Source organism: Ovis aries, chromosome X (assembly GCF_016772045.2).
Source record: "Ovis aries strain OAR_USU_Benz2616 breed Rambouillet chromosome X, ARS-UI_Ramb_v3.0, whole genome shotgun sequence".
NCBI classification, from domain to species: Eukaryota; Metazoa; Chordata; class Mammalia; order Artiodactyla; family Bovidae; genus Ovis; species Ovis aries.
This window is the reverse complement of record NC_056080.1, coordinates 114,557,505-114,666,031: the sequence shown is the minus strand read 5'-3', so window position 1 is coordinate 114,666,031 and position 108,527 is coordinate 114,557,505. Positions and strand designations below refer to the sequence as shown.

The window sequence follows — 108,527 nt, the reverse complement described above, 5'->3', positions numbered from 1 at the left end:
GGCAATGGCACCCCACTCCAGTACTCCTGCCTGGAAAATCCCATGGATGAAGGAGCCTGGTAGGCTGCAGTCCATGGGGTCGAGAAGAGTCAGACATGACTGAGTGACTTCACTTTCCCTTTTCACTTTCATGCATTGGAGAAGGAAATGGCAATCCACTCCAGTGTTCTTGCCTGGAGAATCTCAGGGACGGGGGAGCCTGATGGGCTGCCGTCTATGGGGTCGCACAGAGTCAGACATGACTGAAGTGACTTAGCAGCATATCCCAATAAAAAGGAAAAAAAGAAGTATTGCTCTAAGTGATAGAGCATTTGTATTTCATCAAAGCTAAGATATCAATGAACCTAAAACCATTATTTTATATACCAAAAAAAGAAAAAAATGCTGCCGATTGAAATATGGCATACCATCAATTTTAAGATGCATCTTGGTTTCAGAGGTGTTAAAATGTGAGGAAAAAAAAAAAAGTCTTACAGAGAATGAACTTGTGGTTGGGGCAGGGGAAGAGTTAGGGAGTTTGGGACGAACATGTACCCACTGCTATATTTTAAATGGATGGCCAACAGGCACCTACTGTGTAGCACAGGGAACTTGCTCAATGTTATGTGGCAGCCTTGATAGGAGGGAAGTTTAGGGGAGAGTGAGTGCTCAGTTGCTTCAGTTGTATCCGACCCTTTGCAACCCCATGGGCTGTAGCCTACCAGTGTCCTCTGTCCATGGAGTTCTTCAGGCAAGAATACTGGAGTGGGTTGCCATTTCCTTCTTCAGGGGATCTTCCCAACTCAGGGATCGAAACTGCATCTCCTGCATTGGCAGGCGGGCTCTTTACCACCAGCACCACCTGGAAAGCCCCTGGGGGAGAGTGAATACTTGTATACGTATGGCTAAACAGCTCTGCTGTGAGCCTGAAACTATCACAATATTGTTAATCAGCTATACTCCAATATAAAATAAAAAGTTTTAGAATGTGAAAAAAAGTCTTAGTAGGAATTGAACATATTATATCTGTATTATGTGCCATTAAGGTAAAAAGAGGTAAAATGGGAGAGGAGGGCAAATGATAAGCCAGAGTGAGATACAGACAGCCACAGCAGGCAGGAACCAAATTAAGGATGTAATAGAAACACAAAGCAGAAAGCTGGCTCAGGGCCAAGGCTCCATTTTTTGTAGACATCTAGAATATATTACCCAGATTCTGTACTTAAATTTTCTTATCTCTGTTGCCAAGCTTATGTTTGAGTTCATAATTCCTGTTGCCATGACTGTTTTCCTGTATTTGAGATCTGTCACTCACTCTTGCCTCCAGTATCTGCCCACTCTTACAAGCCTAGCCAAGTATCTATCTGCTTCTGACCTCCTACTTAGCTCTGCATTTATATCTTGGTATTGGAGAAGGAAATGGCAATCCACTCCAGTACTCTTGCCTGGAAAATCCCATGGACGGAGGAGCCTGGTAGGCTACCGTCTATGGGGTCGCAAAGAGTCGGACACGACTGAGCGACTTCACTTATATCCTGGTATATGCCTGTTTTGGGGTGCTTGCTAGATTTAAACAACTCTATTTCAGTCGTCAGAGTTGGGTATTCCAGGGCTCGGTTTGTAGACCTTTTTTCTATCTGTGCTCACTCCTTTATTACTATCATCTGTTCTTTTGGCTTTTCTCTCTTCGCTGACAACTCCCAAACTTATACCACCAGCCCATAGTTCTCCTGTGAATTCAAGACTCATGTATCTAACTGCCTACTTTGACATCTCCACTTAGATATCAAACACATTGAGATTTTCTGAACATGTCTGAAACCAAACACCTGATCTCTCCTAACATGGCCTGTATTAGTTTCTTATTGCTGCTGAAACAAATTACCACAAATTCGGTGGGTTAAAATAACAGTTTTATCATCTTACAGTTCTGTATGTTAAAAGTCCAACAGGGATGTCATTAGACTAAAACTGAAATGATAGCAGGACTGAGTTCCTTCCTGGAGGCTGTAGGAAAGAATCTAGTTCCTTGTCTTTTTCAGATTCTTAAGGTTACTCTATTCCTCAGCTTGTGGCCCTTTCCTCCATCTTCAAAGCCAATAACATGGTATCTCTCTCTAACCCTGCTTCATCTATGTCTGTTTCACTCTCTCTTCCTCCCCCGTCCACTTTTTCTTGGTTGTGCTGGGTCTTCATTGCCATGCAGCCTTTTTTCTAGTTGCAGCGAGCAGGGGCTACCCTCTTGTTGTGGTGCGTGGGCTTCTCATTGTGGGGAGGCTTCTACTGTCGCAGAGTGCAGGCTCCAGGGTGTGCAGGCTTCAGCAGTTTTGGTGTATGGGCTCAGTAGTCGCAGTTTCTAGGCTCTAGAGCACAGGCTCAATAGATTTGGTGCTCAGGCTTGGTTGCCCTGTGGCATGTGGGATCTTCCTGGATCAGGAATCGAACCCATTTCTCCCCCACTGGCAGGCAGATTTTTTACCACTGAGCCACCAGGGGAGCCCCCTCCTTCCTCTTTTAAGGACCCCTGTGACTTCGTTGTGCCCACCTGGATAATATAGGATACTCTCCCTATGTTTAAGTCAGCTGGTTAGTAACTTTAATTCCCTTTGCCACATAATTTAACATAGTCACTGGAGTTCTGGGGATTAGGGTGTAGATAGTTTGAAAGGATCAATGTTTTGTCTACCACACACTGTAAAGTTTCTTTTTAATTAAAATTTGAAAGTGTAGCACATGCACAGATAAGTGCACAAAAAATAAACATATAGCTTGATGCATTTTCACAGAGTGAATACACTCTTGTAAGCAGCACTGAGATCAAGAAGCAGAACAAAGCCAACATTCCAGATGCTCTCTTTGTGTTCCTTCCCAGTTACTTCCCCCACCAAGACCATTGGTTAGTTTTGCTTAAACTAGTTTGCTTAAACTTTATGTAAACTGAATCACATAGTATGTATTCTTTTATGTTGAGCTTCTTTCTCTCAATTTTTATCATTAATTAATTAATTTTGGTTGCACCATGTGGCTTACAGGATCTCAGTTCCCTGATCAGGGACTGAACCCAGGCCACAGCAGTGAAAGCCCAGAATCCTAACCACTAGGCCACCAGGGAACTCCCTTTTGCAATTTTTATGACTATGAGATTCATTTATGTTGTCCTATGTAGCTTTGAATTGTTCATTCTCATTGCTGTGTACTATTGCATTGAATGAATCTACCACAATTTATCCATTCCAATATTTGAGATGCGACTCTGAACATTGTAGTACATGTTATTTGGTGATCATAGGTATGCATTTACATATCTATGGATACATATCTAGGAGTGGAATTGCTGGATCATAGAGTAAGCATACACTTCACTCCATTAGATACTGCCAAATAGTTTTCCAAGAGGTTGTACCAGTTTACACTCTCACAATAGTGTGTGAGAGTCCAAGTTGCTTCACATCGTTCCCAACACTTGGTAATGTCTGGTGGATGTACAGTGGTAGCTCATTGTAGTTTGGGGCTTCCCTGGGGCTCAGATGGTAAAGAATCCGCCTGCAGTGTGGGAGACCTGGGTTTGATCCCTGGGTTGGGAAGATCCCCCTGGAGAAGGGAATAGCTACCCACTCCAGTATTCTTGCCTGGAGAATTCCATGGACAGAGGAGCCTGGTGGGCTACAGTCCATGGGGTCACAAGGAGTTGGACACAACTGAGCCACTAAGCACACATTGTAGCTTTACTTTGCATTTCTCTGATGACTAATTCAGTTGAGCACCTTTTCATATATATATATATTTTTTTACTGTATGCCTTTTTAACCTTTTGGTTATCGCACCATGTCAATATATTATTTATTCCAAAGCAAAAGAAAAGAACATAACCATGGTGAAGAGGTGTTATGGCTCCTTTTCACCAGTTGAGGGAGAGCAAAAGAGAGACAGAAAGAACTCTCCCCAAAGTTCCTTACATCACTGATTCTCAGCATTTGGTTGAACATTGCAAGATCCTTCTTCCAGCTTCCCAAGCTGGCAATATCATGGTTGGGACCCTACTGTAGAAAAGCAGAAAGAATTTTGTCTATCTACACATACAAGAGAAAAATTCTTACTTGAAAATTCTTCCCTGGCCTTCACTGAGCAGGCAGCTTTTTATCAATTGTATTGTCCCTTTTATATTAACTCCTTTCCCAGATAACATGAGGAGGGGGGGGGGGGGAAGGACCATAAAACCCTGCTCCACTTCATAAGGACTTAAGGACTCATAATATTTTACTAAAGAACTTGTCTTTACCCATCTTATTTTAGGCATGTATTAGCTCCAGTAGCTTGTAAAACATGTTTTGGAGAATTTTGTGATGCCATAAATATGTCTATTGTAGAAAATAGTTCCGGCTCACAAATTGTAGGTTATAAATCACTCATATCATGGCAGAGTGATAAACCGCAAGTAAATAACAGCTTCCAACAGGATTTATTCACAATGCCACATCTTGTTCTTGCATATACTTCTCCTTACCCCATTTAGTTTTATTTTTTCATTTAATCCTAATTCAATGTTAACATTATTTGTTTTTTTTGTTGAGTCGCTCAGGCCTGTCCAACTCTTTGTGACCCCATGGACTGTAGCCTTCCAGGCTCCTCTGTCCACAGGATTTCCCAGGCAAAAATACTGGAGTGGGTTGCCATTTCCTTCTCCAGGGGATCTTCCCAACCTAGGGATTAAAACTGTGTCTCCTGCATTGCAGGCAGATTCTTTACCACTGAGCTACCAGGAAAGCCTGTTAACGTTGACTATGTGAATGTTGTTCCTAGCTGAGACATATAACATATTATTATTATTATTCCTTTAGTATATGACATTTTCCCCCTGAAGTTATTAATTACTTTGCTTATTTTATTTTTTTGGCTATGCCCTGCAGCTTGTAGGATCCTAGTTCCCTGACAAGGGATCAAACACACGCCCTCAGCAGTGAAAGCGAGGAGTCCCAACCACTAGACTGCTGGGAAATTCTTACTTTGGTTATTTACTTAGTTTGACTGATTTGTCTCCTTGTACTACCTGTTACTAAATTTTCTGCCAAACCCATCCAGAGATGTCAAGTCATACTCCATAAGGTCAAACAAATCAGGTCATTTACTAGTTTTTGTTTTCTATTTGGAGACATATTTCCTCCTGCCATCTACCATTCTACTCCTGTAAGGGTTGATTGATCTTTAGGCCTGCTACATAAATGTTTTCCTGGGACTTCACTTTGCCTTTCTTGGACTCCCCTGTCTATTGGATGTCATTCTGTGTTTGACTATTTGGGTTGTTTTCAATTTTTGGCTATTATGTACGTTTTTGTAATGCTGTGTGCAGGCTTCTCATTGTGGTGGCTTCTCTTGTTGGGGAACACGGGCTCTGTGCACTCAGGCTTCAATAGTTTCGGTTTGTGGGCTCAGTAGTTGCAGTTCACTGGCTCTAGAGCGTTGATTCAGTAGTTGGGGCTCACTGTCTCAGTTTTCACGCAGCATGTGGGATCTTCCCAGAGGAAGGATTAAACCTGTGTCCCCTGCATTGGCAGGCAGATTCTTAACCACTGGACCACTAGGGAAGCCCCTCTTCAGCACTTTGAAGATATTATTTTATCATCTTATTATTCTATCATCTCTGTCATTTATTTTTTTTGAGAAGCCTGTTATTCTGTAGTTATTCTGCTATTGTTACTGTGTGGGTAATCTATCTCTCTTATCTTTTAAGATTTTTTTTCTGTGTTTTTGATGCTCTGCAGTTTTACTACAACATGTCAGATGTGGATCAGTTATTATTTATCTTGCCAAGTGCTTGAGGCTGCTCCTTTAGCTTGAAGATTTACTTTCTTCCTAAAAATTTACTTCATTTATTAAAAATTTCTCAATTGTTATTTCTTCAAATATTGTCTGTCTCTCATTCTCTCCTTCTTGACTCCCTATTAGATGTGTGTTGGAGTGTCTCATTCCCCCTACCATGTAATCAGGTTTTCTTTTACTGTTTTACTGTGTTAGGTTCCAGGTTATTTCTTCTGATCTGTATTCCAATTCAGTGACTTTTTTTCCTTGGCTGTGTCTAGTCTATCCATTTATAAACTTTGTTCAAAGTTTAATGATTATTTTTTAGTTGTTACAAGTGCTATTGGCATGTAGTGGGTAGCAGACAGAGATGCTGCTAAAATTTCTCTTTGGATATTTTTCAAATCCATCTTTTTTAATGCTTTAACATTTTTTTGTATTATGGTTCTTATTCCTTTCTTTTTCCAAAAGCTCTTTTGGACTGCTCTATTATCCCTAATTACATAAGCAGGGTGACAGGATACAGCCTTGACATACTTCCTTTCCCGATTTGGAACCAGACTGTTGTTTCATGTCCAGTTCTAACTGTTGCTTCTTGATCTGCATACAGATTTCTCAGGAGGCAGGTCAGGTGGTCTGGTATTCTCATCTCTTGAAGAATTTTCCACAGTTTGTTGTGATCCACACAGTCAAAGGCTTTGGCATAGTCAGTAAAGCAGAAATAGATGTTTTTCTGGAACTCTCTTCCATGTTCAATGATCCAAAAGATGTTGGCTATTTGTTCCCTGGTTCCTCTGCCTTTTCTAAACCCAGCTTGAACATCTGAAAGTTCACGGTTCATGTACTGTTGAAGCCTAGCTTGGAGAATTTTGAGCATTACTTTGCTACCGTGTGAGATGTGTGCAATTGTGTGGTAGTTTGAGCATTCTTTGGCATTTCCTTTCTTTGGGATTGGAATGAAAACTGACCTTTTCCAGTCCTGTGGCCACTGCTGAGTTTTCCAAATTTGTTGGCATATTGAGGGCAGCACTTTCACAGCATCATCTTTCAGGATTTGAAACAACTCAACTGGAATTCCATCACCTCTGCTAGCTTTGTTCGTAGTGATGCTTCCTAAGGCCCACTTGACTTCACATTCCAGGATGTCTGGCTCTAGGTGAGTGATTACACCATCTTGATTATCTGGGTCGTGAAGATCTTTTTTGTAGAGTTCTTCTATGTATTCTTGCCACCTCTTCTTAATATCTTCTGCTTCTTTTAGGTCCATACCATTTCTGTCCTTTATTGCTCCCATCTTTTCATGAAAGTTTCCTTGGTATCTCTAATTTTCTTGAAGAGATCTCTAGTCTTTCCCATTCTGTTGTTTTCCTCTATTGCTTTGCATTGATCACTGAGGAAGGCTTTCTTATTTCTCCTTGGTATTCTTTGGAACTCTGCATTCAAATAGGTATATCTTTCCTTTTCTCCTTTGCATTTTGCTTCTCTTCTTTTCATAGCTATTTGTAAGGCCTCCTCAGACAACCATTCTGCCTTTTTGCATTTCTTTCTCTTGAGGATAGTCTTGATCACCGCCTCCATCCATAGTTCTTCAGGCACTCTATCAAATCTAATCCCTTGAATCTATTTGTCACTTCCACTGTATAATTGTAAGGGATTTTATTTAGGTCATACCTAAATGGTCTAGTGGTTCCAATGGGGAACTGGTACCAAATTGGGAAAGGAGTCTGCCAAGGCTGTATATTATCACCCTGCTTATTTAACTTATATGCTGAGTACATCATGAGAAATGCTGAACTGGATGAGGCACAAGCTTGGAATCAAGATTGCCGGCAGAAATATCAATGACCTCAGATATGCAAATGACACCACCCTTATGGCCTAAAGCGAAGAAGAGCTAAAAAGCCTCTTGAAAGTGAAAGAGGAGAGTGAAAAAGTTGGCTTAAAACTCAACATTCAGAAAACTAAGATCATGGCATCTGGTCCCATCACTTCATGGCAAATAGATGGGGAAGCAATGGAAACAGTGACAGGCTTTATTTTGGGGGGCTCCAAAATCACTGCAGATGGTGATTGCAGCCATGAAATTAAAAGACACTTGCTCCTTGGAAGAAAAGCTATGACCAACATAGACAGCATGTTAAAAAGCAGAGACATTACTTTGCCCACAAAGGTCCATCTAGTCAAGGCTATGGTTTTTCCAGTAGTCATGTGTGGATATGAGAGTTGGACTGTGAAGAAAGCTGAGCAACGAAGAATTGATGCTTTTGAACGGTGGTGTTGGAGAAGACTCTTGAGAGTCCCTTGGACTACAAGGAGATCCAACCAGTGCATTCTAAAGGAGATCAGTCATGGGTGTTCATTGGAAGGACTGATGCTGAAGCTGAAACTCCAATACTTTGGCCACCTGATGTGAAGAACTGACTCACTGGAAAAGACCCTGATGCTGGGAAAGATTGAGGGCAGGAGGAGCAGGGGACGACAGAGGATGAGATGGTTGGATGGCATCACCGACTCGATGGACATGAGTTTGAGTGGACTCTGAGAGTTGGTGATGGACAGGAAGGCCTGGTGTGCTGCAGTCCATGGGGTTGCAAAGAGTCGGACACGACTGACCGACTGAACTGAACTGATTATCCCTAGTTCCTCAGATGTAAATTATCCCATTTGTTGCCTCTTCTGACTCCTCCCTCAAGCAGAGGGAAGATTTCCTGATGTGGTCTATAATCTTAGCTATAAGCCCATATTCATTGGGCTTGCTCTCTGTAGAAGTCCCATGTGTCTGGGTATAAGAATGTCCTTACAGATAAATTTTGTGTTTGCCTTTACTGGATTCCTTGATTTCCACCAGTTCAGATCTGTTTTACTGTCATTTTTGTTGTTACTATTGTTTGTTTCTCAGCTTGAGGGACCTTGCATTTTGCAGGTGTGAAGAATTTAAACTGTACTCCCAAGCACCTCTGGGCCTGATGCATCCTTGATGTTGAACCCCTTTTGCAATTGTTTACCCTTGTGCAAACTACCTCAGGCCTCCTGGGATTCTGTTTTGCTCTTCTGCTTCAATCCAATCTTGTCTGCTTAAGATTAAATTTAATACTTTTTAAAACAAGACAAAAGTATTTGTTTCTCCTGTAAATGAAGTCAGAAGGCATAAAGTCCAAGGTGGGAATAGTGGCTTCATGTTCATCAGGGACACAGGCTTGTTCTCTATTGTTGCTCCACCATCCTTAGCATGAGGCTTCTGTTTCATGTCCAAAATAACTGTTTGAAAACAAACAAACAAAAAACCAAAATAGCTGCTTGAGCTCCAGCCAATTCATCTGCATTCTAGCCAAAAGGAAGGAGGAAGGTAAGAAGAACATGCCCTCCTCTTTTAAAGGACACATACCACTTTCACTTATATCACAAGACTAGGACTTAGTAAGGGAGGTTGAGAAATGTTTTTACTAGGCAGACATCAGGGCTTCTTTTATTCAAGACAAAATGATAGAAAGGATAATGGAGGATAATTAACAGTTTCTATCACACCCATTAAATTGTAAACCACCCTAGAATTAGGATCCTGCTTTATACCCTTTATGAAATTCAGTGCTTAAGGAGCTAAAATAAAATTCTCTTAATAATGATGATTAATCTTTTTAGCAAACATTTATTCAGCACCTATATTTTAATTTTACCTTTTCTTCATTCAGCACCTACTCTATGCCAGGGACTATGTTAGGCACTGGAGCTTGAAAAATGAAATTAAGGTGGTCCAGTGGTGACTCTGCACTTCTAATGCAGGGGTCACAGGTACGATCTCTGACCAGGGAATTAAGATCCCACATGCTGTGTGGCATGGCCAAAAAAAAAAAAAAAGGAAAGAAATTAACACAGGAAACAAAGACTTTACCCAAGAAAGGTATTTTAAGCAGGTATTTGAACCATTAACAAATGTCAGGCAGAGGAGGAGGCGGGAAGATATTACAGATGAAGGAAATAGTTTATGCAAATTATCTGAGGTATGAAACAGCATGTCATGTTAGGAAATGCTGGCTGTCTGGTATACCTAGACCAGTGGTTTCAACCAGGGGCTGTTTTTCTAGAAACAGGTGCTAACCTCTCTGCCACAGTGACTTAGTTTCCACTGCCCCCAAATTAGGACCCCTGATCTGACAAGTTTGATTTCATTTTATTATCATGAGATAATATTTATAAAATGCTAGCCATGCATGTCTCTATAAATAGTAGCAGTTGTATGCTGCAGAGAAATAAAATAAGGTAAATACTAAAAATTATAATTTGGAACTAGGTTATACTTTAGAAAGGTATAAACCTTTTGTTAAGGCTGGATGACCTTAGCAAAAGTCATTACAGTGGAGTGCTGAGTTTGGGGGGTTCAGATGCAAGTAATAAAGCAGGACTGAAAATACTGTGTAAAGATGCAGAGATCTATAAGAATACAAATGCAGGTTTGCTTGTCTTTGAAGTTCAAAGAGAGGAAAATAACCTAACAGCAGTTATGAAGGGAGTGGGGTGGGAATAAGGAAGAGGGGAGGACAAAGGCCTTTTCAAGTTTTGGGATATTTGACCTATGTGAATGTATTGTCTATTCAGACAAAATTAACAATCATTTAGTTCTACATCTGTTGAAATTAACCTCAATTCTTCATATACTGACCCCTCCTCAGCCCTCCTTTCCCCAGGCTCAGGACTAACCTGATTCCCCAACACTTCAGGCTCTATTGTTCACTTGACCTGCCTGCCCTTGTCCATGGGGAAATCCAAGGTTCCTGTTCTATGTCTCATCCCCCGCATTGCTCCATCTGATGTTAATTTGGTATAAGTCTCGTGTTTCTGGCTGATTGATCCTAAAACTGCAGTCCACCATTGCTCTGACTACACCACTAGGGTCCTGGGGATTCCTGGGGACCCTAAGGTACTATAGGGAGTCTGTCCCGTCTGTGTACCCAGGACCAGCTTTTATGAGCTCTGATCAGGTGCCAGGCACTATTATCTAGGTGCCTGAGATGTGGAGTCACCAACTTGTCCCCATCTGCCTAAGACCTTCCTGGTTCAAAAACTAAGTATCACATTCCAGGAACCCCCTCAGTCCTCTTCATGTCTGCTAGCCCATGTCCTCTCAGCTTCACTCCCCTCCCCAACCTCGGTACAAGTGCTACCATGATGCCCTTTATAGAGATGGGAAAACCAAGAACCAGGATGTGCATTTGACCTCAGGAAACTCAGTGCAGGAACCCAGGCTGCCACTATACCCAGCCAGGCTCACCAGTCTTTCCACCAAAGCATAACCTAGGAAGGCTTGGACCTGCTCCCAACCCTGACCTGACTGAGAGGCAGGAGCCCCCAAACCCAGGTCCCTAACTGGCGTCCAGGCTGTGAGGTTGTAGGAGGGGAACTTGGGCCAGAGTGGAGATCTGCAGAGCCAGGAGGGAGGTGCCTCCCAGCCCCCATTCCAGTAGGCATGTCTCAGCAGACCCCAGTCCCCGCTGTCAGTATGGGACTGCTACCCCTAGCCTTCAGTTATTCAGCTCCCTCTCTTCTGACCCTTGGTAACTGGCCAGAGGGTTGGCCCTAACTAGAGCTTCCTGGGGACTGGAATGGGTTCTGAGGGTGGCCAGGGACAGTGTCTGAACTCCATGTCCTCAAGGACCTTCAGACCATCCTGAGATGGGGGATTTGTGTCTCTTCTACAAAAGGTAAAACAGGCTCAGAGAGGCTAAGTAGCTGGCCTATGGTCACACAGCCAGGGAGACCTTGGGTTTCAAACCTAATTGTCCATGTTTAGTCACTAAATCATGTCTGACTCTTTGCAACCCCATGGACTATAGCTAACCAGGCTCCTCTGTCCTTGGGGTTTCCCAGGGAAGAATACTGGAGTGGGTTGCCATTTCCTTCTCCAGGTGAATTTTTTAAACCTCTTTATTTTATTTTTTGGCTGCACCACACAGATTGTGAGATCTCAGTTCCCCCAACTAGGAATCTAAGCCAGGCCAAGGCAGTGAAAGTGCCAAGTCCTAACCACTGGACAACCAGGGAATTTCCTGGAATGCTGAATTTATCAAGACAGGGTAGACGATGTTGCAATACAGACAACACCAGAAATTTCAGTGGTGTGAGACAAGACTCTCCCTTTCCCTAAGTCTTTCAGGTCCAAAAAAACTCATCAAAACAGCTGTCCCCCCTGGGGTGACTAAAATTTGATTATGCTTTGATATGTTAACTTCACCATCTCAACAGGAGGCTTCCAGGTTCACTTGGGCAGGGGAAGGAAGAAACTGGAGACTCACATAGAGGCTTTGTGCAGATATTGCTTCTGTTCACATTTCCTTGGTCAGATCTAGCCATGTGGCATTGTGTAATTCAGGGTATTTAGAAGTGTAGTCTCCTGTGCCCCAGAAGGAAGGGAAACAAGATATTGGTCATCACTAATAAGTGTCCCTGAGAAATGATAAGGCCAAAAACAGGCTTTTTGGTGAGCTAAAGAGGAAGCGGGAGGAAAGACTGAATTCTTACAGATGGCATGAGGAGCTCCATGGACCCACTCCCCAGCAAAACTGGTGAAGATTATTAAAAACAACAACAACAACAACCATTTACAGTCTCTGGAAATAATCCTAAAAGTATACACCAAATGAAGAAAATACCTATCCAAGAAAATCTACCGGGACTTCCCTGGCCATTCAGTGGTTAGGACCCTGTGGTTCCACTTCAGGGGGCTCAGGTTTGATCTCCGGTTGGGAAACTTAAGTTCCCATGTGATGCAGCAAAAAGAAAGAAGGAAAGAAAGAAAGAAAGATCTACTAAGATTCTATAAGAACAGCAAGAGCCTATGGTATTTGAACCAAGACTGCGCTCTCCCTCCCACTTCCCAGTTCAGTGAGATGGAAGCTCCATTCCAGACTGGTGTAGCCAAGAATACAGGGCTCCCTCTCTTTGTAGCTCCCATAGAGGGCTATCTTCCTTGGAAGGGCAAGACATTGCCATTTCTCATCCTGCCTCTGGCTACCTGTTGCTATGGCTAAGTAGTGGGGTAATGTGGCTGAAATGTCGGGGTCCCTTCTTTCACCCAGCTCCCTCTGGTGGGACAGAGGCTCTATCATGAGCACAGTGGAGCCAAAAATACTGGGGCCCTGATCACCACTGCCCTGGCTGATATGGTGGTTCCACACTGGTAGAGGCAAGCTGAGAAGACCTGAGTTTATTGCCACACCTCTGCCTAGCACTCAAGTCCTAAAGTGTGGAGGTTGCACAGAAAGAAACAACCTCAGCCCTCAACCCCAGAGTCTTGGCTTGGAGCTTTTTCTTTGGAGGAGGTCACAAAACAGTCAGTAATCTCATCCCAAAGGAACTGACTTTATTAGCAACACGGGATGAGGAAATTTGAGCTTTAAGGGTATTCTCAAACACAGTGGAGGTCATGGTAAAAGGAAGAGTTTGCTCTTTGGGAGCATTTAAGATTATTAGATTCAGTGGAGATATAAACTAAACTGTAGGCCAGTTCCTCTAAGAAGAGAACTGTGTAAGGAGCCCTCCTATGTGCAGAACAAAGCTCAAACACTGACCTCAGGAACTGGTCCTCCAAAGGAGCTCTCCTTTGATTGGGATGGACAATAGAGCAGTTTATGCCTCAGGGTGTTGTAGAAGACAGTAGAACAATGTTGCAAATAAAGGAGTCTAACAGCTGGGTACTGTCAGGAAAAGAGACAGAGAAACCTGTCAAAACCACTGTCATCTTGGGAGACTATGGGTTCATCAAGGCCATACTCCTTGAGGACCAACATCAGAGGTTTACACTGGGAGGGGTACAGTGGGGGATGGAGAGCAAGGAGAGACTTCATTAACGATCCAGCCTCTCAGTAAGCAAATAACAATAAGAAGCCCAGAGTGGTGGCTGGGGAGCCTACACCCAGAGTCAGTATATTATCTAAAACACCCAGATTCCAATGAAAATATTAGGAGATATACAAAGAAACAGAAAAGTATTACCCACACACTTGGGGAGGAACAGGTAACAAAAACTATCTGTGATAGTAACCAGGTGTCAGATTTTTAAAAAATATTTATATATTTGGCTGTGCCAGGTCCTAGCTGTAGCATGTGGGATCCAGTTCCCTGACCAGAGACCAAACCCAGGCCCCCTTGCATTGGGACCACAAAGTCTCAGCCACTGAATCACCAGGGAAGAACCAGGTATCAGATTTAACAAAGACTTCAAAGTATCCATTATAAATACATTCAAAGAACTAAAGAAAACCATGATTAAAGAAATAAAAGTGTGAGACAATGTTGTATGAAATAGAGAACTCAACAAGAATAAATTATATATAAAAAAAAGAATTGGAAATTCTGGAAGGAAAGGTACAGTAACTTAAATGAAAAACTTACTAGAGAGTCTTATATTAATTACCTTTGGCAGGCAAGTTCTTTACCATGAGTGCCACCTGTTGTCGTTGTTTAGTCTCTCAGTCATGTCCAGTTCTTTGTGACCCTGTGGACTGCAGCATGCCAGGCTTCCCTGTCCATCACTCTCTCCCCAAATTTGCTCTAATTCATGTCCGCTGAGTCGGTGATGTCATCCAACCATCTCATCCTCTGTCGCCCCCTTCTCCTCCTGCCCTCAGTCTTTCCCAGCATCAGGGTCTTTCCCAGTGAGTTGGCTCTTCCCATTAGGTGGCCAAAGTGAAGTCACTTAGTCGTGTCCGACTCTTTGTGACCCTATGGACTGTAGCCCACCAGGCTCCTCTGTCCATGGGATTTTCCAGGTAAGAATACTGGAGTGGGTTGCCATTTCCTTCTCCAGGGGATCTTCCCAACCCAGGGATCGAACTTGGATCTTCCACATTGCAGGCAGACTCTTTACCATCTGAGCAACCAGGGAATCCCATCAGGTGGCCAAAGTAAGCCCTATATTACCTTGCTAGGACTGCCATAACAAAATACCACACACTGGGCAGCTTAAACAGCAGATATTTACTTTCTCACAGTTCCGGAGGCTAGAATTCCAAGATCAAAGCGTCCCCATGTTTTATGTCTGAGGACTCTCTCCTTGGCTTGCAGATGGCTATCTTTCACTATGTTCTCACATGGTCATTCCTCTATGTACATGTACCCCTGATGTTTCTTTTTTTTTTTTGGCTGTGCTGGGTCTTCCTTGCTGTGCACGGGCTTTCTCTGGTTGTGGTGAGCAGGGGCCACTCTCTCTTTATGGTATGCAAGCTTCTCATCGCAGTGGCTTCTCTCGTTGTGGAGCTTTAGAGTGCAGGCTCAGTAGCTGTAGCACTCAGGCTTAGTTGCCCTGAGGCATGTGGAATCTTCCAGAAGCAGGGATCGAACCCATGTCACTTCCACTGGCAGACAGATTCTTGACCACTGGACCACCAGGGAAGGCCCCTGATTTCTTTTTGTATCCACATTTCTTCTTTTCATAAGGATACTGCTCAGTGGTAAGCAGACTCATTATGGTGATCATTTTGAAATGTATATAGATATGGAATCACTATGCTGTATACTAGCAGCTAAGCTAGTATTGTAGGTCAGTTAAACTTCAAAAACAAACAAATTCACAGAAAAAGAGATCAGATTTGTGGTTACCAGAAGTGGAGATGGGGAGAGGGGAAGTTGAACGAAAGTAATCAAAAGGTACTGGAAAAAACACAATGTAAGAACTGTGAGTTAAATCTATTCTGACTCTTGCTGAGGACTGTAGCCCAGGAGACAGCCTCTCAGAAAACTCTGAGAAATAGTTTTGAAGAGGTAGTACATATAGTGCAGTCAAGATCTTGGTGAAAGTTTACTGCTCATGCGGATCAAGTATCTCAGTTGATGATTTTAGTACTTTTCTAAGTATGGGAAGATCCAAGAATAATGGGGTCATTGAAATTCATCCTTAGATATGCATTTTAACTATCTAGGGGCCCATATATCTCCTTAGATATGCATTTTAACTATCTAGGGGACCATATATTTAAAACACACAATGTTTCATCCTAAATTCTTTCAGGGTGCCTTGTAGGTCAGTGACTGCAGTGGCCAATGACTTTATCCTTGTAGAACTGGAATGCCACTCCACATTGTCTGTTTACAGTACAAACTTCAAGTTATAAGAAAAATAAATATAATTAACACTACTGTACATTATATATGAAAGTTGTTACGAGAGTGAATTTGGTGGGTGGATGCAGGATTTACTCAGCTTGCAGCCACCCAAGACAAGCCTCCTATGTAACTTCCCTTGCTTATTAAAACTGCAACCTGCAAATCTGGAGAGGTCTGCCTCTTTTATTGGTCTCTCCTTATGCTCCATGTAAGGGGGTCAATTTCAGATTTCACTCAGGGAAGTTCTGAGGTTACAAACCAATAGTAGTTGTATAATATTTTTTTTTGGGGGGGGGGCTCCAAAATCACTGCAGATGGTGACTGCAGCCATGAAATTAAAAGACGCTTGCTCTTTGATAGAAAAGCTATGACCAACCTAGACAGCATATTGAAAAGCAGAGACATTACTTTGCCAACAAAGATCCGTCTGGTCAAGGCTATGGTTTTTCCAGTAGTCATGTATGGTTGCGAGAGTTGGACTATAAAGACAGCTGAGTGCCAAAGAATTGATGCTTTTGAACGGTTGTGTTGGAGAAGACTCTTGAGAGTCCCCTGGTCTGCAAGGAGACCCAACCAGTCCATCCTAAAGGAAATCAGTCCTGAATATTCATTGGAAGTACTGATGCTGAAGCTGAAACTCCAATACTTTGGCCACCTGATGCGAAGAACTGACTCATTTGAAAAGACCCTGATGCTAGGAAAGATTGAGGGCAGGAGGAGAAGGGGACGACAGAGGATTAGATGGCTGGATGGCATCACCGACTCGATGGACATGAATTTGAGCAACCTCTGTGAGTTGGTGATGGACAGTGAAGCCTGGCGCGCTGCAGTCCATGGGGTTGCAAAGAGTCAGACACGACTAAGAGACTGAACTGAATTATTAAAAAACAATATAAATGTGTATTTCTTCTCCCTTCTTCTCTCAAACGATTTATATATTAACTGTATAAAGTAATATATCTGTACTGTATTGTTGGGTCTACAACAGAAATGTAATATATTTTCCAATAATAGCACGAAAGAGGTGGGTGGAACAAACATGTATTGGGCTAAGAAAATGACACCAGATGGTTTTTCAGATCTACCAGAATAAATAAAGAGAATCAGAAATGATAAAAAGAAGGTTAATATAACAGAAGGTATAAATATATAATTGTTTTCATTTCTTTTCTTAGGTCCTATAAAAGTCATAAAAATATATAGAATAATATAATAACACAGTGGTGCCCAGGGACCAGTGTCATGGAAGACAATTTTTCCATGGACCGGGGTGGTGGTAGGGGTGGTTTCAGGATAACTCAGATGCATTACATTTATTGTGCTTCTCTGAGAATCTAATGCTGTTGCTGATTTGACAGGAGGGGGAACTCAGGTTCATGTTCCCAGGGAACAGCTGTAAATGCAGATGAAGCTATGCTTGTTCGCACGCCACTCACCTCCTGTTGTGTGGCCTCGTTCTTAACAAGCCACAGAGTGGTATCAGTCTGTGGCCTGGGGGTTGGGGACCCCTGTAATAATGTATTGTTAGTTTGTAACATTTATAGATGTAATATGTATCATGAAAAGGGACAAAAGAGAATAGAAGTATATAGGAATGTTTTATGTCTCACTGGAATTAAATTACTATAAATCTGAAGCTGATTCTGATGCACTAAGACATGAATGGTGGGTTTCCCTGGTGGTCCAGTGGTTGAGAATCTACCTGCCAATGCAGGGGACACAGGTTCGATCCCCGGGTCCAGGAAGATCTCACATGCCCCAGAGCAACTAAGCCTATGCGTCACAACTACTGAGCCCACGTGCTGCAACTACTGAAGCCCGTGTGCTCTAGAGCCCGTGCTCTGCACTAAGAGAAATCACTGCAGTGAGAAGGCCACACACCACAACAAAGAGTAGCCCCCGCTCACTACAACTAGAGAAAGTCTGAGTGCAGCAACAAAGACCCAGAATATCCAAAAATAAATAAATAAAATTAAAAAAATAAAATGCTGGAAAAGCGTATTTTCCATCTAAACCTAAAGCAAGCATCAGGAAGGTAATAATAAAGATTAGAAGGAAATTAATGAAAGAGAGACTAGAAAAACAGCAGAGAAAAATAAATGAAACCAGAAGTTGGTTCTTTGAAAAGATCAATAAAATTGGCAAACTTTTAGCTAGATTGACTCAAAAATAACAACAGAGAAGAGGATTCAAATGACTAGAATCAGAAACCAATAGGAAATTTCCTGACAGTCCAATGGTTAGAACTTAGCATTTCACTGCCCAGACTGGGTTTAACTTATATCCACAAGACATGCAGCATGGCCAAAAAAAAAAACAAAAACAAAAGAAATGAGGAGGGCATATTACTGCTGATCCTATGCAGATAAAAAGGATTACAAATGAACACCTTGAATAATTGTCAAAGAAAATAAAGATCAAAATGAATGGAAAACCATCCTATGTTCACTGAGTTTGATTAGAAGATTACTATTAATTAACATTGTTTATTTATTTATTTTTGGCCCTGCCACCTCTCAGCTTTCAGGGTCTTAGTTCCTGACCAGGGGTCGAGCCCAGGCCCGCTGCAGTGAAAGCATGTAGTCCTAACCACAGGACCACCAGGGAATTCCCCATATTAGTTAACATTATTTAGATGGAAATAATCCCTAAATTGATTTACAGATTCAGTGAAATCTCTATTAAAATACCAGCTGATTTATTCGTAGAAGTTGATGAGCTGACTCAAACATTCATAAGGAATTCTGGAGATCCAGAATATCCAAAACAATAGGGAGGTTCACACTTCTGATTTTAAAACTTTCTATAAAATGACAGTAATCAAGACCTTGTGGTACTGGCATAAGAATAGACATATCGGTAAATGGAGTAGAACTGACAGTCCAGAAACAAGCCCACTTGGCTACAGTCAACTGATTCATTTTAAAAGAGTGCCAAGAACATTCAATGGTCTTTTCAACAAATGGTGCTAGATCACTGGATAGCCACAGGCTGAAGAATGAAATCAAACCCTTATATCATGCCATACACAAAAATTAAAATGGATCCAAAACCTAAATGAAAGAGCTAAAACTATAAAACTCTTGAAAACATAAGGGTAAATCTCTATGACTTCAGATTTATCAATGTATTTTCAGATATAACACCAGAAGCATGAATAACAAGAAAAGTGGTTAAATTGTACTCCATCAAAATGAAAAGCTTTTGTGGTTCAAAGAATACCAACAAGAAAGTAAAAAGACAACTCAGATTGGGAGAAAACTTTTGTACATTATATATCTGATATGGGCCTGGTATGCAGAATATATAAAGAACTCTTACAACTGAACAACCAGAGTCAAAAAACCCAATTGAAAACTGGGTAAAGGACATGAATAGACAGTTCTCCAAAGATGACATAAATGGCTAACATGCACATGTAAAGATGCTCAGTCATTAGTCATTCAGTTCAGTTCAGTCGCTCAGTCATGTCCGACTCTTTGCAACCCCATGAATTGCAGCACGCCAGGCCTCCCTGTCCATCACCAACTTCTGGAGTTCACTCAAACTCATGTCCATCGATTCGGTGATGCCATCCAGCCATCTCATCCTCTGTCATACCCTTCTCCTCCTGCCCCCAATCCCTCCCAGCATCAGAGTCTTTTCCAGTAAGTCAACTCTTCACACAAGGTTGGCCAAAGTATTGGAGTTTCAGCTTTAGCATCATTCCTTCCAAAGAACACCCAGGACTGATCTCCTTTACGATGGACTGGTTGGATCTCCTTGCAGTTCAAGGGACTCTCAAGAGTCTTCTCCAATACCACAATTCAAAAGCATCAATTCTTCGGCGCTCAGCTTTCTTTATAGTCCAACTCTCACATCCATACGTGACTGCTGGAAAAACCATAGCCTTGACTAGATGGACCTTTGTTGGCAAAGTAATGTCTCTGCTTTTGAATATGCTATCTAGGTTGGTCATAACTTTCCTTTCAAGGAGTAAGCGTCATTTAATTTCATGGCTGCAATCACCATCTGCAGTACTTTTGGAGCCCCAAAAATAAAGTCTGACACTGTTTCCACTGTTTTCCCATCTATTTCCCATGAAGTGATGGGACCAGATGCCATGATCTTCGTTTTCTCAATGTTGAGCTTTTTAGTTCCTCTTCACTTTCTGCCATAAGGGTGGTGGCATCTGCATATCTGAGGTTATTGATATTTTTCCCAGCAATCTTGATTCCAGATTGTGCTTCTTCCAGCCCAGCGTTTCTCATGATGTACTCTGCATAGAAGTTAAATAAGCAGGGTGACAATATACAGCCTTGACGTACTCCTTTGCCTATTTGGAACCAGTCTGTTGTTCCATGTCCAATTCTAACTGTTGTTTCCTGACCTGCATACAGGTTTCTCAAGAGGCAGGTCAGGGGATCTGATATTCCCATCTCTTTCAGAATTTTCCACAGTTTATCATGATCCACACAGTCAAAGGCTTTGGCATAGTCAATAGAGCAGAAATAGATGTTTTTCTGGAATGCTCTTCCTTTTTTGATGATCCGGCGGATGTTGGCAATTTGATCTCTGGTTCCTCTGCCTTTTCTAAAACCAGCTTGAACATCTGGAAGTTCACAGATCACGTATTGCTGAAGCCTTGCAGAATTTTGAGCATTACTTTACTAGCATGTGAGATGAGTGCAATTGTGTGGTAGTTTGAGCATTCTTTGGCATTGGCTTTCTTTGGGATTGGAATGAAAACTGACCTTTTCCAGTCCTGTGGCCACTGCTGAGTTTTCCAAATTTGCTGGCATATTGAGTGCAGCACTTTCACAGCATCATCTTTCAGGATTTGAAATAGCTCAACTGAAATTTCATCACCGTCACTAGCTTTGTTCATAGTGATGCTTTCTAAGGTCCACTTGACTTCACATTCCAGGATGTCTGGCTCTAGGTGAGTGATCACACCATCGTGATTATCTTGGTCATGAAGATCTTTTTTGTACAGTTCTTCTGTGTATTCTTGCCACCTCTTCTTAATATCTTCTGCTTCTTTTAGGTCCATACCATTTCTGTCCTTTATCAAGCCCATCTTTGCATGAAATGTTCCCTTGGTATCTCTAATTTTCTCGAAGAGATCTCTAGTCTTTCCCATTCTGTTGTTTTCCTCTTTATTTGCATTGATCACTGAGGAAGGCTTTCTTATCTCTCCTTGCTATTCTTTGGAACTCTGCATTCAGATCTGCATTATATCTTTCCTTTTCTCCCTTGCTTTTTGCTTCTCTTCTTTTCACAGCTATTTGTAATGGCTCCCCAGACAGCCATTTGGTTTTTTGCATTTCTTTTTCTTGGGGATGATCTTGCTCCCTGTCTCCTGTACAATGTCATGAACCTCTGTCCATAGTTCATCATAGGCACTCTATCTATCAGATCTAGTCCCTTAAACCTATTTCTCATTTCCACTGTATAATCATTAGGAAAGTACAAATCCAAGCCATGATGAGATACTGCTTCACACCTACTAGGACTGCTATTAAGAAAAAGGGAAATAACAAGTGCTGGTGATGTGGAGAAATTGGAGCCCTCTTACACTGCTGGTAGGAATATATTGGGTTGGCCAAAACTTTGTTCAGACATAGAGGGGTGGGAGGGAAGTTCAAGAGGGAGGGGACATATGTATACCTATGGCTGATTCACGTTGACGTATGGAAGAAACCAACACAATACTGTAAAGCAATTATCCTTCAATTAAAAATAGGTAAAAAAAAAAAAAGTTTGTTCAGGTTTCCTAAATAAAATGCCTTAGCTGCTCAAAAAAGACAGTTTGCCAGTGCTTCAAAAAGTTAGAGAGCATTACCATATGACCTAGCAATTCTACTCCTAGGTGAATACTCAAAAGAATCGAAAAACAGGTACTCAATGATATATACACTCATTTTTCAGAGCAGCACTATTCACAATTGACAAAAGGTGGAAAATACAAAAATATCCATCAACAGAAAGACGGATAATAAATTATGGTGTATACATACAATGGAATATTATTCAGCTTCAAAAAGTAAGTGTTGATACATATACATACTACAATGTGAATGAACCTTGAAAACATTGTATTAAGTGAAAGCCAGACACAAGACAACATACTGTATGATTCCTTTTACACGAAGTATCTAGAATAGCTAAATCCATGGAAACAATGAAGATTGGTGGTTGCCAGAAGATGCTGAGAGGAGAGACTCAGGAGCATTTACTTAATGGGTATGAGGTTTTCTTCTGGGGTGATGAAAATGTTTTGGAATTATATAGAGCTAGTAGTTTCATAGGGCTTCCCAGGTGATGCTAGTGGTAAAAAACCTGCCTGCCAATGCAGGGGACATAGAGACGCCTGGGTCGGGAAGATCCCCTGGAGGAGGGCATGGCAACCCACTCCAATATTCTTGCCTGGAGAATCCCATGGACAGCAGAGCCTGGCGGGCTATAGTCCATGGAGTCACAAAGAGTTGGATGCGACTGAAGCGACTGAGCACACACGCACAGTAGTTTCACAACATTGTGAATGCCACCAAACTGTTCACTTTAAACTGGTTAATTTCATGTTATGCGAATTTCACTTCAGTTAAAAAACAGTTTTAAAAAGGTTAAGCAGTTAACCACATAACAGCATTTCCACTCCTATATATCTCCCCAAGAGAAATGAAGATACACCTAAACACAGAAGTATGTGTCCATGAATGTGTCATTACTCATAATAGCCAAAATATGGAAGCAATCTAAAGTCCATCAATTGACAGATGGATAAACAAAAGGTAGTATCTCCGTAAAATGGAGTATTACTCAGCCACATTACGGAATGTATTGATATACTCGACAACATGGATGAACCCTAAGAACACGCTAAAAGAAAGCAGGCAGACACAAAAGGCCACACATTGTATTGGGCTGGCCCAAATGTTCAGTCCAGGCTTTCCGTAAAAAAACCCAAATGAACTTTCGGGCCAACCCAGTATGATTCCATTGATACGAAATGTCCAGGAAAGGCAAATATATAGAGACAGAAAGACTGCTGGATGACGGGGGAGATGGAGAATGACTGCTAATGGGTATGCTTTTCTATTCTTAGAAAAATTTTTAAATTTTAATTTTATTGGAACATAGTTGATTTACACTATTGTGTTAGTTTCAGATATAGGGTAGGCTTTTCTTTTTGAAGTATTGAGAAAATGTTCTGAAATTATAGTGGGGATGATTGCACAACCTTGTGAATATACTTGTGAATAAAAGCAACTCAAGGGCATATTTTAAAACGGTGAATTATATGATATGCAAGTTGTATCTCAGTAAAGCTGTTATAAGAAAATGAGAGATACTAAGTATATATTATTCTTGTTGGCGAGAGGGAAGGAGAGAGAAATAGCTAAAGAGGAAGATCAATGTAAAAAGAGCAAGGGAGTCATTACCTTAAAAATCAGCAGAGTGTTTACCTGTGTGTGCCATCTGGAGAATCCGGATACTTGAGGGGCTTCTTGAGCATTGTTACTTTTGTATTTCTTGACCTGGGTGGTGGTTATGCCAAGGCTTCCTATGTAGCTACTTGTTATACTGCAAAGTTGTGTTTTATGTACTTTTCTGTATGTGCCTCTCTCCATCTCACTAAGTGGTACCACTTTCCACCCAGTTACTCAAGTCAAAAATGTTGGAGTCACCTTGACTCTTCTCTTTATCTTACACCTCATATCTAACCTGCCAAGACATCTTGTCGGTTTTACCTTCAGACTACATCTAGAGTCTGACCCCTTCTCATCACCACCTGGTTTGAGGCACTTGCTGTCTCCCACGTGGACAATAGCAGTAGCCTTCTGATCTCTCCGCTTCATCCCTTGACCTGCCTACCCTCGAGTATTTTCTACATAGCAACCAGTTTCTGTTTTCTCCTTTGACTTGAAGGTATTTCTTAATGAAATATTAATCACACACAATGAAATGCACATACATGTACATTCCAATGAGTTTGACAAATGTAGACACTAGTGTAACATACACCCCAGTTAAGACATAAAACATTCCCACTACCCCCCCCCCATAAGTTCCAGAAGGATCCTTTCTAAAGCCAGTGTCAGATCATGTGAGTCCTCTGCTTAAAACCTCCCAGTGACCCTCCTTGTCACTGAAAATAAAACCTCAAGTTCTTGCACTGGCTCGTAAAGCTGTACACAGTCTGCCCTCACCCCCCATTACTTCTCTTATCTCATCTTAGAGTTCTTTCCTCTTCCTTGAGTTCATTCTGTGTGGGCTCCCTAAAACAGACCATTAAATTTCTTCCTCTCTGTTCTCAGGACAAATTGGGCAGTTTCCTGCCTCAAGGCTTTTGTACTGAGTGTCCTCAGTCTGGAATGCTGTTCTCCCAGATTATCTGCTTCATTTAGGTCTCTGCTCAAATGTCACCTTATCAGAAAGAGATCCTCCCTGACCACCCTATATACAACAACATGCCCCTCCCCGCTGCCCACTGCTCTCTCATCCCCTTATCTTGCTCCAGTGTTCTTTATAGCACTTAGCTCCATTTATTATATATTATGCATGTGCGATTCTGCTACACTCTCTCATGTAAGTTCTAGAGTGTGGGGATTCGAGTGCCTTTGCTTTGGCTGTATCTCCAGTGCATAGCACCTGACTTGGTGGCTCAGACGGTAGAGTCTGCCCGCAATGCGAGAGACCTGGGTTGGATCCCTGGGTTGGGAAGATCCTCTGGAGAGGGAAATGGCAACCCACTCCAGTACTCTTGCTTGAAAAATTCTGTGGATGGAGTGAGCCTGGTAGGCTACAGTCCAGGAGTCGCAAAGAATCGGACACAACTGAGCGACTTTCCTTTCCAGTGCATAACTTAATGCCTGGCATATAGTGGGTGCTCAAAAACTATTTATTAGGCTAGCGGGAACCCCAGAGGGCGGCGCTGCAGCCGAGGGGCGAGCACGGACCGCGGGCAGCCCGGGCGTTGGTCCTGGGCCGCGTCTCGACCTCTCCGGAGCCGGGGGCAGGCCGCGTGAAGGTGACTTAGGGAGACCTTGCGGTGTTGCCGTGGATCGCGCCTCCTGGCTGGGCTGGAAAAAAGGCGGAAGGACAGGCCGAGCGCGTTCGTGCGAGAGCCTAGAGTGGCCCCGGGCGGCGCGAGGAGCACCAGGCGGAGCCAGGGAGAGCTCCGGCCCTGCCCCAGGGGAGGATTTTGAAATTGGAACAGGAACAAGAAAAAAACCAAAATTTTATCAGAAGCGCTGGCGACTCTAGCCACTGAACATCACGAATTAGAGCAGTCTCTGGTCAAAGGCTCCCCGCCTCTGAGCATCTTTAGTGAGGGCGAGTCCTGTCCCTGAGCAGACTGGAAGCAGTGACTGACCACGCACTCCTTGGAAGAGGAAGCAGAGCACCCGAGCAGTAGACAGCACAGAATGTCGGAAGGCAAGGACTCTGGTGGTGGAGACGTGTTCTCCAAAGGCATCAAAAAACACAGAACAAGCCTGCCCTCCCCTATGTTTTCCAGAAATGACTTCAGTATCTGGAGCAGCCTCAGGAAATGTATCGGAATGGAACTCTCCACAATCACCATGCCAGTTATATTTAATGAGCCTTTGAGCTTCCTCCAGCGACTCACTGAATTTATGGAGCATGCATACCTCACCCACAAGGCCAGTTCGTTTGCAGATCCTGTGGAAAGGATGCAGTGGGTAGCTGCCTTTGCTGTCTCTGCTGTTGCTTCTCAGTGTAAACGCACTGGAAAGCCTTTCAACCCACTTCTGGGAGAGAATTATGAATTAGTTCGAGATGACCTTGGTTTCAGACTCATCTCTGAGCAAGTCAGCCATCACCCACCCATTAGTGCATTTCATGCTGAAGGAGTAAACAATGATTTCATCTTTCATGGCTCAATCTATCCCAAACTGAAGTTCTGGGGGAAAAGCATAGAAGCAGAACCCAAAGGAACCACGACAAGCTTCTTGAACACAATGAAGCATATACGTGGATGAATCCTACCTGCTGTGTGCACAACATCATTGTGGGAAAGCTCTGGATGGAGCAGTATGGGAATGTGGAGATCACAAACCACAAGACTGGGGACAAATGTGTGTTGAATTTTAAGCCATGAGGCCTTTTTGGTAAAGAATTACACATAGTTGAAGGCTACATTCAAGATAAAAGCAGAAAGAAGCTCTGTGCTCTCTCTACGGGAAGTAGACAGAATGTTTATACAGTGTTGACCTGGCCACATTTGATGCTTACCAAAAAAATGATAAGAAAAACACTGAAGAGAAGAACAGCAAACAGGTGAGTGCTTCTGAGGAGTCGGATGAAATGCCAGTGCCAGAATTCCAGAGCGTGTTTGTCATCCCTGGGAGCGTTCTCCTGTGGCAAATAGTCCCGCGGCCTCCGAATTTGGCCCAGATGAATAATTTTACTAGCTTTTCAGTGGTTTTGAATGAAGTAGACAAGGAGATGGAGAGCATGCTTCCTAAGACAGACTGCAGGCTGCGACCTGACACCAGAGCCATGGAGAACAGGGAAATGGATCAAGCCAGTGAAGAAAAAAGTGACCTGAGAAACAAAGAGTGGCACGCAAGAACAGGTCCAAGTCAGAGGACTGGAAGACGAGGTGGTTCCATCAAGGCCCTAATCCCTACAGCGGAGCTCAGGACTGGCTTTATTCTGGCAGCTACTGGGACAGAAACTACTTCAATTTGCCTGACGTTTACTAAAATGTAGACAAGTTGGGGTGTTTTGGCTCATCCACAGATAAGTCTTAAATCTATGTTTCAAAATTTTCTTCCTTAGTTTCTCCTTATCTTTTTTCAAAGGGAAAAACCATCTTATGATAACTTGCACTTCACCCAACAATAGTGGGGCATAGGGTGATACTGGTGATGAAAGTCTTAGGAAAAATGGGTAATTCTGCTTTCCAGTCATGCTTCTTTGGAATACTATTTTATACAGAGGTATGGGAAACTGCTGGCAAATATGCTTTTGATGTTTGCTGTTGCCATATTTACTGAAAGTTTATACTGAAATGTAACTTTAGCTTTATGGAATTATATAGTAACCCAAATAAAGTTTTTTGAATATTTTTATGCTGTCATGCTTGAATGTTTTAGATTTAACTTTGTAATGGTTAGAATTCTCCTATATGAGGTTTATATGCTCAAATATAGAGAAGGTTTTATGTCATTTTTGTAAAGACTACATTGAAAAGATGGCTTTTCTTCACACTATTCCTATCAATTTTAATCCTTCCTATTCCTAAAAAGAAAAAAAAAAAGCCTGAATGTTTGGAAGAGACAGTCCTGATTTGAAAATTCTAAACTGGAAAAAGTATTTCATTTGCTTATTTTAGTACTCTCAACTTACTTGTACAGTTTTCTATAATTAATGTCATTAGAATTAAAAAGTGAATAAAACCTAGCAATTCACAAAAATACCATAGAAATAGAGGTTTTAGGCACCATCATTACATAATGACAAACCTTTTTAAATGCTTCAACTTCCATTGACAAATGCCACCAGAGAAACTCAGTTGTATTCATGTATTATAAATATCAAACTATATAAAAGGAGGTCTTGTGCATTTGAGGTTTGCAAGGCACCTGTGTACTTAAGATATGTATGGAGACCTACTGTACAGTAGCTTTGCTCCTTTAATTGGGGTACATTAATCTTTTGGTATTTATCTACCCAATCCCAGACTGAGATTTTGCTCCTATGGGCCTTAAGTAACCTCCAGCAAGTTATTTCAATGGCTGTCTTGAAGTTAAGAAGTTATAATGAAATAATCTACCTGATGCTAATAACGGCTTTAGAATGGTAAAAAAAAAAAAAAAAAATTAAATGAATGTCTGCAGTCCCCAGTCTAGTCCAGTCTGCCATGATATCACATGGACTGGTGCACCAGCCTCCAGACTGATCTGTCTTGTGTCCAGATTCTACAGTCCATTCCCCACACTGAAGAATTATCTTTTTAAAATTCAAATCTGATCAGCTCACTTTCTTTCTTAAAACTTTTTGATGGCATCCCTTTGCCTTTCTGATAAAGTCCAGAGTCCTTAACATGACAGCAAGGTGGCTGTTCTTTGGCCCTGACTACCTGGCCACCTGTCTTTTTCCTCCAGCATCCTGGACTGCTTGGAGTTCTTAGCTGAAGCCAGTCTCTCACTTCAGGTCCTTGGTATCTACTGACCCTCTGACTTGGATACTCTTCCTAATCCCCATTTACAGGTCTCCAGTTGAGGGTCGTCTCCTAGGGGAGCCTCCTATGAACTCTCAGACTAGGGTAGTGCCTTTAGGGTCCAGCTGCAACTCATCTCGGCTGGCATGCTCTTTATCCCCCCATATTTATTTTATTTATTTTTGGCTATGCCGCAAGGCTTGCAGGATCTCAGTTCCCTAACCATGAATTGAACCCGGGCCATGGCAGTGGAAGCCCAGAGTCCTAACCACTAGGCCACCAGGGAACCACCCCCATATTTAATTTTTTTCTAATTTGTAAGAAGAACTATTTAGTTTTCACCTATGAAATGAAGTTGCACAATTTAGAGTAATAAAAATAGTTCTTTTAAAAATTTTAATCAGAAACTTTGTAAACATGAAAAATACCTTGAGCATACCACGATTTTTGCTACTCATTATCCTGTTTCTTTCCATAACACTTGTTAGAACAGTTTACTTTGCCTTCCACCTCAGTGTGTGTGTTAAGTTGCTTCACCTGTGTCCGACTCTCTGTGACCCTATGGACTGTAGCCCTCGGGCTCCTCTGTCCAAGGTAATCGCCAGGCAAGAATACAGGAGTGGGTTGCCATGCCCTCCTCCAGAGGATCTTCCTGACTCAGGGATCGAACCTACGTCATTTTACATCTTCTGCATTGGCAGGCAGTTTATCTACCACTAGCGCCACCTAAGTTTCTCTTTCTCCAACTGCCTCTACAACTATTTCTTTCCTTTCTGGTTTTTTTTTTTTTTTTTTTTTTGGTCTCATCCCTTAAATGCTGTTTTCTGTGTCATACTTTCTTAAGCCCTTTTCCCGCTAGGCTTCTCATGTATCCCCACTGTACTTAATACATTCTGTTAAAGAATATATGACATTGTATGAAATGACTTTGATTCTGAATTCTCTCAAGGGCTGGAATTGGCTTAATCCTGAGAGGTCAGCCCAGTGCACTTTTGTTTTTGTACTCATCAAACCTGCACTGTTTGATGTCCAGCTCCATGAGGTCAGGGGCTATGTCTATCTTCTTTGCTAATATCCCGTATGCTAGGCACAGTGCCTGACAAGGGTGGCTCCTCAAAGAATATCTTTAAATAGATTAATGTATATGAATATAAAAATTCAAACCCACAATTTATTCTTACATCTTTTCCCTGGGATCAGCCCAAATTCTACTCAGATCAATAAAAATTTACTAGTCATTTGTCCTAACTGGCCTCCCTGCCTTCCATCTTGCTGCAGTCTGATAGCCTGTAACCATAGTTATATTTAAAAAAAAAAAGTTTGATTGTGTTCCCCTCCCGAAATCTCTTTACCTACAGAATATAGTCAAAGCTCCTCGGCTTGGGTTCAAGGCTTTGGCCCCGATCTCCTTTTTCAGACCTCTCTGAGTTTATTTATTAAGTGCTTATTATATGCCAAGCACTGGCCTGGTCACTGAGGAATTCATAGGCTAGTTGGGAAAACAGGTACATAGATTAATAGGGCATGATCAGCTCTATGAAAACAGTTTCAGACAAATGTTAGGTTTTTGCCTTCTGCAGGTTCACAAGTTCAGTCCAGAACTGCATAGGGTCACTACCAGCTACATTTCAAATGTTCAACAGCCACATGAAGCTAGTGGCTATCATATTGGACCCCGGAGCACAGACCATTTCAATCATCCAGGGAAGAAGTTACCTATGCTTCAAGGAGAGCAAGGAGCAGTCCCCATACACAGGTTGCAGGGCTAGCTACCAGTCCCCCATCCTAATTCTCCCACTCTTACTGCTCCCTCAACCCCTAACACACACACACACACACACCTTGGCTGGGGTGTATTTTGAAGTACTACAGGCTCCCAAAAGATCATGCATGAAAATACTTTTGTAAATTACTAAGTGATGCATAATTGTGATATAATAAATAGGTTCAGTTCTTGTTTTTATCACAGCTTTGGTCACTTCAAACAAATTCTAGCTCTTTTGTTGAACTTCTCCCATCCCCCAAATTTATGTAAAAGGGTTATGAAAAGTAACTGTTACACACAGGCAGCATTTATACCAGGTAAAACTCCAGATTTTACCTACCTTGATGCTTTTGCAAGCCATCCATCCAGGACCCCACTTCACCACCCACCCTTTCTTCTCACTCACTTTCCCCAGAAAGGAAGCACGAGAGTTAAAATTTCCAAAACAACAAAACGTTTATTTTGAGATTTGAGAATAATGGGAAAATTTAAGTAATGGGAACTGGATCCTCATCGGGGTCTTCTGGGAAATCTGAAGCACCACCCCCTTCTGCAGCTCGGTGTTTCTCCAGTTTAGCAATCAATTCTTTCGCTGGATTGAAGACGCCATTGGTCTGCTGGTCACAGACATAGCAGCGCGGGGTGGTGCGGAAATGCTGCAGCGCGCAGCTCTCGCAGAAATAATGCCTGCACTTGGTGACAACTGGGTTTTGGAAGGTCTGGCGACAGATGAAACACTTGAATGGTATTTCCTCCTCATCGCTTCCCACTTCATAGTTTTCATCCTCATAGACACCATAGCGACCCTCATCAAGCTCGCGTTCGATCTGCCACCCGTGCTTGTAATCTGAACGGTCATGGAGGAATTTGCAGCTGTCTCCGAAGCCACAAAAGCCAGTCTCCTTGTAGTCCTTACAAATGTCGGGCTGGTAATCCCAGCGCACGGTGGCACGCAGATGCTCGGGAGCTCGGATGGGGCCCTTCCTCACCATTCCGGAGGAAGCATTGCCCATAGACGTATCCTTGGGTTTCATGTATTTTTGATAATTATTGATTCCCCGATAGATCTTGTCATCTTCCTTGCCCCTCAGCTCTTCCTGGATCTTCTGGCTGCGCTCAAAGATGGCTTGTGCGTCACGCTCCTTCTCTGTGTCTAGCTCGTAGACAGCAGTCGCCCCCATATCTTCTGGCCCCACGGGTTTCGCCGAGCGAGTGGACTTATAGACCACGCCGAGACTCTCGGATTTGTTCTCCTCCTCCTCCTCGCTACTCAGGTCGCCGTATGCCACCTTCTGTTTACCACTGCCACGGGTCTTCTGTATCATCGGATTGTGGACCGCTCGCTTCTTTTCCGGGCGAACCACAGTGTTCCCTTCGTCACTGCTGCTGCTGCTGTCTCCGGACTCCTGGTTGCAGATTGGGCGCTTTCTGCGGCCTGCAGCCACTTTTCGCCCAGGCTTTTTGAAAAGAAAGGTGCACACCTGGTCTGTCGTCTTTCCTGGGGAAAGTTGCTCTGCCATTTTTAGAGTCTTGAGATCCGAAACGGCGATGGTCTACTGGCTGGCGCGGGGCTGCCTGGCGTTACTGCACGTCGGGCGCACGACTGCGAGTTGATGCAAAATCTGCTGCAGAAAGAGGACTGCGGGAGCAGGGAGTGTGCGAGAGCGCAGAGGACTGCGGGAGCAGGGAGTGTACGAGAGCGCGGGCGCGCGCCCCTCTTGAGCCCTGCCGCGCCCCGTCGCTTCCTCTGGAGGCTTACGTGACTTCTGCCCCGCTCGCGCGCAGCCGCGGAGTTTACCCGGAAGAGATCGAAGCCGGGTCACCTTTAAGGGACCTGGAAGGGAGTGTTTGGCCTCGGGAACGGCGTCGCGATGTGGTTCGAGGTTCTCCCCGGGATCGCCGTCATGGGCGTGTGCTTGTTCATCCCGGGAATGGCCACCGCGCGCATCCACAGGTTCAGTAACGGGGGCAAGGTAAGGCGGCTTCGCCGGCCCGGCGGCTAATTCCAACGCTGCCGTTACGTAATGGATGGTGGCGTCGGGAGGCCCTTAGGACCCGGAGGCTGTCTGCGAGTTGGTAATACTGAGATCCGTCCTCGCCAGTCTTTTTTATTGCCTAAAAGCGGAGACTTGCGGAACGAAACCCGTCCGGAACCGTATTCCACTTTAGTAAGGATTTAGTAAGGTTGCTGGGTGAAGCCAGGGCGGGAGGGTGGAGTAGAGACTGGGGGCTGGAAAGGTAGGAGATTAAAAGAGGTTAAGTCCAAACTCCTAGGCAGAGGAGAAAGAACATAGAAAGTATTAGTCGCTCAGTCGTGCCCGACTCTGCAATCCCATGGACTGTAGCCCGCCAGGCTCCACTGTCCATAGAATTCTCCAGGCAAGAATACTGGAGTGGGTTATTATATCCTTCTTCAGGGGATCTTCCCGACCTAGGGATCGAACCGGGGTTTCCTGCATTGCAGGCAGATTCTTTACCGTCTGAACCACCAGGAAAGCCCTACCTAGGCAGAGGAGAGAGGCGTCAATTAGTCTTGCCTCCACTCCAAGTCTCCTTTCTGGCTGGATTTTGATTTTAATTTCTCGCATCCATATCTCGGTAGCTTCTCGTTTTTCACTTTTTCCTAGCCTTGATTTAATTAGTTTGTCTTGTTTTGTTTTTTTGGCCTTGACGCACTGTTTGCGAAATCTCAGTTCTCGACCAGGGATTGAACCCCGGCAACTGGCTGTGAAAGCTCCAAGTCCTAATCACTGGACGGCCAGGGAATTCCCCTTAATTAGGTTTTTACCTTGACATTTTTTTTTAATCCCCCATTTTCTCTTGCAAGCCTTTAGGAATTTAGCTCAAGCTCCTGTTTTTCACTTTAGGATTGTGATTTTCCTCTCTAACTAGTTTTTTAGTCAAGTCAAGTCAAGTGGAGTTGCTCGGTGGTGTCCGACTCTTTGCGACCCCATGGACTGTAGCCTGGCAGGCTCCTTTGTCCATGGGATTTCCAGGGAAGAATACTGGAGTGGGTTGCCATTTCCTTCTCCAGGGGATCTTCCCAATCTAGGGATCAAACCCAGGTCTCCTGTAGGCAGATGCTTTTACCATGTGAGCCACCAGGGAAGTCATAAAGTATCAATGTATTTGGTTTCTGGTTTTGTGATTGTCTTTCACTTGTGACCTACCGCTGTTCTTTCATCTCAGTGTCCCCAAAAGGAACAAGTAGTCATGACTTAAAAAAAAAAAAAAAAGGAAAGAAAGAAAATGATGCTGGTTAAAACAGAAAATGTAAGAAGTCGTGGTTACCATCTTAATTCTAAAGTTTAGTGGTCTGATTTTATTTAAGAGTCTATCTTAATTTGGTTTTTATATGAGTGATGATTCCATTTTTCTGGAATGTCACTTATTAAAGTTCTAATATCTCTCTGTTGGCTCACTCACCTTTATAAACTGCAATAATGATTTCCTTTCATTGTAGGAAAAAAGGGTTGCCCATTATTCATATCAGTGGTATTTGATGGAAAGAGATAGGCGCGTCTCTGGAGTAAACCGTTACTATGTGTCAAAGGTAAGATGGCTCTGATGCTAGCTCACCTGTCAGGGTTGAGGTGCATTCTGGTTAACATTTTCCAAAGGGCTCACAGCAGACTGGGAAAATGCAAATTAAAGTAGCACAGTGCCTTTTTCATACTTAATGATCATCTTATTCTCTGCATTGTCTGCCTGTATCCTTTCTTGTTCTGTTGTCTTTTTTCTTTTTGATTTATAAAGGTTCTTATTATACATTACAGATGTTAATCTTTTGTCTCTTTTATATGTGGCAAATATTTTTCTGTCTACTGTCCTTTTTACTTTATCCTGGCTTTCATCAGATAGATTTTTAATCTGGATGTTCTGTTTGTCATAGTTTACATTGATACAAAGGACTTTCGTATCCAAGATTCTAAAAAATATTTCTACAATTTCTCCAAATACAATTAACAGTCCTTTCCCCTTTTTCACAGTTAGTACTCTGACCTGTCTACAGGTCATTTGGGGGTATAATGTGTAAGCAAGGGTTTAACTTTAGTTTTTTCCAAGAAACAGCCAGTTATAAGAATTATCGTATAGAACAGTCCATTTTTTTGTTTGTTTCAGATACCACTCTAGTAAACTAAATTTCCATACACACATGGGCCTGTTTCACTAATGTACTCTTTTGTACTCCATTGGTTTGTCAGTTCATGCACCAGTACATTAAAGAATTACTATAATTTATATTTGATTGAATCACGAAATGACTTTTTGTGGGTCGAAAATGGTCAAACAGTAGCATTTCCATATGGTTTGGCCTAATAGTATGTTCTTTATGTTGTAGAAGTTTGTCCTCATTCTTTAAAAAGATTATTCCTACAATAGAAACAGAATCCCTGGACTGTGTTATTTTAACAACCTGGAAGAAATGTCATCACTGATGACACTTTTACTCTATAGTTTCTGAACCGTTTGTTTGTGAACTGAGTGTGATAGAATGGTCTTCTGAACCGGGGGGTGTGTGGGGGGTGTGTGTGGGGGGAGGGCGGTCCCTGAACTTGAATTCTGACTCTATTACTTCCTGACTGACTTAAGCAAGGGTCTTTTAACGTGGCTGAGGCTTCGTTGTTTTGTTTTGTTTTTTAACTTTTTTCATTTGTAAAAAAGTAGAATAAGGCTAATCATCTCTTCCTGATGTTGGCTGTTGTTTTATAAAACAGTTTTAAGTGATATGTTTGCTGCTGTCGGAAAGTGAAAACTAGGACTCATTACAGGTTCTAGGAGTCATTGTACATCTTTGAGAAGAACAGAATTCTCTCATTTTCCTTTTTAAACTGTTTTCCAGGGTTTGGAGAACATTGATTAAGGAAACGTTTTCCTGGTTGATGAAGAACAACTCAGTCATGCTCTTCTATCCCTGCTAGGAGATTATGCAGCATATTGTGTAGCATGCATTGTATTTTGTAGTGTGTGATAAAAATAAAAAATAAAATCAGAGGTTTTCTTTACTTTTTAAAATAATACTACACAAGATCAAGACGTCTACCCGATGTATCGTGATCACTTAAAAAAAACTAGAAGGCAACTGAGGCTTGTAAAATTACAGCTGTACACCAAGCACCAATAACTGCCCAGCGCATGATGTGTCCAAAGGTAGTTCCTATTCTTGCAGTAGATGTTAAAATATTGGAAAACAGTGTTTCTTTGGAGATTGCTAGAAGGATACAGAAAATAGTTTTTTTTTCCTCGTTCCTTTTCTGGGTGAATCCCTATATGCTTAAAATTCCAGACTGCACCTTCATCGTTCGTGCATCTTGTATCCACATATAGTAGTCACTTAAGTGTTGATTCTTATTTTAGCTTATTATGTAGAGCAGCAACAATGATTATGTTTATTAAAATGAATGTATTTGAAATAAAGAATTGCATGTCCAGTGCTAAAGGTAACCAGATAACATTAAGATCTGAAAAGATGTAACTACTGTGAAGAAGGTGATAATCCATGTGTATAGATCAACACCCCAGGTGACCACGGAACCTCTAGGTGAGAAAATTAAGTTACCTTTCTTCTCCCATCTTTTATCTGGGCCTTCCCAGATGGTAAAGAATCCACCTGCTAATGCAGGAGATGCAGGTTCGATCCTTGGGTTGGGAAGATCCCCTGGAGAAGGGAATGGCAACCCACCCCAATATTCTTGCCTAGGAAACCCCAAGGACAGAGGGGCCTGGTGGGCCACAGTTTGTGGGGTCGCAAAGGAGTCAGACATGACTGAGCAGCTAAACAACATCAACAGATTTTTTTAAAATCCAGTTTAACATTTGATCTACTGATGAATTTAAACACACCTGCACTGTATGGCTTCCGTTGACCTCATCTTACAGGACAGGGCTTACAGAGGACTGAGGTGGCAGTCACATTCAGAGGAATACTCTATATTGTGCCACCTTAAAGGAAAGCTGTGGTCATGATTACAAATTTAACACCACCTCTGGTCTAATGATATTATACAGGGCTCATTTTATGATTGTTATGAGAACTATCTGGAAAGGAAGAGAGAGCAGGTAGTACAGAGAAGAATACAGGAGACTTAACATTACTAAATCTGTCACTAAATGTTTTGATTTTTAGGTCTGTTGTCTGTCCCTGGGCCTCTAGGTGGGGCCTATCCACTAGCAGATTCATCCTTAGATAAATGTCAGGGCTTGTCACAGCAAGGAGCTGCAAAGTGACAGAAATCAGTTGGTCAGGTTCAGCATTAGCATCCGAATTCAACTCCCTTTTTGGTAGCACTTGCTATGAAATTTAGCCTTATTTTTATACTCTACTGCCAGGGAGTGAACCAGATTAAAACAGTTTGAAGCCAGAAGACTATAGTGATGCTTTGCAGCCCATGTTTCTCTTGATTTTTTGAAAGTGCAGTTAGCCAAAAGGGTTTTCTTATAGCAGCTCTGACATGTGATCTGGCTACTGACCTCAGATTCACTACTCACCTGCTTTTAAGGCCAGTTGAAAGGACGCTTGGGAAACGATGCCATTCATTTGGTTTTATTACCTTTTTGACTGAAGTATAGTTGATGTACAATATTACATAAGTTTCATGTACACAACAAAGTGATTCACAATTTTTAAAGTTATACTCCATTTATAGTTAGAAAATACGGGCTATGTTCCTTGTCCTATACAAGGCATCCTTGTAGCTGATTTTATACATATGGTTTTATTCTTTATCTTTAATTTTTAAAATAGATACCATACATAGCTCAAAAATCTGACAATATAAGTTGTTCAGTGAAAAGACTTCAAGTTCCCTGCCCATCACCTACCCCGCTGTCACACTACCCTGATGGGTTTCTATGCATGGAGAAAAATAAACACATGTTCTTCTGTCTTCTGTGATGGTAACACTTGACATGTATTTTACCTCTGTCACTTGTTTGGAAGAATGGTTCTTCTTTGAAATTATATTTAACCAGGCTGCCATCATTATTTCTAGGGTCAAATGAAATCGTCACTAGGAAAAGACTTTGAAAAAGATTAGAGGAAGCCATACACTTTCTGAAGGGAGAGGAAGAGGATGGCCCTACCCTTTGTTTGGGAAACACTTTTAAGTGAAATATTTATGGGAAAAAAAGACATTCTAGAATCAGCAATTCCTACTTATAAGGACCCTTAGACATTTAGTCCAAATTCAGATTCTTCAGATGAGGAAACCGGTTCAGGGATGAGAAGCAGTCACCTGGCTAGCTAGTAGCAGACCTAGAGACTAGAATCCTGGTGTCTTGACTCCCAACCTCCTGTGCTTTTAGTCTTTGTGGCTCACTTCAGTAAACCCTTCCTTTTATCTGGGCTTCCCTGATAGCTCAGTTGGTAAAGAATCCACCTGCAGTGCAGAAGGAGACCCGGGATTCATTCCTGGGTCAGGAAGATCCCCTGGAGGAGGGAAAGGCTACCCACTCCAGTATTCTGGCCTGAAGAATTCCATGGACTGTCCATGGGATCGCAAAGAGTCGGACTCGACTGAGTGACTTTCACTTTCTTTTCACTAAACCCTGCTGAGTGAATGCCACATGAGGCACTATGCCCCAGATATGAACAAGACACAGCCCCGCCCTTCTGGAGCTCAGTCAGTGTGACTGCAAGGCCATTACAGGATGGGGTGCTGAGTTCTGTGACAGATCTGCAGAAGGTGCTTCGAGCACAGAGCGGGGGCCTGACCCAGTCTTCGGATGGGGGGAAGGGAAATGGCTTCAGGTAAGTTCCAGGTGATGCCCACACCAAGCCAAGTCTTGAAGGTTGGAGAACATTTAGGAGATAAGCAACTGAGGTGAGAAAAAAAGCGTGAGTGTGGGCACATCACACTAGCATGGCTGCGTGGGAAAGCGCCACAAGTCGTGCAGAACTAGAGCAAAGAGGGGCGTGGCCGGAAGGAGAGGGAAGAGAGACTGGAGAGGCTGATCGGTCTTCCGCGGTGTTAGACTTTCTCCCGGGCAGCTGGGAGCTCTGCGGGCGGCAGGCAGGAGAGTGAGGTGGGGATCCGGCTCCGTTTGCGGGGCTGCTCTGCGGAGCACCGACTGCAAGCCGTGGTTCTCAGCCAGGGCGAGTTTCGTTCCTAGGGACACATTTAAAAGTTTGGAGATGGTACCATCACCCGGGGAGTCTGGGGAGGTGCTACTGCCATCTAGTGGACAGAGGCCGGCAACGCTCCTCAACACCCTGACCGCAGGGGCTGGCCCTCCCAAGGTAGTTTTAGGAAGTCCATGACATCAACACTGCTGAGATTGAGAAACCCTGAAAACAGCCAGGTCTCCATCAAGCAACATGGCTTCTTCCTCCTGTTCCTCGTCCTTTTTTCATTCAAGTTCAGATCCCAGATTCTCCCTCGTGTGTGTGTGCTAAGTTGCTCCAGTCGTGTCCCACTCTGTGCAACCCCATGGGCTGTAACCCACCAGGCTCCTGTCCATGGGATTCTCCAGGCAAGAGTACTGGAGTGGATTGCTATGCCATTCTCCAGGGGATCTTCCCCTCCCAGGGACTGAACCTGAGTCTCTTTACGTCTCTTGCATTGGCAGGTGGGTTCTTTACCACTAGCACCACTTGAGAAGCCCCGGTTCTCCCTTCGCTCATCTGTAAACCTGAACTTTATCCCATCCTCGGAGGCTTTTGTTTTCCCACAGGTGTATCCCAACTCGCCATGAGTGATGCATCTCAGGTCGAGAAGGGCAAAGAACAAACCGTTTCTTTTCCGAAGGGCTGTGGAGACTGGGAACACTGAGGGTACCAGCACATCAGGAGGCTCTGCCCCCTATCAGCTGTGTGACCTCAGGCAAGTCACTTCACTACTCTGAGCCTCAGATCTCCCATCTTTTAAGGGAGGATAGTTGGCACTCTGCACACATCCCTGGGTATCTCTGGCTGTCAGGAGTCGTGTCTGTGGAGCAGTTTGTAAATGGATGGCATCGTGCCTATGGAAGCTGTCTAGTCTGCCCCCAGCTCCCCCAAAGACATCCAAATGTGGTGTCAGGAGGACCCTCAGACCCAGTGCGTAACCAGGTGTAGGCAGTGGCAGCAGTCTTGGCTTCTCTCTTGGAACCTGTGATTACAGCCTGGGGGTTCACAGAACACTGCAGCAAAGATGGCACTAACTTTGATAAGGACACAAATTACTCTGAAGTTGTGTTCTGAAAGAGAGAAAGATGCAGTTTCCTGCCACTGCGAACCCAGGTCCTGGTTTACCCCTCCAGGTAGACGCTCCTTACTCTGTTCCAGGGGAAGGTGGTGACTGGATAGGACTGAAGCTCATCGTTCTCAGCAGGAAACTTCAGGATTGTGGGGAGAGACTTAAACATCACTTGGTTTTCAAGATTTTACATCACCCTGATGCTTTTGTGACCCGAGAACTCAAAATTATTCTACTACACTTTTGTACTTTCACACTTTTGTGACACACAAGACATATGGAACGATTATAGAGGTTTTTCTTTTCCAAGTGTGTTGATGTAGATTTTGCGTGTCTGAAAGACATTGACTTCCCTGGTGGCTCAGCTGGTAAAGCATTTGCTCGCAGTGTGGGAGACCTGGGTTCGATCCCTGGGTTGGGAAGATCCCTTGAAGAAGGGAACAACAGCCACCCACTCCAGTATTTTGGCCTGGAGAATTCCATGGACTGTATAGACCATGGGGCCGCAAAGAGTTGGTCATGATTGAGTGACTTTCACTTTCAAAGACACTAGCATTCAACTTCTTGATTTGAGTCTCTGTGTGCTTGTATAATGCTGCCTTCCTCCCCCCACCACATCCACATGCTCTTGACCAAACAGCTCACCTCTGAGGTTCGCATACTCGGGAATGCTCTTTTTGGGATATGCTCTTCTTATGCTTCCCAGATGAAGCTGGAGTAGAGTCTGAGGTGGGGAGGAGAATGTTCTTATGACCTTCACAGTTTGATGCATGGTTGAGAAAAGACAAGATGAAGACATTTCTGGAAAGAATCAATCCAAGTATATGTTTGCATAATCTTTCATCATTAAAGGTTTCTTTGGTATATTTGCGTGTCCTCTGTGTCTGATGCTGTTGGCCACCCCCCAAAATTTATTGCTCTTTGGCAATAAAGAGCCAAATCACCAGTTTGGGGATTTCCACAAATCTTGACTGAGGACTAAAGACCTAATTGTTCTTTTCAGGGCATCATTGAGAAAATGGCCTAGCAGACCTGACTTGTGTTAACCCATGTAAATGCTGCTTTATTTGTTTGCAGACATTTTGTTTCATCTGTTGTTTTGTTTCATAGCAGGTGTCTTCCTTAATTCCAGAAAACATGGAGAAATCAATTATTATATGGGCTAGAGGGTGGTCGAGAAATAAAATTTACAAGCAAGTATGCAATTTCTTTTTTAACTTTATTTTTTATTTTTGGCTGCAATGGGTCTTCATTGTGGCAAGCAGGGGCTACTCTCTAGTTGAAGTGCACAAGGTTTCATTGCAGTGGCTTCTCTTGTTGTAGAGCATAGGCTCTGGTGCACACGGGCTTCAGTAGTTGCAGCATGCAGGCTCAGTAGTTGTGGCTTGGAGGCTTAGTTGCTCTGTAGCCTGTGGTATCTTCCTGGACCAGGAATCAAACCCATGTCCCCTGCATCAGCAGGGGGATTCTTATCCATTGCACCACCAGGTAAATCCAACGAGTATGTAATTTCAATTATGACACCAAAGAACTGTAATGCCAAAGGCAGTAGGAGAAAAAGGAAGACAATGGAAACACTGAGTGTCACTTGCCCCCAAGAAAACAAGAAGCTTTCCTGTGTGTTTAAGATTTTCTTTGGCATACCTGCCTGTCCCCCTGTGTGCCACCTACCACACGGCTGAGGAATGTCTGTTTCACTTAGCAGACCGATTGTTTTCCTTTTAGGCTTAATACTCTTTGTTTCTAGAGGCCAGAAAACAGTGCAGGCCCCCAGAAGCCCACTCCCATCTCTTAACTTTAAGATCCTAGTCTTTGGGTCAAGCTGGGTCAGGTCTCTAAGGCAACTCTGGAGTTTTCATCCAGTGTCTGTTAAGGGCGGCCCAATGTGGGAATGACCATTTAGGGATCCCCATCGAAAGGCCAGCCATCTGGGAACAGTTCTGCCATCGTACTTGTGTTCCGAGCAGGAAGCTGTTCAATGAGGCACTCCTCCAATGGCAGACCTGCATGCTCAAGGACCGCTGGAATGTTGCAAGAGGTCTTTGTAACATCACAGCTCTCAGGGATCTGCCTACCTGGGGCTGACAGGCACAGTACTCAGGGTGTGTGGCCTTTTTGGATGGAGAACAAGCCTCCATTTAGGAAAGGCCCTGGGCTCCTATCACCTCCTCTCCCTTCCCGGGACAGTCTGGTCAGGCCTTTTATGGTGAAAGTGAAGTCAGTCAGCCACACTTGCTGAGAAGCCACCCAAACCCATGGTGCCTTGCTACATTTGACTCACTGCTTCTTTTTTCAGGTAAAAAAAAGAAGTTTTTATCCTCCCAACTAGACTGTAGGTGCACTGAGGCGGGGAAACTTGTTTCAGCTTCACTTCACTTCAGGGCCTGCAGCACTCAGAAGACCCGTGCTAGCTGACTGGGATCACTTGCCAGGGGATCATCAGCATATAGCATGAGCTTCGTCTCTGAGAACAGCCTTGTGGGGCATAGGCCAGGGTTGGGGGAGTAAGAAGATAAACAAGGGAAGGGGGTGACAGGCTGAGCATGAAGGTACCAGGAGAGGTGAGGGTAGGAGCTGAGAGGGAACGAACATGACTGAAGGGCTATGTTGAGGCCGTCTGATCGCAGGTTGGAAAAGAATTTCCAGACACAGGGCATTTCAGAAGGGAGTGAGTTTTTATTAAGAACAAAGAGCAGAGATAATGTGGGCACTGTGAATACAGTGGAATGACCTCCTGACAGAGGAGGGAAAGCTGACAGTTTTCATGAGTTAATAGCCAATTTTTATAGCCTCAAGACAAAGAAAATTCCTGCTGGTAGGCTGGCGTTAGGTGATGGGTTGGGGCGCTATGGGGTATTTAGTGGAGTGGGCACCTTGGCCTAATTGGGAGTCAGGAACTTCTTAGTGATGATCAGGGGGGCTTTTAGCAACCATTACAAAGGGGCTCAGTCAGCTTGGGAGGTGTCCTTGGTTCTGGGCTTCGATTCTGTGGCCTTGGTGCAAGGCCTCGCACCTGTGGCCTGGGATAAGCCTCAACAGGTTACAGGTGGGAAGGAAGAAAAGCCAAGGCCCAGGGTGTGGCTGTCCTTTCTCCTGCGCTGATGTCAACTGTCCCTGCGGGACCCCCTGCCCGCTTCTGCCCTCCTCCCCAACTTGTTCCTCCCCTAACTGTCCTCAAGTCAGGAAGAAGCTGACAGCGGCCAAAGCAACACCCCCCACAGAGCACCGCATGCTGGGTACCAATTCACCCCACTTTCCACACGCGGGGCAACCGAGGCCCCGCCCCTTCTCTCTCCCCTGGCTGGAGCAAGGGACGAAGACTGGGAGACGGCACGTTTCGGACCCCGTGTGACCCCGTGTCCAAGGTACCCGCTAAGCAGACCGCGCACACTCACCAGGCTGCCCGCAGGGTCTAGAAGGGCCCTGAGGCGAGGCCGCGGGGCATGTCTTGGCACACAGGCTCCGTGTTCTCGAAGGCGCAGGCTGGCGCGCTGCTGGAGCAGGCGCTGCCCCCGCTCTCCCCGGGCCCGGCCCCAGCTCCAGGGCAAGAGCCTGCGGACCGGGGTGTGTGAGAGGGGAGCTGCCACAGGCTTATTTTATGCTCTTTCTCCTCCTGCCCTACCTGCTTCTCTCCCATCTGTGCCCCCACTTAAAAACCGCACCCTCCCCTGAACACTCTTGTGCGGCGCCGCCCGGGGAGGAGGCATCCGAGGAGGGCATGGTTTGGAAGACCCTGTCCTCGTTGCTGATGATGGTTCAAAAGGTCTCTCAATCTGTTAGGCCCAAGTTTGTCGCTTCAGAGAGGGGCTTGGCTGGGGGTAGAAGGTGACGTTCTGGCCACCCACTTGAAGCTTCTGCCTCAAAGAGGAAGGAGCCTTTCTAATCAGCTGGGAAATCTTTCCTGGCTTCCCCTTGAGAACATTTTTACCTTCTAAGAGCGTCTCATCGGTGGATTGCACGTCTCTCTCCTCTGGGCAGTTAAGAATCCCACTGCCCACCCTTCCATGCTCACCCTGGGCCTCGCACCAATGGCCCCAGGGCTTCTTAGGTCTTGCTGCCCCTGCCACATACAGGCGGCTGGAGCTCTGTCCTTTTGGAGTGCAGGTGCCTTCCGGCCCAGTGTTTCCAGTTACCCTCTTTCTCCCAGGGAACCCAGGAGAAGGGCAGGGCTGTGGATCAGGGCCTGCTGAGGCACTAGAAGGTTCATGGCAGTTGGTCCCATGGGCCGTATGGGAGTCAGATCAACAAACAGAACTCAGGCCAGTCCTCATCATCCAGCGTTTTCACAGCTCAGGAACCTCTGTGCTCCCCAATGTCAGTGTCCACACGAGCCCTCCTCCTGCCTTGGCTCTGATGTACCAAGCACTGTTCTCAGCCTTTTCTGTAAAACTGTGATTTGATCCTCATTAAGAATCCTATTCCACAGGCACTGTCACCCCCATTTTATAGACAAACTAAGAAATGTTAAGTAAATTGTTCCTGGGTATATGCTGATAACTATTACAATATAAGCTCATCCTGGATTCATAAAAGACATCTTTGAAAACAATCAGGCACACAAGGGAGATCCTAACCTCAGAGGTTGGGAATAAATACGTGAAAGCTCAGTCAATGAAGGTGGACAGCTCTGGGTTTGAGTTTTAGCTAACTTATGTAATACACTCTGTGCCCCTCCTCAACTGTAATGAAAACACCAACACCTACTTCTTGGGGCTATTGTGATGTATCACTTCCCAGTGACTGGCACACAATAAGGACTCCCAGTATATACCAGCTGCGAGGCTCACTACTGGAGCAGCCCTGCAATCCCACCTGCTGGGGGGAAGCTGGCTTGGACAGGACAGCCTAGTCCTGGTCCATAGGTCAGATTGCTGCTGTGACTGGACTAGCCCCTTCTCTCACTAACAGAAGTCAATCACTTGGGCTTTGGTTTCTATTGGCTGAAATTGGTGTTGTCCTGGTAGCACATGTAAACATTCCAGCCGGGAAGCCTGGGGAAAGCTGCCCAGCGACTCTTTCTGAGGCTTCCTGGGCCACTGCTGTTTCATACGAGGATCCAGGATCCGAGGATCCAGTCACTCAGGTATTGAGGGTTATGAAGGGTGGGAGGGCTCTGCAAAAGGGGCCTGCACTTGTTTTCTCCATTTGTCACTCACATCTCAAACTTGACCCCAACCCTTCATAGCCATTCTGCCTTCTGGCTGCTCATTAGGAAGGGGAGGGAGAGAAAGGCCTAGAAGAGGCCGGTGGGAGGGAGGCTTTGGGTCTGTGGTCCACAGGCATGTGAGGATAAGATGGGAACTGCCTCCTGAGCCCTGCTCCCCACTGGAGCACAGCGTTCCTGGGGTCCTTCTATAGACAAGGCCCCTGCTAATTTGGTGGGTTTGAAGGGCACAGATTTGGCTCCCAGTAAATTCATCAAGAGGCAATTTACTGAAAGTCAAGTCACCAAATGACCAAGTAGCCAAATGGGCCATTTTCTGAAGGATCACGTTGCTGGATGGGGTTTATGACAAACTGCTTTGGCCAAACTGGGATGGGCCTCGGGGTGGGAGAGCCAGTTCTCGAGGGCTAAGGGCCTCCAGACACCCTTACCCTGACCCTTCAGTCCCTCCTCACTCTAGGATAGGCTGCCTGGGAAGATTCCATTTCCCCCCAAAGGATGACCCTGTCCACCCCTCCACCGCACCCAGGGGAGCTGGGTTGCCTAGTACAGCACCCACCACAGCCTGGGACCAGTGATGACATCCAGAAAGGGAACAAAGGATGACCTTCTTGAAAGAGGCTCACAGTGATGAGGTCATCACTCATTGTGAAGCGTGGAGGGGAGGAAGGAGGCAGGGTGAAGAGGCAGGCTGTGGAGCTGGATGGCCTGGTGTGAGGTTGGCTTCCTGGTTCATGTGGTAACTAGAGTCCTTTTTATGATTTAGGGCCCCAGTGGGGAAACTGCTGGCATACAGAAAGTTGGAGAGAAGGGTTAAGTAAAGGGAATATTTACAAAGGTATGGGCAGAGGGTAGGGAAAGGAGGGTGAGGACGGCTCCTTGGGGCTGGTAACAGTGGGGCCATGACGTTGAGGGGAGAGGATGGTTACCCTCACCAGACTGAGAAGTGAGTGAGCTGCCCTGGGACTGGTGGCCACCTCCTCCATGCAGCCAGTCAGGGGTGACCCGGGAGGCGGAGAGCCCCGGGGGAATACCTGCCTGGAGCTCACTCTCCTTTCAGCCTGATCTCCCCATTGTGTGGCACCTCCTGGAAGCCAGAGGGCACAGACAGCCCATTGATACAGTCCTGGCAGTTCAGTGTTCCCTGCTGGAGAGCAGGGGAGGTGGGGAAAGTGGGCCTGGAAGGCATAAGATAGGTGTCCAGCCATGATCTCACAGCCATGCTGAGAGCTAAATGGAATGAGGCACATTCAGTTCAGTTCAGTCGCTCAGTCGTGTCCGACTCTTTGCGACCCCATGAATCATAGCACGCCAGGCCTCCCTGTCCATCACCAACTCCCGGAGTTCACTCAGACTCACGTCCATCGAGTCAGTGATGCCATCCAGCCATCTCATACTGGGTCATCCCCTTCTCCTCCTGCCCCCAATCCCTCCTAGCATCAGAGTCTTTTCCAATGAGTCAACACTTCGCATGAGGTGGCCAAAGTACTGGAGTTTCAGCTTTAGCATCATTCCTTCCAAAGAAATCCCAGGGTTGATCTTCAGAATGGACTGGTTGGATCTCCTTGCAGTCCAAGGGACTCTCAAGAGTCTTCTCCAACACCACAGTTCAAACGCATCAATTCTTCGGTGCTCAGCCTTCTTCACAGTCCAACTCTCACATCCATACATGACCACAGGGAAAACCATAGCCTGGACTAGACGGACCTTAGTCGGCAAAGTAATGTCTCTGTACATTAAACCCCCCAAATTGGGAGTTGCTATTTATAGAGAAATAAATAGCTTCCTTAGGAGCGAGAGAGCCACTTTCAGGCAGCACTGGCCAAGCAGGGATTGCCTGCATGGGGTTTATAACTACGCTAGAAATGAGTGCACCTCAGTGAGGAGACTTCAGCATAGCAGGGAAAGAAAGACTCTAAGACTCAAGGGAAAAAGATGGAAATGTTCAAAGACTTCTAGCTCTGTGATGAACCCTTTACAGTACTAATAACTAATTTCCACAATCTGGATAAGTGTTAAACACACTTGGAAAAATTTAATTATCTCTTACAAACATCTTGGGCTTCCCTGGTGGCTCAGATGGTGAAGAATCTGCCTACAATGCAGGAGATGTGGCTTTGATCCCTGGGTCGGGAAGATCCCATGGAGAAGGACATGGCAACCCACTCCAGTATTCTCGCCTGGAGAATCCCATGGACAGAGGAGCCTGGCGGGCTACAGTCCATGGGGTCGCAAAGAGTCAGACATGACCAAGTGACTAACACACACAAACATCTTACTAAAATAGGAGCTGCTGCTGCTGCTGCTAAGTTGCTTCAGTCGTGTCCGGCTCTGTGCGACTCCAGAGACAGCAGCCCACCAGTCTCCCCCTTCCCCGGGATTCTTCAGGCAAGAACACTGGAGTGGGTTGCCATTTCCTTCTCCAATACATGAAAGTGAAAAGTGAAAGTGAAGTCGCTCAGTCGTGTCTGACTCTTAGCGACCCCATGGCAGACAAATATTTTCTTAACAAATTTCAAGCTCTGAGCCAGCATCATACTTACTGGTGCCACACCAAAAAGAACACCCCTTGAAGCCTGAAGGAAAAGAAGCCACTGTCTCATTTCCCTTCCATTTTTCTGGAAGTGTTACCCAAAGCTAACACTTATATATTGCAGGGAAAGAGATGGCAAAAGAAAAGATAGTTTCTGACGGATAATTGCATATCTGGAAAATCCAAGAGGAATAAAACTGAAAAGCAAACCCCTCCTCTACTGTACTGCCTTGAATCCTTTTAATTCACTTTATCTTCAAAGAGCCACATGCCCTCAGTAGCCTAAAGCAGGGTTTGAAGTTGTTGTTATTTTATAATTTTATTTATATATTTTTGGTTGTGCTGGGTCTTCGTTGCTGCACAGGCTTTCTCTAGGTGCTGCAAGTGGGGGCTCTTCTTTGTTGCAGTGCACGGGCTTCTCATTGTGGTGGCTTCTCGTTGCAGAGCACAGGCTCCAGGGCCTTTGGTCGTTGCAGCGCCTGGGCTCAGTCATTGAGGCTCCTGCGCTCTAGAGCACAGGCTCAATAGCTGTGGCCCAGGAGCTTAGTTGCTCCGCGGCATGTTGGATCTTCCCAGATCAGGGATTGAACCTACATCTCCTGCATTAGCAGGCGGATTCTTTACCACTGAGCCACCAGGGAAACCTGGGGGTTGAAGTTCTAATAAAGACTCAATTAGAAATCAATACTGTTAGAACTATAAGGAAGTTAGGAATCAGTTACACCTTCCTTGACTTAAGTCTTCATGGTTATGAGAATCAGAAAATCCTTGGTTTTCAGGAATAGTGGATCTCAGCATTCAGGCACAGAAGGTAAACAGCGAGACCCCTCCTACCCTAACACCTAATACCCTCTCTAGAGGCAACAACCGTTTCCTGTGTCTTGTGATTCTTCAAGAGATAGTCTGTACTTAAGATGAGTTTGTACAGGCATGCACACACACACAAAGTAACTTCTTGAGTTTCTTTTTCTAGTGAAAAGAAAATGAATGTGACCAAAAATGTCAAATTTGAGAAGGAAGCAAATGAGGATAAAGCTTCTACAAGCCAGGCGATGGCTACAGAAGACCCCCAAGACATAACAAAAATAGCTCTAACTTTAGCCAAGGATGCCATCACTGCTGCTGTCAGATCTGCAGAAGGTAGTAAACCTGTCTGGGTCCCTATGGTCTCATTAGGTAATGCTCCACTAGGAAGTAACTAATACATTCATACTTCGTTTGCAGAAGCTGAAAACCCTGTCAAAAATATTGACTGGATCACCCATGGTGAATTCACAGAAGAGAAGGGCCGTCAACAAGTTGAGGAGTTTGTTTTGGTAAGTCCTTTGGCCACTCCAGCTTTGCACACAAGGGCGAAGAATGACAAAAAGGCTCCTGTTTGATGAAAAGTTGGAAGTCCTGCTAGAAAGCCTAAGTGATGATACCACAGGCGACTTGAATAAATAAAAACTGTCTCATCTGGATTTCAAAATCAAGATGGGATAGTCTTTGAAGGTGAACAGCACAATCGTATTCCCAGTGTTTGTATTGTCTTCACCGTACACTTCCCCAAGAAAATCAGATTCTCAGCTAAGCAATTTTCCCATGCCACTGCCCCTAATGGCCTAAGAAGGAATTGTTTAGTTGTTAAGTTGTGTCTGACTTGTGCGACCCTGTGGACTGTAGCCCACCGGTTCCTCTGCCCATGGGATTTCCCAGGCAAGATTATGGGAGTGGGTTGCCATTCCCTTCTCCAGGGGATCTTCCCAAACCAGGGATTGAACCTGCATCTCCTGCATTGGCAGGCAGATTCTTTACCACTGAGCCACTGGGGAAGCCCTTCTAAGGAGGGAGATGCCTCTGTCAAAACAGGGGTTCTGTAGTCCCAGCTCTAGAGTTCTCATGTTAACAGAGGGGATGTAGAGAGATCACAAGGCATTTTGCCTTAGCTCTGGGATGTATTCACTGTACAGTCAGATGCACATGCTCCTAACTCCTTTTCTTTTTCCTCCTGGTCCTGGTTCTGACCTATTTGTGGGGCTTATCCTGGCAGCTCTGGGGAGAAGGCCCTGGGTTGCTTTGTGTACTGGCGGGGTGGAGGAAGAAGACTGGTCTGAAACCCCTACTTGCTCTATTTCCTTGGAAGAGAAAGCAGTTGAAACTGGTGGAGGCAAACTCCCGGAGCCTGGAAGAAGTGTCCAGCTGTATCTGTTCCTCTGGTCAGTCCATCCAAGCCTTCTGGCCTAAGGGCACTTTCCCAGGCCCAGGAAGGTCCCAGTCAAGTGGGAAAGAGGAAAGGTCGGGGGTTTGGGACTCCACACCCTCCATTTGTGATCCAGCGGCACGACTGCTGTTGCCATTGCAAGAGGTACCAGGAACACAATGAAGACAAATGGTGCAAAGTTCTGGTTCCCCTTGGGCCTTCCCACTTGGAGAACATCTCCCATTTCGGTTTGGGCCAAAGGTTCTGCCTGCTGCACCCAGGGCTTATGCATCAGACTGAATGGGACAGAGAACAAGCAGGAAAACGTGCCTCTGGAGATCCTACTGGTCCCGAGTGAAAGGCTAAAAGTCAGTCCTGCCTGGGCTACAGGGCCCCATGTGATCTGAGTCTCCATCCCCACCTCTTCCCAACTGACTGCTCAGACCCCATCACCTACCACCTTCTCCCTGGTCACTTTTCTCACTCAAGTTGTACTTGCAGTTCAGCTGCCAGGCATGCTCCCACCTCAGGGTCTCTGCACTTGCTGTTCCCTCTCCCCTGAGATCTACTCTCATGGGTCACGTTTTCCCCCTCTTCAGGTCTTTAAGACGCCTTATGCTCAGAGGCCTTTCCCCACCACCTGATTTAAAATTGCACCCATTTCTCCTCTGACTTCTTTTCCATCAGAACTCAGCTCTATCTAGGATATTAGATTTTATTTACCCTATTGCCTTTTATCCGCCATCAGAACACATGGTCCATGAGGGCAGAGATTTTTGTTCACTGTCATGTCTCCAGGCCTTAGAAAGGTCAGGTACATAGTAGTGAAAGTGAAGGGTGCTCAGTCATGTCCGACTCTTTGTGACCCCATGAATTCTCCAGGCCAGAATACTGGAGTGGGTAGCCGTTCTCTTCTTCAGGAGATCTTCCCAACCCAGGGATCAAACCCAGGTCTCCGGCATTGCAAGCAGATGCTTTACCAGCTGAGTCACCAGGGTAGCTGCTCTATAAATATGTGTTGAATATATGAACAGACTTATTCTCTGTGCCATTATTTCTTCACAGATGAAGAGCTAAGTCAAAGTATTTGTCTTACTCATTGGTAGGACTGTTTTGAGGACAGAGACAAATTAGAAAGCAGAAGGTGATGGAAAAGCTAGAAGCTCTATGTAACTCCTGACATAAAACCACCATTTCCAGTCCTACTAATGCAGCAAGCTCTAGAAGTAAAGTCTACCATCTAAGTGCCAGGCATTTCTAATGGAGCGCTTTCTCAAGCTTACTGAAGATTTCTTAGAGTTCACCACACACCAGAGGATGGCAAATTAGGAGTTATTACCATTTACTGAGCGAGCACTGCAATGTGCCAAGCACCACTAAGCACTTCACACGCATTATCTCATTTAATCCTCACAACAAACCTCAGTGTACCCATTTTACAGATGATGAACCCTGAGGGTCAGAGAGGTTGGGCAATTTGTCCAAAGTCTTTCTGATTAATCAGCAAAATGAAGTTTTGACTGTAGGTCTATCTGATATACTTTTCTCATCATAATAGGAAGAGTCCTTTTTGATGCCAAAAATAATACAGTTTACTATCAGTGAAAAATGCAAATTCAAAAGATTTTAAGGTATTACAATGTGAATAAGAATGATTCAATCTGGTATCAGAAGGCTTGTGTGTTTGTGGGGAGGGAACGGGTACACTTATACACTACCAGTGGGCATAACTGGTTTATTCTCTTCAGCAATGCAATGTGGTAACAAGAACACAAAAAACAATTCTTTAAAAATTTTATTTTAAATTTATATTTATCTTTTGGTGCACTTCACGGCATGTGGGATCTTAGTCCTCTGACCAGGGATTGAACGCATGCCTCCAGCATTGGCAGCAAGGAGTCTTAACCACTGGACCACTGAGAAGTCCCAAGAATACACAAAGAAGTTCTTTATACAAGAAAACCTGGAAAATTCCTCATGCCTATCACACACAATATTTTCATAATAAAATTAAGATATCATTATTTTAAAAAAAACTCAGTGAGCAAAAAGACACAAAGTAGATAATGAAACCCCCCTTCTAACCCCACAATATCCAGTTCTACTCCCTCAGATGTCACTTACCAGGGATAACAGTTTTGTGCATATATTTCCAGGTGCCTGTTGATTTTGAGTGTCAATAGTATGTAATTGTCTAAGCCATCCATGGCAGAATAGCACAATGAGATACTCTTTTCCTGGAAGTGAGTATATAAAGCAATGTTATGTAGAAATGACAAAACATGGGATAACACACACTCACAGCATAGAGATAAAAATGGGAAGATTGGTTTGATGGAGACAGCTGAATTTACTGTCTAAACCCGCTTTAGAATATCCTAGAGCTGAGACATCTGATGGGGTGGAGAGAGCACTGAGCTGGCTGCCAGGGAGCCCAGGTCCCAGTCTCAGCTGGTATTGTTTGTCCTTTCCTATTTCTAGGTCCCGGGATCCTCATGTGCAAAGCGAGGGGCTCTGTTAGATGATCTTTAGGGACCACTCTAATGCTACAGAGCCTGTGACTGTGTGACAGATTTTTAAAAAAAATTTTTGGCTGCGCTGAGAGGCATGTGGGAATCTTAGTCCCTGACCAGGGATTGAACCACACTCCCTGCATTGGAAGTACAGTCTTAACCACTGGACCATCAGAAAAGTCTCTGTGACATTAAACATTAGGTCTGAAAAAGTGTATCAAGCATAACACAGAAAGGTTGAAAATAAAAGGCATGCTCCAATGGTCCTCACAGGGTTGACTGGCAACTCCTTAATTCAAAGGAATAATGATCTATGTAAGAACACACAGACCTGATCTCAAGAAATTTAGAGTCTGATGTTCCTCTCTGGCCAACTCTAACAGCCAATTGGGTATAAGTTTGAAATAAAATCAGCTGAGGCAGAAGGCCAGCCTACAGTTTTTGTTTCTTTTTATTATTATTTTGTCTGCACTGGGTCTTTGTTGTAGCATGCGGGTTCTTCGTGTGGCATGCAGTCGCACAGGCGTTAGGTTCCTTTCAGCATGTGGCATCTTAGTTCCCCAATCAAGGATCAAACCCACGTCCCTTGCATTGGGAGATGGATTCTTAACCACTGGACCACCAGGGAAGTCCCAATATTTATTTTTTTTAAAGGAAGCCCTGAAGTTTTTTACTATCTCCTCCCAAACTCTCTTCTGATAGTTATCACTGGGATTGTTAGAGAATCCTACTCCTGTCCTTCTGTGGACCTTCATCTTAATTTAGGATGTTTTCCAATTTGGAAGCTTTCTGTGCCCAACAGCCAGAGCAAGGGGATTTCGTTGAACTTGATGAATATCTCCGGCTTTCAAGGCCTGGTGCTAAGACTCAAGGGTGCAATGTGACTTGTGTGGACTTGAGGTGTTATTAAGGTGTGTGCTTTGGAGGGGGAAGCTTCTCCAAACCATCTGGGTGATCCTGACCTATTCCTTTTCTGACCTTATTTTACTTACCACCTAGGGCTGCAATGAAGTGAGTCTGGTTTTCCCAACAGGTGATGAAATCAGCCTCATCACTTTCCTTTTATTTTTTAAAAAGTCTATTGAATTTATTACAATATTGTTTCTGTCTTATGTTTTGGGCCACAAGGCACATAGGATCTTAGCTCCCCAAGCAAGGATCGAACCTGTATCCCCCTGCATTGGAAGGTGAAGTCTTAACCCACTGGACCACCAGGGAAGTCCCAGCCTCATTACTTCCTAGTCACACATTTAGGTCTCCTGGAGTGAGCAGAACACATGTTCTAAGCACTTTCTAATTATCTGCCAATTAACCAAACTCGCCTTCCAAGCAAGGGTCCGGAAGGAAGTCACTGTGGATATGCATGCAGTGTGTATGTACACACACCTGAGTGTGAGCCCCTGCACTCCAGAGTCCAATCTCAAGCAATGTCTGCACTGTTAGCTTATTTCCCATTTTAGCTCCACCTTTTCTCTCCTCTACCCTTGGAGATAAGTGAGAGTTGACTGTAGTTTGAACCCTGGTCTAAAAGGTTAGAAATAGATTCCAGAAGCGGGGCTCTAATCCCTACTGTTGTGTGCTGCCTTCATCGCAGGGGTCCCCAACATGCGGGCTACAGACCGGAAGGTACCTCCAGTCAGATCAGCGGCAGCATTAGATTAGAAACAAAAGGGCCCAATAAATGCAATGCACCTGAATCAGCCCCAAACCATCCCCCTCACCCTGGCCGTGGAAAAACTGTCTTTCACGAAACTGGTCCCTAGTGCCTAAAAGGCTGGGGTGCGCTGAGAGGACTTGAACAGAAATCTGCTTCTCTTCCTCTGTGTGCTTTTTCTTTTCTCCTGTGAAACAGAACTGGGAGTATCAGGACCGCTGGGAGCACTACACAGAGTTTTTAAGGAAGGAAGACGCGTTTCACAGCTTCTACTACATCTACTGTGTACGGTGGAGCATCCCAACTGCTCGGAGACCCATAGCCCAAATCACCGCCAGTGTGTACTTCACCATCAAGGTCAACAAAAACAAACCTCTGGTAAGCGCTTCCTTGGCTGCCCTGTTCCCTTCAGTGAGACTTCAATGAGAACAGACTTCGCATGTCAAGGCCATGGATGGCCCCTTCCTTGTGAAACTCAACAGTCATATTTCTGTCTTCAATCTGGTGGAGCCCATCTGTAGCACTTGCCATCGCTGATCATGCTCTCCTCTGTGAAATGTTCCATTTGGCTTCTAGAACAACATTCTCTCCTAGTTTTCCTCTTGCCTCACTGACCACTGTTTACTCTACTGGTCCTCTGGTCTCTTCTCTCACTGACCTCTTCATGTTTGCATGTCCTGAAACTCAGCCTTTGGGTATCTTCTCTAGCCTCTTTTCTTGCACAATCTTATCCAGTCTCCTGGCTTTAAATGCTACCACTAGCTTATTTTTAAAAAACATTTAAATTTTTTCTACATTGGGTCTTTGTTGCTATGTGTGAGCTTTCTCTAGTTGCAGTGAGCAGGGGCTACTCTTCATTGTGGTGTGCAGGCTTCTTATTGCGGAGCACAGGCCTAGGGTGCATGGGCTTGGTTGCTCTGCAGTGTGTGTATTCCTGGACCAGGGATCGAACCTGTGTCCCCTGCATTGGCAGGAGGATTCTCAACCACTACACCACCAGGGAAGCCTCATCTCTAGCTTATGATTCCCAAATTTCTGTCTCCAGACCAGACTTCTGTCACTTGGATATTTAAACATCTCCCTTACTGTATCCAAAGCTGAACTTCTGACTTTCCTTTCAAAGTCTGACCTACCTATGCCTTCCTCATTTCAGCTGATGGCCAAAATCCCTGTCATCTTCCTTGACTCTTCTTTTTCAGTCACATCCATTAGGAAATCCTGTTGGCCCTACCTTCAAAGTAGGCGCTCAATCCAAGCTTCTCTTCCTACTGCACCTCTACCACCTTGGGCCAAGACACCATCATCCCTCACCAGCTATTTCAACAGCCTTCTAGCCAGTCTTTCGGCTTCCACCTTTACCTGCATCCTGTCTCTTTTCAGCTAGCCAGAGGTAGTCTTGGAAAAATGAAGTTATGTCACACCTCAAATGTTCCAACATGCCTCTCCAACTCCAAAATGCATGTGAATTACTCAGGGATCTTGTTAAAAGGAAGATTCAGATTGAGCAGGTCTGAGCTTCTGCATTACTAAGAAGCTCCCAGGAGCTGCTGATGCTGCAGATCCGCAGATGACACCCTGAGTAGTGAGGGCCTACAGCCCTTGTGTGACCTGGTCCCTTGTTATTTCTGCTTTCCCATTACCCCTGCCCCTTCACTTACTCTGGTCCAGCCATTCTGATCTTGCTACTCCTCAAATAAGCCAGGTAGAGTCCCACCTCAGGGTTTCTGTACTTGCTGTTCTCTTTGACTGGAACCCTCCTTGCCTCCCTAATACTTTACCATCTTCTGATCGTCTATGTAATTTCTTACCTTGTTATACTCTGCAACCCCACCAGAATGTAAGCTCCATGAAGGCACGGATTTTGCTGCTGCTGTAAAACAAGACCTGGCAAATAGTTGGCACTGAGTATTTGAAGGAATGACTGCTTGTCACCACTAGGTTGACTGTGAATATGAAATATGTTGACAGCTGCTGTGAAAGGAGTCCAAATGACACCCATGAATCCAGGGTTAGGATCCTTAGGACCAGGGTGGTACTAACCATGATGCCTGGAATACAGGAGACATAAAAGTGTTACTTCCCCTTTGCCTTCATCCTTTCATAAGCTATTTGAGGCTCTCCTGACTCTAAGGCTTTATAGATGACCACACCATAGTCAGCCAACCATGTCCTATATTTATCCTATCCTAGTACAAACTTACCTATTTGGAGAGTTTGGAACCTGGAGTGATCCAAAGAGGTAGACTACAAGGAGTTCTCATTTCTCCTGGTCATACAGTCCACCATCAGCTATCTTGCTAACTGGCAAGCTCTAAGATTGGAAAGGGAGGCTGCTGGAGGTACACGAGACCACGCAGAGAGAAGACTTGGGGCTGAGCAAGAGCCTGGCTCAGAATTCCAAGTATAATTTTGGAGGGGACACTGGATGGGGGTCACTGAGACAGAACTATAACTGTAAAAGACATTTAAAAAATGTCTTTGAACCGTGTTCATCTATATTTTTTTATTCTTAGGCTGTCCCTACAAGGTAAGTTGGTTCTGTTGCCTGAGTAAACTGGACCACGTAAAGAAGGCACATGACTTCCTCATGCTCCTAGTAATGAGAGCACAGCCTCCCCTGACTTGTTTTCAATTTTGTGGAGACTCTTAAGGTATTCATTGCCTTAAAGATCTTTTGGGCGAACACAGGTTTGAAGCGACAAAGAACTACCACCCACAGATCTCCAATTCACAGGGAAGATGAATTCTAGAAATTAAGGAGTATACTTATGGATACATGTAGCAATGTAAAGAATCATGAGTTGGTATGACTGGTCTTGGCTGACAGTTGTCTTTTTCTCTTAGGACACACCCATTGATGTCTCTTATGTCTTTGAGGGTCATTCATTAGTTCACAGGTAAAGAAAATTTAGAGATTTTAAAAGGGTAGTAGGACAAGGTCATCATACTCCAAGAAGCCAGCGGGCCTGTTTTGTCGTTGCTGCTGTTTAGTTGCTACATCGTGTCTTACTCTTTTGTAACCCCATGGAGTGTAGCCCTCCAGACCCCTCTGTCCTTGGGATTTCCCAGGCAAGAATACTGGGAAATCTTTCTCCAGGGATCTTCCCAACCCAGGGATTGAACCTGAGTCTCCTGCATTTCAGGCAGATTCTTTACCACCGAGCTACCTTGGGAAGCCCTCAGCGGCAGATAATTTATGTAATGGTCACTTTTCTTCTTTGGACCACCTACTCCATTAAGATGGGCTGAAAGTAAGATTCTGCTTTTATTCTAGAAAATGGATTTTATCTGTAATGTCTTGCTTTTCAGTGACTAACAACTTGAGGTTAGTTGCTGGACTAGGGTGCGGCCAAAGCAGGTCCCGTCTATTGTTTCAATGGGAAACTTCACAATCACATGGAACTCACTCATAAATAATATTCAATGATTCCTTTTATTTGTACAGCAGGTCTCTTACAGAATCTTTACATATAAACTCACCCTTTTATTGACGGGGCCTAAGGAATGGAGACAATCTTTGCCTCCACCCCCAAAAGGCATTTTGCTCACTAGGAACTGTAACAGAGTAAACAGGGAATCAATGGATCCCTGGCTCAGAGTTTTCTTTCCCTTTAAAAGCTTTTGTTGTGTTTGTTTTTCCTCCTCTGCAGACCAGGAGTGATTCGCTTTCGAGAAAAATGGCTAAGGGACATTATTGAGGCCAAATATGTTTTAATGAATCCAAATATCTTCCAATTCAACAGTATGGGAATCTTCCAGAATATTTTAGGAGATTTCTAATCAGAGCATATTAAAAATATGATGCTGTACATCAAACCACAGAATATTTATTGAATAATAAATTTGTGGCACACAATCTAGCTGCATTGTTTTTCTTTGCATTCATTTTCCAGTTGGCAACTTCCATTACATTAGCAGAGTGACCACTAAGTTGTCTTCTATTTTCTAAAAGGTTTTTCCCGTCACTATCTATATTGCTCAGAGTCTTTCAGATACAAAAGCTGAGTTTAGGTAGTAGATAAAATTCACCTGTCAGACCAAACTGAGATTGATCCTTGGCTCTTTGTTCCCCCATTTGAGCCTGAGTCTCCAGCCTGAACATACCTCTCTCATGGGCACAACTGGGGAACAGTAAAATGGCAACAGTTCTACAGCTCATAATATAACCAGTCTGAAGGGTTTCCCTACTCACAGCTCCCTTTATTTAATGCAACTTAAGCCTCATTGTTAAACAATACATTCTGAAATTCTGCAACTGGGCACGCTGCCTACCACAACACAGCGTCACAACTGTGATGGCACCAGGGTGGCTTGAGGATTGGCTTGATGAAACAGGGAAGGTTCAATCACCACCCTTACTATTTCTGGCCTTCTTCCATCCATCCTCACACCAGATCATTTGTTCCTACCATCCTGTGAAGCTGTCTTGCCTGGCTGCAAGATTTTAAAACATCAAAGACAAAATTACGAGTGATTACTTACAGGTATATCAGAATACGTATTTACGTAGATAAGCACTGGAAAGGAACACAGAATACTAAAGACAATTGATGGGGTAAAACTGTGGGTAATTTTTCTTTCTTCTTCAACTATTACATTTGTGAAATAAATTGAAAAGGAGGGAAAAATCTCATCAGAGCAACAGGTGAGGAGGTGGGAGAACTAGGTAAGCCTCCTTGGAGAACAAAAAAATATATTTCAAATACAACAGCCCTCCCATTTGACTTATGGCTCAGGTGACTAAAACACAGTTTGAAGCAGTAGTTCTAATGGGCTGAAAATAAAATACTCTTAGTCCTTTTATTCTTCCCTCTTCTTTCCCAAATATGCTACCAAAGCTATTCTTTGGCAGATCTTTCCTGAAAAAATCTTAATGAAAGATATGATAAAATTCTGAAATAAATTAATATATTTTCTTTCATTTACTCAATAAGCATTTATTGAGTATCTACTCTGTGGAGGATACAGGAGAATCCAATGGAAATTCATAATATTCACATATCACAAAATTGTTACATTTAGGGGGAAGGATGGGGGTAAGGGTTAGGGAGTTTGCAATTGACACATATACACTGCTATATTTCATAATGGGTAACCAACAAGGACTACTGTATAGCACAGGGAACTCTGCTCAATGTTATGTGGCAGGCTGGATGGGAGGGGAATTTGGGGAAGAATGAATACATGTTTATTTATGGCTGAGCCCCTTTGCTGTCCACCAGAAACTATCATGACATTGTTAATCAGCTATAGTCTAATACAAAATAAAAAGTTTTTAACAACTGTTGCATTTAAACTACCTTGCCTACTGAATGAAAATCAGAGAACAACCCCATTCAGTCTCTAGGAACTAGTAACAAAAACTAATGTTCTTAGAGAACAAAATTTTTTAAAAATGTGGCCCCCTTTTGCAGTTTGTGGCATCTCAGTTCCCTGACAAGGGACTGCAGTTGGGGCCTCGGCAGTGAAAGCATGGAGTCCTCACCACTGGACTATTGGGGAATTCCTGAGAATAAAATTTTTAAATGGGAAATAAAAATTTATGTTTTATTACACAGGGAAATGGACAGATTATGACTCACAAATTTGGGACCTAGTTTCAACTTTTGGAAATAATAGATTAGGCTAGGCAACAATGATGATAAATCACAATCACTTCAAATTCAGGCATCATAAATGTTGCCACGTGCCAACTGGCTGTTTAGTTCATTAATTGTGGGTTAAAGGTAGACATTTTCCTAGAATATATGTTAAGTAGTAAATTTTGTATCTATACTTTAATAAAGTATATCAAGTATACTTTCACTGTTTTGTTTTAAAACTTAAAAAAAAAAACTTTCAACTATTATAATACTGGAGTGGATTGCCATTCCCTTCTCCAGAAGATCTTCCTGACCCAGGGATCGAACCCAGGTCTTCTGCATTGCAGGCAGACTCTTTACCATCTGAGTCATCTAGGAAGTTAGCTTATAAAGAGAGAGGGCATTTTATAACAGCAGAGTCTGAAATTCCCCATCATTCAGATAATTTATACTTATCTTAGGCACATAATAATGCAGTTCAAAACAACCTTAACAAAAACAGCCAAAACGTCTACTGTCCCCTTCCCACTTCCCTCCTATGTCTTAACAACTAAACTTGAACAAAAGGAGGGAAGAAAAAGATCATGATCTCATAGTCCCAGAATTTTTCATTTTTCCCAAAGTCAAAAGTCAACAGTAGCCATAAAAAAGTGATAAAGTGAGAAGTTAACCTGAATGACAGATGTAAAAGAGAAACTGAAAAGTTTAAGAATGTTTAAAATGAAATCTGCATTTACATGAAGTACAGACATAAAAAAATTTTAATATCACATTATCTTCATCCTTATGACATAATGAAGTTAAAGCAATGATTCATTACATTTTTCCTTATTAAACTCCTGATTATTATTGATTCCTATTCATTTACAGTGTTCAAATAATGATTTAAACACAGTTCAGATGAAAATAATGTACTTACATTTACACAATAGACTTCCCAATATTTTATATTTGAAAGAGCCATTCTTAAGTAACCTGTTAAGAATTTTAAACTTAATGTTCACATTTTTGATTCAGTAAGTCTGTGGGTTAGTTTGCTGTTTGGTCTGTTGGTTGGTCTGGGGGTGGAGGTAGGGACTAAAATTGAAATACATTATTTCCAGAGCAGACAACATATTGTAATAAACAAGTCAATCTTCAAATTATAAATTTGCTTTTTTTCAGCCATGCCTTCTTTCTGTTAACAAAAGTGGCCTCCTGTATGTTTCTATCAAGTCCCTTTATGACATTCAACACAGAGGAATGATAACTTCCACAAGTTCAGTTGGGGTGGGCATCATGTAGAACTCGTGGCAGCACTGTCCCATAATGTAAGAGTTCAGTTCCTCATTTCACCAGCACTTTCTCTCAATGCCTCCTCCCCCAACACAGTAGAATTTCACTCATAATTTGGATTTTTAAACCAGAAAGTTGTTTTGGTTAATCCAAAATAACCCAAAGAGCTTGCTAAAGTTATATCAATACGCAGCTTTTTTTATAGGACTGAAAGAATTAAATAGAAGGCACAGTAGCACTGTAAAGCTTTTTCAGATCATAATCTTTTTTTGTGTGTATATATGGAACCCAAACTTTCTTTTTTGTTGTTAAAAATGTCTGATGGACAATCAGAAAATCCTTATTTGTCCTCTTTCCCTTTAGTTTTTCTGTATACCATCTCTCGAAAACTGGCCAGGATCTTGTTTTCTCTCTTTCGTCTCTCTTCTTGGTTAAAGGATGCAAGGGCTCTCTTCTCATCAGCACTATAGATCTGGTTCTCTTTTCGCAGACGCACAGCTTCCATTCGGCGATGCCTGGAGATAATTGTATTTTTGGCTTAATTTCTCAGTAGTTATTCTCATAGTGCTTCCTCACTAATCCTTTCCTAATACAGAGTGGTCGATTTAAAATGCTAACAAATAGAAACTTTCTCTAATGGGTTAGATTTTCCAAGGATCATTCATTTTATCCACTGATATGTCCTTTGATTAATTTCTAGTATGTAAATAATGATCTCTGAGGTTCTGTCAATAGAGTGAAGTTATTAATTTCAAATTCTAAGGGCATAAGTCTAGTTCTGTTGTTTCCAGTAAGACAAGCAAACAGGCAAGTTATTAAACTTCTTAAGTGGTGTGCAGACTTGATAGTAGGACAGATAAGATTTAAGTTGTTATCTAGCTGGTAGAACTTCTTCAGAGTTCTAATTTATCCTATAACCAAAAGAACTAGGTTTAAATCTACAACTGAATCTTTGGATGTCTTGTGGGTGGATTTAACTTCCTTAGAATCCAGTAGCAGCTCACAGAAAAGAAAGAAGGGATTTTAGCCCAAGGGCCAAATCAGCAAAGTATAGGCTCTGTGGAAGAGGGAAACTCTTAGATCGTCTTCAAAAGGTCTGCTTATTTAGAAGGAAAACTTCACGAAAACCTGTTGCCTTTATGTGTATGTATGCAAACCTACACAATCAATTACAGATGAAGCTTGAACTACACCTAGAAAAACAGAGCAAAATGAGTAAAGCGAAGAGGGGAGACTCATTTCAGGTTAGTGTGAAGGTGGGGGAGTGGCAGGTCAAGGAGTCAAGGAGATGACAATGTATTTAGGTTGCTCAGCGTACACTGAGTAGAGGAATTTATCTGGAACAGAAAGTGCTGTATGAATAATGCTGTAGTAAACATCCATATACACATCTCCCGGTACATGGGAAAGACCCTCTTAGGTACACAGGTATGGAATTGCTGGGTCATAAACTATGTGAATGCTCAACTTTCCTAGACAACATCAGACTGTTTTCCAGAATGGTTGTTACCAATGTATACCACCACTAGCAATACTTAAGAGATCCTATAGACCCACATCCTATCAAATGCTTGCAGTTGTTAGAACTTTGAACTTCTATTGAATGGATGAAAAACCATATGTCCATAAGTTGATTTCCATTTCCAATGATTATGAACATCTTTTTCAGTTCAGTTCAGTTGCTCAGTCATGTCAGACTCTTTGTGACCCCATGGACTGCAGCATGCCAGGCCTCCTAACCATCACCAACTGTCAGAGTCTATCCAAACCTGTGTCCATTGAGTCGGTGATGCCATCCAACCATCTCATCCTCTGTCGTCCCCTTCTCCTCCTGCCCTCAATCTTCCCAGCATCAGGGTCTTCTCAAATGAGTTAGCTCTTCGCATCAGGTGGCCAAAGTATTGAAGTTTCAGCTTCAACATCAGTCCTTCCAATGAACACCCAGGACCGATCTCCTTGCAGTCCAAGGGACTCTCCTTGCAGTCCAAGGGACTCTCAAGAGTCTTCTCCAACACCACAGTCCAAAAGCATCAATTCTTCTGTGCTCAGCTTTCTTCACAGTCCAACTCTCACATCTATACATGACTACTGGAAAACCATAGCCTGGACTAGACGGACCTTTGTTGACAAAGTAATGTCTCTGCTTTTTAATATGTTGTCTAGGTTGGTCATAACTTTCCTTCCAAGGAGTAAGCGTCTTTTAATTTCATGGCTGCAGCCACCATCTGCAGTGATTTTGGAGCCCAGAAATAAAGCCAGCTACTGTTTCCATTGTTTCCCCATCTATTTCCCATGGCACTGGATGCCATGATCTTCGTTTTCTGAATGTTGAGCCTCAAGCCAACTTTTTCACTCTCCTCTTTCACTTTCATTAAGAGGCTCTTTAGTTCTTCACTTTCTGCCATAAGGGTGGTATCATCTGCATCTCTGAGGTTATTGATATTTCTCCTGGCAATCTTGATTCCAGCTTGTGCTTCTTCCAGCCCAGCGTTTCTCATGATGTACTCTGCATAGAAGTTAAATAAGCAGGGTGACAATATACAGCCTTGATGTACTCCTTTTCCTATTTGGAACCAGTCTGTTGTTCTATGTCCGTTTCTAACTATGTTGCTTCCTGACCTGCAAACAGATTTCTCAGGAGGCAGGTCAGGTGGTCTGGTATTCCCATCTCTTTCAGAATTTTCCACAGTTGATTGTGATCCACACAGTCAAAGGCTTTGGCATAGTCAATAAAGCAGAAATAGATGTCTTTCTGGAACTCTCTTGCTTTTTTGATGATCCAGAGGATGTTGGCAATTTAATCTCTGGTTCCTCTGCCTTTTCTAAAACCAGCTTGAACATCTGCAAGTCCACGAATTACTGTGTTCACGAATTGCTGAAGCCTGGCTTGCAGAATTTTGAGCATTACTTTACTAGTGTGTGAAATGACTGCAATTGTGTGGTAGGTTGAGTATTCTTTGGCACTGGCTTTCTTTATTGGAATGAAAACTGATCTTTTCCAGTCCTGTGGCCTCTGCTGAGTTTTCCAAATTTTCTGGCATATTGAGGGCAGCACTTTCACAGCATCATCTTTCAGGATTTGAAACAGCTCAACTGGAATTGCATCACCTCCACTAGCTTTGTTCATAGTGATGCTTCCTAAGGCCCACTTGACTTCACATTCCAGGATGTCTGGCTCTAGGTGAGTGTGAGTGATCAGACCATCGTGATAATCTGGGTTGAGAAGATCTTTTTGTACAGTTCTTCTGTGTATTCTTGCCACCTCTTCTTAATATCTTCTGCTTCTGCTAGGTCCATACCATTTCTGTACTTTATTGAGCCCATCTTTGCATGAAATGTTCCCTTGGTATCTCTAATTTTCTTGAAGAGATCTCTAGTTTTTGCCATTCTATTGTTTTCCTCTATTTCTTTGCATCGATCGCTAAGGAAGGCTTTCTTATCTCTCCTTGGTATTCTTTGGAACTCTGCATTCAAATGGGTATATCTTTCCTTTTCTCCTTTGCTTTTCACTTCTCTTTTTTTTCACAGCTATTTCTAAGGCCTCCTCAGACAGCCATTTTGCTTTTAGCATTTCTTTTTCTTGGGGATGGTTTGACTCCTGTCTCCTGTACAGTGTCACAAACCTCCATCCATAGTTCATCAGGCACTCTGTCTATCAGATCTAGTCCCTTAAATCTATTTCTCACTTCCACTGTATAGTATAAAGGATTTGATTTAGGTCATACCTGAATGGTCTAGTGGTTTTCCCTACTTTCTTCAATTTAAGTCTGAATTTGGCAATAAGGAATTCATGATCTGATCAAGATCACGAACATCTTTTTATGTGTAGCCATATATTTTTTTCTTCTGACAAATGCCTGTTTGTGTAATTTTCTCACTTTCCTTTTGTTTACAGAAATTCTTTAAATACTCTCAGTACTGACTCTTTATCAGTTGTGTATATTACAAGATCTTATCCCAACTTGTCTTTTCACTTATTTTAAGATGTTCTGATGAACAAAAGTTGTTGCTTTTACCTCAGGTAAAGTTATCAATATATTATTGTGTGTTTGCTGCATTTTTTGGTCTACTTTAAGAAATACTTCCCCACTCCAAGATCTAGTAGATATCTGTTCATATTCTATACTAAGAGTAATGAAGTTGTTTTTGACATTTAAGTCCATAATCTAGCTGCACTGACTTTTAAATAGTGATAAAGGGTTCTACTTTCATTTTTCTCCATACAGGTGACCATTTTCTTCCTGCTCCATTTACTGCCTAGTTCCTTCTTTCCCCACTGACTGAAGAAAGCAGCTATTTCATGTAATGAAGTTCCATACATACATAACTCTACCAGGCTCTGTATTTTATTCCACTGAACAGTTCATTTGTTTCCCCCACTCCTTCTGAAGTGAAGTGCTGTAAGCTTCATAATAAGCCCTCATGTCAGTAGGAAAAATCACCTTCCTGCTCTTCTTCAGAAATGAGATGGCTACTCTTAGCCCCTTAGTCTAACATTTTAATTTTGTGAGAACTGATAACTCTACAGTATTGCCTTCCTATTCATGAACATGGTATCTCTCTATTTATTTAGGTCTTCTTAAATCTCTCAGTGTTTTATAGTTTTGCCTGTAAAGATCTTAGACTTCTTTTGTTAAGATTTACTCCTAAGTCCTTCATATTCTCTGATGATACTGTTATAAATGTTTTCCTTTCATTTAATTATATTTTCTAGTTGTTTGTTGCTGGCACACAGAAATGCTATTGATTTCTTTGTATTAACTTTATATCTAACCATTTGTTAAACATTCCTGTTATTTATAATTCATCTGAGGATTCCTCAGGATTTTCTATTATTCACAAAAAGTGAAAGTGTTACATCCTTTGTTCCAATTCTTGTGCCTCTCATTTTTTTTCTTGTCTTATTGGTTCTTAGATATAATGTTTTCAAATGTCAGTCCTCAGAATTCCAAGATTCTGAAGATGCTTCCAGGGTCCTGCAAATATTTGCCCACTTTTAAAAGTTTATGAAGTTTTAAAATTCAGCTTGATCTTGGTATTGAGGCCCTATTAGTTCACTCTCCTTGTTCTTTCTGGTATTTTGCTTTTTCTTCCCCATTTTATATTCCTTTTCTCATGCTGAAACTGACCTCTGTCATATCCTTTTTCACTCTTCATTCTCAGTGTCCAGAGGACTAGAGAGTCCACGTTCTCCACAGAGAACTACAGGCAAACTCAGAAACTTTTACTGTCTTATGAAACTGCTTTCTTAACTACCAGAATGCCACATTGCTCATGGGACACTGATAAGTAACCAAATTTCACTATCTCCTCCAGAAGATAAACTATCTATATCAAACTATAAACGAGAAAATGACACTGGAAAGACTAATTCTTTGAAGCTGGAGATACAATTGAGTTGCATACCTACTTGGAATTTTAGACAACTATATTTATACCAATAAAACCAATAAAACCCCAACATTTATAATCTACTTTTTGTTAGAAATGGGCACTTAATGAAATCTATCACCGAAATATAATTTTGGTAGTTATAAAGGAAACTGACCTCATTGCCAAGAACATACCTGCTACCACTCATTACATAACCTGAACATTCAAATGATGCAATTTCTTCACTTGTCAAGCCAATTTCACCTCTTCGTGGGATACGTTTTCCAGCTTTTACATATTCAGCCATAGCTGCACCTTCACCGGGTAACAGAGCATGGCCATAGCTACAAAGTAATACAGAATTAAGAAAAGGTTCATTAGAAAAGAAAGCACAAAACACATTTCTCTCAGAAAACAGTAGGAATAACAGTTGCTGGGCAGCATGCTGGGAAGCCTCATGTAAATTACCTTAATTTAATTAGGGAACACTGCACTGTGACCTATATTACTAACCCAGAAATGCAGAGATACTTTGGAAGAATAAAAAGGTTGATGTTAGTGAGCATATATTCATGGTTTACAATTATGGATCAATTTTCCCTACAGCTGTTGTCTTTATTGCTTCTGCCTCCAGTGAATTCCTTTTCCCTTTAAATACAAAGTAGAGAAATAATATACCTCACATTAACATATTTTTTTAGACTTACGGGCAATAATAATGCTATACAGTAACAGTTCTCTATTAACTTTCATTCAAGGGGACTTTGAAAACTACCATCCTGGGACTTCCGTGGTGGTCCAGTAGCTAAGACTCCACGTTCCCAGTGCAGGGGGCCTGGGTTCGATCCCTGGTCAGGGAACTAAACCCCAAATGCCACAACTAAGACCTAATACACTTGAAGAAAAAAAATCTTAAAACAAGAAACAAAAACTACCACCCCTTCATTCAAGTCACTAAATTCTTTGTATCTATTAAACTCAAAGCTTGTAACACACAGTAAAAATAATCTCTGTTCTTGTGGAATTTATATATTAATAAGGATATAACACTAATACAATGTAGAATATATATTACAATACACAAAAGAAAATGCTGTGAGTACTAAAGAATTAAAGAGGGGTAGGAATCACACCTACCTGTGGAGGGAAGGTATTGGGAATCAGCACATGCCCCTCCTTTTGAAAAGGGCTTTGGGAAATGTTAAGGATTTTAACAGGAAGGAATTGGGGTTAGTGAAGAAACCAGGACTGGGGAAGAAGGGAAGGCGTGTTGGAGGAAGAAGTAAGGTGAAAGTGCACAGAAACTTTGAGTCTAAATAAGGGAGTAGTGAAAGATATACTTGGAAGAGTAAGTTAGGACCATACTTTTGGGAAGGCACTTTAGAGATTATAAACATGCTCTTACTTACTTCAGAGGTTTATCATCTTGAGAGGCAAGTGTTTTGGGAGCCTCTGGGCCAATCAAATCTGAGGGTTCTTCAGGCTCTGCAGGAAAGATATTCAGAAACATATTCACATTTCGACTAATCAGTTAATTCAGTGTTTTATCTGTTCTGAAGTCAAACTCTATCAGAAGAACCTACTTGATCGATCCTTCCAAGGATTCTCCAGAAACTCTTCTTGGGACTCTTTAGAACTTGAGTCACTGGAATCTTTTCTGCTCTTCTTAGACTTCTTTTTCTTATATTTCTTCCTGCATTGATTATAATTTGATATAAATTGATTTAATATTCCCAGGCTAAAGGGCATCTTACTTTTTCAAGGCAACGAAAGACTGATTGAAATGATTTGGATGCTCAGCTTATTCAAATGTGTTAGAAAAGAATTTGTATTAAAAAATTTAACTTATTTCACTATAAGCTGGCTCAGACAGTAAAGAATCTGCCTGCAATGCAGGAGACCCAGGTTCGATTCCTGGATTGGGATGATCCCCTGGAGAAGGGAATGGCAACTCAATCCAGTAGTCTTGCCTGGAGAATTCCATGTACAGAGGAGCCTGGTGGGCTACAGTCCATGGGGTCGAAAAGAGTCAGATAAGACTGAGCGACAAACACTTTCACTTTCAAGGGAACAATAAAATATAGTTCTCATGTTGTAGAAAGAGAGCAGAAATAAAGCAGTTTAAGAAAACAGCTCTTATCAATTTGAACATCAGTAATTTTCAGTATAATGGATTAAAATACATCAAATATGCTTGAATCCTTGGGCTCATGACGATAAAAACCTCAAAAAACCTCAACTCATTATTTTGAAAACTCCTAAAACAAGTAAGCAATTATTCCACCCTTCCTATACCAACTATACTTCAGGGTAACCAAATAGGTAATGAGGGTAGGCTTCTCATATAGAATTATTTTACCTAATAAATGAAGAATCATTTTGCAATCCCTAATGAAGTAAGGGACCTAAACAAAGACTACTGATGCAGGTTAATATGACAAAAAGAGATGACCAGACATTATCTGCCTCCTGCTGGAAGTACACAGTACTACTTATGAAGTATTCCTACCAAAAACTCAAATCTGAACCTTATCAAGACCTAACTATCAATCTACAGGAAATATAAAGGACAGAAAGCATGTTAAAAGGACACCATAAGAATAGAACCAGCAAAATTCACACTGCAGGAAACTCTCCAGGGCGAATGATATTGTTTCCTCTACAACTAAACTGCAGGAACAAAAGGGAAGGGAAAGCTATCTATTTAAAGAGTTGGAAAAGACTGATCAACCAATCACAATTCATGTACATTGTTTAGATTCTAATTTGAGGAAACTATTAAAAAAACTGCTGAGACCTGAATGAAGAATTATTATTAAATATTTTATGTAGATTAATAGTACTGTACTTTTTTTAAAAAAAGAATGCCTATCTTTTAGAGAAACTTGCAGCTTTATGGATGAAATGATATCTGGGACTGGTTTCAATATAACAGTAGGGTGGACAGCAGAGACTGTCAATAAGTTGATAATTGTTCAAGCTGAGTGATGGTTACACAGAAGTCCATTATACTATTTTATATAATTGTATATATTTTTAAAATTTTCCATAATAAAAATTAAAGAAAAAAACTGACGATCTGTGTTTCTTCTTCTTTTCCTTTTTCTTGGCTTTCTTTGCTCTCCTTTTTGTATCTTCATCTGCAAATTAAAGCATATTATAATTAAAAAAAATTTAACCCTAAAACTTTAATACTTTTGAGTAGTTAAATACCTTATAACTCTTCTATTTGTTGTTACAGAGAATTTAATTCATTCAAACATTTATTGTTAGGAAATGTGCAAGGAATGAGGGACATAGAAATTAAAGTTGCACTAAGCATTTGGTTCTATAGGGTATTATTATTAACTTGATTGCATGAGATAATAGTATTGTGATTAGACAGGAAAATTTCCTTATTGTTTAAAGATGTACACAAAGATATTTAGGGTGGCAGTGTGATATTTTAATTTACCTTGAATATCTCAACAACAAAAAATCCATATTTGAAGCAAACATGTCAAAATGCTAACAGATGGTACACCTGAGTGACAAGCAATGTATATGGCATTAATGACTCTACTCCCTTCACTTTTCTGGATGTTTGAGTATCCTCATGATGTTTGTGTTTTGGGCGATGCTTTCCAGGAGCTCAGTCTAGTGGAGGAGACAGAGGGAAAGGGGTCAGTAGAATCCGAGTGACAGGGAAGTGTGGGGGCGGTGTTCTGGGCGCACACAGGAGTCTCACCATCAGTCTGGTTTGGAGAGGGTGGGTGAAGAATGGTTGACCGTGAAAAGGTGACTCTTAAGCTAGTTCTTTCTAAAGTCAGTTTTATTACAAAAGTAATGCACGTCCATCCATGCAGTGAGTAGGCCAAGCCACATGAAAGGAGACTGGCACTGTAGGCAGCCGGATTCTGTACTACATGGCAGAGTCAGGAGAAAGGACATGCAATATGTGGAGACGAAAGTCACTCTCAAGCCACACAGGACCCTGCAGGAGAGTGACAGGGTACCTGTGATGAGAAATCCATAGAAATGTGTCCCCAGAGGAGGCACCCTCTGTCAATCACCAGCCATGGGAGGACACCAAAAGACGGCTTTGTTGTGATGCAGCCACACAGGAAGTGTCCTCCAGTAATCAACTGCTGGCCTGAAGGGTCCCCTATGTTGTACCTCTGAAAATCACACAAAGCTGACCGCTGAGTGTGAGAATCTCTCCAAAGAGCTACTCCACTGGGCTGATGCAGCCCCCTATGGCCTGGTTTGGCACCACACGTCTCAGAGACTGACCCCAACTTGGTTCGGTGCCACACGCCTTGTGCAGCTACACACAACCACTCTGGAGTCACACCGCTTAGCTCTGAATCCCAACTGTGTGACCTTGGGTATGAGCGGTACTTATAATCTGCTCAGGTCCTCTGTCTCCCCTACTCTATGATGTGTCTGACAGTGACTGTGTGGATTAAACAGCAATAATGCCTATCAGGCACTTAGCAGGGTGCCTGACACAAAGTCAGTGCATGTTCAAAACTCTTGGTTATTATTATTTTAAAGAACCTTTTTCTAGCATAAGCTTTGGACTTCCTTGGTGGTCCAGTGGTTAAGAATCCGCCTGCCAATGCAAGGGAAAAAGGTTCAATCCCTGGTCCAGGAAAATCCCATGCGCCAGGGAACAGCTAAGTCCATGCGCCACAACCACTGAGCCTGCACGCTCTAGAGCCTGAGCTCCACAACAAGAGAAGCCTGTGTACCGCAACGAACAATAGCCTCCACTTGCCACAACTAGAGAAAGCCCCCACGTAGGAACGAAGATCCAGCACAGCCAAAAATATATAAAACTAAAATAAACTTTAAGAAGTAAAACTAGTTTTGAAGTAAGGCGGGCAGAATGACATTGGCTTTCTTACCACTGGAGTCTGTGTCAGAATCAGAGTCGCTGTCACTATCATCAGAATACTTCTTGTGTTTTCTTTTAGATGATTTTTTCTTCCTCCTTTTCTTGGATCTTTCTTTTGAATGACTAGACTTCTTCTTCTTCTTCTTTTCTTCTACATAAAATACAAATAAAAATTACTTCTAAAGAAGTATTTCTTTTTAAATTTTTAAAAAAAAACTTATTTTGTACTGGGGTATAGCCGATTGACAATGCTGTGATAGTTTCAGGTGAACAGTGAAGGGACTCAGCCATACATATACAAGTATCACAAGTATTTCTGAGTATCAATTTTATTGTATTTGAAATACTGAAAAGGAAATGATGACAGGCAATTTGAATACAAGTAAAGTGTAATGTTCAACTATTTATAAATGTATTTTTAAAAATTTCTCAATAAAAAGCTCTCAATTAAAAAAATACCTTCTGAAGTAGAAGCTGAACTGGTGCTTTTCTTTGGCTCTTCATCCTCTACTGGTGTGTGTTCATCAGAGCTGAATTTAAAGAAAACAGTAATAAGAATCAGAAGAGTGTTAAAGGCAACCTACTGAATGTTGTTGTTGTTCAGTCGCTCAGTTGTGTCTGACTCTTTGCAACCCCAGGGGACTGCAGCATGGACTGAATGAGAGACACCATTTGCAAATCATATCCGAGAAGAGATTAATAGTAAAAAAAAAAAACACGCAAAACCCAAAAAATGATGTGATTTTACACATAGGCAGAGGATCTGAATAGAGATTTTTTCAAAGAAGACACACAGATGGCCAATAGGTAATGAAGAGATGTTCAACATCATTAATCACTGGGGAAATGCAAATCAAGACCACAATGAGATATCACTTCACACCTGTTTGGATGAACGTTATCAAAAAGACAAAAGATAACAACTGTTGGTGAGAATATGGAAAAGAGGGAACACTTACACTGTTATAATATAACAGAGTGAGAATATAAAATGGTACAGCTATTATAGAATCCAGAATGGAGGTTCTTCAAGAAATTAAAAATTGAACTTCCATATCACCTAACAATCTCATTTCTGGATATATATCTGATGGAACTGAAATCAATATCTCAAAGAGATATCTGGACTCTCATGCTCACTGCAGCATTACTTATAATAGCCAAAATGTTAAAACAACCAAATATCCATGAATGTATGAATGGATAAAGGAACTATGAGAAACACACAAGCATACCCCACAGCAGAATATTATTTATCTTTAAAAAAGAATGAAGCTTGCCATTTTCAACAACATGGACAGCCTGTGAGGGCATTTGCTAAATGAAATGTCAAACAGAGAAAGATAAGACATGATCTCACTTATATGTGAAATCTAAAAAAGAAAAAACCACCACACCACAGATACAGAGAACAGAGTGATGGTTGCCAGAGTGCAGAAGGTGGGGGCAGGGCGTGGGTAAAACACAAACTCCAGTTATAAAATAAGGAAGTCATGGGGATGTGATGTATAGCATGGCGACTGCAGTTAATAATGCTGTACTGCATATCTGACAGTTGATAAGAAAGTAAATCTTAGAAGTTCTCATCACAAGAAAAAACTTTTTATAACTATATATGGTGATGGATGCTAACTAGACTTACTATGGTGATTATTTTGCAATATATACAAATATTGAATCATGTTATAACATGCCTGAAACTAATATTGTATGTCAAATATATCTCAAAAAATTATAGGGGGTGGGAAAAAATAACAATTTTTTAAGAAGAAAAAAGAACTTTCAGATAATAATGCTTTATCACCCTGTCACAAATTACAAGTTTACCTGTCAAGCACCTTGTCTCAACTCTAAAGAAAACACAGAAATAGAGCAGAGGGTAGATGCAGCTTCTGAATGGCACCAAAGAGAGAAAAGCCGCAGTCCATAGGGTCGCAAAGAGTTGGACATGACTGAACAACAACACAGAGGAAAAAAAAATAAGGAAAAGGAAAAAGCATTAGGCCTTTAATAATACTGAATACAGGAAACTAAACAGACTCAGTATATTCATTTTTAAAAACTTTTTGTAATGTTAATGTCTGACATTTAATCAGTTACTGGACTGAGAAAAAATAATTCAAAATACTATAAATGTATTTGTTTCAACACTGAACCCTTCTATGAATAGGAAATTAGCATCCCATGAATTACAATTTAAAGAGAACAATTAGCATGCTAAAATCCACAAGGAGCATGTTTTAATACTAAGGTATGTTTAATGTTTTTAAAACTCAAGGCACAGAATAGCATAAATCACAAGAAAGAGGGAAAAAAAGAGCTGTAGTTAAAGTTCTTCACTTAACAAAAATTTTGACCATAGACTCTGGATTTAAACAAATGTTGCATTTAAAAAATATATATATTTAAATTTTATTTTTATTAATTGAAGGATAATTGCTTTACAATATTGTGTTGGTTTCTGCCATATAAAAGATGCATTTTTAATCACTTACTCTGGTTCTGGATTCTTTGGAGAAAGTCCCCACACTTCAGGAGCTCCCAATTCTCCAATCCTCTCTCTCTCACTTAGTCTCCTAGAAGAGATAGGCAGGTAAACTGTTTCCTAAATGTATTATAAGATTCAAAGGGGTCCAGTCAAGTCCTGTTTTCCCTCTACATTTTAAACTTTAAACTAATAAAAACTTGGTTTAAACTCAGGAACTTCCCTGGCAGTCCAGTGGTTAAGACACTGTGCTACCACTGCAGGTGATACAGGTTTGATGCCTGGTTCAGATACTAAGATTCCGCATGCCACAAGAGGTGGCCAACTTTTTTTTTTTTTAAGTAAACTCAACATTAGGATCTAACTCAATATTAGGATCTAATATTCTGATGTATCTGATGTTCTATCAAATAGTGCAAACTACAGACAGCCCGATAGGCCTGGCCAGAGATTCAGCCTGGGAGGCTGTCCAGTGTGTCATTTCTAGTACATGCATCACACAGCTCCCAATTGCTCATTTCATCTTCTGCAATATGTGACAAAAATGGTCTTACATTTGGAAATAACTTCATTTGTTTATGTATCCTTATGAAAGTAAAGAGAATTCTCTACTCCTGACAAGGTCAAACCTTCGTTTTCAAAAAGTCAGGAATTAATGAAGAAAATAAAAATGAAGCATTAGAAGTAGAAAATAAAGGGACCTTTGAAAGTAAAAGAAAAGTTTTGACAAAACTTTACTTAATGAGATATAGCGTTTGTTTTCTGTTTTTCCCCTAATTTTTTTTTCAAAAAGGAGTAAATTCTCTATCTACCCTTGGAAAACAAAATTATTTTGTTTTATGTTTGTGATTTCTTTTTTATTTTTTTAATTTTAAAATCTTTAATTCTTACATGCATTCCCAAACATGTGATTTCTTAATGTTTGATATTCCTTATAAACACACAAATACACAACAAAAACTAAGGTTTACTTCTTCAAACTTCAGCTGCTGTGACTCCACTTGTTTAAAAGAAGAACCTTATTAAAGAAATAAAATCCTTTTTGATTTTTTAAAACAAAATATTTTTTTCTTCCTTATTCAGGGGAAAAGGTATAATTGTGCAGAGTTAGACTCCGGTTTCCTACTTGAAGTAACATAAAATCTAATAGAGGACATACTTATAGCTAAACTTTGAATACATACATACAGGATGAAGAATGCTTGACAGGCTAAAAAGACCAAGCAGTAAAGTTCTTATCCCTCCTGCCACCCAACTTCGTGGATACTTTAAAATTATTTACTTCCTAAATGTACAAACGAAAATTTCATCCAAGGAATTCTGACATCTTTTGGTAAGGAATGTCTAGCATGGAAACTGGATGCTTTTTGATGGACACAGCCTGGGGGTTACCTTCTGGAAATTTTAATTTGGAGAAGTCAGTCTCCAATCTATTTTAGGACTGTTTTTACTGTTTCTGTTCCCATGCACAAAATACTAACAGCTAACACTTAAGAGCAATTTATTGTGTTCCAGGCACTAAATCATTACATCTCTAAAAAGCTTTTGTACTAATTTTTCCCTTTTACATGGTGAAGAAATGAAACTAAGAGAGGTTAAATAACTTGCCCAAGGTCACACAAGTATTAAGCAACAAAGGAGGGCTTCAGACTCAGGCAGTCTGATTCTGGAGCCTGTTCTCTTAATCACTAGACTTTAGTGGCCCCCACTTTTGGAAGAAAAAGACTCAAGCTATCTCCCAATTGTTGAAACCTTAACCTGCCCCTCAATGCCTGTTACACTTTTAAATTTTTTTTTTATTTTTAAACACATACAGTATGATCAGTACAGTGTCTGACACACAATTTAACACTCAATAAGCATTAGATATTAAGAATTACAAAGCACATAACTGCTATAAATGAAGTATAACCTTTAAAAATAGTGAATCACTATATTATTGTACACTGGTAACTTAAAAACACTATATATCTACTATACTTCAATTCTTTTAAGTAAAAAAAAATAAAGCTTACAAAACAGTAATTATAATTATTTTCCTTTCCCCTTAAACTATTCATCTTCCTCTCCAATACTCAGTCATTAAAGAAGATCTGATGTCAATCTGACCTCATTTTTCATGCTGAAGATTGAGACCGCTTAAGATCTTTCTCAATGTAGTCCAACCTTACAGTTTAACAGATAATTTTTTCCTACACATCATTTTTTCCCTACATTTAGTCATCTTGTTTCAGAGGTTCCCCTCCCCTCCAATTTAAACCTTATATCTCAACCTTTCCCAAGTCGCTGCAAAACAACTCCACTCACTTATCCTATTGTCTCAAACCTGTTTGATCATTCAGCAAGCAATGGTTGCGCACCTACAAAGTGCTCTGCACTGTAAATTTTGTGATCAATAATCTGGGCTCTTCCAAGGGCTCAGTCTACTGGGGAATGAAAACGTGATCACTAATGACAACGACACAACCAAGTAAATGCTGTAATTCCGGCAGGTCCGAGGCTCTTGACCATGCCCGCAACAAGCCAGGAGGCTGGAAGGGGTAGCGGGAGGGAGACCAAGGCATTAGATGAAGGGGCCGGAGGATGAGCGGAAAAACCTAACGATGGAAAGGGATGAATAAGGCGTCATCGTGGGTGGACTGACAGAAAGGATGAAAACGCGCGCAAGTCAGGGAGAGAGCGAAATGCAAACAGTCGGGTGCGAAATGAACGATAAATCGGACTCTAAAGGCTGGTGGGCTTGCGAAAGAAAGTGCGTTCGTCTCACTCACTTCTGCCGCAAGCTCTCCTCCCTCTCCTTGTCCAGGAGGCTAGGCCACGGCTTGTCGCTCCCGTAGGGGCGTGAGTAGCCGCCATAATAGGCAGACGAGGAGGCAGAAGCGAAAGGGGCGCCGCGCGGTGCGGAGGGCCGCTCTCGAGAGCGTGATCGCGAGCGCGAACGGTAGGACTGGTTTCGGGAGCCTTGGCTGGAGCCAGTCAGCTGATGGCTGAGGCCATTCCGGTCCCCGGACCGAGAGCAAGAGCGCGAGCGAGAGCGGCGGCCGCGCGGGGAGCGAGAGGATTTGCTAGGCTTAGGGCTCTTCGAAGAACTGCGACGCTTCCCCCCGGAGCTCGAGGCCTCCCACTCCGGGCTGCGGGAGCCAGACACCGGAGCCATCGCTATTGCTGGGTCCCTGAATCCGTGGGTGAAGGGGGCGCTCGCGCGAGCCTGGGAAAATTCTCCGTTGCCTTGGCTCCCAGGACCGGCAGCCGTACCTCCGCCAGAACCCGAGGAAACCTTGGAAACAGTTCCGGGTACGTCGGCAAATTCCTTCCCCAGACCTAGGCGGTCCTACTGACTCAGGAACGGGATGTGTGTAGCCGTGTAAGGAAGCCGGTGGGGCAACAAGGTTCCCTCATCCTTCGGGTTCCGAATGAGGCTGCTCAATTCTAAGATCTACATGTTCAGTTCAGTTCAGTTCAGTTCAGTCGCTCAGTCGTGTCCGACTCTTTGCGACCCCATGAATCGCAGCATGCCAGGCCTCTCTGTCCATCACCAACTCCCGGAGTTCACTCAGACTCACGTCCATCGAGTCAGTGATGCCATCCAGCCATCTCATCCTCCGTCGTCCCCTTCTCCTCCTGCCCCCAGTCCCTCTCAGCATCAGAGTCTTTTCCAATGAGTCAACTCTTCACATGAGGTGGCCAAAGTACTGGAGTTTCAGCTTTAGCATCATTCCTTCCAAAAGAAATCCCAGGGCTGATCTCCTTTAGGATGGACTGATTGGATCTCCTTGCAGTCCAAGGGACTCTCAAGAGTCTTCTCCAACACCACAGTTCAAACGCATCAATTCTTCGGTGCTCAGCCTTCTTCACAGTCCAACCCTCACATCCATACGTGACTACTGGAAAAACCATAGCCTTGACTAGACAGACCTTAGTCGGCAAAGTAATGTCTCTGCTTTTGAATATGCGATCTAGGTTGGTCATAACTTTTCTTCCAAGGAGTAAGAGTCTTTTAATTTCATGGCTGCAATCACCATCTGCAGTGATTTTGGAGCCCCCCAAAATAAAGTCAGCCACTGTTTCCACTGTTTCCCCGTCTATTTCCCATGAAGTGATGGGACCAGATGCCATGATCTTCGTTTTCTGAATGTTGAGCTTTAAGCCAACTTTTTCACTCTCCTCTTTCACTTTCATCAAGAGGCTTTTTAGTTCCTCTTCACTTTCTGCCATAAGGATGGTGTCATCTGCATATCTGAGGTTATTGATATTTCTCCTGGCAATCTTGATTCCAGCTTCAGCGTTTCTCATGATGTACTCTGCATATAAGTTAAATAAGCGGGGTGACAACATACAGCCTTGATGTACTCCTTTTCCTATTTGGAACCAGTCTGTTGTTCCATGTCCAGTTTTAACTGTTGCTTCCTGACCTGCATACAGATTTCTCAAGAGGCAGGTCAGGTGGTCTGGCATTCCCATCTCTCTCAGAATTTTCCACAGTTTATTGTGATCCACACAGTCAAAGGCTTTGACATAGTCAGTAAAGCAGAAATAGATGTCTTTCTGGAACTCTCTTGCTTTTTTGATGATCTAGAGGATGTTGGCAATTTGATCTCTGGTTCCTCTGCCTTTTCTAAAACCTCTACATGAGACTGTACTTTTTTCATCTTTGACTTGAAAGACCTAAAGGTAAGGACGACAGGCCACCGGACATGTGTCACTAAACAGCTGTATGAACAATAAGTACTGTGTAACTAAGTAAATAAACAATTGTATGTCTATGTATGTATGCATGTAAGTATAAGTTCCCAGGTGGCTCTAGTGGTAAAGAATCCACCTGCCAGTGCAGGAGACATAAGAGATGTGGGTTCCATCCCTGGGTCAGGAAGATCCCCTGGAGGAGGGCATGGCCACCCACACCAATATTCTTGCCTGGAGAATGCCATGGACAGAGGAACCTGGCGTGCTACAGCCTATAGTGTCACAAAGAGTCGGAAACGACTGCAGTGACTTAGAAGGCAGAAACACACACACCGTTTTTTTTAATTTCCAGTTCCAAGCAAATTAAAGGGGATTTATCTAAATTGACAAAACGTGGTCCACTGGAAAAGGGACTGGCAAACCACTTCAGTATTCTTGCCTTGAGAACCCCATGAACAGCATGAAAAGGCAAAAAGATAGGAGGACACTGAAAGATGAACTCCCCAGGTCAGTAGGTGCCCAATATGCTACTGGACATCAGTGGAGAAATAACTCCAGAAAGAATGAAGAGACAGAGCCAAAGCAAAAACAGCACCCAGTTGTGGATGTGACTGGTGATGGAAGTAAAGTCAGATGCTGTAAAGAACAATATTGCATAGGAACCTGGAATGTTAGGTCCATGAATCAAGGTGATAGAGTCCACATGGGGGTCTCACTGATAAGATGGCTTGTTGTGTTGACCTCACAAACAAATAATAAATCACAGTTATCCTTGAGACTGACCAAATTGCTCAAATGGTATCCTGTTATCACACTGGTACCTATCTTCTCAAAGCTGGGAGACCATCAGATTCCAGACCTCTGGCTACGTGACCATACTTTCAGAGAATTTTTCATTGGTGAGGTATAAGAAGGACTCCATCAGAAAGGGAGGACGCTGGTTCTCCTTAAGGGCCAGTCACCCTCTCTCTTCCCTCTAATAAAATTTCCCTTTTCTTGCCTGACTCCCCGGCTTGCTCTCTTTTTCTCTGCACTCGCCTTACATTCTGGTGCTGAAGCCCGGGAGGGAAGATCCAACGCAACTGGGTGGGCTCCTCTCATGATCCCACCTCCGGTGGTCCCCTCCTTGGACCTTGCCGAGAAACTGAGGCAAGCTCGGGAATGGGACTTTCCACTTGCCTTGCTGGACTGACATCCACACACTGGCCCACATTGTATCCGTTGGTTACAAGGGAGAGTGAAATCCCATTCTCTTGGATCCTGTGTCTCTCGCCTCACTTCCAAGTCCTAGCGCTAGGCGGGAGGATCCCCACAGCCCTCGTGACCTTGGCCTTGTGCCCTGTCTGACTTTGAAATAGGGGACACCCATTTCAAAGCAGACTATTATTACTCTCTGAGAAAGTCCTGAGTACAAGGATGCCTTTTCTCTGGGACCTTTCTGCTCACTTTCTCTCGCCCTTGTCTAACCTCCCTATTCAGCTGCAATGGGAAATTCTCAATCCCAGCCCTCAAAATCTACTCCTCTAGGATGCCTTCTCCGAAACCTAAAAGCTTTGGGCTTCCAAGAGGCGATCAGACCAAAAAGACTTATTTACTATTCTAACACTGTCTGGCCACAATACAGACTTGATAATAGGTCCCAATGGCCAGAAAATGGAACTCTTGATTATAATACTCTATGGGACCTCGATAACTTCTGCCTCCACAAAGGCAAGTGGTTAGACATCCCTTATGTTCAGGTTTTCTTAGCTCTCCACTCTTGATCCTCTCTCTGTGAATACTGTTCTACCTCTCATATACTCTTAGCCAATTCTGGGCCACATCCTCCTAATACAATGTCTCCTGATCCCTGTTCAGACTTTTCTTCTTCTTCCTTCAACCCTTCCAACCACAGTCCACCCCTAGCATTCCCAATCCCCTTGCAGCCGTTCCAGATCCAGTTCCACAACCTCCACCTTACGTCCCCTCCTCCCTCCCTCCTTCTGAAGCACAGGCCTCTGCCACAGCAGCTCCCAATCCCCCTCCCCAGCTTGTGCCTGAGATAAGCTCTGAGACCTCAGCCCCAACCTCTACCCTGAGGGTCCCAAGGCTTTACCCCAACCTCCCTAGATCCCTTCCCATAATGGCCCTGAACAACTTTAAAACAGGAAACTTCACCACAGGACCCTGCTCCTTCCCCTAATTCATTGCTCCCTTTATGGGAAGTAGCTAGAGCAGAAGGCATTGTTCGGGTTCATGTCCCATTCTTTCTCACTGATATATCTCAGATTGAAAAGTATCTTGGCTCCTTCTCCTCAGACCCTGATAATTATCTAAAAGAATTCAAGTATCTTACCCAGTCTTATGACTTAACCTGGCATGATATTTACATCATACTTTCCTCCACTCTTCTCCCAGAAGAGAAGGAATGAGTATGGGAAGCCTCTCAGGCGCATGCTGATGAGATACACAGGACAGAGGACACTAAGCCTGTAGCGGCAACGGCTGTCCCCCGAGATGATCTCAACTGGGATTATCAGGCAGGGAGCCCTGGACAAGCAGCCTGTAATCGTATGATTGCTTGCCTCATTGTGGGTCTTCAAGAGGCAAGGCATAAAGCTGTCAACTTTGATAAGCTCTGGGAAAGAACTCAAAGATTAGATGAAAACCCAGCACAACTTCTAGCCAGGTTAAAGGAAGTGCTACACAAACATACACAATTAGACCCCACTTCAGCAGAGGGCACCATTGTCCTTAGCACCCATTTAATCTCCCAGTCATCCCCAGATATCCTAAAGAAACTAAAAAAGGTAGAAGAAGGCCCTCAAATCCCTCAACAAGACCTTTTAAATTTAGCCTTTAAGATTTTCAATAACCAGGAAGAACAGGCAAAACTAGAGAAGGCCCAATGAGATCATGCCAAATACCACCTTTTAGCCACTGCCCTACATGGCTCCAAGCCTCCATCAACCAACAAAGAAAGGAAGCCTCCTGGGCCCTGCTTCAAATGTGGCAAAGAAGGCCACTGGGCCCGCCTAAGCCTAAAGCCAAGGCCCCCTCCAGGTCCATGTCCCAGCTGTGGCATAAAGGAACATTGGAAGGTCGACTGCCCAAATCCCCCTCCAGGGACCTGGACATCCCCTCCTGGTCCTGAGCAGGAGTCCTTTGACCCGGCTCTGCCTAGCCTCCTCACCGCTGAATACTGAAGGTGCCCAGGGTGCCAGGCCCCAATTCTCATTACCTCTACGGAGCCCAGGGTACTTCTTACTGTGGCAGGTAAGCCGATCTCCTTTCTCATTGACACAGGGGCCACTTACACTGCTATGCCTGCCTAATCTGGAAAAACCAAGGTCTCTCAGGTCTCTGTTATGGGGGTTGATGGTTTAATATCTACACCATGAATAACCGAGCCTCTACCTTGCACACTTCAAGATACCCCATTATCCCATTCTTTTCTCATACTCCCAAAGTGCCCCACTCCTATTCTTGGGAGAGACCTTCTCTCAAAATTCAAAGCCTCTATTACTATCCCAAGTCCACCCTCTGATCTAGCCTGGCTACTGCTTCTTAACCCCACCTCTTCTTCCCCCACCCCATTGCCCTCCTCGTCCACAAACACCATAGTTTGGGATACAGACAACTCATCTGTTGCCTCTCACCATGCTCCAATTAATATCCATCTCAAAGACCACTCTAAATTCCCCAATCAACCACAATACTGCATCTCCCAAAAACATCAACAAGGGTTAAAGCCTATCGTCACTAAACTCCTACGTCAGGGCCTCTTGCACCCAACTCATTCTCCCTATAACACCCCTATCCTACCTGTCATAAAGCCAAATGGCTCCTATTGCCTGGTCCAGGACGTGAGACTTATCATTGCGGCTGTTATCCCCATACACCCAGTAGTTCCAAATTCCTATACTCTTCTCTCTCTCATTCCCTCTTCCACTACCCACTTCACTGTTTTAGACCTCAAAGATGCCTTCTTTACTATTCCTTTACACCCAGACTCTCAAGACCTCTTCCTTTACCTGGACTGATCCAGACAATCATCGCTCCCAACAGCTGACACGGACAGTCCTCCCACAGGCTTTTGTGATAGCCCTCATTTCTTTGGCCAAGCTTGAACATCAGACCTAATCTCTCTTGACCTTACTCCAAGTACTGTCCTCCAATATGTGGATGGTCTCCTCCTTTGTAGTCCTTTGCTTACATATTCTCAACAACATACTATATAATTCCTTAATTTTCTAGCTGATCGAGGCTATCAAGTATCTCCCATCAAGGTTCAGCTCTCTCTTCCTAGAGTCACCTATCTCAGAATCCTTTTAACACCAACAAAAAGATATATTACTACCAATAGAAAGTCCCTTATATCCACCCTACCACTCCCTACATCAGAAACAGAGATCCAGTCCTTCTTGGGGTTAGCTGGATATCTACACCTCTGGATTCCTAATTTGGCCCTCTTGGCACAACCCCTATATCAAGCCAAGGAGATCTTTCAGAACCCCTAGAGTTAAAATCAAATATATGTTCAGCCTTTAACAACCTTAAGCAAGCCATTCTCTCAGCCCCAGCTCTAACGCTTCCTGACCTTTCTCGCCCCTTTATACTCTACACTACTGAGAGAAACAAAATTGCCCTAGGAGTTTTGGGACAAAATCAGGGCCCTTCTTCACCCCTGTTGCTCATCTGTCAAAGCAATTAGATACCACAATTCAAGGATGGCTAACCTGCCTACATGCTCTGGCAGCAGCTGCACTCCTCGCTCAGGAAAGTAAAAAACTTACTTTTGGAGAACCACTGTCATTCATTCACCAGATGACTTTAAGGACTTACTTTCTCACAAATCCATGAGCCTTCTATCTCCTTCAGGCATTCAACTAATTCATGTCACCCTTCTCGAATCTCCTGAGTTTTCCTTTGAACACTGTCCTACTCTAAACCCTGCCACACTTATCCCTAATTCTTCTGAGCCCCCTATTCATACTTGCAAAGCAGCATTAGAAGACCTGATGACCCATTTTCCCCACATTTCCTCAACCCCTTTAAATAACCCTGACTTTACTTGGTATATTGATGGCAGCTCCTCTATGACATCAAAAGAAAAAAAAGTAGCTGGATATGCAATCGTCTCTGACACCGAAATTATTGAATCCCAGCCTCTCCCCTGAGGAACCCCTTCCCAAAAGGCAGAACTTATTGCACTAACTAGACCTCTTACCTCTTAGCTAACAAGAGAACAAATATATACACTGACTCTAAATACACTTTCCACATCATACACTCACATGCTGCCATTTGGAGGGAATGAGGGCTCCTATCTACTACAGGCTCTCCCATAACTAATGCCCCGCTTATACTCCAACTTTTAAAAGCAGCTAACATGCCAAGTGAAGTAGGCATCATACATTGCTGAGGTCACCAGGTGGCCTCAGGCTCCATTTCACGGGGCAACAATACCACACTCAGAGAAGCAAAACAAGCCTCACTCCGATCACCAGCTCAACAACTTATAGTAATCCCCAACTTAAAGCCCCTTTACTTCCCTGAAGAAAAAACAATTATGGCTAACAAACACATGAAAAGATGCTCAACATCACTCATTATTAGAGAAATGCAAATCAAAACCACAATGAGGTACCACTTCACACCAGTCAGAATGGCTGCGATCCAAAAATCTGCAAGCAATAAATGCTGGCGAGGGTGTGGAGAAAAGGGAACCCTCCTACACTGTTGGTGGGAATGCAAACTAGTACAGCCACTATGGAAAACAGTGTGGAGATTCCTTAAAAAATTGCAAATAGAACTACCTTATGACCCAGCAATCCCACTTCTGGGCATACACACCGAGGAAACCAGAATTGAAAGAGACACATGTACCCCAATGTTCATCGCAGCACTGTTTATAATAGCCAGGACATGGAAACAACCTAGATGTCCATCAGCAGATGAATGGATAAGAAAGCTGTGGTACATATACACAATGGAGTATTACTCAGCCGTTAAAAAGAATTCATTTGAATCAGTTCTGATGAGATGGATGAAACTGGAGCCGATTATACAGAGTGAAGTCAGCCAGAAAGAAAAACACCAATACAGTATACTAACACATATATATGGAATTTAGGAAGATGGCAATGACGACCCTGTATGCAAGACAGGGAAAGAGACACAGATGTGTATAACGGACTTTTGGACTCAGAGGGAGAGGGAGAGGGTGGGATGATTTGGGAGAATGACATTCTAACATGTATACTATCATGTGAATTGAATCGCCAGTCTATGTCTGACGCAGGATGCAGCATGCTTGGGGCTGGTGTATGGGGATGACCCAGAAAGATGTTATGGGGAGGGAGGTGGGAGGGGGGTTCATGTTTGGGAATGCATGTAAGAATTAAAGATTTTAAAATTAAAAAAAAAAAATTCTATACCAAAAAAAAAAAAAGAAAAAGAAAACAAGTTACAGACATTAATGCTGATTATCTAATATAAAAGCTATATGCTAGGTAAAAAAAAAAAAAGAAAAAGAAAAAACAATTATTACAAGATGATTACAAGAGGGAGCACAACCACAAGGAGACTGGTTACAAAACAGGGCCACCATGTCCTTCCCCAATCTCAGCACAAAGATTCCCCATCAGGCCCTACACATAGGCACTAAACCTCTTTATCATCTCCTAAAACCTCTTATCACCTTCTTTCACTCCTACAACAAATCGCTCTTGCATTATCTGCCCCTCAGTCTCACCACAGAGAGCCCTAAAGCCTATTCCCTCATTCCCAACAAATGAGGCTCGAGGTCATATCCCAGGAGAGGACTGGCAAATTGACCTCATTCACATGCCTCCAACACGAAAAATAAAACTCATGCTCACTCTAGTACATACATTTTTAGGGTGGATTAAAGCTTTTCCTATGAGATCAAAAACTGCCTCAGAGGTTAACACAATTTCTCATACGAGAAATCATCCCTCGCTTTGGCCTCCCACACTCCAATCCGATAATGGGCCAGCTTTAATCTCCCAAATCACTCAACAGGTAGCCCAATCCCTTGGCATAACCTGGAAACTACATATTCCTTACAGAACCCAATCAACGGGAAAAGTAGAAAAGGCAAATTCTATTCTCAAAACGGACCTAAGCAAACACTAGAACTACAAAGGCCATGGACAGAATGCCTTCCCATGGCTTTGGCTCACATTAGGGCTATGCCACATGAACTCTCTTTTCTCTTAGGCCAGTCCCCTACTGCCAGCCCCTTGCTGGAGATTATCTTCCTATCCTTAACCTTATTAGACGCATCATGAGAGAACATGCAGATCACTCTCTCCCAAAGCCTCATCAAACGAATTCAGCTGACTTAACACTCACAAACAGGGACCTCAGTCAGGCAGTCAGTTCAGTCACTCAGTTGTGTCCGACTCTTTGTGACCCCATGAACCGCAGCATGCCAGGCCTCCCTGTCCATCACCAACTCCCGGAGTTTACCCAAACTCATGTCCATTGAGTCGGTGATGCCATCGAATCATCTCATCCTTTGTCATCCCCTTCTCCTCTGCCTTCAGTCTTTCCCAGCATCAGGGTCTTTTCAAATGAGTCAGCTCTTCGCATCAGGTGGCCCAAGTATCGGAGTTTCAGCTTCAACATCAGTCCTTCCAATGAACACCCAGGACTGATCTCCTTTAGGATGGACTGGTTGGATCTCCTTGCAGTCCAAGGGACTCTCAAGAGTCTTCTACAACACCACAGTTCAAAACCATCAATTCTTCAGCACTCAGCTTTCTTTATACTCCAACTCTCACATCCATACACGACTACTGGAAAAACCATGGCTTTGACTAGATGGACCTTTGTTGACAAAGTAATGCCTCTGCTTTTGAATATGCTGTCTAGGTTGGTCATAACTTTCCTTCCAAGGAGTAAGCGTCTTTTAATTTCATGGCTGCAATCACCATCTGCAGTGATTTTGAAGACCAAAAAAATAAAGTCTTTCACTGTTTCCACTGTTTCCCCATCTATTTGCCATGAAGTGATGGGACCGGATGTCTTGATCTTAGTTTTCTGGATATTGAGTTTTAAACCAGATTTTGCACTCTCCTCTTTCACTTCCATCAAGAGGCTCTTTAGTTCTTCCTCACTTTCTGCTATAAGAGTGGTGTCATCTGCATATCTGAGGTTACTGATATTTCTCCCGGCAATCTTGATTTCAGCTTGTGCTTCATCCAGCCCAGCATTTCTCATGATGTACTCTGCATATAAGTTAAATAAGCAGGGTGACAACATACAGCTTTGACGTACTCTTTTTCCTATTTGGAACCAGTCTGTTGTTCCATGTCCAGTTCCAATTGTTGCTTCCTGAGCTGCATTCAGGTTTCTCAAGAGGCAGGTCAGGTGGTCTGGTGTTCCTAGCTCTTTCAGAATTTTCCACAGTTGATTGTGATCCACACAGTCAAAGGCTTTGGCATAGTCAATAAAGCAGAAATAGATGTTTTTCAGGAACTCTCTTGCTTTTTCCATGATCCAGCGGATGTTGGCAATTTGATCTCTGGTTCCTCTGCCTTTTCTAAAACCAGCTTGAACGTCTGGAAGTTCACAGTTCATGAATTGCTGAAGCCTGGCTTGGAGAATTTTGAGCATTACTTTACTAGCATGTGAGATGAGTATGACTGTGTGGTAGTTTGAGCATTCTTTGGCATTTCCTTTCTTTGGGATTGGAATGAAAACTGACCTTTTCCAGTCCTGTGGCCACTGCTGAGTTTTCCAAATTTGCTGGCATATTGAGTGCAGCACTTTCACAGCATCATCTTTCAGGATTTGAAATAGCTCCACTGGAATTCCATCACCTCCACTAGCTCTGATCATAGTGATGCTTCCTAAGGCCCACTTGACGTCACATTCCAGGATGTCTGGCTCTAGATGAGTGATCACACCATCGTGATTATCTGGGTTCTGAAGATCTTTTTTGTATAGTTCTTCTGTGTATTCTTGCCACCTCTTCTTAATATCTTCTGCTTCTGCTAGGTCCATACCATTTCTGTCCTTTATTGAGCCCATCTTTTCATGAAAAGCTCCCTTGGTATCTCTAATTTTCTTGAAGATCTCTATTCTTTCCTGTTCTATTGTTTTCCTCTATTTCTTTGCATTGATCACCGAGGAAGGCTTTCTTATCTCTCCCTGGTATTCTTTCGAACTCTGTATTCAAATGGGTATATCTTTCCTTTTCTCCTTTGCTTTTCACTTCCCTTTTTTTCACAGCTACTTGTAAGGCCTCCTCAGGCAGCCATTTTGCTTTTTTGCATTTGTTTTTCTTGGGGATGGTCTTGATCCCTGTCTCCTTTACAATGTCATGACCCTCCGTCCATAGTTCATCAGACACTCTGTCTATCAGGTAAGAGAAACTCAAGTAAGACAGTAGGCGCTGAAAGAGGGCATCAGAGGGCAGACAGACTGAAACAACAATCACAGACAACTAGCTAATCTGATCACACGGACCACAGCTTATCTAATTCAGTGAAACTAAGCCATGCCATGTGGGGCCACCCAAGACGGACGGGTCATGGTGGAGAGGTCTGAGAGAATATGGTCCACTGGAGAAAGGAATGGCAAACCATTTCAGTATTCTTGCCTTGAGAACCCCATGATCAGTATGAAAAGGCAAAAAGATAGAACACTGAAAAATGAACTCCCCAGGTTGGTAGGTGCCCAGTATGCTACTAGAGATCAGTGGAGAAGTAACTCCAGAAAGAATGAAGGGATGGAGCCAAAGCAAAAACAATACCCAGTTGTGGTTGTGACTGGTCACAGAAGCAAGTTCCGATGGTGTAATGAGCAATACTGCATAGGAACCTGGAATGTTAGGTCCATGAATCAAGGCAAATTGGAAGTGGTCAAACAGGAGATGGCAAGAGTGAACGTTGATATTCTAGGAATCAACGAACTAAGACTGGAATGGGTAAATTTAACTCAGATGACCATTATATCTACTACTGTGGGCAGGAATCCCTTAGAAGAAATGGAGTAGCCATCTTAGTCAACAAGAGAGTCCAAAATGCAGCACTTGGATGCAATGTCAAAAACCACAGAATGATCTCTGTTCATTTCAAAGGGAAACCATTCAACATCACGGTAATCCAAGTCTATGCTCCGACCAGTAACGCTGAAGAAGCTGAAGTTGAATGGTTCTATGAAGACCTACAAGACCTTGTAGAACTAACACCCCCAAAAGATGTCCTTTTCATTATAGGGGACTGGAATGCAAAAGTAGGAAGTCAAGAAACACCTGGAGTAACAGGTAAATTTGGCCTTGGAGTACAAAAATGAAGCAGGGCAAAGGCTAATAAAATTTTGCCAAGAGAATACACTGGTCATAGCAAACACCCTCTTCCAACAACACAAGAGAAGACTCTACACATGGACATCACCAGATGGTCAACACTGAAATCAGATTGATTCTATTCTTTGCAGCCAAAGATGGAGAAGCTCTATACAGTCAGCAAAAACAAGACTGGGAGCTGACTATGGCTCAGATAATGAATTGCTTATTGTCAAATGCAGACTGAAATAGAAGAAAGTGGGCAAAACCACTAGACCATTCAGATAATGGTGACCTTCTTCAAAAGATCCCATGCATGTACTGCTACACTCAGCGCCCCCAACCCTGCAGCAGGCCACCACTGACCCATGCCTCCACTGGAGACTTCCGGACACAAACAGGCAAGTCTGGGTCACTCTTGTGAGGTCACTGCTCCTTTCTCCTGGGTCCTGGTGCACAAGGTTCTGTTTGTGCCCTCCAAGAGTCTATTTCCCAGTCCTGTGTAAGTTCTGGCAGCTCTATGGTGCAGTTAATGGCAACCTCCTCCAAGAAGACTTATGTTATACCCAAGTCTGCTGTACACAGAGCCCCTGTCCCCGTGGCAGAAAAACAAATATCGATAAGTAAAACAAAAATAGATGTATTGGTTACTAATTGGACTGGGATTTCCCCTACTTACCTTATTCACAATAGGACTTTATTCTGTGTCTCCCCCTGAGTGGACTATCATTCTAAAACTTTCCCTCTGTTTTACCTACTCCTCCATAGTTCTTGTTTTTTTGGGCGTGGCCCTCCTCTACTGTGATCAGCCTAGATGAATTCATTATCCACTTTCCTTCACATAGTAACACAAGCCCTTACCTTTCCTGGAAACACCACTGTTACTGATCTCCCCTTATTCCTTGACTTTATAGCTGATCTTTGGCTCCAGGGAGATTTCATAGCGTTCACACCTACCCAAATTGATTTCTACACCTGGATTCTTATTTTTATCATTTTTTCGCCTTAGACATGAGACACCACATCATGATTTTACTTTTACTCCCTCCTCTTTTACAGTTCAAACTTCACATTAATACCCTATCTATAACTCACCCTGCCCCAAACCTTGCCTGCTGCTGCTGCTAGGTTGCTTCAGTCGTGTCCGACTCCTTGACCCCATAGACGGCAGCCCACCAGGCTCCTCCATCCCTGGGATTCTCCAGGCAAGAATACTGGAGTGGGTTGCCATTTCCTTCTCCAATGCATGCATGCATGCTAAGTCGCTTCAGTCGTGTCTGACTCTATGCACCATATGGATAGCAGCCCACCAGGCTCTTCTGTCCACAGGATTCTCTAGGCAAGAATACTGGTGTGGGTTGCCATTTCCTTCTCCAAAACCTTGTCTTCCTATTCATAACTTTACATCTGACCCATCGTTTACTCAACACCTCAAACCCAACCCTGGCCAGGCCAATTACGTAACATGTTTCATATCAAAGGCATTGCATTTAATACAAAGAATTGATGCTTTGGCCTGTGGTGTTGGAGAAGACTCTTGAGAGTCTGTTGGACTGCAAGGAGATAAAACCAGTCAATCGTAAAGGAAATCAGTCCTGAATATTCATTGGAAGGGCTGATGCTGAAGCTGAAACTCCAATACTTTGGCCACCTGATGTGAAGAACTGACTCATTGGAAAAGACCCTGTTGCTAGGAAAGATTTAAGGCGGGAGAAGAAGGGGATGACAGAGATGAGATGGTTGGATGGCATCACCAACTCGATGGACATGAGTTTGAGCAAGGTCTGGGAGTTGATGATGGACAGGGACACCTGGCATGCTGCAGTCCATGGGGTTGCAAAGAGTCAGACATGACTGAGCAACTGAACTGAACTGAATTTGGAAGTGCCACACTATTTTGATTATAGTAGATTTATAGTGAGTCTTGAAGTTGGATAGTGTCAGTCTTCTGGCTTTGTTCTTCTTCAGTATTAATTTGGCCATTCTGGGTCTTCTGCCTTTACATATAAATTTTAGGATCAGTTTGTCAATTTCTCTAAGGTAACTTGCTGGAATTTTGATTTGGATTGTGTTCAATCTATAGATCAAGTTGGGAAGAACTTACTTCTTAACATTATCAAGTCTTCCTATCCATAAACGTAGACTATCTCTTCATTTATTCAGATCTACTTTTGACTTCTTACATCAGACTTTTATAGTTTTCTGCATATAGATATTGAGATATTACATATATTTTCTTAGGTTTACACACAAGTATCTCAGTTTTGAGGTGCTAATATAAATGGTGTGTAGGGTTTTGTTTTTGAGGTTAAGTTTTTAAATATATATATATATATATTTATTTATTTTTATTTATTTGTCTTTGATGGGTCTCAGACACGGCATGTAGAATCTTTAGTTGCTGCATGTGGGATCTAGTTCCCTGACCAGGGATTGAACCCAGGCCCCCTGCACTGGGAACACAGAGTCTTAGCCACTGGACTACAAGGGAAGTCTCATACCTTTTAAATTGTCTACAGTTCTTGAATATTCTTTTCTGTTATTTTAAATTCTTTTTTCTTTTTGCTTATCATTTTCAGATATTCCCATTATCATATTGGGATGTTTCTGTTGTTTTATCTTTTACCTCCCTAAGTTTTACCTGCCTCATCCAGTCTTTTGATAAACCCATCAAAGATATTTTTCATTTCTGTCACAGTGTTTTTGATTTCTAGCTTTTTCATTTGATTCTTTCTTAGAGTTTTTATCATTTCCAGCTTACATTACTCATCTGTTCTTATATCTTGTTCACTTTTTTCACTACAACCCTTAGTATATTAATCATAGTTATTTTGAGTTCTAGATTCAATAATTACAAAAATCTCTGCCATATATTAGTTTGGCTCTGATGTCTGCTTTCTCTCTTTTGAATGTTTCTTTTTATTTTTAGCATGCCTTGTAAATTTTTATTGAAAGCCAGTCATGATATATTGGATAAAAGAACTGGAGTAGATATATTTTTCTTGTGAGGTTTTTTTTTGTGTGTGTTTATCTGGCTAGGAATTAGGCTGTGTTTACTGTTAGTGGAAGGTGTCAGAGTCTAAAATTTCCACTAGCATCCTTATTCATCTCCCCTGTCATCTTTGTATTTCCTTAGAGGCTTCTTCTTTTTTTTTTTAATTTATTTATTTACTATTTGGCTATGGTAGGATCTTTGATGGATCATGGGGGATCTTTTTATTGTGGTGCTTGGGCTCAATAGTTGTGACACTCAGGCTTAGCTGCCTTGAGACATGGGGGATCTTAGTTCCCTGACCAGGGATCAAATCTGCATCCCCTGCATTGCAAGGTGGCTTCTTAACCACTGGACCACTGGGGAAGTCCCTAGAGGCTTCTTCTTAAGCAGAGTCAGAGCTTGCAGTTCTTTCAGCTGTAATCCACTTCTATTACACAGGAGTACTATTGATGTGGTGGTAAGCTTGGGGGCAGGGAAAGCAGTCTGTAGTCCTATGATTGGATCTCAGTCTTTTAGTGAGCCTGTATCCCTGAACTGTGACCTTTACAAGTGCCTCTCAACTTTCGCACCCTTCCCTTTAGCAGAGACAAGAAGGCTAGAAGGAGCTTGAATTGGGTATTTCCCTGCCTCCTGGTCAGCTCAGCTTTAGCAAAACCCAAGGATCTGACAGAAGCAGAAGAGATTAAGAAGAGGTGGCAAGAATGCGAAGAAGAACTAGGCAAAAAAGATGTTAATGACCCAGATAAACCACAATGGTGTGGTCATTCACGTAGAGCCAGACATCCTATAATGTGAAGTCAAGTATGCTTTAGGAAGCATTACTACAAACAGAGCTAGATGATGGAATTCCAGCTGAGCTATTTCAAATCCTAAAAGTCAATGCTATTAAAGTGCTGCACTCAATCTTTCAGCTCAAAATCCTACAAGCTAGGCTTTTGCAGTGTATGAACCGAGAACTTCCAGATGTACAAGCTGAAATTAGAAAAGGCATAAAAATGAGAGATCAAATTGCCAACATTCACTGGATCATAGAAACAGCAAGGAGATTCCAGAAAAACATCTACTTCTGCTTCCTTGGTGGCTCAGATGGTAAAGAGTCTGCCTGCAGTGTGGGAGACCTGGCTTCAATTCCTGGGTCAGGAAGATCCCCTGGAGAAGGAAAAGGCAAACCACTCAAGTATTCTTGCCTGGAAAATCTCATGGATGGAGGAGCCTGGCAGTCTATAGCCCATGGGGTCCCAAAGAGTTGGACATGACTGAGTGACTTCACTTTCACTGCTTCAGTGATCACACTAAAGCCTTTGACTGGGTGGGTCATAACAAACTGTGGAAAATTCTTATAGATGGGAATACCAGACCACCTTACTTGTCTTCTGTAAAACCTGTATGCAGGTCAAGAAGCAACAGTTAGAATTGGACATGGAACACCTGACTGGTTCTAAATTGCAAAAGGAGTATGTCAAGGCTGTATAATGTCACTGTGCTTATTTAACTTATATGCAGAATACATCATGTGAAATCCCGAGCTGGATGAATCACAAACTGGAATCAAGGATGCTGGGAGAAATATCAACAATCTCAGATATGCAGGGGCTTCCCTGGTAGCTCAGACAGTAAAGAATTTACCTGTAATGTGGAAGACCTGGGTTTGATCCCTGGTTTGGGAAGATTCCCTGGAGGAAGGCATGGCAACCCACTCCGGTATTCTTGCCTGGACAATCTCCATGGACAGAGGAGCCTGGTGGGCTACAGTCCTTGTGGTCGCAAAAAGTTGGACATGACTGAGGGACTACACACAGATATGCAGATGACACCACTCTAATGGCAGAAAGCGAAGAGGAACTAAAGAGCTTCTTGATTAAGGTGAAAGAGGAGAGTGAAAAAGCTGGCTTAAAACACAACATTCAAAAAACTAAGATGATGGCATCTGGTCCCATCACTTCATGGCAAATAGATGGGGAAACAATGGAAGCAGTGATACACTATTTTCTTTGGCTCCAAAATTACTGCAGATGGTCACTACAGCCATGAAAGATGCTTGCTCCTTGAAAGGAAAACTATGACAAACCTAGACAGAATATTAAAAAGCAATGACATCACTTTGCCAACAAAGTTCTGTATAGTCTCAAAACTATGGTTTTTACAGTAGTCATGTACAGATGTGAGAGTTGGACCATAAAGAAGTCTGAACACCGAAGAATTGATGCTTTCAAATTGTGGTGCTGGAGAAGACTCTTGAGAGTTCCTTGGACTGCAAGGAGATCAAACCAGTCAATCGTAAAGGAGATCAGTCCTGAATATTCATTGGAAGGACTGATACTGAAGCTGAGACTCCAATACTTTGGCCACCTGATGTGAAGAACTGACTCACTGGAAAAGACCCTGATGCTGGGAAAGATTGAAGGCAGGAGGAGAAGGGGAGGACAGAAGATGAAATGGTTGGATGGCATCACTGACTCGATGGACATGAGTTTGAGCAAGGTCTAGGAGTTGGTGATGGACAGGGAAGCCTGGCGTGCTGCAGTCCATGTGTTTGCAAAGAGTCAAACACGACTGAGTGACTGAACTGAACTGAGGCAATGGAGGAAAAAAGAAAAAAGAGCTCTGGGGACTTCCCTGGTGGTCCAGTGGCTAAGACTCCTCACTCCAATGCAGGGGGCCCCAGGTTCAACTCCTGTTTGAGGAACTAGAGTCCACATGCCACAACCAGAGATTCCCTCATGCTGCAACTAAGATCAAAGATCCTGCATGCCACAACTAAGACCTGAGGCAGCCAAATAAATAAATTAAAAAGAGCTCTGTTGCTTGACCTTGTGATGAGTGCTGTGCAAGGAGATGTAAGGAACTCACTTGCATGTGAACCTGAGTCCTGTTTTTCTTTTCTCTTATAAAGCCCAGCTGGCCAGAGCCATCTTCTTGTACCCTTCTGACTTCTATCCAGAGGCAGTGCCGAGCTGCCAGCCTGCCTCAATACCCAGCTCCCTAACCCAGATCAGTAGCTCTGGGCCCAGCTGTTGACACAGATTTCTTTTTCCTCTGGAGCTTCCTTTTCCACTTACTATGAAAACACATCCTTTGTTTCATCCTTTGTGTCTTTTGTTCAAGGGAGAGGTGGACAGAGACTTACTTTTCTTTGGATCTTACCTATCTCATTGTTCCCCCTAGATCAAGATTCTTGGGCCTGAAATAGGAGGAGGTTATGCTAAAGAAGCTGCAGTTCTCATAACAGCTCTAATTTTGTCTGGGGCCTGTGCTTCAAACAGTCTAGGCATATCAGTTATGTATCCATGTCTGAATGCCACCATGTCAGTGTCTGGTGGCCATTGATTTTGAAAGCGAGAGTATATGTAAGAGGTGTCTTTTGTATGTCTAGAGTCTGAAATATTGGTATGTTGGGGCTTCCCTGGTGGCTCAGTGGTAAAGAATCTGCCTGCCAATGCAGGGGACATGAAGATCCCACATGCCATGTGCCACAACTATTGAGCCTGTGCTCTAGAGCCCAAGAGCCTTGGGCCTTAGAGCCTGTGCTCTGCAACAAGAGAAGCCACCGCAGAGAAGCCCATGCATTGCAACTAGAGAGTAGCCCCGACTCCTTGCAACTAGAGAAAGCCCTGCATGGCAATGAAGACCCAGCACAGCCAAAAATAAATTTATAAATTAATTTTTAAATTAATAAAAGAGTGTACATGTGACACCCGTGGTGGATTCATGTCAATGTATGGCAAAACCAATACACTATTATAAAGTAAAATAAAGTAAAAATAAAAAGTTAAAAAAAATTAAAATGTAAACTTATTTTAACAATTAAAATGTTTTTAGCTAAAAAAATAAAATAAAATAAAATAATAAAAGATTGGCATGTAAATATTAGACATTTACCTGCAGACCTACCCTTTGTGTGGTGATGGTGGGGGGGTGGGTATGTGGATACAGCTCATTGCAGTTGAATATTATGTTTACACCATCACACCAAATGTCCCTGCCCCATAGCTTCATGCTGATGTCTGAGAAGGAGCAAGCGTGACACTGATCAAGACAAACCATAAATTATCAATTTCAAAATGAATATTAATTCCCTAGTGATAGTTTCGGAGCACTGGTTCAGTGGTAAAGAATCCACCTGCCAAGGCAGGAGACTCAGGTTCGATCCCTGGGTTGGGAAGATCCCCTGGAGAAGGGAAATAGCAACCCACTCCAGTATTCCTGTCTGGGAAACCATGGACAGAGGAAAGAGCCTGGGGGCTACAGTCCATCGGGTTGCAAAAGAGCCGGATACAACTTAGCAACTAAACAACAATGACAGCTTCCATGCTGTTATATTAATATTACTTTCCTAAAAAAGCTAATTCAGCATAAGCTCAGGGCTGGCTCTTGCTCATGCATCGTGCCACTGGTTGGCAGACTTGGCTTTGCAAGGAGATTGCGAGAAATGAGGGCTGTTGTAGTGGAAGCACACTTGGGCTTTTGTGAGGAGGGTACAAATTGCATCCTTCTCAGGACCTGAAACTGTGGACACCAGGAGGCCGAATGCCTCTGCAGGGGAGGTTGATTACTTTTCTTAGAGGTAAAATGACTCAGTGATCAGGCTTTGGTGGGAGCTTTGAGTGGGGCACTGGTCATACTGGATGATACAAGGCCCAGCAGACAGCATGGCCACCGAGAGGCTGGTCTTCTCTGGGATGAACTCTGTGCTTTCTTGGGCTGGCCACTCCACTGCTCTGGGCCTGTGTCCCAAATCTGTAAAATGAAGGGTGTGAACTGATGACCCTTGTAGTGTGGAGACCACCAGGGTTTCTTCCTTTAAGCTGGGTACAGAAGACAAAGGCACTTTGCTTGGAGGAGCCACAGGATCCAATGGGACTGGTTCTCTGTGATTGATTATTACTGAAGGGCTCTGGGAATATTTGTCTCATTTGTCAAATGAAGATATCTTTTTGTTTTAAATTTCTGATTTTATATTGGGGTATAGTTGATTAACAATGTTGTGATAGTTTCAGGTGTACAGCAAAATGAATCAGTTATACCTGAAATGAAGAAATCTCACGTGAGGGTTACACAAAGGAAAATGAGAATATGCTTTCTGAGAAAAACGACCTGGCTGATACAGGGCAACTAAGCCTGGGCGCCACAACTACTGAGCTCACAAGCCACAACTACTGAAGCCCATGAGCTCTAGACCCTGTGCTCCCCAACAAGAGAAGCCACCACAATGAGAAGCCTGCACACCACAATCAGAGAGTAGCCCCCACTTAACACAACCAGAGCAAAGCTCACATAGCAATGAAGACCCAGCAGAGCCAATAAATAAAATTATTAAAAAAATTTCTCTTAAAAACAACCTGGCTTTCATTCATGTTGATGTATGACAGAAATCAAACCAATACTGTAAAACAATCATCAATCAATTAAAAATAAATAAATATTAAAAAAGAAAAAGAAAACAACCTGGCTGAGGCAAGGATACTTGCCTCACTGGAACACCCTAGTGCTTTGGTTTAACAGAAGGAAGTGTCAGGAAAGTCTCCAATGAATCCCAAAGTGAAAGTAATGTCAGGCAGCATTCTTAGGATGAAGGTTATGTAATGAGGGTTATGTTGTCATAGTAACTGACTCCTGAGGTGTCCACTCAAGGTTTTCAAAACCCCAGTCCATGTCGTGGGCTACACGAAGTCAAATGAGACCAACTGGGCTTACCAGTCCGGAAATCCAGTGAAGAACTCTATTTTAGCTCCACTTCCAGGATTCCAACATTTCCTACAGGGATCACGTCAGCACCAAATGATTGCCTGGTAAAACAGTACTTCCGTGTATGTGCTCGGCTGTTGTTCAGTAGCGTCTGACTCTTTGTGACCTCATGGACTGTAGCCCGCCAGTCTCCTCTGTCCATGGGATTCTCCAGGCCAGAATACTGGAATGGGTTACTATTTCCTTCTCCAGGGGATCTTCCCCACCCAGAGATTGAACCCGCATCTCCTGCGTTGGCAGGCGGATTCTTTACCACTGAGCCACCTGGGAAGCTAGGATGCTGGGGGAGGATACAACCCTTAATCTGTTCTTTGCTGGTGTGTCACTCAGTTTGGTTTAGAACAGTTTATGTGCTCAGAGCTGCCCAATTATAAGCCTAACACCCCATGATCAGAACTCAAGTAAGTATACTTCTATTCTTAAAAAAAAAAAATAACACCTCAGAACAAACTCCATTCCCCTTCTTTGTGTACATTTAAGGTAACTCTTTATTTAAAAATTCACTTTTCACAGCTGTCTCAAAGGAGACATATTATTGGGTGTGAAACAACTTTAGAAGCTTTAGAAAGCAAGATATAAAGGTGTTTTTTTTTTTTTTTAGTAATTTTTAGATTATTGTAAGATGCTGAAACTACTCCTGTCTTTTCGAGATTGTTTATAGCTTTTCAGCCAAAAGTAACCTCAAGAAAGATCACCGATCTTGAGTAAACTATTTGATGGTAGCCAGTGTTAAAGACCGGAGAGGGCAATGGCACCCCACTCCAGTATTCTTGCCTGGCAAATCCTATGGACGGAGGAGCCTGGTGGGCTGCAGTCCATGGGGTCGCTAGGAGTCAGACACGACTGAGCGACTTCACTTTCACTTTTCACCTTCATGCATTGGAGAAGGAAATGGCAACCCACTTCAGTGTTCTTGCCTGGAGAATCCCAGGGACGAGGGAGCCTGGTGGGCTGCCATCTATGGGGTCGCACAGAGTCAGACACGACTGAAGCAACACAGCAGCAGCAGCAGTGTTAAAGACTGTTTTTACGAATCAGTGTTAATTTCCTTATATTAAAAGAATTAATTTATTTACCTTTGTGGTATTTGAAGTACACATTAAGAGAAATGCTTTTCTGTAGGACTCATTTTAAAAGACCTGTCCATTTTAGACCTTAGACTGAGGGAGAATTACTCTCTGTAGCAATGTTTTGGATATTTCCTCTGCTTCATCTCGCCATCCTGCCTTAATGCTTCTGGAACCAAGAAGAAGTATAGATGCATTAAAAATAGTATATTTGTCTTTTTAAAACCCGTCAGTTATGGAGAAGGGTATTGGCTATTCTTCCAGGTAGTCTGAGTCTTTGCAAGTGTGTCAGACTAGGTATGTGTGTTAACTGCAGGATCTGTGCTGAATACTGTCTGACTTCCGGTCTCTGTATGGCAAAGCCACCTGCTCAACTGTCAACAGAGACCAGCTGGGTTCAGAATTCGGTCTGATAGTGTCCGGTGGCTTTTGTTTATACAAGATGCTGTAGTTGTATTTTTGAAGTTTGAGGAATCTGATGTTTAAAAAGAAGGTCAGGGGTCAATACTCAGAAACGAGAAATTCTGTTTTCAAAAACATCTAGTGAGGATGGCAATGTGTGCACACTGGGGCCCAGTTGTTCCTCTCTCCCAACAGAGGCTGGGCCTCAGGGTGCACTCCCCTCCTCTCTGTGCAGAAGGCCCACATCACACACAACCACGGTGCTGATGTCTGACACACAGCCACAAGTGCAAAGGCAGAGAAGAGAGGAGTGAAAGTAGCAGAAGCACAGCCTAAAGCACATGCTTCCCCCCCCCCCCCCCGCCCAAAACAGAGCCTCTCTTTCCGCTGGGAGCATCCAAGCTGTGAAACTGGTCTGGGATGAACCCTTGTGAGAGGAAATTCCAATGTAATCAAGGCACTTTATTTCAGCAATCACTTCACAGTAGGACCTCAGTGTTCACAATTAAACACATTTAACAGAAACCACTTTAAAGAATTGATGCTTTTGAACTGTGGTGTTGGAGAAGACTCTTGAGAGTCCCTTGGACTGCAAGGAGATCAAACCAGTCCATCCTAAAGGAAATCAGTCCTGAGGATGAGATGGTTGTATGGCAACACTGACTCGATGGACATGAGTTTGAGCAAGCTCTGAGAGCTGGTGATGGACAGGGAAGCCTGGCGTGCTGCAGTCCACGGGGTCGCAAAGAGTCAGACATGACTGAGCGACTAAACTGAACTGAACTGAACATTAAAGAAGGCTTGCACTGCTCTGAGCCAAGGTTGTACCGAGAACTTAATGCTTTTTAAAAAGTGGGCCTGAGGACGCTACTCGGGAAGCTACTCTTCTTGCTTTGCACAGCACTAAACCAAAATAATTCATTTTGGTGTTGAATTAGCAGAATCAAGTTTCTCTCAAGGAAGATAATACATTTGAAGGTGTGATTGCTTTTGAGGAAGGTGCAATATGCCTCACTGTCCTCATGGGGTCTCCTCTGTGTTGCTTTTGAAGCAGCAGAACCCTTGTGGCAGGACTCCAATTCCCCCATCTTCTCCCCAGAGAGGACAGTGAACAAAATTTTGAGCATGTGGGATGAATGCTCGGCTGCCACCTTCCCATGAATCCCTGTAATGTAGCCTCTTAGGAAGCTTCCCTTGTGTCTAGCATTGGGCTGAATGTTTAAATTACCATGGGTGGGACTCTACTCTGCCTGGAAATACACTGTTCTCTCACTGGGACCTCATCCCACCCCATCTTGCATGTGCATGCAATACCAAAGGGTGAGGGTGAGGATGGGATAATGGAAAGTGGAGGAAAAAAAAAGCATAAGTCAGTATAAACATACCTTGGGTACTTGGAAAACTTTTATCATGCACACAGGCCCACTGCCAATGACTGGAGAATGGCACCTCCTGATAGAAGGCCTCCTTGCCATTCTGTGTGAATGACATTCCCTTAGAAATTCCCATCTGTTCACACTTAACCCCATTTGACACACAAAAACAAAGATGCTGAGAATTCACCTCTTTATTGAAAAATACAAAAATGTGTCCTACTTTAAAAAGAGGGGTACTGACTTTTTGCATTTATTCAACTCATTTAACAGGCATTTGGTGAAGTGGTCTTGGTACTGTGCTGTGCATAATGGGAACCTGGCAGAAAAATACTTCAGAAAAACTGTCATAGAGACCATATCTTAGTCATGAGGGACTACAGCATGGTTGCAGGTGACAGGGGATGATTCTGGGCCAACTTCAGCCTGGCCAGAGGGACGCAAGGGCAGAGGAGGCATGGATGGCAGAGGCTGCCTGCATGACAGTGGCTCCAGAAGAACTCTTCTCCAATCAGGCTCCAGAACAAGGATGGGATTACAGGGCCCATCCGAAATTATGCCCACAAGGGGCCCGGCGGGGTAGGCATATTTCTGAACATTAATGCCCTCTGGCGTCTCCTCCCCTTGACCCTCATGTTCTTCTTTTTTTTTTTTTTTTTTGACCCTCATATTCTTAAACCAAACCTTCAGTTAGAGAGGAAAATAGGGATTGGTTTACTATATTGAGCAATTTATGTCATAGTAACCACTCCCCCACACACAACATGTCACTGTTTTTTTCTTCTTTTATAATTTTTATTGGTTGTTTTGAGGATCACTACACAGACATTTCAGTTAGTACACAATTCTTCACATACATACCAGAAATTGAAAAAATCATGTAATTGTGATTCTTAACAGTTATTCCAGTGACTTTCCAGCTTAAAATTCGGAGCAAATTTTCCTTAACAGGATATCAAGTACCAATTATCTTCAAATATTGATATTCTGTTACATCATACGTCTCACTGATTCACAATTTAATATCATATACACTATATACTCAAACTGTCAATCGTTCACAGCACATTAACCAAGTTACTAGGAAACCTGAACTACCATGACCAAAGATATTATAGAGGGCACAAAATTCTGGCCAGGAGAGCCAAGATCAAGGAGTAGTTTGCTGTAGGAAATAATTCTACCAAAACAATATGGGAAGAGAAGTAATTTAAAGTTTTCAAGACATTAAATGCACAACTGACTCCAAATTGCCATTTAGTATGCTTTTGTATTATAGGATATAAAAGCTACCCCCATGTATGGAATGTTAAGCTGACACCCAAGACAATCAAAGCCTCCCATATCCAATATCCCACTATTTTCTGGTTGTACCAAAAAATAAACAATGAGCAAATGTCATGTATGGATGTGAGAGTTGGACTATAAAGAAAGCTGAGCGCCGAAGAATTGATGCTTTTGAAATGTGGTGTTGGAGAAGACTCTTGAGAGTCCCTTGGACTGCAGGGAGATCCAGCCAGTCCATCCTAAAGGAGATCAGTCCTGGGTATTCATTGAAAGGACTTCTGTTGAAGCTGAAACTCCAATACCTTGGCCCCCTGATGCAAAGAGCTGACTCACTTGAAAAGACCCTGATGCTGGGAAAGATTGGCAGGAGGAGAAGGGGATGACAGAGGATGAGATGGTTGGATGACATCACAGACTCGATGGACATGGGTTTGGGTGGACTCCGAGAGTTGGTGATGGACAGGGAGGTCTGGCATGCTGCGGTTCACGGGGTTGCAAAGAGTCGGACGTGACTGAGCGACTGAACTGAACTGAACTGACTGAAATGATTTCACCTCTTAAAAAAAAAAAAGCATTTAGACTTAAAAATGGGAGGAGGTGGGATTTCCTCCTTTTTAAAAATGTTTCAGAGCTGCTAAAAAACTTGCATTTACAAAATAGTTGATAAAAATATTCTTCTGGATTGTATAAGAAGGGACCACTGACCAGACTGGGTGTGCCATATTAATCAGACTTGGCTTCTTTTTGTTCTGTTTCATCAGAGGTTGGGCTCTCAATTTTAGTCTCTCCATTTTCTGCAGGTAAGTCTTCTTTAGTCTTTTGTAGTCTCTCCATTTTCTGCAGGTAAGTCTTCTTTAGTCTTTTGGTTGGCCACTTCCACCTGTTTTCCCTTTGCTCCTCTTTTCCCTTTTGTTTGCATTTTTTTGTCTGAAGATTTATCCTTTCCCTCAGCCTTTTTTGGCTTCCACTTTTGCAGGAGCCGGTTTAGCTGACAACCTCGATCTCCTCTGGCACTCCTCCTTCACTGACCCCTCTGCAGAGCTGACCTACCTCTTGGGCATCATGGCGGCGGGGCAGGTGAGAGCTGGGGGCCTGAGGGCTGTGGCGCGCCAAGAGCCTTCACGAGGCCGAGTAGCCTGACTGCTGCCACTCTTCCCGCTGCCCACTAGGAGAAGCTGTTTCTTTATTGATAAAATATCTTAGGAAAGTTTCCACCACAGCCCCGTTCCCTTCAGTTTACCCTTAGTGAGTGCTAAGTGCCAAGCTTCCCGATAACCAGATATCTTTTGGCTTCCATTTTTGCCTTCCACTTTTTCCTCCCACTCTGAACACTCGTTAGTGGTTTTTCCAGTTCTTAGATGCTAGTCCAGCTGATGGATTGCACCCAGTCCCTTTTGTTAATGCTATGTCTGGTACAGGGTGGAGAAATGTATCTTGACAGTGGATCCTCAGTGGTCCAACTGCCTCTACCCCCTACCTTCCAGGGATAGAGTCACCCTGGGTGTGGGGGAAGCTGAGCATACTAAAAGTTCCTTTCACTTGTAAAAGAATGAAACTAGAACACTTTCTAATACCATACATGAAAATAAACTCACAATGGATTGAAGATCTAAATGTAAGACCAGAAACTATAAAACTCCTAGAGTAGAACATAGGCAAAACACTCTCCCACATAAATCACAGCAGGATCCTCTATGACCCACCTTCCAGAGTAATGGAAATAAAAGCAAAAATAAACAAATGGGACCTAATTACACTTAAAAGCTTTTGCACAATGAGGGAAACTATAAGCAAGGTGACAAGACAGCCTTCAGAATGGGAGAAAATGATAGCAAACAAAACAACTGACAAAGAATTAATCTAAAAAATATACAAGCAGCTCCTGCAGCTCAATTCCAGAAAAATAAATGATCCAATCAAAAAATGGGCCAAAGAACTAAACAGACATTTCTCCAAAGAAGACATACAGATGGCTAACAAACACATGAGAAGATGCTCAACATCACTCATTATCAGAGAAATGCAAATCAAAACCACAATGAGGTACCATTTCACACCAGTCAGAATGGCTGCGATTCAAAAGTCTACAAACAATAAATGCTGGAGAGGGTGTGGAGAAAAAGAACACTCCTACACTGTTGGTGGGAATGCAAAGTAGTACAGCCACTATGGAGAACAGTGTGGAGATTCCTTAAAAAACTGGAAATAGAACAGCCTTATGACTCAGCAATCCCACTGCTGGGCATACACACCGAGGAAACCAGAATTGAAAGGGACACGTGTACCCCAATGTTCATCGCAGCACTGTTTACAATAGCCAGTACATGGAAGCAACCTAGATGTCCATCAGCAGATGAATGGATAAGAAAGCTGTGGTACATATACACAATGGGGTATTACTCAGCCATTAAAAAGAATATATTTGAATCAGTTCTAATGAGGTGGATGAAACTGGAGCCTATTATACAGAATGAAGTAAGTCAGAAAGAAAAAAACACCAGTACGGTATACTAACTCATATATGGAATTTAGAAAGATGGTAACGATGACCCTATATGCAAGACAGCAAAAGAGACACAGATGTAAAGAACAGTCTTTTGGACTCTGTGGGAGAAGCAGAGGGTGGGATGATTTGAGAGGGTAGCGTTGAAACGTATATTATCATATGTGAAGTGGATCACTGGTCCAGGTTTGATGCATGAAACAGGGTGCTCAGGGCTGGTGCACTGGGAGGACCCTGGGGGATGGGATGGGGAGGGAGGTGGGAGGGGGGTTCTGGATGTGAAACACATGTGTGCCCGTGACTGATTCATGTTGATGTATGGCAGAAACCACTACAATACTGTAAAGTAATTAGCCTCCAATTATAATTTTTTTAAAAAAGGAAAAAAATTTAAAAAAAGTTCCTTCTGTCTGAAGGAGATATTCAATATGAGCAAGTTGGATTTTTAAACAGGTTTCCCTCAAGACAAGGCAGGCCTGGTTATGGAGGGCCCAGGGGGGGCTTGTAGCTTGTCTTACTGGGACATAAGAATTGCTGACACCCTGGACACTGCCTTGATATTTCAGCCTACAGAGGTGAGGAAAATTTAGCTTACCTGGGTCCAAGTTCACTACAACTCACCACCACCAGTCTGGCAGCTTGTATCCATCACTGCACTCACATAGGCACCATGAAGCAAATAAACTCATCTGAGATTTTTGGATAAATACTCTCTTAATACAGCCTATGGTTTTCTACAGTCTCAAATGGTAATCTCGTGACCTACAAATCAGTCATCACTACCCGAGCAAACAAAAAAGTATTTCAAGTGAACACAGGTAAAGAATCTGGCCTGAACTGAATGCTCCCCCACCACTCCACACCAAACAGATTCCACAAAACCCACCTCTTTAAAATAATATCAAAAATATATCTTTTGATGTTAGAAAGTCCTCAAGAGGATATTCACTCATAAAGTTCAATTTGAACCCCATCTACCAGGTGTATGGTTTGACTGTATGCAGTTCTCTTAAACTGTTCACTCTTAGCTCAGTGCCACTTTATTCACAATTATTTCAATTTTTAGACAAATTTCCAGTTTGTATACCTTGCTCCTACCCTCCACCATAATGTCACTATTTTAGCAATGATTTCAGGCTGACACATCATAGCATACCAAACATTAAGTGTTAGGGCTAGGACTTCCCTGGTGGTCCAGTGGCTAAGACTCCCCACTCCCAATGCTGGGACCTGGGTTCAATCCCTGGTTAGGGAACTAGATCCCACATACCCCCAACTAAGACCTGGTGCAACCAAATAAATATTTTTTAAAAAGATGTAGGGCTATCACTTTCTACACTGCTTTACTGAAGACTAAAAACAATGGCAGGAGTCCCCTGCACTTGGACTTTTAACCTGTCTCCCCGTATCAGTCTCAGCCTAACTAAACAGACACTTCCTCATACAGTGTATGTGAATTATTCCCTAACTCTAGTGCCTGAATATTTATAAATTCACTCATTTAGCTAAGAACTTTTTGGTATTTTAAGTAATAGAGTTGAACTCTCTCATAACCTAGATCCTTAACGCATTAATGTGCACTTCCCAAATCAGACCCAGCCCCAACAATGACCCTACATAGTGCTCAATAAAGGATACCAGGAATAAAAGGATAAATAATAAAAGGATATCAGTTCAGTAAAGGAAATTGAACTTTATTATGTTTAATTTTTCACAGGAAATAGGAACAACAGTGATTTCCTTTTCTTGCTCTTTTAGGAAATCACATTACTTCTGATAATTGGCAATTTCCATAAACTGGTGTTTACTTATCCCATTTCCACTTGCCAAAGCCCCCAAAGTTCAAAACTTATTTGCTAAACATGGAAAAGGCATCAAAAAAAGAAAAACAAACTTGAGAATGTCTAGGACGAAAGTGTCCAAGACTTGAAGCAGGTTTTGTAATTGCTGCCCTCACAAATTGTTGTTTTCAGGCTTGCTGAACTGCACTTTGGTTTCGCTCCCATCGATTGGAATCGCAAGCTCCTTCCTAAGGGGAGAAAAAGGCAAATATTCAGTATTTGGAGTTGTGGACCAAATGAGATATACAATGTACATTTTATGCTTGTTTTAAAATGTGTATTCTCTCAAATGCCCAGGGAACATAGTTCCAGGGTCTCTTTAGGGAGAATTTTCCTTTGTGCGCAAAATTTATGGGAGCGCTGAAAAACTCAGTATTCAATATTAAGCGTTTTTAATGCACTATTTAAGAATCAAGATTAAATGCACAGAGACTTCCCTGATGGTCCAGTGGCTAATACTTCTCGCTCCCCAGGCAGGGGGAGCAGTTCAATCCCTGGTCAGGGAGCTAGATCCCACAGGCCAAAACTAAAGATCGTGCATGCTGCCACCAAGACCAGGTGAAACCAAATAAATATTTAAAGACTAAACGCGCAAAATTGTACGACCACCAAATTATCTAACATTTTAAATAAAGGCAAGATTCAATCCTGCGTTTGCACAACGGGGTCTCACTCACCTCCCACTGACCTAAACCCCGATCCAATGAAACGTTATTCACCGAAACCTACGTTTCCGGAGTTAATTCACTCACTCACTCACCGCACCGCCCCAAACCGGGAGCCCAAGGGCGGGCGGCCTCCAAGGGCCGGCAGCCTCCAAGGGCCTCGAGCCCCCCACCGAGTTCAGGCTCTGGGGTAAGGGACAGCGCCAAAGGCGTCGGGAGAAGAGCTCTAACGTCGCAGAAAATTTTGGGCGCCTCCAGAGCAAGCCACTTACCGAGCGAACACATTGGGGTACTGGCTGCGCTGGAAAACGCTCTCCAGCTCCTTCAGCTGCAGCCGGCGGAACGAGCAGCGGTGGAAGCGTGGCTGCCTGTCCGAGGGCTGCGGATCCTCCCCGTCCGCCTGCATCGGCTCCTGTGGAAACTCCTCCCCGTCGCCGTCGCCGCCGCCGCCGCCGCCCTTCAGCATCTCGTCGACCACCGGGTCGGGAGCTCCCGCCCCAACCTGGCCCTGTTCTGCTGTCGCCGCTCCCGGCTCGGGTTCTGATCCCGACTCCTCCTCGACGGCGGCACCTGTTGCGATGCCCGAGACCTCGGTGGGGTTCGTCTCTGGAAAGGAAAAAGACAAGAAGTCTGGGCGTCGGAGCGCCGAGTGTGCGGAGCGGCGGGAGGCGCAGGCCCGCGACCTGAGAGGCGACGGCGACCGTGCCGCAGCCGCGTCCCGTCCACTCGCCTCGCCCAGGGAAAGGGCCTTTCCCTCGAGTTCGCCAGAGCACCTATCCCGCTCCGGGCACTGACCAGGTTCTTCCTGGAGCTCGTCGACTCCCAGGCTGAGGTAACCGGAGTCTTCGTGGTGGCTTCTGGGCTCACGGTCCATGTCGCTAGCTCTGTCCAACCAGCTGTGTGGCTCGGCCAACTCCGCGCTGTTGACGGCGGCGATCCCGAGGTCCGGTTCGCGGCGGTGGGAGTTTATAGCTGATCTGCGGCCGTTGACGCCCACGCCGACGCGCTAGCTATTCGGCGTCGACTACGCGACTCCCCAGGAACGGCGCGTGCGGTGGGCGTAGCCGTTGGGGCATGCACGTGGACAGGGCATGGCCATAGAGTAGAGGGATGCGCGTGGGGAGAGTCCTGGCAGGGGGCGAGCGGGTGGGGGCGCGCGAGCTCCCACTTGTGGCTGAGCTGAATACTCCCGGCTATTGCCTTGGGGCGGTCCTGAACTAGGGGCTTCTCCGGATTGTGCGAGCTGACTTGGGACGGGAGAGGGGGTTTGGGAATGAGACCTCAATGTGGCGTCCCGGGAGCCTGGGAGAAATGTTGGGAGAACGTCTCTCCGCCTGGCCTTCGATGGGCTCAGGCTTGTTGCCATTAGTTCCTCCCCACCCCCAACCCCCTGCCCCCGGAGCGGGAGACGCAGAGATGGGACTGGAGAAACCGTGGGGCCCCAGCAACCCCAGCCGGCTGAGACGACAGTCGTCCCCCCTTGTCGCGTGAGCTCTGAGAGCGACTCCCCTCTGAGAAGTTGGTAATTAGTGGATGGGACTGTGATTCTGTTCCATTAGCTCTCACAGTCCACGAAACGGGCTAGTGATAAAGATGGAAAGATTAGGTGGGAGCCTACTTGCTGGGTTTTTGCAATAAGGCACTAAAAGCAGAGCCCGTCTCGTTCCCTGGGAGGTACTGGGGGCAGGAAATTGGGGCTGTATTTGCAGAGCACACAGTGTCCTCGGATGCCTGCTGCGAGAAATCCAGCCTGTTCCTTGCAAATGCAACAAGTAATCCAAATTTGTACTAACCTACGTCAGAGGGCAAGTGTAGAACACTGCGCGCGGGCCTTGCTTTGGCCCTGGACGCGATTATGGAGGATACAGCATCTGCTTTGCTGTGCTCCGCTACCGCGTCTGGGGCTGCCGGCCCTCTGCAAAAGTGCACGGGGTTCTTATGCTGGGCGCTGTGTGCACTGGGTTGCTGTTGTTTGGTCGCTCAGTCGTGTCCGACTCTGCAACCCCCTGGACTATAGGCCGCCAGACTCGTCTGTCCGTGGGATTCTCCAGGCAAGAAGACTGGTGTGGGTTGCCATTCCCTTCTCCGGGGGAATCTTCCCGACCCAGGGATGGAACTGCGTCTCCTGCATTGGCAGGCGGATTCCTTACCGCCGAGCCACCTGGAAAGCCCCTGGACTTGGGTTAAATGCCTCTTTTTCTTCTTTGCCTCCTCTAAGGGTCTGACACGACTGAAGCGACTTAGCAGCAGCAGCTGCAGTCCCCTCTTTAGCGCCCACCTTTCCCCTGCTCACCCTCTTCTTTCTCCTCATCTCGCTCCCTTTATTTGGGACCATCTTCCAGAAATCTTGTTCTCCACCCTACTCACCTCACCTACAAATGAACAGTTTGGGCTTGGGATTAGTTATAACCGGAGAAACCTCTAACGGTTATGGTCCTGGTGTTCCCTAGCCTAGTTAGGATATCCGTTACTACTCAGGTCGTGTGACAGCTTTTTGTAATGTGGATGCAGCCCTCTAAATAAACTCACCTAGGGAAGATTTATATAGAGATAACTACCTGTAGCTAGACTAAGTAGGTGAAGGCAGGAAGCTGGAAAACCCTTTTTTGTCGAACTCAAAATCATATTTCTAATAGAATTTATAAGTTAGGACTATAGACAATTTGTGGTACCTAGGTAACTACCTATCTAGGAATAAGTGGAGACAACTAGAAACCTACTTGAAGTCAGGATGCTGAAAATATTAAATTAATATTTCTTCTGGAAGAAATTATTTAAATGTAGGTAATTAGTGGTACCTATATAAATATGTAACGAGAGAGCTATAAACAACTAAAAACCTACTTAAGACTCCCAAACTGAAAACTTTCACGCCTAAAATCTTTGTTTTTCTTGGAGGAATGTGCTATTACTATAAGTTAATAGTGGTAATTAGGTGTATAGTTAACTATGGATAACTAGAGAGAAGTAGAATAAGTTGTTAAAGGTGAGACTGTTACAACCTCACCAGAGCCATGACAGGCTCAGAGAGGTGCACTAGGCC

The 108,527-nt window shown here is 43.2% G+C and overlaps 5 protein-coding genes and 2 pseudogenes across 6 annotated transcripts; 3 read left to right on the top strand and 4 right to left on the bottom strand.

Annotated features, from left to right (window-relative positions):
• Nucleotides 1-25,099: 25,099 nt before the first annotated feature.
• Nucleotides 25,100-26,948, top strand: LOC121818144 (oxysterol-binding protein-related protein 1-like; annotated as a pseudogene).
• Nucleotides 26,949-30,238: 3,290 nt separating this feature from the next.
• RNF113A (ring finger protein 113A) lies at nucleotides 30,239-31,500 on the bottom strand. Its single transcript, XM_004022387.5, has one exon. It carries the CDS (start codon nucleotides 31,325-31,327, stop codon nucleotides 30,296-30,298), a length of 1,032 nt encoding a protein of 343 aa, XP_004022436.3. The 5' UTR covers nucleotides 31,328-31,500; the 3' UTR covers nucleotides 30,239-30,295.
• Nucleotides 31,501-31,634: 134 nt separating this feature from the next.
• NDUFA1 (NADH:ubiquinone oxidoreductase subunit A1) lies at nucleotides 31,635-34,802 on the top strand. 2 transcript variants are annotated; one of them, NM_001318974.2, is made up of 3 exons: nucleotides 31,635-31,780; nucleotides 33,271-33,360; nucleotides 34,651-34,777. In NM_001318974.2, the coding sequence occupies exons 1-3, from the start codon at nucleotides 31,679-31,681 to the stop codon at nucleotides 34,669-34,671; spliced, it is 213 nt and encodes a 70-aa protein (NP_001305903.2). In that variant the 5' UTR covers nucleotides 31,635-31,678; the 3' UTR covers nucleotides 34,672-34,777. The 2 variants fall into 2 exon arrangements, with proteins under 2 accessions (NP_001305903.2, XP_060263188.1); XM_060407205.1 differs by lacking the exon at nucleotides 31,635-31,780 and adding an exon at nucleotides 31,805-31,975 and having other exon boundaries at nucleotides 34,651-34,802.
• Nucleotides 34,803-43,945: 9,143 nt separating this feature from the next.
• AKAP14 (A-kinase anchoring protein 14) lies at nucleotides 43,946-56,885 on the top strand. The gene is made up of 6 exons (XM_042242561.2): nucleotides 43,946-44,066; nucleotides 47,654-47,820; nucleotides 47,905-47,996; nucleotides 53,228-53,407; nucleotides 55,874-55,926; nucleotides 56,680-56,885. The coding sequence occupies exons 2-6, from the start codon at nucleotides 47,664-47,666 to the stop codon at nucleotides 56,807-56,809; spliced, it is 612 nt and encodes a 203-aa protein (XP_042098495.1). The 5' UTR covers nucleotides 43,946-44,066; nucleotides 47,654-47,663; the 3' UTR covers nucleotides 56,810-56,885.
• Nucleotides 56,444-75,903, bottom strand: NKAP (NF-kappa-B-activating protein). Its single transcript, XM_042242560.1, has 9 exons — nucleotides 75,395-75,903; nucleotides 72,634-72,714; nucleotides 70,598-70,668; nucleotides 70,149-70,289; nucleotides 68,336-68,399; nucleotides 66,843-66,952; nucleotides 66,669-66,744; nucleotides 65,454-65,603; nucleotides 56,444-60,401 (listed from the first exon to the last, which is right to left on the bottom strand). Exons 1-9 carry the CDS (start codon nucleotides 75,778-75,780, stop codon nucleotides 60,227-60,229), a joined length of 1,254 nt encoding a protein of 417 aa, XP_042098494.1. The 5' UTR covers nucleotides 75,781-75,903; the 3' UTR covers nucleotides 56,444-60,226.
• A 25,295-nt stretch (nucleotides 75,904-101,198) lies between these two features.
• Nucleotides 101,199-101,536, bottom strand: LOC121818238 (non-histone chromosomal protein HMG-14-like; annotated as a pseudogene).
• Nucleotides 101,537-104,647: 3,111 nt separating this feature from the next.
• Nucleotides 104,648-106,519, bottom strand: RHOXF1 (Rhox homeobox family member 1). The gene is made up of 3 exons (XM_042242528.2): nucleotides 106,280-106,519; nucleotides 105,757-106,090; nucleotides 104,648-105,007 (listed from the first exon to the last, which is right to left on the bottom strand). The coding sequence occupies exons 1-3, from the start codon at nucleotides 106,356-106,358 to the stop codon at nucleotides 104,932-104,934; spliced, it is 489 nt and encodes a 162-aa protein (XP_042098462.1). The 5' UTR covers nucleotides 106,359-106,519; the 3' UTR covers nucleotides 104,648-104,931.
• Nucleotides 106,520-108,527: the final 2,008 nt, after the last annotated feature.

Bases quoted from the DNA above. Each gene is read 5' to 3' on its own strand.
- RNF113A (XM_004022387.5), bottom strand. From the start codon at position 31,327: ATGGCAGAGCAACTTTCCCCAGGAAAGACGACAGACCAGGTGTGCACC.
- NDUFA1 (XM_060407205.1), top strand. From the start codon at position 31,832: ATGGATGGTGGCGTCGGGAGGCCCTTAGGACCCGGAGGCTGTCTGCGA. The intron at 31,976-33,270 runs GTAAGGATTTAG...CTTTCATTGTAG, and splicing joins CGGAACCGTATTCCACTTTA to GAAAAAAGGGTTGCCCATTA. The intron at 33,361-34,650 runs GTAAGATGGCTC...ACTGTTTTCCAG, and splicing joins ACCGTTACTATGTGTCAAAG to GGTTTGGAGAACATTGATTA.
- AKAP14 (XM_042242561.2), top strand. From the start codon at position 47,664: ATGAATGTGACCAAAAATGTCAAATTTGAGAAGGAAGCAAATGAGGAT. The intron at 47,997-53,227 runs GTAAGTCCTTTG...CCTGTGAAACAG, and splicing joins AAGTTGAGGAGTTTGTTTTG to AACTGGGAGTATCAGGACCG. The intron at 55,927-56,679 runs GTAAAGAAAATT...CCTCCTCTGCAG, and splicing joins GGTCATTCATTAGTTCACAG to ACCAGGAGTGATTCGCTTTC.
- NKAP (XM_042242560.1), bottom strand. From the start codon at position 75,780: ATGGCTCCGGTGTCTGGCTCCCGCAGCCCGGAGTGGGAGGCCTCGAGC. The intron at 68,400-70,148 runs GTAAGAAAGCCA...TTTAATTTGCAG, and splicing joins TTCTGACACAGACTCCAGTG to ATGAAGATACAAAAAGGAGA. The intron at 60,402-65,453 runs GTATGTTCTTGG...AATTATCTCCAG, and splicing joins TATGTAATGAGTGGTAGCAG to GCATCGCCGAATGGAAGCTG.
- RHOXF1 (XM_042242528.2), bottom strand. From the start codon at position 106,358: ATGGACCGTGAGCCCAGAAGCCACCACGAAGACTCCGGTTACCTCAGC. The intron at 106,091-106,279 runs GTCAGTGCCCGG...TTTCCTTTCCAG, and splicing joins CGAGCTCCAGGAAGAACCTG to AGACGAACCCCACCGAGGTC. The intron at 105,008-105,756 runs GTAAGTGGCTTG...TTCTCCCCTTAG, and splicing joins TACCCCAATGTGTTCGCTCG to GAAGGAGCTTGCGATTCCAA.